Source organism: Actinia tenebrosa, unplaced genomic scaffold (genome assembly GCF_029948245.1).
Source record: "Actinia tenebrosa isolate PJP-AT-01 unplaced genomic scaffold, QUT_ActTen_1.0 PGA_scaffold7__59_contigs__length_16204524, whole genome shotgun sequence".
Lineage (NCBI taxonomy): Eukaryota > Metazoa > Cnidaria > Anthozoa > Actiniaria > Actiniidae > Actinia > Actinia tenebrosa.
Window position 1 is genome coordinate 4,099,111 of NW_028292584.1, and position 133,623 is coordinate 4,232,733.

The 133,623-nt window shown below is 37.3% G+C and overlaps 8 protein-coding genes and 1 long non-coding RNA gene across 14 annotated transcripts; 3 read left to right on the forward strand and 6 right to left on the reverse strand.

The window, feature by feature from the left end:
• Window positions 1-3,110: 3,110 nt before the first annotated feature.
• LOC116308621 (uncharacterized) lies at window positions 3,111-7,829 on the reverse strand. Of its 2 annotated transcripts, none has more exons than XM_089040503.1 (5): window positions 7,709-7,829; window positions 5,174-5,344; window positions 5,000-5,081; window positions 4,777-4,914; window positions 3,111-3,924 (listed from the first exon to the last, which is right to left on the reverse strand). In XM_089040503.1, the coding sequence occupies exons 2-5, from the start codon at window positions 5,333-5,335 to the stop codon at window positions 3,893-3,895; spliced, it is 414 nt and encodes a 137-aa protein (XP_088896629.1). In that variant the 5' UTR covers window positions 5,336-5,344; window positions 7,709-7,829; the 3' UTR covers window positions 3,111-3,892. The 2 variants fall into 2 exon arrangements, with proteins under 2 accessions (XP_088896629.1, XP_031574952.1); XM_031719092.2 differs by lacking the exon at window positions 7,709-7,829 and adding an exon at window positions 5,526-5,691.
• A 3,263-nt stretch (window positions 7,830-11,092) lies between these two features.
• On the reverse strand, window positions 11,093-29,310 carry LOC116308614 (uncharacterized). 2 transcript variants are annotated; one of them, XM_031719083.2, is made up of 7 exons: window positions 29,030-29,282; window positions 26,618-26,710; window positions 16,158-16,262; window positions 15,482-15,580; window positions 14,788-14,838; window positions 13,929-14,003; window positions 11,093-12,829 (listed from the first exon to the last, which is right to left on the reverse strand). In XM_031719083.2, exons 1-7 carry the CDS (start codon window positions 29,159-29,161, stop codon window positions 12,392-12,394), a joined length of 993 nt encoding a protein of 330 aa, XP_031574943.1. In that variant the 5' UTR covers window positions 29,162-29,282; the 3' UTR covers window positions 11,093-12,391. The 2 variants fall into 2 exon arrangements, with proteins under 2 accessions (XP_031574943.1, XP_031574944.1); XM_031719084.2 differs by lacking the exon at window positions 16,158-16,262 and having other exon boundaries at window positions 29,030-29,310.
• Window positions 29,311-37,060: 7,750 nt separating this feature from the next.
• Window positions 37,061-42,992, reverse strand: LOC116308618 (opsin-3). The gene is made up of 3 exons (XM_031719089.1): window positions 41,893-42,992; window positions 37,794-38,001; window positions 37,061-37,214 (listed from the first exon to the last, which is right to left on the reverse strand). Exons 1-3 carry the CDS (start codon window positions 42,679-42,681, stop codon window positions 37,132-37,134), a joined length of 1,080 nt encoding a protein of 359 aa, XP_031574949.1. The 5' UTR covers window positions 42,682-42,992; the 3' UTR covers window positions 37,061-37,131.
• Window positions 42,993-44,163: 1,171 nt separating this feature from the next.
• LOC116308619 (calcium uptake protein 1, mitochondrial) lies at window positions 44,164-70,299 on the forward strand. 2 transcript variants are annotated; one of them, XM_089040329.1, is made up of 10 exons: window positions 44,164-44,790; window positions 45,211-45,373; window positions 45,439-45,476; window positions 46,068-46,191; window positions 46,659-46,741; window positions 47,330-47,527; window positions 48,073-48,213; window positions 48,704-48,902; window positions 49,620-49,690; window positions 69,000-70,299. In XM_089040329.1, exons 1-10 carry the CDS (start codon window positions 44,347-44,349, stop codon window positions 69,150-69,152), a joined length of 1,614 nt encoding a protein of 537 aa, XP_088896455.1. In that variant the 5' UTR covers window positions 44,164-44,346; the 3' UTR covers window positions 69,153-70,299. The 2 variants fall into 2 exon arrangements, with proteins under 2 accessions (XP_088896455.1, XP_031574950.1); XM_031719090.2 differs by lacking the exon at window positions 69,000-70,299 and adding an exon at window positions 49,972-51,695.
• On the forward strand, window positions 59,903-62,814 carry LOC116288194 (adenosine receptor A3-like). Its single transcript, XM_031694951.2, has 2 exons — window positions 59,903-60,158; window positions 60,673-62,814. The coding sequence occupies exon 2, from the start codon at window positions 61,587-61,589 to the stop codon at window positions 62,622-62,624; it is 1,038 nt and encodes a 345-aa protein (XP_031550811.1). The 5' UTR covers window positions 59,903-60,158; window positions 60,673-61,586; the 3' UTR covers window positions 62,625-62,814.
• Window positions 70,300-76,681: 6,382 nt separating the features above from the next.
• LOC116288144 (allatostatin-A receptor) lies at window positions 76,682-99,586 on the reverse strand. 3 transcript variants are annotated; one of them, XM_031694890.2, is made up of 4 exons: window positions 99,475-99,586; window positions 94,578-94,652; window positions 83,525-83,655; window positions 76,682-80,125 (listed from the first exon to the last, which is right to left on the reverse strand). In XM_031694890.2, the coding sequence occupies exon 4, from the start codon at window positions 79,051-79,053 to the stop codon at window positions 78,079-78,081; it is 975 nt and encodes a 324-aa protein (XP_031550750.1). In that variant the 5' UTR covers window positions 79,054-80,125; window positions 83,525-83,655; window positions 94,578-94,652; window positions 99,475-99,586; the 3' UTR covers window positions 76,682-78,078. The 3 variants fall into 3 exon arrangements, with proteins under 3 accessions (XP_031550750.1, XP_031550758.1, XP_031550781.1); XM_031694898.2 differs by lacking the exon at window positions 83,525-83,655; XM_031694921.2 differs by lacking the exons at window positions 83,525-83,655; window positions 94,578-94,652; window positions 99,475-99,586 and adding an exon at window positions 88,002-88,120.
• On the forward strand, window positions 86,304-104,362 carry LOC116288189 (uncharacterized). Its single transcript, XR_004196155.2, has 4 exons — window positions 86,304-86,432; window positions 100,298-100,396; window positions 100,984-101,038; window positions 104,264-104,362. It is a non-coding gene; the product is annotated as an uncharacterized LOC116288189 (long non-coding RNA).
• Window positions 104,363-106,278: 1,916 nt separating this feature from the next.
• On the reverse strand, window positions 106,279-109,377 carry LOC116288125 (trace amine-associated receptor 1). Its single transcript, XM_031694870.2, has 2 exons — window positions 109,048-109,377; window positions 106,279-108,574 (listed from the first exon to the last, which is right to left on the reverse strand). The coding sequence occupies exon 2, from the start codon at window positions 108,571-108,573 to the stop codon at window positions 107,602-107,604; it is 972 nt and encodes a 323-aa protein (XP_031550730.1). The 5' UTR covers window position 108,574; window positions 109,048-109,377; the 3' UTR covers window positions 106,279-107,601.
• Window positions 109,378-116,625: 7,248 nt separating this feature from the next.
• Window positions 116,626-119,309, reverse strand: LOC116288136 (retinoschisin-like). Its single transcript, XM_089040285.1, has 6 exons — window positions 119,004-119,309; window positions 118,829-118,921; window positions 118,597-118,738; window positions 118,077-118,385; window positions 117,482-117,625; window positions 116,626-116,744 (listed from the first exon to the last, which is right to left on the reverse strand). The coding sequence occupies exons 1-4, from the start codon at window positions 119,307-119,309 to the stop codon at window positions 118,228-118,230; spliced, it is 699 nt and encodes a 232-aa protein (XP_088896411.1). The 3' UTR covers window positions 116,626-116,744; window positions 117,482-117,625; window positions 118,077-118,227.
• Between the last annotated feature and the right edge of the window lie 14,314 nt (window positions 119,310-133,623).

Below are 133,623 nucleotides of genomic sequence, written 5' to 3' on the forward strand. Positions count from 1 at the left end.
ATTTGTCACATTTATGGATGGTGTGATTGAAAAAGAAATCTTAAAAAGTGGTCTCCATGGTAACAAGGTTGAAAAGTACCGTTGCTAAGCAGCAGCAATGTCGCAGGGATTAATGTGTATTTCAAGGTTCCCAAGCAGCTGTAAGTGTATTTTTATGGGTTTAATTTTTTCGTTCACAAAATTAGTAAAATCAATTTGTCGTGTGAATTTTCTTCCTGCCATCGAAAATTACTAACTTTTTTTTTTGCGTTTAATTTCAAAGTAAAATATAATGGAAAGAATGGCTGGTCTTTCTCTGAGAATACTTAGAAAACGATTTGAGTCTAATATATATATATATATATATTTATATAAGATTAAAATGTGAAAAATCTCTATGCATAAGGTAGGATTCGAACCCACCAAAACAAAAAGAAAAAAAAAATAAAAAAGGAAAAAAAAATTGAAAAAAAAAAATTTGAAAAATTTCAAATGTTGACTCGATTCTAATGTGCCATACCCCCGAGACATCCGCAGAGCTGAGGCGTCGTATGGACTTCGGACCTGACGGCGATTAAATCCTTCTGCCCTTGGGTGCACGAATTACGCAAGAAAATGTTCTAGCCGAAGCATCAGGGGAGAGACCAGCCGGCCCCCAGACCATATCGGCTGATCCCTTGCATCTCTGCAACGCACGGAATTGGTTAAAAATATAATATTAAAAAGTCTAGTCCATCGGCCTGCATTGTCTTCAAGGCTATTGTTGTGATAATTTCATGAAACCGTGGTCTACTGGAAAAAACTAACTTGAGCTTCCAAAACACTAAGTCAAGTCCGGTTAAGGAGGGTTAGTACTTGGATGGGTGACCTAAACGTTATACCTGGCAAGCATTCGCGTCCCAATTTTTTTTTTTTTTTTTTTTTCAGTTTTAAAATATTAGAATATATGTCAAACTTTACTGGTTTTTTTTCTTTCTTGCACTTCCTAAAGGGCTAGGTGCCCTATCCCTAAGTATATATCCAAATGCTTTGCCACGTCTCCAAGCAACAAATAAGCATGTATGGTAGTCCTCCTTGTCTGTTGTGGCCCCAGTCGGACTCAAGAATGACACTTTCATAGTATTACAAAGTAGCTGCTCCTTGTAAAAAATCTTTTCAGTTTCACGACGTTTGCCTAAAGCTTTCGAGAGTTTCAGCCGTGACATGAACTTCATTTACAGGAATGCATTGTTTAGCTTAGATACAAAAACACCATATAAGGGCATTATGAACATGGATGTTTGTAACCCAAGCTAGACCACAATGCATCATGTTCACTATCTCAGAGATCTGGGCCTGGTTGTACGAAGGGTGAATAGCGCTATCGTATCCGATAGATAAATCCTTATCCAGTTGATAAGTCGATGCTGTTATTCAATAAATTTATCCACTGGATGAGATTTCCGTCGGATAGCGCTATCCACCCTTCGTATAACCGGGCCCTATGGCACAATTTGAGTGAAATCAGGCCTAAGAACTGTTTCCATCTCAAACCATATGTCAATCTCTTAAGTATTATTCCTTTGATTGAACAGTAACGCTCGCGAGAAGATGAAACGTGGTCTAGATGGAAGCGCAATGATTTGATCTACTAAAGGGATTTAGGACAGGTCATGTGACCAAGAACTAGACGCAACACTAAGTCAGACAGGATAGTTCACAAATATGTTTCATCTTAATAACAGTTTAGATTTCTTAATTTAAGGCGAGTCCTCTCAGTCCCAATCTGCGTCCACATATAATGCCAATCACTTCCTTCGTTAGATTAACTTCTGTCACTAGCGATGTAAACACTGTAACACTTTGCGCAGTGCTCTGCCGATCATTTATCTTTTTTTTACTTCACTAGATAGCGCCGACTAAACCAATCAAGAGTTGAAATCCGGAACTTCTGTTAAACGATTTTAATGGCCATGGAAATTGTCATAATTGTTTGTATTAGTAAACAAAAGTTTTGTTTCTTGAAATGGCTGTCAGAATAGATGTCTGGCGTCTGTGTTGTATTTGTATATTCTCATGCCGGCGCGCAATGCGGATAACGAAGCTATTTGGTTAAACTACGGTCCCCCAAAACTCACTCAACAAGACGTCTGGGGCATTACTATATCACCGTAAGCTTACTAAATCCATACCTAGGCGACGATTATAAAAATTTATCAACGGAAAAAGACGGGGGGAAATCGATGAAGGTAGTTACTAGGTAGATGGATTTTGTTCAGTACTTTTGTTAAAAGCCTTTTGAAAATGGTGAAATAAAATTAGGGCGTAAATCTGGAGCTAATGTGAAGTTCCTATAATAACACGCTATCGCCTGTAAGCCTCATCCACAGAAGTTAAATCTGTATTTAATTTCAATCAATTCTCAATAAATCAAAGTCTCAAATAACCGCCATCTTTACAGAAAGTTAAATGAGAATTTCACGGTTTTATCATTGAATTCTTGTCTTCGTCTTAATGATTGAGATGGAAAAAAGTCTGCGAATTAAGAACGAATAAAGACGGCAAAATGATCAATTATAAATCCAATAATAAGTATTTTCACCATTAGACTCGCTAATTACCAAAAGATTGTTTTTTGAGTTATTTGTTTTATTACTTTCCAGCTTCAAAATTGACCTTACATTTGGTGTTATAAATTCATCGAATTTTTTCCACTTTGGAACCAGATATCTTTAGAAAAAAATTGTCTTTGTTTTGCAACGCAACAGTACTGTCATCGACTCAAAGCCCAAGTTTTTACGAAAGGTGTACTTTCATTACTAAATATAAATATAAATTATTTTTCTACTCGGAGCAGAAATGAAATATTTTTTAAACTTGGCAAGATTACTTTAAAAAAAGCGGTTTTTCTGTAGTTCCTTTTTGTTTGTGTTGCTACTTTTTTTCAATCATAAAACTCGTAAATATTAACTTGAATGGTGAGAAAAACCTGTTACGTAAAGAATTTCCAATTTGCCGACAAAAAGTCATTCATTTCCCCCTCTAAATTACTATTTTTTCAATATATTTTAGCTTATATAAATCCCCTTTATTATAATATGTTTTATATTCATATCATTTAACGCAATAATTTCACGGTCAAAATACTCGCGTTCTTGTTACATGGTGAGTTTATTTTTAGCTTTTCATTGAAATCATGTTTTCGTATTCAATTTTTCTTTCCTGTGATAAACAATTTATAATTCTTTTTTGTATATAATGTGTTTTCAGATCACTTCTCTTACAAGAGTGCTTGAGAACGACACCCCTTTTAGAATTTTAGTGTTGTATGAGTCCCACAGCTATTTCAAAAAAAGTTTAGCCTACGAAAAATAAATGAACATTGCATATTGAACTGCACTTCGAGTTATCGCGTTTAAAAAAATTTTCTGCGCTTAAAATCGTGCATGGATTACATAGATATATCCAATATACAAAATACAGAATACTTTCCTTTACTTTTGTCTTAAATTTGAACAGAATACAACTCAATATGCAGCATTCAGTATAACAGACAACCCGGCTTTTTTAAAAATAGTTGCCGGCTACTAGAGCTCGAAAAGTGTCCCTAAGGGGCAGCAAAATGAGCAACTGAACTAATAAAGTTAACCGCGCTGTTGTTGTGATCTACGTTGGAACTTGCTGAAAATAGGTAGCAAAACATACTAGAAGGATACGAAGAACCTGCTAGGATAGGCATTTTATACCTTTAAACCCCTATAGTGCTAGACTTTTATCTTAAAAAGCTCCTCACAAGGTTAATCTTGAAGTTCTCGCTGTCATTAACAAAAGGTGCATAGAGTTTTCTTTCTATAAGCATATTTTTTTCAGGCTTTAATATACCGTTTATATATTTTGCAGAAACAACAAATTCGCAATTTGAATATTTTTTCCCTCAAGATATAAAGTCCTTTTTCGCGGATGAATCTGAAAAAGAAAGAGAAAAAAATAATGATTAAACTTAGCAAGTATTTATATTTGAGTCTCCAAATAATATATAATAGCGATTAGTGTATTTACTTTCAAGACATTACTAGCTGCCATAAATAAAAGAATTAAGATGGTGGACTCTCAACCTCTTTGCGAGTCATGTTTGCATGTCACTTGTGATTTCATTTTCTCATAATTTGGTTGGAATTAAACTCTACAAATCGCTACAAAAAAAAAACTTTCCACTTTAAACAGCCCACGAGGTGATTCCAGGATATAGATTTTAATGGACGAACTCTTCTAAACCCTCATTTTAGTCAGAAACGTTTGATCGATCCACGCTTAATAACTAAAAATATCGTATTCTGATGTGGAATATATTATTATGGGGTTATTTATCTGCCTGGCTGTCGAGGGCTCAAATAATGCGAAGTGAGCTACGGTCGCTTAGAGACGGCAATCTAAAACCAAGTAAAACTCTCCAAAAGTCAATTTAAAATACTGCGGAAAATTCAGTGTGTATTTCTTGGCTTTCGCCATTTTATTGGGCTTATTTTTGCGGGTTTTTCATGGCAAATTAATCAAGAGACGAGTGGAGTACCGTGTTGTTCGATCCAAGCCAGGTGGCGCGCACCTCTCCAAGCATATGTTGTTTTCAACATTGCAGCTGCAGTGAAAATTCGAGCTATACCGGATGAGAAGGACCAACCCAAGAAAATTTTCCCCAGCGAAAACCACCTATTTCTTCGCTACGATGAGCTCTGCCCGCTTCGTTATGGACCCTGCCTGTGCTCCGACACCCGAAATTTCAATACACTTTCAAAAAACATCGAATTTCAAGCAACTTACTTGAGAATTTTGGCCTCGTTCTTGGCATATGTCTTTGGGTTTTAATCATATATGAGGCGATTCGCTGTCGCTTCTGTCGAAGGCTTGTTCGTCGTTTTTCGGGCGATTCTGGCTCGGTGTTTCTTGTGTTAGCTTCACCTAAACGGCGCAGAGTAATTCAGTAACTATTCAGTCCCAAACTCCCGCCTTTTCGCTTCCGGGAGAGCGAAAATCTAAGGCCTACCTTGGTCAGCATTTTGGGGTTGCGTCCTCAATGCTTGCTGTAGATGTGCTATGTATTTTATTGCTTCTTCTATTACTTGAATCTAGAAAAAATATAAAAACCCAAGCGTCAATGTTACAGCCACAGCTAAGAGAGATATTTCCATTGCTTTACGAGAGAGCTAGTGAGACTTACCTTAGACACGCGCGATTTACAAGCGACTGAAGGTACCAGAGATCGTAGCCTGGCGTATTCCATCATTTTAATATTTCTATTGTAAGTCCGAACACAATCCTTAAGGATACGTGTTCTATGATCCTCCATATCATTGCTCTGTGGATTTTCTCTGCTAGGCATTGTAAGAACCTTCAAAATAATAGACAACAAAAATTCATTGTAGAAAAAATCCGGGGACTCGAACCGACTACTAGAGTCAGTGCCGGGGAGCGATGTGGTAGGCTAGAATTCAGACGATTTCACACGTATTTTTTCCGTTTCTTTACGAAAAACGTATTCCTAGAATAAAAAAAACTGAGGATCTACTTACAGGTTCTTGGCTATTGTTGTAGCGGGTTTGATGGAACGCTGTATTGCTTATTGTTTTGGTCTATCGTAGTTCTCAACCTCTTACTTTAGTGACAAACGTACGAGTGAAAAGTTTCTTTCTGGCGCTAACTATAAATTACCAATATTACAATTATTCTCTGCACCTGTAAACCGGCACCAAGACAATGTATTTATAAACACAGCTTGGCTAAGCCAATAGGAAGCGAGAATAGTGTAGTTAACAATTAAATGAACCCGCCTTCTGGCCAATCAGAGTGCAGTACATAAGACTAGCGAACCAGTAGCAAAAAAGTTAATGAAGTCCGTAGAAAACGTTCTCGGCGCACAGCCTGTTGACACACGCACCGCTGGCGCACAGTTTCAAACCATTATCTTTGTCTTTCGCAACTGAAAAAAAGTTTCTTAGTTTATTCAGCATTTTAAAAAGGTGTAACGCCGAGTGGAAACCATGTTAGCGGCCACAGTTGAAACGATAATGAATAATTGTGGTTTTGAAGGAAAGATAAGATCACATAGAACTCAGAACAAATGTGTTTGTCGATAGTGAAATTCCGTCTTAAAAAGTTCTGTTTCTAAGCACCCGGCGATCATAAAGGAAACTGTCTCTAAGAACAAAATATATTTTTTTGCCAAACTTTATGCTTTGACTGTAATTCTACATCAGCCTTTCCAGATCAAAATGTTCCAACCGAAAACAGATTTTTTCATAACGAAGACTAAAGTTTTATAAGAAGGGAAAAAGAAACTCGTACTATCGATTATTATTATATCATTGTGAAACTCTTTATGCGGTTCTTTAAAAATACGAAAATGAAAGCTAAAAAGCCTATAAAAAGACCACTCGGTTTGTCGACCGATTTTGAAGGGGAAAAAAACATTCAAACTTTTTTTTACTTTCAATTTACTTTTTCAACTTTCAGCTTATGAATCATTTTACAAAGCGGTGTTCATAATTTTTTCTCTCTTTCGGGTGGAAAGGAAAAGATCTGGCCACGTTGTTGCTCTAGCTTTTGATTATCATTTTGTCAAGCGCAGCTGGCGATTCTACTTTCATTCGTTGGTTTTTTCAATATTGTTTTTGAATGAGTTTCTCACATTTTTTCTGGTGGCATAATTTTCCTTAGAAACAGAAAAAAGACAAATTGGCTTTTTCTCTGTACAAGTAGAAAACGTTCAACTGGTATGAAACAACACCATCTGTTAGAAACTCCTTTTTCTTGAGTTGAAGTATTATTGAGTAAATTTTGTATATTGAATTTATTCCAAAGGTTATTTTCGTTTCTTTTTTCTGGTATTATTCGCGCGCGTTTCTCATCCGGTATCTCTAACTAGTTTCGTGTGACAATTCAGTTATCGTATAATTGTATGAATGTCGTATTTACAAGTTTTGAACAGCGATTTTACCAACTTTTAATACAGTTTTTATCGGGTTTTTGATCACATCAAAGTGTCATCCACTGTTTTCATTCTTTACGCTAAAGTACCTATTTTTAATAAGATTTCGCTTCCTCATAGAATATATATATATATATGTAACTCGTAAGATAATCTTAAAAAGACAAAGAAGTATGCTGTGAGCTTATTCCCGTTCTTTGCCTAGAATTGAAAGTCAAAACCTCTTGCCGGATATCATCAGACTTAATCTTGCTTTTGAATTGAATGGAAAGCTTGCTTGGCACGCTTCATCCTTGTGAAGAACTTCCTCAGATTACGATAGTAACGTCTCTTTCAGTCTCTTTCATTCATCACTTTACGTAATTTCCCACCCTTCCTCTACTTTCTCTCTTTCCTCTAACTTCCCCTTAATCCCTCTTCTCCTATCAGGCCCTATCACGCTCAATCTTTTTCCGTCCATTTACCTTGGCCAATTTTCACCCTTCTCGTACTTTCTCAGGCGTAATAATTACTTCCTACTTACTATTTCTACCATATTATCGCCTTGTTTGGTACGTGTTTCTATACACAATTATATTTGAGACACTATTTCCTTTAATTGGCGCTGATAACTATACAATTTCTTATTTTGATTCACGAACTTGTAAAAACGGGAATGAAGCATTTTTAGGAACTGTGTTCAAAATTAAATCTGTCAACGTTAGAGTAAGCACTAAAGGGTCGATGCTATGGTAGCAATTTGATAAATTAAACTGTTTAACAACCTACCTTAACTATACGATTCCTTATTTTGAATCAGAAACTTGTAAAAACTGGACTATAAATACTGAAGCATTTTTAGAAAATTTAAAATCAAATCTATCAACTTTAGACTAAGTAACAAAGGACCGAAGCCATGGTAGTTAGCAATTTGATAAAATTACATTGTTTAGCAACCTAACTTATAACAGTTGTAGTATTGTTCACACTCTTTTGTTTTCGACGCTTAAATATCAACACAACACGTTGAAATTGGCTCATGAAGCGATACAAATTAGACGCCCCAAGGACACTTTATTGTCTTTTCCTCTTTCAACAAACACAGTAGACCCTGTATAAATCACGACCGTTTGGTAGACGGCAAGTCATCATTATCATAATCAAAACAGGAGTGATGTTTTAATGTCCTAGAGATTGAAAAAGAGGGGGAATTTCTTGGAAAAAAAAAAAAGTGACTGCTAAACCGACTAAAATACTTTTAAATAGATAATATCACCCGTAAACGCGACTTTTAACTTTTAATTATCGTTAGAGGTCCTTCAAACCGCATTGTTTTCGAGATGAAAAGAGCAGTCGTATCTGACATGACAGCTGCACAGCGATAGCCCTGATAACAAGTTTCAACTTAACATGCGTTCTTTCTGGTTATAACCTGTATAAAGATTGTAAACAACACTCACACCGACTGATTGCATGCATGCCATTTGTCTTGTTCACAGTTCAGGCTGACTTTAGGACAGGCCGAACAGTTTAAGTCTATCAAAGTGAAAACAATTGTAGTGTCAAGTCTTGTGGTTCGAAACCTTTTCGATCTTTTGTCTCGGCATCATCGCGGCTCACCTTCGAGACGTTATCACCAAATAATTCTCTTTCAAATTACCGCTCTCTTTCACTTTTAAAAGACTTCATTTTCCTTTTCTAGCTAAAGAGTATTTTTAGTCTTTGTTTCAAAAAAACAAACCGCCATTGATACTCACAAAAGAAACACGTGGCGCTGAACCGGAAGTCAGTATCGAACCGGAAGTAATACTGCTCCAAACAGTTTACATATGATTCAAAGCGGCGTTGAGTCCAGCTTCACAGCAGTGTAAACGGTGCCCATTTAAATGTTGAAAAAAGAGTTTTGTTGAAATGCTTTGAAAGGTTTGTGGATTGGTTGTTGGGTAATGGCGGAACAGGTGAAAAGCTGTTGAAAAATAAAGCACTTTTCTGGCTTGCCCTCTGCACAAACACAGCTAGAATTGTCGCTAAAAACTTAGTAAGTCTGTGTGTTGTACATGGATTAAATCTTAAGGATGAAACTCAGTGAATACGGTTAAAATTATAAAATATATAGAGAGAATAAAATAGTTTTAAGCCACTATAAGATTGGATAGGAAAAAGCGTTTTAATTGGAGTTGGGTACGTACGACAAAATTTCGTACACAGACTAAAGTGAAAGGGTAAGCTGTAAAGACACAAAATTTATAGAAAAGAAAATTAAACAAAAAGAGAATGAAAATACCGAAACCACCTTGCAAGAGAAGTCTTTTGATCTCTGTATTAAAAACAACCGTGTTTTTCACTTTTAATCGCGGTAATGGAAAAATTTCTAATTGCTATCGACGAAATAAAAACATGTAAAAGTGCCTCTTAGAGCTTGTTATACTATCGGTTGTAATTCCTACGATTCCAATTGCTTCTGTTTTAGCTTTAGTCGAAAGCCCGGAAATTTTATAAGCTGTGTTCTAAAATCAAAATGAAATATAAATTTGTAGTTTTGTTATCACTTGAATTTAACTTTCGTTTATCGAACGTGTTATATTTGACTATGAAAGATCGACAAAAGATCAATGATCATTGCCTATTGATTGATTTTCGCTTAGCGCTCAATAATAATTAAATAATGAATATTGAACTACGTGGATAATTGTTATTTCAGTTTATTCTAAAAATGTTTTAAACTTAAGTTTAAAAGCTTAGATTTTTGGAATGTAAATAAATTGTACGCGTTGTATCGTGGTCTTTAGAGCATAGTTTATTGAGGGGAGGGGTGGGTAGTGAGCTAAATTTGTCATTTGGGGGAGGGGGGAGCCAAGAAAGTGGAGTATTTACACTAATACTCTCTCTGCAATGCCAGTGTTCTTTAAATAATAAGAATTGCCACGTCTCGAACTTTAATTACTGGTATCAAGTAAAGCTACTGAGTATTTTTTAATGAACAATATTAAAAATTGGAAACTTAAAGAAAAATATCAAGAAATAGAAGATACTATTGAGCGGGTTTTTATTTATTATTTTTAGCAGAATCGTGGAATCGCGGAAGTGCGTGGTCCGCTTAAGAGAGGTTTAAAAGTGCTTACTTAGACAGCACGTGTAATGAATTTAGATACTAAGGTAGTTAAGACAGGTTTAGGTTATGGAAATGTTTGCGCAAAAGCGATATAGTTCACTTCAAAGTGCCATAACCTTTTAAGTACCCGAGGATGTACTTCCAGTTTTTCTTAGGTTTGTGCTAGCCTCCTACGCAGGTAACTCTTACTCTCCGTTCTCAAGCCCGCATAACTCCCTAACGGGCTTCCTTTACCAACGAAATGCGAGAGTACTGGACACGAGCTAGATTTTGTTTCTTTGTTCCCAGGCTCCTGTAATTATAAAGAGAGAGGGAGAGAAACGCAGACTGAGATGCCTGTAGAGGAGGCTAGGTTTGTGAACACGTCAAAATCCGAGAACCGTTAATGCTCGCGCCACAAAGCCGATGATGATGAGGAAGTGCCTTGCCGGGATTAAATACCCGGCAGTTTTTTAATTTGAGGGCTTTCTCAACTAAAACGAATTCTAATCGAATCAAAGTATTGTATCTTTGTACTTCACAAGCAAATATTTTCAACTTTTAATAGATTTTAATTTGAAGTGTTTGTATTTCCTCGGTGCAGTAAGACAATCATAAAGAAAGAAATGGTTTGTATTCTTTAAGTAGATTTTTGACTCAAAATCCGTTGCAGAATTTTCTTCTTAGTTAATTCTGTGTTCCACGACTAGTGTGAACGTGTGCGCACGCGACCAGAATTTCCCCTCCCTTTTCTCTCCCCGCCTTCAAAGCCCCTCTACGCAGGCTAATTATTACACTCCTGTAAACGACCTTGTTTTCAGTATCAAGGAAGGAATGTTAATCTAGATATTCTAGCTTTCGACCCATAAGCTTACATTCTGCTGCAATTTGAAGCGGGTCGTCTACTGATCGAGAGCTTCTCATAAATCGTATTTAATAGGTAGGGCAAACTACTATCAATCATCCATTCCCTCTTTTGGCAAAACTTTGCTATGAAGAGTTTTTGGAAAATATGTTCGTGGAAAGCTTATTAGAAGCTCTTCTTATATTAAGGATATTTTAAAAGTACAATGAACACTGTATAAAGATGAGAATGGTATCTTAGCTGGGACATTGTGGTGCAAAACCTTTACAAAGTCGAGTTATGAAAAGAGTTTGATACTCAACGGAGCTACAAATACAACGGGAAATTTGCCTACATTTCATAGAGAGACTAAATGAGTTAAAGAGATTATTTACATGATTGATGTAATATTTTCAATTTTTCGTCAATGAAAGCTGTCTCGTCGTTTGAGATTGCGCCCAAGACGCGCGCAGTCCAGTGCACGCTATGTCCTTGAGTCGCTTATGGCAGCCTCAATACTAGTGGTCGACTCTGGCTTTACCTTATTCCTTAAATTTTAAGTCAGCGTGGGTTTCAAAAGAAAATATCAGCACCACACTTAGAATAAAAGAGCGCGCAAAGGCGCAATGCTTCTTCTCAATGCTTAAATATATTATCTGAATTTTTAAGCAATTGAGAAACATCCTTGAACGTAGTAAATGGTTGGACTTGACAGCCCATTTTGATTCGTGTATTACAGTAATAATAAAAACGCAAGCGCAGATTGTATTCACCTATGAATGCGTACATAATCTTCTGCGTGCTTTTGTAAAAAAAAGGTCAGCAATGAAACTACAGACTATTGCACATATATGCCCGATACAGGCTAATACAGTAACCAATAGCTGATGGCTTGCATTCTTCTTTCTTGCGCACTTGCTGCACTTCAGTTTCGCTTGAAGGGGGATGTGAAAAGCTGGCTTTATGCATACAAAAATTTTTAAAAAAGGTTGGTGAAGGTTTTGCTTGCATGTCGCATAGCAACCCTGAAATGTACTATAGGCGATGTGAATGCAATCAGCGAAAAGTCACAATTATTATAAGGAATTTTCCCAAACTCTATCTGCACATTTTCCCGGCATATTTTATTCTGTGCTGACATTATTTATTCATGACTATAATACATTTCAAGCTTAATAAAGCACTCAACTTTGTATGCATTGTCACAAATAAATTTCGAATTTGCATATCATTGATCGGGATTGCGCGCACTGTAATTGTTTTCCAAAAGTGCTGACGTATGTGATGTAGTATTGTAATATTACTGTTCAGATTTATATCTAGCATGCGCTGCTGGCGCCGACCGCAGATCGCCAACCAACGTAGACTAAGAATTCTGTTTTTTCACAAGCCTTTTCTTCGAAAATTACCGATCCGCCAACTTCATACTTTAACAAAAGTCTTTGCTCTTTCGAAATTATGTGATTCTTGAGTGTTATTGACTTTGGACGATCCGCATGTGCATTTTCCTCGTATGGTAAAAGGTAAGTTCTTGTGTCTAGTCTGATTTGGTAAGAGTACAGCATATGTATCGGTATCTCCTGCGTGAACCTTCTTTTTGAATTCGAAATCCTTGTAAAAATTCCTTATTGTCACAATAAACATCAGGTTGATTGTTTTCCCAGTCATTCGTTTCTATCCATGTCGTATATCTCGGACTACAAGAGAAGTTATTAAAATCCCCGGGAGGTCCTGGCCTGCCAATGCGTCCACGTTGTCCAATAGATCCCTTTTCTCCTTTTGAGCCTGTGTTTCCTTCCAATCCCGGAGGGCCCGTTAGCCCGGGTAGACCTTGGTTACCCTTAGGTCCTTCTTCTCCCTTGCGCCCGGGTAAACAATAAAACATCGGAGAGGCGACTTTTCCAACATTAGATTTTTTTATGCAGTTACCCGGAAGTCCTGTTGGTCCTGTTTCTCCTTTAGGCCCCGATATACCCTGGGAAAAAAATTAAATTACCACAAAATTGGTAGGAATTTTGCCTAACTTCTAGAAAAATAATGTTAAGTATCTGTGTAGAACACTTTAATCGTTTGGGCTCCCTGTTTTGCACGAAGAAGAAAAGTCCTAAAAAAGAGCTTAAATCATTTAGGTCCCGGATGTGTAGACGCGTCGTTTTCCCGCGCCATTTTTAAAATTAAAATTGTATCAAAACAAAAACTTCAAAAGATAAAAGGTAAGAAAATTCTTACTTCAAAATATGGCTCTAAATTCAATTATATTTCTTTTGTATGTAAGATATTTATCAGATAATTCATGGTGTTACTTAGGGAACATAAAAATAATTCTTTTGCATGTATCTAAAATGATTTTTTGCGTGCAGTCAGTTCAAATGTAAACAAAATTTAGTCCAGTTTAAAAGTACATTTTTAAAACTCAATATAACGAAAATCAAAAAATTGATGATCAAAAAATTGAAAAACTTTTTTAAAGAAGAAAACACAAATCTATAAAAGAATGAAGATTTCTGAATGTGAACTTATCCATATGCTAATTACAGTATTGATAATATAAGTAAGATACAAAGAAATTTATTTTAATAAATTAACACTACACTGTAAATCGTAACCTCAATATATTCTTGAGGTGCAACCACATGACTCAAAATCCTTGAGATAAAAATAACACTGAAATAACAATGAAACAGGCGCCATGTTGGTTGATCTTAAAAGAGAAGCTAATGGCGGCTTAACATCCAAGCAAAGAATTGCAGATCAATGTTGTTGGTGATGATGATAATGATAATCCAATTCTTGGGGTGCAACCACATGTAATATATACAGTATGAGTGGCTGTGTTGTATCAGATATACAAACTCAAGGCTTAAGATTGCTTGTCAAACGTCTAGGTTAATTCCTTCGTGTTTCAATAACATTTTCAAAATTAAAGTGAATCTGGCCAAGAAAATCCAACTTGAAGTTTATGCAAATGAACACAGTTTTGTATCAGATTTACAACACTCTTCACGGTCGTGATTTCTGTTGTGCTTTGCTCATCAATTATTAAGGAGTTTGACAAACTTATATACAGTATTTACCTTTACTCCTGGAAACCCTCTTTCACCTTTTATGCCAATTGGTCCAGGAGGTCCAACGATACCTTGTGGTCCTGGCTACAAAAAAGATCAGAAAGAAATGTTTAACCTTATTCAATATTTGAGGTTCATATCATGTGTAGTTCCAGAAATCATCCATGCATTCCCACCCCACAAAGGAATTTGGAATTCCAGAAGAGTAGGGGGGTCAGAAAAAAACAAAAAATTACAGAGTTTGTATGTAAGAAAATTTGAATTTCCAGGGAGTAGGGGGGGGGGGGGGGGGTCTTAAAAAAATTCCTCCTTGAGGGCAGTATGAATAATTTTTGGAACTACACAATAGTAAAAAAATAACTTTAATACTTATATTATGCCTGGGCTTTCAGAATGTTTTGGAGCTGGTCATAAGTCTGAAGTAGATGGCTGTGATGTGATACAAGCAGAAGGTATTTTATAGAAAAAGAGTATAGTAGAATGGAAGCAATTGACTGAGTTCAGCTGTCAGCTTATTCTGAAAGCCCTGTAACTCTGTTCCATTTGGATATATGCTCACATGCACAATATGATTTATGATGTCATAGCTGCCATGTTCCTCATCAACTTAAAAAAATTGGATTTGCTTTTTTTATATACATGAATATATGAGTTGCTGATATACAGATACAATTGTATATTGCTCATGCATAATATTAAATTTCTTGGAGTCGAGTATAATTTCATGTTATAATATAATGTAATGTAATGAAATGTAATGTAATATAATATAATTTAATCAATGATAATAATATATCAATGAGAACATGGTTATTACTCTTAGTGAGAAGTGAGTAAAATGTATAATAAATGCTAGTTATATACTTACAAGACCTTTGGTCCCTGGTATTCCAGGCCTTCCATCTCTTCCATCAGCACCCTGAGTAATGTTAAATTGAAATATTAGTTTATTTCATTTAGAATTCAAAATATAAATTTATTTTATTTTATTTTCAATAAACTTTAAACTTATAAACTCATATTATAAACTTATATTTTACAACCACCACTCCCCATGCGGGGCTCTTCCGTGAGGTTCCTCCACACGCACTACCACTACATTCTATATTTACAACATACAACACTCAACTCTGTTTTTTTTTTTCACTGTTGCTTTTTATGGAGGGAGGAAACCGGAGATCCTGGAGAAAACCGTTGTGGCAAGGGAGAGAACAACACAACAAACAAACTCAACTCACATATGATCCAGTCTGAGCCAGGGCTCGAACCCGGACCACAGTGGTGAGAGGCGAGCGGTAAACCACTACACCACCCATTCCACCCACACTTTACAGTCAAGTGAGCATAAAATTATGAATGATAGATTAACAAAACCTAGCATAAATGGATAAAAAGAAAAAGAAAATAAATACACTACACTTTGCAACACTGGTTGAAGACTGACCAGAAGACACTGGATCCCATACAAAGGTCAACCAAAAATTGTAATGTTAAACCATGGTTAAATCGAAAAAAATACCACAGTTATTGGCATATTAAGGTATATAAGTTTTTCAACTTACTGGAGGCCCTGTTGCACCTCTTTTGCCTGCTTTTCCTTTTTGTCCAGTTTTTCCTTTGTTTCCACGAGGGCCTCGCTTGCCACGCTCACAAGAGCATTTCTGAAAGTTAAGGGAAACAATAAACTAAATAAGTGCATGAACAATTATTTTCTCCTCATTCCCCTTAATTTTCAGGGCTTTAAGGGCTACGAATTCTTTTAATGCCATCCCATCCATCCCTCCCTCCATCCATCCCTCCATCCCTTTCTCCATCCCTCTTTCCATCCCTCCATCCCTCCATCTATCCATCTCTCCCACCCTCCCTCCCTCCCTCCCTCCATCCATCCATCCATCCCTTTCTCAAACCCTCTTTCCATCCCTCCATCCCTCCATCTATCCATCTCTCCCACCCTCCCCCTCCCTCTCACCCACCCTCCAGTTATCCATCCATCCATCCATCCATCCACCCACACTCAGTCCCTCATGCGTTCATGCGCCACTCATTAATCATTTGCATTTTGTCATATTATTTATTAATGCAAATATTACACTAATGAATATTGTAATAGAGATGGTCATAGTATGTATTTGGTATCTAGCATGAACTTAAAGTAGTTTATCTCTTTATTTCACCCGCATGTAAAACAAAAACATGCACACCATCCTGATGATGCTTGCTTCAACCTTACCATCTTACCTTTGTTACCTTTTCATCGTTCATATGATTGTTTACATCAAAACCTCTTATATCATCAACAGTGTCTGTTAGTTTCTCGTTACTCTGACTCTTACTTTTGATGTTCTGTGTAATAAACAGATCAAAGGTTTTTGCAGGCTACCTGCTCTCACCTGTGACTTTGTCTGGCACTCGAACTGTATAAACCGACCGACCGACCGACAAACAAATCGACCATTCGACCGCGCACATGTAACTTGCATAGCCTTGATCTATTTACTACAACATGTAATTACTAATACTAATGTAATTTGTAATTTTGCTATGACGTCACACGTTAAAACAATCTTTTGTTTTAACACTAAGAAGCATGGTAGTAGGAGGGGTCAAAACAGAAACAACACAAAGACTGAAAACTGAGAAAAATTGTATTTTTAGAACTTGGACAAGCGATAATATTAACCAAATGCCATATATATTGTAGGATAAAAAGTTTGAAAGCCAGACATATCATAGCTGTCAATTCAGCTTGAGAGTGAAGTTAGTCCAAATTCTTATTGTTCTTTACTATTTTGTCCCCCTTATAAACAAGCTGTGACGTCATAGTGAAATTATTTCTTAATATTAAGTCTTGTTTTGAACACTTTGACTTGCGTTTTGTGTGAACTATGCTTCATGCTTTTTCTTGTTTTCATCAGTAAAACTTAAATAATTTCGATAGGAAGGCGTAACTTTTGAATTACATCCTTGTATGCACTGTCAAAACTTAGCTTGGACGTTATAATATAATGCTTAATTATAGATACACCTCAAACAAAAATTTCTGAAGAAAATTGACACGTGGTCTGGAGCACAGGGAGCACAATTGGGATTCAGTAAACTAAGATCGACTTTGTGGAATTATACATAAATTCTACCGCGAAATCCAATGATTTAATTTGATATCATTAAGTTGGTGATGTTAGGTGATGTTTTGATCTCGCAAAGAAATCTAATTCTCACACTCTGTTTTTTCCACGCTTTCATTGTGCCATTACATTACCATACAAACAGGGTTAAAAGATTGGGTGTAGATTAAAAAGGTGCATAAATGTGCATACTACTGAAATAGCAGATATCTGAGTTACACGAGCTCTAACGCGACTACTTCAACAATACTGCGGCCATCTTGCCAAGGGGGGGAAACAAAACAAAGAGTGATAGTGTTTGCCTTTCTATTATGGGTAAAGGTGATCGACGTCCATCTTAATTCATCTTTTGTAGTATTCTCTACTTGTGCTTTGTTAATATCGATCGGATTCATTTTTGTAACAAAGGATCATTTGCCCCCTGGACTCCCCGTAATGCCTTGCGATCAAAGATGGCCGCCGTATCGTTGAAGTAGTCCATTGTCTTAAGGCGTGACATTTACGAGAGTTTCTACACATTTAATGTCTCGACTTACAGCAATGGTTTGAAGGCAATAGATTGTAACTCTGATATCTGCTATAGACCCCTTGCAGTACGTTGCAATGCAGCTCAATTTGGAGGACATAACAATAGGTTTCCAATTCTCATGAGATCGAAATCTCCGTTTGTGGTCAAACATTGGTCGCATTTTGATTTGTAAATAGCTACGAAGATTGGTTATTTCATATAAAGAGAAACAAGACGTTGGGTTGACAAGTTGACAAGTTGTATAGATGATCTTTATTAGACCGCGCTGGAAACGTTTTGTCTTCCAAATGGAGCTGCTTTGATGTCACATGCAAGGGGGTCTATTAATTAAGTGAGAGATGTGCGTTTGGGGATCACGAAAGTTATGGCCGCCATATTGAAATGGCAATAGTTATACAATGCTTTCAAAAAATGCTACAAAATGCGAGTGACGCATGTGATATTTCATATTATAACATAGCCACGACATAACGCGCGCTCTGATTGGTTAATTAGCGTGCGCAAGGCGTACATCCAGAAATGGATGGTACACGCTGACGTGATTGAGTACAGCGCGCTATGTCAGTAATAAAGATTTCATTACAAAAAAATTTGAATTTTTTCATCAACGATTTTTTTTTTTTACAGTTTTGCTATGTTATAATCCTTTAATATACCACTCGAAAGCATTGTATAACTTGTACGTAAACCATGATTTTATGATTAGTACTCCATTATGTTGTGCTCGTCACAGGTGCGGTGTGCTCTATATACAGTCATTATGGCTAGTGCAAGTTACAAGTGCATCAAGAATCAAGTGCAAGACTAACACAGGTGAAAATCAAGGTACAACAATAAAAGTGCAATTACATATTAAATGATTATACTACTAGAGTGCATACCATTATATTTCCGTGAAAAACACCGAAAGAAAATTCACAAATTTGCACAAATTAGTATGGGAAAAGTGTTGGCTGGTAAGCTTTTGCCATCCAGCGCATTTTCCCATACAAATCCTTATAAAACATTAAATTTTATATCTAATACCATTTCTCCTGTTTCGCTTATTATGAGCTGGCCGTCCGCCTCCCTACTAATGCCGAGATGTTCTGTTCATTTCTGGTTTTTTTTGACAAAACTGCTCGTTTTAAGGAAGTAGTTTCACGTGACCAGCTAGTGCAAGTCGTCTATTGTATCTAAGAGGAGCCATGTGTGCTTGCTGAACGATATAAATTCCTCCAAGACTGAGAAACCAAACAAATTATAAATGTCGCATGGCAACATTTTTCGTCATTACAGAGTTCTCCACATACTGGACAATTCTTTAAATAGGTTATTTTAGATAGCGTGCACGATGTACGCACCGTTGTGGCGTCGCAGATAACAATCCGTTCAAACAATTCCCCTCTATATCACATGCGCGTAATGGATTTGCTTCTCTTAGGAATCTTATGATTGAAAAGTAGTTTGAGCTACAGAATAATACAGTGCGTGAGAAAATCTACTAAAACATCAGAAACAATTATTCTAGCAATGAGTAACAACTTGTGCAGTGTCTTCTTATCCATCGAACTATTAATACACTACTTTTACTTATTATTGATGCGCTGACCCTTACAAAACCATGATTAATTATTCGGACAAATGCGCTAAAGTCCACTGGCTCCTCGCTGGGCATGATATTGATTACGTCCAAAAAAGCCAGTTTGCGTGAACTCTAACTGCGTGTTTGTTATAATAGTTCCACAGCACGCAAAGAATACCTTAGAATAGTCATGCTGGGTAAAAAGTACGTATTATCCCAGACATTTCCTTAAGAATACTATGAAATCCATTCCCTGTAGAGAATGAAACAGTGAAAGAATCTTATCAACGTATCCTAACAGTGCATTGAACCTCTCGTCTGGATTTTTAGTGATACTGTAAACAGAATACACCGCAGGCGAAATCTAAGTAACCGATTCTCCATCTGCTTTCTTACGTAAATTCGTTGAATATCAAGGACCTCTAGACGCTATCGTTTAGCCATCGATTCTCAACTCGCGCAGTGTTCATGAAGGAACCATTAATTACCCCAACCGTCAAGATAATCAAAAACAGATAGATTATTTTAATTGCACAAACACTTGTTAAATTCTTTTCAAGCAGCTTGGATTAGTTTCGCATTTATTGTTTTATCAACTGACATATAAATGTCGATAAAAGTGAGTCACGCGCGAGTCTGAAGTTTTTGTTCTGGCTCTGGTGACGAGTAATCAATTTTCCATGTTCGTTACTTTGCGTGATATATATAGGTGTAATTAGTTTTTCATTTGAGGTCTTGGATGCGGTCAGTATTGGTATCAATTTGTCGTTTATTCACGGACGTTCGGAAACCTACATTTTAATTGATGCTTTCTGTACGAACGCTTAGTGCGTTAATAACATCCAAAACACCGAGCGTCTCGGCCTCAAGGCATGCATGAACGAACGAGCAAGAAGTGTCGTATAGAAACGCTGCTTTTCGTTAGAAACACATTTCTTTCCGCGTTTGTCTTTGCGCAACGTGGAGTTCTTCCTGGAAATGTCCTTCTTTCTTTCACGAGCGTCGGTTTTCATACACTTTTTTTGAAGAAGAAATTAAACGTTGCGTGCGGGCTTCAATCCGAGAAGCAAACTTCAATGAAATGGATGTTCCTGCGGCCTTCTTTCTTCGTTAACGTATTGTTTAGTCCATGCATGTGTTTAGGCGGAGTTAGTACGGTATATTGGCAATTTAACGCACTTTCTTGGCACTGTTACACATGCCCCAGGCTCGATCCCCGCACATATGATCGCCAAGTCATACGTGAATTGCTTTTGGTCATATCTGTCAGGGCTTTGTTTTTTTATCCTTCCTTTTAAACAAACATCTCTAAATACTTCCTATTGAAGGTTTTCCGAGCGACATTCCACATTGAATTCATCTTACTACGGTCAGACTTTTGTCAGTAATTCATTCACGTCTTTTTACGGTACTGTCCCTGCATGTACTAAATTACTGGCCATTAAAAGTAGCGTTGCCCCAAGCAAAATTATCTCCTTTGTCTAAAAACTGTTTTTACGAAATGCGCAAGCATTAGTTCTTAAAAAAATGAAGCTCCAAATCTTTTTTTTTTTTAACTGAGGCTACTCTTTGCGCACCAGTTCTTAAGCTTAAACTGAGCTGCGCTAGACCGTTCTCTATACGGCAGCATACGTTCTTGCATTGCTAAATTTAAATTTTACCAATAAAATTTAAAATACTTATCATGACACAAAGTGGGCTTAAATTTCTATACTTATGAAAGTTGACACGAACGTAAACCCTTATCAATGGAGACTGAGACTAAGTGTTTGAATGAATGCCAAAAATAACTGCAAACAAATGCGGAAATGTGGCATAAGAAACCTTTGTCAAGTCTTTCATTATCAAATCCATTTACAAAACAATGAAGAAATTCCTGAGGCGCACTTTCAAAATCAAGAACATGTTATCAATTAGTATGACTGTTAACAGTTCTCTCACTCCTCTTTGATTGGTTCATAACTACCTCATAGTAGCATACCATGAATTATATTTCAAAGCTTATCTAATTTGACTGTTGAATCACGTTAAAAGATATCTTAATCCGTTTTTTTTTAAGTAGTAATACATGAATGATATATATACATGAAAAGAGTTTAATATATTGATGTGAAAAATCTTCAACCCTGCATGAATCTAACTGGCGCCGTAGAGAAAATATTACGAAAATTAAAACTACGAATGGACCTCACTTTTGGTTGCTGCTCACTCGTTTATAAGCAGGAAACTAGACGACCAACGATTCTAGAACAAACGTTTCGAAATAGAATTCATTCAATTCGCGGCTATAACAAATGTCAACAACCAAATTTTCTGAATACACTCAACTCTCGCCTTGCGAACCCCCTGATATTACGGACACCTCTCTATTACGGACAGGAGCAAAATCCCCGGCAAAAATAATGACAAAGAAATGACCGTAATTAATTCTCGTTATTGCGGATGCTCGCTATTACGGACATGAAGTGACGGTCCCGAGGGTGTCCGCTGTAAAGAGAGTTGACTAGTATTTTTGTCAAATATCGATGCCCACGTAGCCGTGAGAATGTTAATTTTTCAAGCTTGGACGTGCGCGCAACATCGTCCGTAAAGATGATTTTATGGATATCTTATTGAGTAAAATACAATCCAGATTAAAACTTCTACAAAGCATTGTATTTATATATATAGTGTCTTGGTACCATTTTTTCTCATTAGACATAAAACTAGTAGTTTTGCACGTGAAATAAAGATCATGAAAATTTAACTTCCATGCAGAGATATTTTGTAATGTCAAGTGATACTTTGGCTAAGTTTCCAAGTACCCTACTAATACGAATTTTCGATGATCTCTATTCTTACTTATCTTCTACGCACATCGACATTTATGATGGATGATGGCTCGCAAAAATAGCCAAAACATCCCTGCACGATCTTAATGTAAAAATCGACAAATTGATTTCATCGTTTGAGTTTGAATCATACTTCTACCTTTTCAACTTTTCAAAATCTTTGGGATGATATTTATATGAGATTTGAAATCCATTTATGTGATTTACACGCATATTTCCTCGATATCATACCAGATGTCCCGTTTGTCTACCGTTAGTCTGCCCGAGGGTCTTTGTCGTTTAGGCTTCAAAATGTTTGGTTCCCAAGTCAATGCTTTTGACTTTGCCTCCCTCCTTCCGATCCAATATTATTGCGATTGATGATGGATCTATGACTTACAGTAATTTTACTGAAGCCTGTTTTCCCGCATTCCTGTAATAGCGTATCTTATTGAACACCCTTAGAGGCTTTTTTATCTAGTCTTGTTCCTACTTAATAGACTGTTGTCTCATTCTATTTAAGCCAGCAATATTCGATGATGGATATTTCAATCTACGCACGTGTTTTTGATTTTAAGGTTTCTGTCTTATATTTTTCGATCAAAATGCATTGCGAACATTGGGAATAAAAGATCCCGCCTTAGTTTCTTGAGAGACGCATCGCAAGATTACTCAGGTAGAAAAAGAAATAATTTTCAAGAAAATGGACAAATGGCTTACTCCTGACATTTTACTAAAAATTTGCTCTAGATTTTGCCTTGCGTTTTACTTTTTAAACTCACCGGAAGGAATAACGTGGTGCCTAATAATCTGTCTTGCATAAACAAACAAACAAACAATAAAAATAAAAAAATAAAAAACAAAAACGAATAGACTTATCAAAAAGTATATGAAAAGTATATGCAGACTCGATTCAAAGACTTCGGCCATTTGAGTCTATCCTAAGATCTACCGCAAATCTATTGAATGTATTTAGAAATTTGTGATTTGATTAATGAACTTTCACCGCTGTTTAACATCGTATGAAATCACTACTTTGTTTTTGTGTTTCACTTTAACAGTGGTAGGTCTCCTCACTGACAGCAGTGATTTATTAGCGAGGGCTTGATTGTCGGTACCCTGCTTGCAGAGATATTTTACTGCTCGCTCCGACGCTTGATAGATAGTTGCAGTAATGAGCTAGCAAATTATGATCATAAGGGTCGTAGATATATCGGCGTTAAGACTAAATTGATGGTTTTCAACCATTCCCAAGAGAATTAAATAACAAAAGACATGGCGGCCATGTTGGAGGATATAACAAAAGAATTCATTGGCGATTCTTTTGTTAAGTTCCTCCGCCTGGCCGCCGTGAAAGCCATCAATTCAAATCTACTGAATACTTTTCTTTGTCCATTATATTTACATGTCAATGAAACACTGATATGGATATGATATGTAAATACTATAGACAAAGAAACGTATCCCAGCAGATTTGAATTGGGTAAAACATTGATTTAGCCGAATTGGTTCATAAGTGGCGGTCTAAACAAATGTAGGCCACGCCCAACTCACCACCCAACTCTATGCGATTTATACTAAATTGTTTACAACACTTGAGCCAGCCTGTAGCGCTCGGAACGAGTTACATGATTGGATTAAAAAACAATAGATTGGTCATCCAAACAATAGCACTAAACCTAACCTTACAAAAGTGGTACTGTACTTAGGGAGCAATGAAAATCCAGCTTTCGAGCGGTACTGGATTACTCATATATTACAAAGTGAGTTATATAAAAAAATAGAAATCGATGATAGGTGTAAATTATGATTGGATTAAAAACATTCTATAATGCAAACAATAGCACTAAACCTAACCTTACAAAAGCGGTACTATACTTAGGGAGCAATGAAAATCCAGCTTTAGAGCGGTACTGGATTACTCCAATACTTTGACGCTCCTAATATTATCTTATTTTATATCAGGCACTTCTCTTTTCTGTACGAGAGCATGATATCCGGGACTTTAGATTAGATGTTATCATATATATCATTCGACAAAACGGTGCTACGCCCAGAGAGCTCCTTCACCAATCACCGTCCGGTAAATTCTGGCAATTCTTTGATTCTTAATCATTTATTTTAGTTGGACGTCGAAGACTTTATTGGATATTATAAACGCGTGAACGAAACTGTGGTCTAAAGTATGTTATTTAGGCGGCACACCTCAGTGAATACCACATTTCCAGTCATAGCGAACTCCTTAATTACGAACATGGTTTGGACATCGTAATCTAATTTTTATACTGTACCAATCTACTGTCTATTCGATAAGACGATTAATCTTCGCGCGCGCCTGACCAACATATTTCCAGTCATTACCCTAGCGTGGAGATTACTATTACGTTGTTCTTTTGAGAAGTACTTTTATTTTTCAGTTCCTTTCAAAAACAAGGCACTGGTGGTCGTTCTGTAGATGGTCAATGGAAGAATAATATGCTGTTCGGTTTGACTAAGGTGTTCACTAAAATAGGGCACTAAAAATAAGCACTTTAGTCAACGTTTCCTTTATCGCCGTTGTCTTCATCTTGGCAGATGCAAGGGGAACAGCACTACCGTACGAGTTTTTTTTAAAGCGAAATGACGTCCAGTATGTTTTTTTCCCATTTAAACATATTTATTCTCATAGTATAGACCAAATGCAAAACTCGCACCGATGCGAGGCTTAAGTTGTAAACAAAGGGATCTGGCGTGATTCAAAGCAATCTGGCGCGATTCGAAAGTCACGAATCATGCCAGATCCCTTTGTCCACAACTTTACATCGATGCAAGTTTTGCGTTTGGCCTATTATCCCAAGAGCAGAAGCTAATAGATATGTGTACCCTCCTTTTAAAAATGGTTCCGCCCACGATAGCCAAATATAGTCTAACGATTGATCTATTCATTAATTGCCATGCATGTAGCGAGATTAGTTTGCAAGGCCATTAATTATTCGGGATAGCTGATCGCTTTGAGTTGGCTATGCTGCATCATATACTACCCATATTGCACGCAACCCTTGCCACACAACATGTGTATTTAGGTTCTATCGATCTATATTCTACTTACAGTCACAGTAACACGATTCAAGGTTCATTGCACTCAATATTAGTCCATCCACTTTACGAGTAACATATGATCATCTACGTTAATAGAGGAATGTTCGATGGACCCCTCTCAAAGTATCGTGGATGCGAGGATACCATGGAAATGCAAAAGAAATCACACTTTTTCTCAATGGAATCTGTGGCATTTCTTTTGTATTTCCATGTTATATTTAGCCACGCATTCAAGACAATTTTAGGGATGGTCCATTCTAAAGCGATAAGCAGAACATGGTCAAGGTTTTCCATATCAGATGGATGCAAGTAACGAGAAAAATATACCACCTGCTGACTCTTCATAGCTTGCTAATTATTTTTTTTGGATTTTTGAACCTCCACAAAACAGAAGTGCCATACTAAAACAAGAATTTTATTCGTTTTCTTGATTGATTTAGTTATGTCTTTGTTCATAACTGTAATGAGCTCGGACCACCAACACTGACATTCTTCACTTTATATCTTCGTTAAGATAAAAAGGCCACTTAAGACTTCTAGAGATGCAACTCGTGATTAAAAGTAATAAAATTGTTGATCGGCAGTTCTGATTGACCATTATTGCATTACATACAGAAACAAGAAGTTCGATCTGCTTAATACCAAGAAAAATGCTTAGTAGTTTAATCTACCTATTATAAAGACAAAAATCGGGATTATTTATTATTAAAAAAAAAAAATAGGAAAAATGACTCATATTTAACTTGCTTCAAAAAAAAAAACTAGCTTCAGCCCAAAGGAATTCGCAGTCAAAACTCTTTCAGGGGAGAAAATTTGGAGTATCTCATAAAAACCCAGCTAGTTCAGGTTTCTATTTCCTCGTAAGTAATACTTCCTTTGTCATTTCTCCGCCTACTTTATTGCAGTAACTAGAACATCTTTGAAAGCTGCGCGGTTTTGAAAACCAATCACTTGTACCGGTGTTGTACGTGTGTGATTTATTTTGATAGCCGAGGCAGAGATGGCACAGCGCTCTCAAGTAAGTGTGATTTGAGCTGTATATGAATGAAATAGTGGTGCCATCTTTACTAATTTTCTAGCATATGAAATTTAGCACATATTTTTCTTAACGGAAGTAGAAAAAAACCTGCGCAACAAATTAGTCATTTCAGTTCAATAAGAGGATTGTTATGATAGTATATAATAAGTGCGCCAAACACATTAAAGTAAGGGTACAATTAAAACCACTTATATATCTTAAGCTATCTGCTCATATTCCAACCTTATCGTAAACCTTACCTCAGAAGACTGACGGAACTGCGGCTTACAAACCGCACCATTCTGATCAAATGTAATTGTTTATGGTAATAAAACCAACGCGGTTATGACACTTTAATTTCTCGAAAAAGCTAGCGCGCGCTGTGTGTTCTATGCCACGGCCGTGAAAACACTGCTCCTCACTGAGTGAATGATGTTGTTATTAATGTCAACTCAAGGCCTCGATACAAATATTTACAAACATACACTCTGGAATTAGAATATTATCCCTCCCATACTTGACACCAGAAGTTAATTAAAGTACAATGTGGTTTATTATTCTGGTAACCTCTTACCTTCTTGCGATTCTGTTTTGATGTAGCTTTTCCGGTTCCTCCACATTCGACATAGTAATACCCATCGCTATCTTGCTTAATAGCACATTCACCCTATTTAAGAACGAAAGAAAACAAACAATTCATTTAATGACTTTGAATTGCTGCTCTGATTACCCTTAAACCATTTCTGGGCAGGCAGTATTTGCTGAGCGTTGATAAAGAGTATGCATAACGGAACGAAGAAGAAACGCGCGGCAAAGTCAAGGAAATATGGGCCTTAAACTTCAATCACTGAAAATCAGATAGATTTAAGGTTGTAATCGGCTTGAGTGCCGGATTCCTGTCATTCTATATAAAAGTCTTAGGCATTGTGTTTTGAAGCTATTTGATTAGAGACAACAGGTTTTTTGTACATTATGAGAGTCATATATGCTTACTAGTCACGTTAGGTCAACCTTAGCAGCAGACTGTTTCTACATTGCGTGTTGTAAAACTCTTCGACACGAAAGGCATGCATTGCAAATACTGATCGCGGTATCAGAAATACAAGAGCTTCGAACTAAGGCGACTTGCAAGGCCCTAAATATTTTGAAATAAACACAGTTTTCCTTTGAAGCTTTCCCTATTTTCCGTCGCGTGTCTTACGACATTGTAGCTCGCCGTGGCTTTTACCCTACTTTGACAACTCTTGGCTTCCCACAGCCAGCGTGCGCATGTGATATTTCAATCAAATTTCTCAAATATAAACTTGGTATCATCTTGGTATTCCAAGAGTTAGAATAACATCAGTCATAACAGCATGATTTATGCACGACTATTAACAGTAACTATAGACAATTACTACGTTTTGCAAACTCATTTCAGTCAGTCTTGGTTTGATTTTTTATTTGATATATCAGGGTTCAACTGTGTTTTTGATCCTTCAACCAAAGTTAATATGAACTGTATGCTTCAACGTAAGTAAATTAACAGCCACGATCTTTTTCAGACGTGCAATAAGAACTAGAGGAGTCGGGTCTATAAGTGAGAATGAAAGCCAAGCGTAACGTTGACATGCATGCTGGTTTGTATTTCTCGACAAGTATTATACCCAGGAACGATAACTCGTTATCTCCGTAACGTGAGGCTGTGTGTGAAAAGCTAATGTACATGTTATCTTTGCTAATTTCCTGGAGCTATTTACTTAGATCTTTCTTCAACAGCCGAATCCAATCAAAAGATGTCATGGATTTTATTTTAAGACCGGGTAGATTCTGGATATTAAAAGTCGAGTCCTCTGCCTTATGCTAGAGATTCGAACATCCTGTAGCGTCCTAGGGGAAGGATACAACAACAATGGAAGTTTCTTTTTTATTTTCTGTCTAAACCTCAACGGAATTGAGTTGGCGAACGATACACAAACATCTTTTACTAAGTCATTTCCCTTTCTTACCCCCTTTTTTAATGCTTTAAAGTTAACAGCACAAGGCCAAATTCTTATAAGTTGCGTGCTTTATTCATTTTTCTTTGTCGCCAGATGAAACGTTGTCGGGATGATTTACGGTCACCTCAAAAGTGGCATTTATAATGATGCAAGGACGAAACAGTCGGTCTTTTAATCACGCATTTCTTTGTTCCTTTATGTTACCTTGTCCGACCCAAATACATACCCACAAATAGGCCTGTTAATGATTATGAAAAAAAGGTCAAATCACGAGCTGTCTCGATACTCAAGCATCAATAACAGTTCCATTCACTACACTCCGCAATATGTCGTAGTTTTGAAGTTTAATACCTCTCGACGCAGGACGTGCGCAAATTCATTTTCCCTTTATACCACGGAAGAAAAGATATCTAGTTTTTTTATCGGGAATTTTATCTATGATATTCTTGAACTGTCTTTTTTCTTCTTCGCCGCCTTCCTACCACGTTTTCCCGTTCTTGTCCAATCACGGATCGAAAAGAAAATCGCCTACACGTACTTGAACAGAGTTTGATAAATATCTCCGATCTTAAAAAACTCTCTAAGAGTTCCAGAACAAATAATCGACATCTCTGTTGTCTATCGACCTTTTATTCATATGTTTCGTCCTTATCATGGACGTCAAGGAGAAAAACAAGGTATACCTTTCTATAAGTATTGACACAATGTCACTCTGAATAGATGGATTTTCCGACCTTATGTTGGCCACTGGTGTTGTGTTATTACACTAAAACAACAAATCCTAATGTACAATTCCTATCCAAATATCCTTGATGTAAAATACATTGGCTCAGTGTTTTGAGACTCTGTTGTAGGTTAAAAATGATTGGATTATGCTAGTTGTATTATCAGCGCTACTTGAAAATATTCCGCGCGAACTTAGACGACACACATAAACCAGCTCCAATCAACATTCAAGGGGATATTATTTATAACTACTAATGAATACGCCAAAAGGCCAAACTTACCTCGGATCTAGACTTACTTCTGTCTTTATCCCTTGATCCCTTACTCTTAGAGCTGCGGCTTTGAATGGGCCTAACCCATATCATAACTATCAACACCAGGATTGTGAATATATATAAGTAAGCTTGCTTCATGACGAAGACCGTGTTGTGAGTTCGGATCCTATGAGCTAAGGTTAGCGATATTTCAGGGCGTATTTCAGATCTCAGAGCATCCACTGACAGGATACGGCGGGGTCGTTCTATATATGCGCCCGATCGGTGCCAGCAGTAACCAATCAGATTACGACTATTCCCATTCAACACGGTGAATACTATTCATAAATTAATTCGATATCCGTCATCGGACCCGTCTTAGATTTTCTAATTGTGAGAGTGGATTTTTTATACCGGTGTTTTTTTGCGGTTAGTCTAAGCGCTTTATTGAAGTTAATACCTTATGTTATGCACTATGAAACAGTGTGACACATCATATACCAGTCTAAAAAAAAAAAAAAAAGAGAGAAGCATGCTGATATTTATATAGTGTTTGCTTGAGGCTCTTTTCATCTCGTGATCTTTTTACTCTCATTGTGAAGGGGTAGAGACCTAACAGCCCCTTCTGTAGCCAAGCGATATGCCTTATAGTAATACAACTAAACTGCAAATAAACTTGCTAAGTTTTTTTGTTTGTTTTTTTTTTTTTTTTGAGGAATTTTATGAGTAATTTCATAAGTTGATTCTATTTTACCCGAAGCTTTTTTTCTTAATTCACTGTAAAACGAAGAAAACTGCTAAACTAATTAGCGAAAAATGTTCTAAAAACTATTACCTTTGTCTGCGCAGCAATTTTAAATCGCTATATCCTAACTGTAAATAAATAAACAAAATTAGATAAATTTACCTTATGTTTTACGACCTTTTACGAAGTTTAGTAGCTCTTTAGACACGCAATCCTTCTTTCCTCGTTCATTTATTGACGATATGTTATATCTTTATTAATTGAATTCTAAATCAACAGTACTTGGTTCTGTTTTATAGTCTAAAAAGAGCATATTTGTTCTTGCTCTAGCATTGTTCCTTCGTGATTATGTATATTTGGGGTCGAGTGGAGAGCAAGCGATGTAATCGATAGCAATTAACAATCTTTGAGGTAGGTGTTGCTGGTTTAAGGCCTTCAGGTGTTGAGGACCTCAAACTGTGCACAACAGGAGAAAGAATGAAAACAATTGAGCATCAAGACAGCATCACTGCGACGTACATTTTGATACAGCCAAGAAAAATATGCTCCGAGTTGGTCTTAGCTCCTTCTTTTGCGTTCTTATTGAGATCTGGGATATTTTGCGGGATTACTAGGTGCTTCCGGTTCAAACTTGATGCATAATGAAAGAGCAGATGAAAGGACGGTTAGTCGCTTTTCAGAGGAGCAAAGTACTAATGTGAATTAAAAAACAAAATTGTTGTGCAATATGAAACTATAGACGCACGGCACGAGGAACACACACGGACTCTGGATTCTATGCTTTAATTGATTACAACCCTCGCGCTTTGTCTACTGCATGACTTAATTACGCTAGCTCTAGAAACACTTAACAAACTGCTTTGGTCTTCCGTTTTGTGAATAAGATTTTTTGAGAATATTGTGAAAGATTAAAAAATTCAGTCACAATTCATGTTATTTATTCACACTTTTTCTATGATGTTTTAGAAATTTTAGTTTTAGTTTTAAAAACGTGCCAGCTTCTCAAGGTTTTATAGTCGTTGCGTAAATAAAGGACACCATTTTTACCAGTTGGAATGATGTCAAACCAATCAACACCTTCATCTTCAGTCACCTCGTACAACATATAGGCTTTCTTCATTTACCTCGATTCTTATTCGCTCAATTATTTTTATTTCCTTCCCTTCTATAACTTCTTGAGTGCAAAGGATTTAATCAAGACATTATAAATGTCTAACATTAAACTATTAGTCAGATCACCACCCAGATATAAATCATTAGTGCGCATCTTGTCTTATTCAATAAATCTGTAAAAATATCAAAGACTAATAAAAATCATTGATACATAATAATAATAATAATAATAATAATTTTAGTAAAAATTCTCAAAAACATATTCACAATAATAGAAATCAGTTCAAAAATATCTATGTACATTAATAAATATCCCCTGTTGTAAGATTTGTGTAATAATGTAATAACTTGAATATTATAAATATTTAAATAATAATAATAATATTGATAATAATAATAATATTAATAATAATAATAATATTAATAATGATAATAATAATAATAATTTTAGAAAGATTCTCAAAAATATGTTCACAATAATAGAAATCAGTTCAAAAATATCTATGTACATTAATAAATATCACCTGTTGTAAGATTGTGTAATAACGTAATAACTTGAATGTTATAAATATTTTAAAAATAAGTAATTATAATAATAATGATAATAATAATAATAATAATAATAATTGCCCTTCCGCCACCTACAAGTGCTTTTAATTGGGTAACAAAACTTTCTTTGACAATTACAATCTCGCCATAAACACCGTGTCGTATTCCATAATTAAATACATCCCTCAGTAATTTAATTACTCTCGCCTTTGTAAAAAGGAAATCACAATATGGGGTCAACTAACGAGCTACAAAATCGCGGGAAGTACCCTTAATGCGTTTCATACTTTTCAGGCTTTGATGTCGAAAACGTAAGGGTTGCAACTTGATATTGTGGCTAAGTGGACAGAAGGCTTCAATATTAGATAACTAATAGCTTTAACCAGATTTCTTATTGTTTATGAACGGTGCGCAAATTCTAATCCAAAGCATTGGAGCATGCGTAGTTGTTCATTGTGCTATTAAGTCATAATCGGATCTGTATAGCCTACTTTAATGAGCTGCTCGAAATAGAGGAAACGTCGCCTGGACGGAAAATAAAAGTATCTGTTTTGACATTAACTGGTTTCCACCGGGACAATACAAGGGATGTGCAATAATACGCACGTTTCATCCGATCCTGAACACCCGCACGGAAGCCATTTGAAAGCTGCGATGTTAAAAACCCATTTAAGTGTGCACTCACTGTGGCAATGGTCACTCCTCATTCTGAAACTTACAAGGATATGTTAGAACCGTTTATTTTTCCCACTTGCGTTCTAGCGTTCCACTTGCTAGGAATTTATGTATATAATTCATCCTGAAACCTGTATGTACGATGCAGAAGCCTTTAGAAAGCTATGAATGTTGTGCCAGTTTCCTCACTTGTGCAAGCTACACTAACTGCAGTCCATCCAAGTGATGCACCCTTATACTTTTTTTCTTCTTTTGAACTAGAGCGTGAGGTCATAATCTGCTTTATGAAATTCAAATTCATACACCATTCTAATTTTTAGGGCCGAGACCCATTATATCAACCTTATCTAGGACTGACAAGCAATTGCGCATTAAATCAATCTGATCAAAGTCCGCATAAAACTTCTAAATCCAACAACCGCGTTTTCTTAATTTTGTTTACAAGGCTAACTCTAAACTGCTTAAACACATCAAACAGCAGCGCAGATATCAAACGATTTAAATCTCCTTTCGATGCGTTCCTTTCTTTGCGTGTTCCTCAGGGAGGATACGGTTAAGGTACTCGTGCTTGCATTAATGTCTTAGTACAAACTTAGCATTATAGGGCGTGGCAATGATAAAGATTATTTATCTATTGTTATTTGTTTTTGACATTTTGTTTCGCCATTAGGTTTACATGTTTCACAAATCAATTCGGTTAGATAAATAGATAAGTACGGTCCTCATCAATATACTGCGATCAAGTCACACCTGATCCGCCATACTGATACACAATCAACCAACAAGAGTGCATAACTTGATGATAAGTTAAATCCCTATTATTAATTACTTTAATGGATCCCTTATTGCTGCTGGCATTTGGTCCTGCATCGTACCGGCAAGCGGTTCTCGTAACAAGACAGATCAATCACTAATTATACCGACGCGTCAGTTCCAAATTTAAAGGTCATTTTGCTAAGAACACGTCTTGGATTAGCGTCTAGAATCGTTATCTTGTCCCGCCCCTGTTTCCTCCATCTGCAAACGGGAGCCAGACTTTCTTTGTCTTAACTTATATTGGTTTCAGTTCAAATCGATAACTGTAAAACGTTTAGAAGAATTAAGAACAAATCCAGAATCCACTAGTAAACTTTAAAAAGCCTACAAACTGCCGTGCAAAAACATCGCGCAAATATTATTGGTATGTCGATTTGAATGTGCGCCACCCACAAAAGATCTAGATTAATTTATCGCGCACACAATGCATTTCCCTTCTAGCAGAGTCTCCTTCGTTGGCGTTTCTTGGCAGAATCGCCAACAAGGTAGACTCCTCTAGCAGGGAAACAATGCACTAATTTTGACCCGTTCATTTACGATACATCATGTGTCCGCCATGAGACATAAACGCACGCAAAACGAGACTCGCTCTTAAGTTGTTTTCAAGTTTTACTCTGCGTGTAATCGAAGTTTAAATGCAACCGAAGCCGACGCTGAATATCCTCAGGTTATATCGCATATGTTATACTTTTATGTTATTAATTCGGTGCAGTTTTACACTCCTGTCTCGTCCATATGGTACGCGCATTTTATCTAAGTGTGTTCAGGATGGTTAGACAGGGCGCCTCTAATTGCGCATGGTATTTTGTTTGTTACAAACTTTTGCGCACGTAAGACGAAAAGCAATAACTAATTCATCTGTCATTTCTTGTTCCACAACTTAGGACAAAACGGTAGGCAGTACGTTTGTTCCTGCGGTCACATCTCGCGTGAAACAGCTGACTAATTACTAGGAAGCAAAGTGGGATGTACTGTGGTCACGGGTTTTATCACCAGACCTGTGCTTCAAGGTTTACTTCGTTTTAATCCGGTTTTCCTCTTTCTCCAGAAATCGACTTTTAAATTTGAATTTGATAATGGAATGAAGGCCATAGGTTTGTTAGCAACGGGCTATTAAGTGCATTCTAACCTCGTAAAACAAGAACAATTTCAAACCATATGGACGGGCTTGCTTTTTTTACAAATGACAGCAAAAAATTTATAGCTCGAAATCGTTTACGTTTTATCGCCATCTTTAGACATGTTAAAATGTGCAATAAAAGAAAATTATGCTATCATTAAACTTTCATTTCCTCAAGAATACCTGCAGTTTTGAAGCAGAAGAGATTTCTTGCGTCAGTCTTTACTATCAAAATATCGCCATTTTAGGAAAAATCATTGGCCACACACTGATAATGTCACCAAAGGCCAGCCAAGTCCAGACATTCAAAGAACAGAACTTATCTCAAAACCGTCGCGTCCATGCTCTTGGAATCTTAAGAAATCAAACCACGTTTTTCTTAATCAAAAACGTACAATATAGCTAATTTTTAACATGTTTTGCTAATGTTTTCCATTCAACAATAAGGAGCCACTTTAGGCGTAATCTTTTCTGTATCTAGCTCATGTTCAGTGTTTAGCAGTTTAAGGAGACCGTCATGAAGAGGCCTGTACTTTCTTTTACACAACAGTGCGTGATTTTCATATCTTGACCGATTGCGACTTTTTGCCTACCAAAGTTTTTGAATCAGAAGCAACGATACAGTGTGTGCAAACATGTGTCTCAAAATCTCTTGAAATATGAATAATAATAAAACAGCCACCATCTTGATCTAACAAAAGACTCTAATGAGGATTTCTTTGTTATCGTCAACCAGGATGGTCTATTACGTAACATGCATATCCTCTATAGACGATCTTTAATCAAATCTCATAAATTAGCAAGTGCAATTTCAGGAAAGTCGAATAGGCAGGCCATAGTTCCTTGGTATGTTGCTCTTCGCTACATGTAATCGAAATTTTGCAGAGAAGGTGAATACTTATCCCGCATTCTCTTTAGAAGCATGTGGCATAGATTCCGAAGATAGAACCACTGGTGATCACCAGTGAGAAGCTGCGCATTGGCAGCGCACGATTGCGTCCTATAAATTCCCCTAATACCCTCTGAAAACTAATCCAGACAATCACAGAGTTATCTAACAGTGTTTCACAGTTTGCTTAATGAAGAAAGAAAAAGTCTTAACTCCCATTATTTCGAAATAGGATATGTTAGCTAAAATGCGCACACATTTTCGCGCAGACAGATCTGTAATTCCTTTGCAATACGAATACTTTTCGATGTTTTCAAGCTTAGTCTAATGATCTTTAATTCCTTTAAATTAGATTACCTGCGTGACTCTTGGATGTTATACGTTATCACATAGAGATTAAGTCATCGGATTAGCTCTAACACCTTCGTACATTTTTAAATTCAAATAAACAAGAATATAATATATGCACATACAAGTTTTAAAAGTGTTAAAACACCTTCAATTAATTGTTACAAGGGACGTTTAAGACTTAACATGTTTAATGTCTCACTCCATACTCCTTGTTAATTCGTTTCTATCAAAGGTGCTCGTACGGACCACTCGTACTCGACTACACTACACAAGGTTGTGAAATATTGTGAAAGATATTGGGTCTGCAGTACGTTCTTCGGAATTCTTTTCTTTAACTCCTAATTGAATTTATAAACTATTGATATTTTTTAGAATTATTAGACGTTTGAATTAAAATTAAAATTTCATGTTTCGCAGGCCGCCGCATAGCCTGCGTTGCATCCGGAACTATTTTACGAAACAATTAACGGATTCAACGCACGCTAGCTATATAGCCGCCGCACAGAAAGAAAGATCAAAATACACACTCACTGCAGCCTTACGAGATAAGCATACACGGATTAATGGTAAAATAAATAAGCAAAGATACAAGATCCAAACATAACGCAATTAGCTTTTGTAACGATTGTTTTGCTTGCAATTAGTCGTACAGCCTCGTGCAATGTTTATCATCAGCAGTATACCAAGACTATATTTATATTAATAAACTTCTGCGCGATTACTGAACAACTATCCTAGATTTTATCGTTTTTGATTTCTGATATAAAGCCAGTTTTCATAATTAACTGTCAAAATACGTGACTGCTTTTCTATCCAAATCTTGCTACGTACTCCCTGCTCTTGCCCAAGGCTATTCCCCTAAGGCTATTTGCCTTCATGAACACCCTCCAGATAGACGGATTACAACCCTTTTACATCCGAAAAAACTCGACCTTTTTTTGATATTTGAACTCATATAAAAACGAGATTGGGTGATAAAATTAGGTACCCCTTAACTATGGTTACAATCAGCTCGTCTACGTCAACTGGACAGTGATACCTCAGGCGGTTCTTTATATAGACCCTTGCAGCACACCGGAATGCAGCTTAAATCGGAGGACATAACGATAGAAAATTCTTTTGGTCCTCCAAATTGACCAGCTTCGACGTCACATGCAAGGAGTCTATAGATCCATTGCAGCGATTTCCAGGACAGTTCATTTTGGAGGACGTACAGATCCATGAATTTTGTTTCCTATGAGATTACATTTATATTGTATCTTTTTCCATATTGAGCTGCATTGCTAAAGAGAGAACCTACGCAGCATGAAAATACAATGAATCACGTCTAATATAATAGAGAAAGACAATAGAATGCAATAGATTTTTTGAATACAATACATAGCTGAGTACTATGTAGGATCTCCCTATAGGAATACATATGTTGTGAGGGGCGTATACAGCTGTTTGAAAAAAAGTGGTGAAGGTTTTAATTGTTGCATGTTGCATAAGAAGCACGAAATGCACTATGGGTGACGTGAATACAATCAGCCAGAGGTCACAACGATATGGAATTTTTCCAGAGTTTGTCTGCATGCTTTTCCGGCAATTTTTTTATTATTTTTTGCTCAAATTACATATGATTAAATATAATGCCTCTTTCAACTTAGTATTCAGACAACTTGCAAGATGCAAGATGCAACATGTAACAAAATCTTCGACAACCTTTTTTGAAATAGTTGCAGCTTCTCGTACTTTCTTGAATGATTATTATTGATATAAATATAATTAATATTATTATTATGATAGTCTGATGAGAATGTCCTAGGGTCAAATACCGTGCAATATGTATGTATTCTGCATGTATTGTATATACAAAAATGATATTACACTTATTCGACAATTGTAGTCTCTGATCTTGCAGACAAGGAAGACATCTTGCGCAGTTCAATGCTTGATGATCCGCCGTAACTTTCTGTAGGACAAAAAATCAAACATATTAATCTATAGCCATTTTGAAATAACATGATACATGAATATGGATTTTCAAAAACAATTTCTTATTCTCAAGAAAATGAAACGTGGTCTGAAATGGTAAAACATTAGGCCCAAGATAATAGTATAAAGCGCTCTATGTACCAAATTCACTTGGGTATAATGTTTTCAGACCAGACCACTTGTCATTTTCTTGAAAATAAGATATATTTTGACTCGTATCCATGTTCACGTGTTTTCTCATGTGCAACCTTTAAACAAAGAAATAATACTCTAGGAAATGACACGTGGTCTGAAACGGGAAAACAGTGGATAACCTCTATAGACCTCCTCGGCTCTGACGTAATGTTGTCCCATTTCAGACCACATGTCATTCCCTAGAGTATCATTTCTTTGTTTAAGGTTTGCGCTCGGTACGTTGCACATGAGAAGACACATGAATATGGATACAACTCAAACAAAGAATATTATTCTCGAGGGAATGACACGTGGTCTGAAATGGGACAACATTACGCCGAGCCGAGGAGGTCTATTGCGCGATATTTCAAACTAGACTTACCAACAAGATATTTCTGCATCAACAGGCTCAAACGATACAGACAGCAGTTATCAAAGAGTCTTTTAATCGAACTGCGATACTGTCTGCTGCACGCCACGTAGACCACAGGGTTTAAGAGAGGGTTAAGATGTGCAATGAGCTCCGTAAAATAATATGTGTACTCGTTGATCAGTGATGGTCCACGGACTACCACTACTGTCCTGTAAATCTTTTTAAAAAAACACCAATATCAGCATAGAATAACTCTATACATTTTGCAAAGTCGGTCTCAATTCCGCTGCGGGAGCCGAGATGTGCCATACACTTTTTCTGAGATAACGAACAGAGTGCATTCTGGTCTAGCTTGGGTGCAACATGATATATCTTAGCAAGTAGATCACCCACCCTTCCTTATATAAATGGAAGTTATATACGGGGTTAATTTACTATTTAAAATAGATTAAACAGTTACTTTCTATGACTGGGCAACATGAATTTACATCACGTACGCGGTAATATATGACATGTTTCCGTAACATTGAAATGGTTTCTCATTGTTTTCTACTAATTCATTCAACCACAACGCGTGGTTACGGAAGGTAAGATATGGTACGGATACAGGACGGTTTAAGAATTTACCGTTTCGTTTTTCATTCGTACGAAAAAACCGCTCCAGCTTAGTCAAACCAGCGCGCACTTATCAAACAACTAGAGGGAAAACAAGGAATAGGAGATCGCCACTCCTATATACTTTCCTGCGTACCATTCATCCGCATATCCGCACTGAATACGTATCTATTTCACCCACGTCGACCATAAAGTCGCACAATAAGCAAAGGGCTGATTAAGAATAAATTGCTAATTGTCCAAGCCGACAATTTTTGTGTTTCCTTGACCTAAACTGAAACCAACAATATTAGAGAAGAGAAAACCAAAAAACACACAGAAGAATTCCAAAATTCCAGAAGAATTTGTTTTATTTCTCTTATTGTTCATTCCAATCATGCAAATGTTTGTCGAACCACGCTATAGAATATAACGTTGACCCTCATGGTTGTCCAAGCGCGTTATAGATTGTCAATGATTATGCTAATAGCACTAATGAATTTTCACTTTTGGGTAAATGATTGTCCATAAATGCAATTGTCTGTCATTTGGTGTTATTGAAGTTGAATTTCGCGCACAAGAAAATACATTCCGCGCATATGAATGTACAAACGCGCTATTGATTGTCCATTGATGCCTTTGAATGTACACGCATATTCAAATATCGTTATCGAAAGCTGATTCGCGCTAATGATGTTACTTGTGGTGTTGATGAAAGTACATTACACGTTATTGATACAACTATTGACACAAATGAATGTACATTTTCTGTTAATGAACGGCAAAAGGTGTATTTACGCAAATCGTCAGAATCTCTTTATCTCTCTCTCTCTCTCTCTCTCTCTCTCTCTCTCTCTTTCTCTTTTTATTTTATACTTTTTCAAACTCAGCTTCAATGCATAAAAAGCATTTTTTCTGTAATTTATGAAATACTGTTCATTCATTCATTGACTCTCTGACTCTCTGACTCTCTGACTCTCTGACTCTCTGACTCTCTGACTCTCTGACTCTCTGACTCTCTGACTCTCTGACTCTCTGACTCTCTGACTCTTTGACTCTCTGACTCTTTGACTCTCTGACTCTTTAACTCTCTGACTCTTTAACTCTCTGACTCTTTTACTTATTATTTCATAGAACAACTTTCCTCAGTCGATGTTTGTTTTTCTCTTGTGGCTGGTGTGGGCGTGCGAAGTGAACGCACCTGAGTAGAAAGGCATTCCCGGTCCTCGCACTTCTTGTCAACCCTTAATTTTACCGGAAGTCCTTGATATAAATAGACAGCATTAAATATGATCAATGATAACTGATAACAAGATCCTACACGGCTAACGTGTTTGTGGTCCCAATCTGATTGATACAAACAAACCAAAAAGAACCGCGCTTAACAAAATTAAATATTTTTTAAACCTTCTGATCCAAGATCCTGTTTCCTTGTTTAACCGCGGAATATAATATCAAAATAAATGAATAAAACAAATGACCTACCGCTTCCGTCCGCTTCAAGGAACCTTCCCCATATTTTGTTATTTTACGCCGCGGCATATATTTAATATTAAAGAAATTAAAATCGAAAATTGTTTTCTTTTTTCTCTAATTTGGTAATATGATACTAAAAATAGCATTTATTAGAAAATCATCCGAGAAAATGCTTTTGCCAACCTTACTTCGCGAAAAGAATATAACTTGAGTAATTTTAAAAATAAAACTAAAGTTACAATGTCGATACCGACAAATGCAAGGATGTAACTCATTACCCTGCAAGCAGAATTTGTTTTTTTTCCCCTCCGTAGGCGGGCCTGAGCAGCTTGCTGGCCTAAAGCCAGAAGAAGGGCAGAGAAAGACCTTTTAAAGCAAGGTAATTCTGGGAATTTTCGATTTTTTATCCCTGCGATGAAAGTGAGGAAAATTTTCTCTCTGAAGGATTATGACTTGATTAATTAAAAAAAACAACTAAATTAAAGCAAATATTATGTTGATATGATTGTATTTAATATTTTCCTGTTTGTTTCTCGGCTTTTTATATCAACCAACATGGCGGCTTCTTCTCCAAAATATAGAAATCAGGCTTTTACACCAAGTACACAAGCCTCACTTCATTACTATTTTCATTGTACTTTTTTTTCCATTTCTATCTCCAAATAACTCTAAAACTCAATACTCTACTTTTGAACTAAAGGAGGAGCCTGGCTAATTGTCGTGTTGGCTTCTAATGTAAATAACAGCCAGTCCTGTAGACATTAAGCCGGACACAAATTTTATCTACCAAAAGAAAAACCGTGTTGTCTTACTTCGATGAAAGTTTTTTGATCGTTAATGTTTGTGAATGAAACGCAAGGCAAAACAATCTATTTTTATATTATCATACTGGGTGCTGTTCATATCACATGACACCTTTCGTTCGGGTGTGTTCATCAAGTTTTTTAACTCGTAAATAGGACATGTGGGTTTAAGTTTATTGTGCACCTGCGTCTGTCATCCATACTAACCGCGGTTCGAAACTGTATATTCTTTTTCTTCCAAATACGCCTACACTTGTCAATCCAGTAAAATAGTGAATACCATTAGAATAGCTATCGCCTACACCACCGAGTACCAACTGATGTCTTTCGTATTCAAAGGAAATACGTTTTGAAATAATGGATGCCTGAACATGTACGATAACCAATTTCTTCAGTTTAAGGATATGAATTCTTTATTTAAATTTTTGACGCTTTTTTTTTGACTTTTTGCGTTGAAATTGAAGTCATGATGAACGCAAATTTAATGACCATATGAAGTATCGTTACAAAAATATCCAAATAAACCGGTGAAAGCTAAAGAAAACAATAATAAGTGTGCAAAGGCACTTGGGATACTAGTGGATCCTCCTCTGTGCCCTTACTGAAAAATGCGCAAGCAAAGGGATATAGCCTAAGCCATCCATGATAGAGTGCGCATTGCACCAGGCTTCAGTCTATACTGATTATGGGGAACTTTAGTACAAGTAATAAGAAACTAAAACCCCATTCACACCAAGGCTTAAACATGTCTTAAAGTGGTTTAACTAAACAGGTTTGAAAAACCATCTACGAACACTGCACAATCTTTGGTAAAATAATGTACTGTGAAAACTATCCTTTGTCTTGCTCTGATAATATTTTAGAAAGTTTTATTATATTGTAGGTTTCTAGTTTCTCAATGTTTTTCCTAATGAAAACACAGTTTAACTAAACACGTTTAGGTGTGAATGGGGTATAAGTAAATAAGTAGGATGTAAAGTAATACAAGTAAATTTGCAATATCACATGTAATACCACAGATAGATCGGTTTTCGTAAGAGTTGGAAACAGTACGGTACTGACTTACAGCACTTACACGGTAGACATAATTGGCGTCTCATTCTCTTAATCAGTAATTCATCTAAGCCAAAACGCGTAGTTACGGTTGCTGTAAGACATACGGTACGCCCCTGCATACGAATTTGGCCATATCTTTTCCAACTCGTGCGAAACCAGCTCTAATGTTATCGACTTACCAAGAAAGGGACATAGCAGATGCAATACACCAAGACAATAACAAAAGTCATGGTCGCAAAACCACCTTCTCTTTTGTTTATCGCTTCTACCCCTACGCCTCTCCGCTGCTGGACCGACAAACTAGTACTAACTCTTCTCTTCTTCTTCACCAGAACCATCACTACAATACTGAAATACACCAGCGCTGTCATCACCAGACATCCTTCTGTTACCGTGATATAAACCAAGGTTTTGTCTTTGGGACGGACTGGTGTGATATCCAACGCGCAAAAGTAACCGCGTTCGTAAAGACGAAATTTTCCAAGTCCTGCAAGAGGAAGAGCCAAGTGTAGAACTCCCCATATGAAAGCTACTGCAAGACCTTTCTTAATACGAAGGTAAGTGACGCTGTTGCGGTAAAGTAAAGGCTTCTTAACCGCTAAAAATCGCATCACACACATGACGATTACAATCATTGCAGACCAGCTTAGAAATGCTGTTGAAAAGAACGCAGACAGAATACAAGCAACAGCTCCTCCAACCCATCCACAGTTGATGAACGATATCATCGACATCGGAAGACTTGACAACGAAATCAGGCAATCACTCACGATCAACGTTCGTACGACGAGGTGATACTTATTCCCTTCAAGACCTGGTAACCGCCATATCGCTACTGCTGTTAGGAAGTTCACCACGAAGGTAAGAATGTGGATTACAGCCATCAATGAAAAGTAAACTGGGTTGGCATGACACTGTTTGGCAGATAACGATGTTGTTATATTTGTTGGTACACTGGTAAAGTTCATGTTGATAACCACAAGTTTAGTCGTCTCTATTTGATCTTCGTTTGTATCTGTAAACTTGCACAAAACGTACTCATAAATCAGCTCTATATGATGTTTTGCCCACTGCCTTGGCTAGCTTCTTCCCGATACTGCCCCAAACTACGTTTACTGCCTTAAACTACGTTTCTTATTTCCATTTCAATTAATGCGTTTTCAATCAATGTTAATTTGTCTATCTGTTGCTGTGTTTGCCAAACAAGGCTCCTAGCTTTCACGCCCTTGAGCTTTCAACTGTACAAAGATTGGTATAGAACACGAACCGTGTTTGCATACTAATAACACCAAGATGTTTTCCTTGCCCTAGATGTCATCTCAACTTCCTAGTAAATCCGGCCCAAGTCAAATAAAAATAAAGCGACTACCTAAGTTTTGAAGCTCGAAACATTACTGACAGAAATGAACTTTACTGATCATTATTATTCATCGCGATTTTTAACCAATTGAGTTGCTTCTCAAATCGCAAGGTGCTTAGTACTATTGAAAATGTCAAAAACTCTTTCAAACTTTCATTTTTAGCACGACAGCTAAGTAAATAATATTCGCGTTTAAAACGTATTACAGTTGCGATGACATAAATTTATACTGATAATCTTATTGGGAAATCTGATAGATACGTTTACAGATTACAATGTATATATGGTCTCAGCGCCTCATAGCCTATGGTTGCGCACTGACTCCCCACTTTTAACAGCTTCTTGATAGATATCAACTGTCCAAAAGCTTTTATTACAATTGCGATTCCAGAAATTAAAATCTTAGGCCAAGGTTGGCATGTGAGTCTAATGGACTACAATAAAGTATAGAATGTACCGAGTTTCAGTGAGCGCTGTCGGTCTAAGTCAGTCATAGTTTAGTATCTTAGTCCTAAGTACTCGACTTCTAAATAGCATGCAACAGCTTCATTTTCGCCTACGTTTCATTTGAATGCTTTTTGCCCAGTATTTTTTCCCGAATTCATTATATCAATGAGACGACAAGAATATAAAACGTCTACTTTTGGGTCGCATAAACCATACGTGATGTCTTAATGTTATCGTCTTGAAATTTAATAGTAATTCATGCTTTAGTTTTTTACTTTATGGTTGAGTCATCTTCATACGTTTTTTAACGACTAACCGCTGTTTTGAGTGTTTGATTTAGTAGAACATGATGCATCTCGATGTGTAATATATCATCTTCGAACTTTTGAAACCATGATGGGCATCTCTAACTTACAATTAAACCCGGAGCCCGAATGGTCTACGAGCCTGAGTCAATATTTTATAGGACGAAAAAAAATATTTGAAATTAGGTCGAAAACTAGCTGTCTACCGCCATTGTTTTGGTTTTCAAAACCACTTAAAACCAGCACTTTCTGCTACTAGTTGTCTATTACTCATAGACCAAAAATTTGAGTGTTGCATTTGGGTTTCCTGTGGATAAACCACAGGGACCCCATGAAAACACATCACAGACGCCATCTTGTCAAAGTAGGAGGAAGAAGAGAGCAGCTTAGTGCTTCTAAAAGTATGATTATACCAGCATAGACTTAACATTCTCAAACTAACTAACTCCTAATTCAAAGAGAATAGTACCTTCTTTCGAGTGACTGGATTTGACTGTTGTTTAGAGGCGTATCTTTCGACCATGTTTTCAAGGTGTTTACAGTGTCAAAGATCCTTCACAAATCGTCAAAACATTCCTCGTATCATCTACAATTCAGGTGTACTAAAGAAACTACCTCGGCATCTTGTTACTACGTTACCAGAAAACAGATTTTCGACGGTTGTCACAGAGGAAAATGCTGACAAAAAGACTAACAACACAGAATCTGAAGAGCCAGGAAAGGAGGAGGCTCAGAAACGAAGAGCTCGTCTTGTTTCCGTCATGATAGGATCAGCTGTGGGATTTTTTGGTAGCTCTTATGTGTTATACAACCAGCTAACTAAAAATAAAGCTAAAGCTGAAGGAGCTACGCACATAGAAAAAGAAAATATCGAAGAAACTAAAACCGAAGATGATGGGGAACACGGTGAAGATGTTCTAGATGAGAGAAAGAAGAAGAAGAAGAAAGGGTTTAGAGCTAGAAGAGTAAGTAAAATGAAAAATTATTAAGGATTTTATTTATTAGGACTTTTATTAGGACTTTGGAGAGGGGTCGGCAATAATAAATGTATTTTCTATAGGGTTTATATTGGGGTTTTGCTAAATCCGATGAGCAAGGTGCTTTGCATTCTGGTCTGGCTTGGGTACAACAATACTATAGAAGGTGTGATAAACAACAGATGTTTGTATCCAAGCTAGACCATGCCACAATGCACCATGTTTATCAGAAAAGGTCTATTCCAGCTAATTCACAACATGCATGACCAGTTTGTTTTGATTGGACTCTTGTTATCTTTGTCTAAAATTCCAAATCTAGGTGGCAACAATGCTCAAAGCTATTTTACAATCATTCATGATTCAAAACTGTATTCTCAGCAGATATTTATTTTTTACCATTCCCTTCAGGTAATTGAGTATGAGAATAGAATTCGTCAGTACAGCACACCAGATAAAGTCTTCAGGTATTTTGCCTCACTAAAGATTGTTCATCCAGGAGAAGAGAATGAGGTTTTTATGACTCCTGAAGACTTTGTGAGGTCACTCACACCTGGAAAAATTCAGCCAGAAGGTATGAACATGTGGACAATTATGTATTTTATTACAGGGTATTTTATATTGCTCTTTTATTCACAGGACATGGTCTAGATGAATTTGAAAAATTTGATCCTGAGGTAAGTACACTGATAAATACTGTATGTAATAATTAAAGTTATCATAGTAAATTTACCCTTGTAATAACGTCCAACAATTTACATGCAGAAATATTCTTTGGACATTGTTACTCAACTAGATTAGCTTTATAGTTATTTTGAGTAGCATTTACTTTTCTTTTGTATTAGTTTTCTATTGTGCAATGTAAATATTTATAGTATAAGTAATAAAAAAATGATTGTATGTATGTAACTATGTAATGTATGATTACTGGATGTCCTACACACCATGTTGCACAAATTTTAATTTAACGTGTACATTATCTATCTGACATATTAGAGACCCTTTAGATCCAACGACGAGTATGAGAACAAGTACAAGCACAAGTTTTTAACTTTTCAAGAGAGGCATTATCATTCTGTAGTCATGGTCGTGTACATAGACTAAAACTTTGGATTGTAAAAAATCTGAAATCCACTATGATTCAGCGTTAACCATGCACACAGGACCATTTTTAGATCTCATACTTGTTCTTGTAGTCTCGTCGTCGGATCTAAAGGTCGCTATTGAGACAGAGATTTCCTTTATAAATTGTTTATCTTGTCTTTTAGAAACACAAATACAAAGGCTATCAGTCAAACGAATTTGACAATGAGAACAGTGTGTTCATGAAGATGGGTGACTATGGACTTGTATCTTTCTCAGACTACATATTTTTGCTTACTGTTCTATCTTGTAAGTATAGTACAATAACATGTTACTTTATCTGATCACAAAACCAAATACACCTAACTCGTCTTAGTGCAATGTTTATCCATTTCAGACCATGTTACTACTGTCATTCTCTTGAGAATAAAGATTCTTTGTTTGAGTTGTCTCCATATTCATGTGTCTTCTCATGTGCAACCATTACATAAATAAAGTAATGAAACTCTTGGGAATGACAAATGGTATGATATGGGGGAAAATTAGGCCAGTTCTCTAAAACAAAACATTGTCAGTCTAAACTTACAGTACCTGTACATATAAAGTGCTATTAGATAAGTGGACCCATGATTTAACAATAGTTTTTATTTTTGTGTGGATGAACAAGGCTGCCTAGTAAAGACAAAGCTCTGCAGTCACATGTTGTTAAGTTCTTGTTAGGTGTGATCATTAAGGTCTTTAGTTTATTCTGAAATGTTAACATTTTTACATTTTAGTGCCTCCAAGAATGTATGAAGTTGCATTCCAAATGTTTGACTTAAATGGAGATGGTGAAGTGTCACCAGAGGAATTTGAAAAAGTATGTGTATTAATTGTAATAGACACTGCTACCATTGTATGCAACATAGGCAGATTCAGTAATCTGAGGAAGGCAAGGGAGTGCATAAAAAATCGGCATTAATTTATAATTGGTAATGTTTTTCTCTGATTTTCCAATCTGCAAAAATCAGCTACTATATTTCAATTGGATTAAGAGAAAAGAGCTAGCCACTCTGTAGAACTCTGCCCATACACATGGCCCATTTACGCTACTCTTAAAAACACCACACTATTCTAATTTCTGCCCTTGTTTTCTATTTCAAAAGCAAGGCTAAGCTTGCACTAAATCTAGAAAATATGGTACTTTTAAGAGTAGTAAATTGTATTGACAGATGGAGAACATGACAAAAATCAAAGGTTAAGGATTTTAGCCACTCACTGATTACTGTATTGATTGTTTTCATGGTGGCCATGTTGGAGGAACTTAACAAAAGAATTGTTAATGAATTATTTTTGTTATATCCTCCAGCATGGCCACCATGTCTTTTGTTATTTAATTCTCTTGGGAATGGTTGAAAACCATCAATATTTCTTTGCAAACGCCTTTTCTTTGTATTGTTTTCTGTAGGTACAAAATATTCTGTTTTCCACCACAGCGACTGGAAGCAGACACAGAGATCATTCAACTACTGGCAGTGTTTTGAATTATACCATCAATACTGGGCTTAAAGTTTATTTCTTTGGAGAAAACGGAGAAGAGAAGCTTACGGGACAGAAGTTTATAGAATTCCAAAAGAAGCTACAAAGTGAAGTAATGTATTTAGAGGTGAGTTACATGTAAGGTTGTATGACATTTTAACCTTCTAGTCCCCTTCACAGTTCCCTTCACCACCTTGAAAGGAAGCCATGCCTGTGTGTCGAAGCAAGATGATTACAACAGTGAGCTTACAATGATAGAGACATGTGAATAAATGTCCAAGGTGTTGAAAAAATGTCTCTATCATTGCAAGCCCACCGTTTGTTTCACTTCGATGCAAAGTCACAGCTACCTTTCAAGATGGCACAGGGAGCTGTGAAAGGGACTATTACTAGCACTAGAATTTTACCATACATCATTTCAACAAGGTAGTCCTTTCTTTAAGATGCCAACATGAATCATACTGGTTTAGTTTGGATAAAAAAATATTGTGTTCACGATTTCTTAAATGGTGTTCCCTGTACCCAATCTAGACCAGAATGCATTGTGGTTGCCAACTTTGGGTACACAGTATTGGAGGTTTTTTTTCAAATCTTAGTTTTAAATTCTCCTTTATGTTACATTGATAGTGAATGAATAAGATTAGCTACAGTCGCCTATATTGTCTGTTTCAGTTCTTGTCATACGACCCAGAAAATGGTAGGATAACAGAAAGGCAGTTTGCCGACATGCTGTTGACATATTCTAACTTCCATGAAAAAAAGAAACAGCAGATTCTCAAAAGAGTGAAGAAGGCTTTCAAAGATAACCCAGAGGTATGGGTAGATCAAGTTTTCTGACTACAGTGTACTTGTAAGGGAAGGAGTTGTGAAGTTGCAGGGGGTCTTGTATACCCTGGTTTTAAGAAACTCTCCATCTCTAGTGCTCTATACCAGCATATGTTTTGTAGTCATACAATACTTTTTCATATGGCTGAATACCTCCCAAAAGAATGAGGAAAGTCTAAGAACTGTTTATTGTAGATAAAGAGAATTTAACAAATGGAATTTCCAAGAAGTAGGGAGAGTCTGAGGAGAGTATACTATTGAAATTATTCATACTATACACTATACACTATACTCCAACGAAGGACTAGCGTCCGAAACGTCAGTAAGTTTTTTCATCTTTTCACGGTGTATTATTTACCTTTTCATCATTACTGTTTCATTAGAAACACAGACACAGCTCACACTAGTTTTTAGCTAGCTATATCTTCTCATACTATACACAGTAGATGACAATTGTTTTTGTTGCTGTTTTTTTCAGGGAGTTACTTTTCAGAACTATCTAAACTTTTTCCACTTCTTAAGAAACATCAGTGAAGCAGAAGTCGCCCTAAGCTTTCATAATGCAGCTAATAAAGCTATAGACCCAGAGACCTTCAAAAGAGTTGCAAGGACAATCGCTGGGGTTACATTAGATGATCATGTCATTGACATTGTTTACCACATGTTTGATGAAAATGGTAAGTTGAGAGTTTAATTTAAATATAATTTGGGCAATGAACTCTAAAACCCAGCCCTTTTGAAAATGCAAATTTTAAAATGTATAGAACTTTTAAGATAAAAAAATAATTAAAATAATTTCTTGGAGGCAAATTTTGATTAAGGTGCCTTCATTCCCTCCCCATTCATCTGATGTTTCTGACAAACTATGAAAATTTTAAATTTAGGTTCTGACAGTGTCAGTAGCAGTGATAGAACTCAGAGTAAAGGTATTATATTAGTTGGAGTAGTAGCTACGATAAAAGGAGTAGTATTAGCATTAGCAACAACATTAGCAACAGCAGCAGTAGTAGTAGTAGTAGCAGTAGGAACAGCAGAAGTAGCAACAGCAGTAGAAACAGCAGAAGTAGCAGTAGCAGTAGTAGCAGCAGCAGTAGTAGTAGCAGTAGCAACAGCAGTGGTAACAGTAGCAACAGCAGAAGTAGCAACAGCAGTAGTAGCAGTAGAAACAGCAGTAGTAGCAGTAGGAACAGCGAAAGTAGCAGTAGGAACAGTAGCAGTAGCAGTAGTAGCAGCAGCAGTAATAGTAACAGCAGTGGTACTGTAGCAGCGACAACAACAGCAGCAATATTAACATACAAAACGGTAACGACAGAAGCAACAGTAGCAAGCGCAACTGTTTAGCGGGAAATATTAGCAGCAGAGAACGTCACACAAGCAATTTTATGGTATTGTAGGTGATGGAGAATTAAGCAACAAGGAGTTCATCGCTGTAATGAAAAATCAACTGGTCAGGGGACTTGAGAATGTAAGTAGCATTCATATGTCACTGTGAAAAAGTCAGACAGAGTACGGACATGCCCTGCCGTTACCATGACAGTGACTGTCATGGTGACCATTACCACGTCATGTCTGATTGAACGTCCAGTTATATCAATGCTTTGTGATTGGTTAAAATTTTCGCCAATTTACTGAGGTCTTATAGTTTATCAATATTTTTCACACTTATTTCAAAATGTTAATATGTCTAGATTTATGTCATTTTGAAAGATTGAAGAACTCAACAAAAATTTTGTTTTTTCCACATAGCCCAAAGACACTGGCTTTACTAAGCTGATCTCAGCAATGTGGAAGTGTGCTAAACATGTAACATACAACATGTTGCATCCAAACCCGAAAGAGCCAAGCATGTGATGTATCACATGTTGCAATCAATCAAAAACGTAATGACTGGTAGTAGCTGAAGGGCTGTCTGTCTCTCTGTCATTCCCTTGCCTTCTATTCTTCATACTGAGGATCGTATATTTTGAAGGAATGTCTGTATATGTCTGCCTGTTGGCTTATATACGTGAGGTATAATTGAAATATTGTGAATGTGAGTGTTCGCTGCTAGCTGTTTGTCTGTCCTTCGATCTGTTGTTTGTATCTGTCCAATCTATCTGGCCTTTCTCTCTGTTTCTTGTCTTCCATTCTTTGTAGACACAGATCTCGACGGTATTGTTTTAGGTTTAACAAGCGCGCTATGTGAATAGTGATGTAAGTGGGCTTTGCGCTTTTTCTCTGTCCGTTGTATGCGTTTTAACTGCCTACCTGCCTGTTTGTCTGTCTGTCACTTATCCATAATCATACGAGGTTAGGCAGGTAATTTGTAAAGGTGTATGCGACACTAATGACAAACTGGTATATTTTTCATTTGTAATGTTTATTTCAATCACAAAGAGCACACACGCACTTAAATAATTCTTTATTGAAACCACTTGCACACAAGTCAATTTAGAAAATTTAGGCATTATGCTTGTAACAGGGCCTTAAATTATAATTTTATTAAATCCCTACCAGTGCCATTGAATCCCTACCAGTGTCATTGAATCCCTACCAGTGTCATTGAATCCCTACCAGTGTCATTGAATCCCTACCAGTGCCATTGAATCCCTACCAGTGTCATTGAATCCCTACCAGTACCATTGAATCCCTACCAGTGCCATTGAATCCCTACCAGTGTCATTGAATCCCTACCAGCGTCATTGAATCCCTACCAGTGCCATTGAATCCCTACCAGTGCCATTGAATCCCTACCAGTGTCATTGAATCCCTACCAGTGTCATTGAATCCCTACCAGTTCCATTGAATCCCTACCAGTGCCATTGAATCCCTACCAGTGCCATTGAATCCCTACCAGTGCCATTGAATCCCTACCAGTGTCATTGAATCCCTACCAGTGTCATTGAATCCCTACCAGTGCCATTGAATCCCTACCAGTGCCATTGGATCCCTACCAGTGCCATTGAATCCCTACCAGTGTCATTGAATCCCTACCAGTGCCATTGAATCCCTACCAGTGTCATTGAATCCCTACCAGTGCCATTGAATCCCTACCAGTGCCATTGAATCCCTACCAGTGTCATTGAATCCCTACCAGTACCATTGAATCCCTACCAGTGCCATTGAATCCCTACCAGTGTCATTGAATCCCTACCAGTGTCATTGAATCCCTACCAGTGCCATTGAATCCCTACCAGTGCCATTGAATCCCTACCAGTTCCATTGAATCCCTACCAGTGCCATTGAATCCCTACCAGTGCCATTGAATCCCTACCAGTGTCATTGAATCCCTACCAGTGCCATTAAATCCCTACCAGTGTCATTGAATCCCTAATGCCATTAACCCAGTAGTTTTGATATGCCATATGAGCAAATGGTCAAAATCTTTTCTTGCTAATGCTAAAGGGGTACAAGTACCCCATTTCCATTCGAGATGTCCTTTATTGGGATTAAGAAAGCTTTGTAAATAAAATTATTGTTAAATTCTTGAACTTAACCTTTTAAAGTAAACCTTATTGATATTCAAAAATTAGATAAACATTTTAACGTTTCTTGGAATTTGGGCGTTGTTAAGGGTAGTCTGATTAGAAAGGGTTGACAGCTAAAAATATATTTAGCTAAACAAAACGTAACTTTCCGATTGATGGGTTGCAAGCATTCCCAAGGGAGTCAAAAGACAAAAGCATGGCGGCCATTGTGGTGCCGTTAACAATGGATGCTAATAAGAAACTTTTGTTAAATGACACCAACGCTCCCTCGAGAGGCCGCAATGACGTAACGTGCAATCGAAGAATAAAAGATGTCATATCGCTGAAAACCCCGAAAAATAGAGTGCAAACAATATATATAACCGTGAAACTTTAGTAATACTAAATAGCACAATTTCATGCAAATTCCATTGTTTTCTATTGTTTAATTAGCACTATTTTGTACTATTTAGTAATTAGTGTTTCACGGATTAATTGTTTGCACTCTATTTACGATATAAATTTAGAATGAAGTTAGTATTTCGAACTCTACCACAGGTAGCCCAGTCACTTGCGGAATATATATGTTGAGCATTAACAGATTAAATATGATCACGATTGTTGACTGAATACTGTTAGAGGCTACAGTACTTGAGTATTGATGATCATAATCCTTTTCATATGAGTAGATTTCTAATCCTTTTCATATGAGTAGGACATCTCTAATGTGTAGAATAATCTGATCTAGGAATCCTGTTTTTTAGTTGAAAGGCTTCAGTTTTGTCTTCGCATTGGCGCAGTTTTGGCTTCTCTTCATTGATCACAGACAGATAGTTTGGCCCTTGGGAAGAGCATGACTTTAAGTGTCTTTAGACCAAAAATCCGTGTTTTAGATTCAGATAAAGATTAGATACAAGAATTTTTATTTAATTTTATTTTTTTAAACTTCGATAGGTGGTCTATAAGATGCGGAAAATATTTCATTAGGAAGTCCTTCGAATTTTGAAAATTGAAGGGTACGTTTAACGAAGATTAGATACATAAAATTTTTCTTTTTTTAACAAGAATGTTTTAAAACTTTGGATAACTACCGAAGTGGTCGCTTCGAGAGGTGGTCTATATGGGGGAAATATTTCATAGGGAAGTCCTTCGACTTTTGAAAATTAAATGGTCCGTTTGACAGGTGGTCGAAATACGGTAATGGTATTGCACAGGATAGGCCTTAAATTTTGGAAAAATAAGTGGTCGCTTCGATAGATGGTCGATAAGACGGGGATGGCATTTCGTAGTCAAGGCATTTGACTTTGAAAAACTGGAATGTTCGCTTTGAGATGGTAGTTGATAAAAAGGGCACCTGCCTTTTTCATTGGGAACTCCCTTCAATAGGATGGATTTCTCTGACAATAAGTCATTTACTAAGGTAATATGCATAAAGGGGCGTTTATTGGCATCCTAGTGAGACTACCGGCACAGTGTCCAACTAACATCACTGAATCCCCCGCTGATTTCCCTTGTATTTCCTTCCAAATGAACAACACGACTCCTATACGTATTTTTATTAAAAATAATCAATCCAAAAACTCTCAAGGCCTCTTTCTAACTCTTTTTCACTTTGACAATGATGTCGGAGACATCGAAACGTCAGTTATTTATATCGCTAGTTTTTATCATTAAACCTTTCCAAGGAAAACCATCTAAAAATCTATAAATAAAAATAAAGTTTATATTAAGTTATCTTGCGTCTTCTACGCATTGGATGACGCAGGTGGTGCTAATCAAGCATAGTCGGGATGCTTTACGACTCATTAAGGGAAATTTAAACCAGATATGAATAGTCTTCTAAATAACCTTACTTTCCTTGATGTTTATGTATTAAAACTAAAATATAAGCGTCAAAATAAAAAGTGATTTATTGCATGAAATTGAAAGAAAGAAAAACTTGACTTTTTTTCATTGAGAATAAGAATAATAAGAATTGCAGGGAGTCTTTGGTATCATTGTTCATAGGTTCAAATGCACTTCTAGTATTCCTTTTTACTGATCTCTTCGCACTTCGCACTTCAGCATCTATCTTTTCATAGTGAAAGGTATAGATCGTAAACACGATCATGTTTCTTCATTGTGGCTGCGTTTCAGTGGAATTAAATTCATAAAAAACTTTGCGTCTTACATCAAAATAACTTTCATAAGTTCAATTTGCGCCTACATCTGTGCTGCCAAACTCTACTTCCTAAAATTTGAACTTTCAACCTCCTCTCCTAAATAAAAAACGAAGAGAGTAAACTAAATTTAGAATAAAATCATAAGTCTATTCATGCAACATGTTTTATGTGTACAGATAAGCCTCATATTATAGATAAAACTCTGTTTTCACCTTGGCTGCGCCAATTATTAATGAATTTTGTCTTTGTTGAATTTGCCCGAGGCAGAGGTTATATGTAAACATATCATATTTTTTTGGTTTTTCAAAGAATTTTGAAGCTACAGTAATCTGTACTAAAAACAGCATTTAGAGAATAATCACCACCTACTTTGATTCAGTTCGACCATTTTCGTCTTTTCTATTCCGTAAGAGATATGACGGTCAGAGTCTAGAGGTTTAAATATAAAACTCATTGTCTATGTATTGTAGGGAATGGCGATTATAACTATATCTATGAACGAGCTTTTAAGCTATAAAACTATATCCATATACGAGCTTGAGTAAATTTGGACCTTTTAACACCGGTCTTAAAAGTGACCAATAATTTTGGTCGATATTGGAAGTTTCTGGTAGATTTGCTATTAATCCATTCCGATAAACATCTTGGCAAGGGGCATTACTAAGGATAAGAGTATTTGATAGTTGAAGCTCTCTTATAAATAATAATCGGCTTTTTTAATATTAATTGGTCTCGTTCTAGCGATTAAAGTATTTCAAATTTCAAACAGATGATTAGAAATCACTGTGAAAAGTTCGTTGGAATTAAGAAATAGTTTTCTCTCGCTGTCTCTCTCTCTTTTTTCTTTTTTTTTTCTTTCTTTTATTCCCATAGATGCTGCCCTCAATATTTATATCTCTATCTTGTACTCCTTACAATTCATGACTTCATAACTATACTCTGTCCAATCAGATCACTCTAACAAATCACGTGTACATAACCTAAAAATTTATACCCGTAATCTTCAAGTAACACTTGGATTGAGCAAACAGACGGTTATTGGAACTGGGAGTAACTTTATCGGTGGTCCATCAACACAGGTCGTATAATTGAAGCATTCCTTCAAAAGAAGAGACTTACTTTCATTCTATTTTTCTTTCTTCGACCACTGACCCGACAACCCATACTGGACTGCATATTCTTAAGTCTTTTCGTTAAAAATATAAATATATAGTTGGAGAAAAGAAATCTTTAGAATCAGCATCTTATGTTTGATGGTTTCGTATTCGACCATTGGACGGTTAAATTTCATTCACAAACATTTATTAATATTTTCGATCTTTGATTGTCAGTATCAGATTAAAACTGGAAAATTGATTTTCTCAGTGATATATAATGTTTTCCTCAAATATGAAAGCTTTCTTTATTTCTTAAAATGATAATAAAAACAATGATAATGATAATGAATTCGATAATTAAATGAAATAAAACAGATGAAAACGTGCGAAGAGTATAGTGCAAGACAAGTAACTCCTTTGGAAATAACAACTTGAAATCCAAATCATTAAATGTAAAAGAAGACAAGCGTCATAAAAAATATCCTGAAAAGCTACAATGTTATGATAATTCCCTATTATTGATTGACGTTATGCTCAATAGACATTTATAATTCATAATTTCAGGGGAAAACAGTTCGAGATAACTTTTTTTCTTCTTCTATCATTGATTGGCTTTATTCTCAAGTATAATTCATAATTTCAGTAAAGGAAAACGGTTGGAGATAACTCTTTTGAATTTGTTTCTATTATTGATTGGCTTTATTCTCATGCAAACATAATTCATAATTTCTTCAAGGAAATACAGTTCGAGATCTTGCATTTTTTTAATCATTTTTCCTGTTCTTTTAATTTCCTTTCCTTTTCTCCTTTTCTTTTCAGTCTTTTTCCCTCTTAAAGATTTCTTCCTCTTGCTCTATTCTTTGCCCTTCTTTCCTTTCTACTTTTAATTCAAATTTTTCTTGCTTTCTTTTTCTTCATTCCTTCCTTTTTCTACTCTCATTTATTCTTTTTCTCTTGCGTTTTTCCCTTTCTTTGTTTTCATTTTCCTTTTCCTTTCCCATTGTACTTTATTTCTCACTCGTTCGTTTCAATTCTTCCTTTTCCTAGCCTCCTTCGCAGGCGTCCAACACGAGGCTTTCCTTCCCCTATCATTTCTTCAGTTTGTCTTGCGTTTTTGACTTCCTTCCTTTCCTCTTATTTTTATATTTTCCATTAACCCCATACGTAAAGATAAATTACATGCATATAAATCACTTATTTAAAAGCTCAATATCCTCTCCTATTGTCGTAATACGCATGGCAGACCGTACTTCATATGGAAGACGTATTTCAAATAAAACATATTTATTTATTATCAAACCCACACGACTGCTGAGACCTCCATAGCGTATTTACTTATCTGTACATTTAATATCTTTCTCGGTCGTTTTTCTCTCATGGTAAAAGTTAATAAACGTGCCCACAATGAATGACAAGAAAACGAAATACTGATGAATCTTTTTTCCGCTCTTCATAATCATCATTACAACTTAGCGAATATTAAACTCATTCAGATGTCATATCAGAAACCAGACGGGAATTTCCGCGAATCATCGATCAGCAAGCCATTTTCAATATTATCTTTAGCTCTTTCAATAAGCTACTTAACGGTTCATAAAAAATGGCTTGAAATTCTTTCAATTTTTTCCGAGATTGACCCCTCTTAATAAAGGCTATCAAGTGTGATAAATCGTTAAATAAATACGATTCATGCGATAGATTATCATAAGTGACAAAGTTTAAGTGGCGCTTGCAATTGGAGGGAGTGCCTCGTCTGTCGGGTTGACTGAAGGAGTGCCTCGTCTGTCGGGTACAGGAAGCTTTATAGAGGGATTGATGTCACAACACATGGACTTTACCGTAAGAAATTTCTCCATAAGATACTCCATAAGATCTTATAAAGATTTTGGCTGATAGAGCTGAGCTGATAAAAACAAGGAGTGACCTTCCTTGTTAAATTTGATGTTATTCAGCGATTCGTTTGCTGTTTCGATTTCGTTTATGCAATTGGTATGGTACCACCTAGGGCTTTTAAAAACTTTAATAGATCATAGCGGCTCTGTAGGACAGACTTTATCGAGTGTGTATGACCCTTTTACTGAATGTAAAGTTGTTTTGCTTGACGTATGGAGAGACTGGTAGGGTCTTAAAACGGGTCTTTTTTTTTTTTTTTTTTCTCTCTATAAAATAGGCACGATATATCTTTGATAGATCGAGATAGCGGTTCTGTAGGAAAGACCTAATCGAGTGGGTGTGACCCTTGGTATTAAATAAACGTATGGATGTTGGCCAATACGTATGCTTTTTGACTATGAAGTCCGCGCGATCCTACTCAGATTTTTTAATATAATTCGTAGGTGTTGGTTAATATATATATGCTCCAGGCACACCCCTGCTATGCTAGAGAGTTAGTTTTTGATATCATGGATAACTCACTGATAGGGGTTCTTAGAGCTTAGATCATCGATATGCAGTATCTAGTGGATGTAAATCTTGGTTTTTAATGTATGGATGTTGGTTGATATATATAATCGAGGCACGGCCCTGCTATGCTAGGGTTAGCTTTTAATATCTTTGATAACTCACTGATAATGGTTTTGTATGACTTAGATCATCGATATACAGTATCTAGTGGATGTAAATCCCGATCTTGGTTTTTAATGCATGGATGCTTGTTGATATATATGATCCAGGCACACCCCTGCCATACTAGGGTTAGTTTTTAATATCTTTGATAACTCACTGATAATGGTTCTAGCTTTATGACTTAGATCATCGATATACAGTATCTAGTGGATGTAAATCTTGGTGCTTTATACACATCGATATACTGTATCTGGTGGATGTGAATCTTGGTGCTTTATACAGCGGGGTTTTTGTTTGATATGTATACTCGAGTCACTCCCCTGATTAGTTTTTTTGATATCTCACTGATAATGGTTCTTTAGGACTATGAATATATAATATAACTGCTGGGTATGACCTTCGGTATAGATAGATCATGATAGTGGTTGATTCAGTGTACGACTAAGTATATCGATATATTTGAATATCAAGATGTTGGCCGATATGTTTGAAAAAGAGACCCTTATAGACTTAAGTTGAAGAAAGAAATAGGTTGCAATGAAATGTGATATATATATAGGGCTGTTTTACCCATTTCAGCGGACCAAGTGTCATTCCCTAGAGTATGATTTCTTTATTTAACGGTTGTGCATGAGAAGACATGAATATCGACACTATTCAATCTTTAAAACGATATTGTGCGTGCCAACAAACATGAAATCGAACGTTAACAGCAGCTCTTACTCTCAGTCATAAGAGTTTCAAACCCACTGGCCATTTTGACAGTCCTGAAACCGGTTCAATTTAAGTGGTTCAAGTAAGGATGTGTTAATGTGAAAGCTTCACTTGTTAACCCGCTAAGCTAAAGAGGATTTATATTAATTCAAAAGACAAATGTGTGACAGTCAAGGCGACAGATTGAAGTGTTGCCAACCCAAGCATTACAAAATAACATTACTGCAAATTCAATTCAAAATCAGGGACTTCTGCTATTCGTTCTGTTGCAATAGAAAAACTTAAGTGTGAAAGCCACGCGGAATCCGATAACTTTTGGTTTTCTGCACAAATCAATGGTGTCGCCTAAATTTAGGACACAGATGCGAGTCTACCTTTTTCGTTTGGTTTAAATTAGGATTAAAAATATTGATTTACTTTTATCTATTCCGAAGTTGAGGAAAAAACTGGGTCGAGTTGGTATTACAGTGCATTGTGGGACTGTTTTAGGGGGACATATTTCCAAGATGGCGTCTATTTCGTCCCCTACGATGCACTGCAATGCCAAGTTTTTTCATCCTTGGGACGGCTAATACAGTATACTAATATAGTATGCAGATTACAAATTGTCCGGCTTTACGTTCCCGTTTTCCATTTCCCATTTTTTACCTTTCCTAATATATTATCAATTTCATATCCTACAAGTATTCCGTCCCAATAGCTATTCAAGCTTACCAGTACCAGTAGCATTCAGCTACACCATGTGGGATGTGTTAAGGTCTTGGGTCACAAGGTGGCTGTTATCTTCCCCCATACATTTGTTCTACCTCTACGACTGACAATAGAAAGGTTAAGATGCCACTACCGTTACGTTAAATGTTATGAAAAATGAGAACCACCATTTACTTATGACTGTCGGATGTCTGACAAGGCTCCGCAAAGCAATTATTTTTTCAACAATTTGTAATAAATAAAACGCTTATGGTTGATGTGGAGGCGTCATAGAAGTAGCCGCTCTAATATTAGAAAAGTTTCGGTTTTAATGAGCTTTCTTGCTTATTATCCTTTAGTTTAAAAAACATTTTTCAAATTTCTTGGTGTGTTTCGTCTTTTTTTATTTTGGAGCAACATTTTGCTGTCATGGATCGTGGAATTGATTTCTAATATTTTAGTTGTTACTCGTGTTGACTGGATTTTCCTCATTCGCTGATCTGAATCTCCAGTAATCTCGCCAATAAATACCTCAATTCTTGACTTTTGTTTTTTCTCATTCATGTTTTCATTATTACTGTGAGCTAGATTGTTTACATGGAATGACTTCATCTTCCATTTATCGTCAGTATTTGCTGTCTCTTATATCTATATTATTTGTCTTCCCAATCTTATAACGATTTGATTGCCTGATAGTACTTTTTTATCGTTGCAATTGTTTTTCCATTTTTCGTTGATCACAGGCATGTTAGCCTTATTTTAAGCACATTGTCAGGGCACGAAATTAACGCTCGCAACGCGAGAAATGCGAGTGAAATTTAGCGAGTAAACTAGCTAAAGTATGACCACAGTCCAGAAATTGAAGGCCAGGACTTTAAAGTGTAGAACCCGCATCGAGTAACGTTTGATGTTAGCCGCAATCGATCGCTAGTGACTGAAATATTTGCTAGTGAGAAAAAAAAACTAGCGAGGTTTTGCTGAAGAGTTTAAAAGGTGATTTCGTGCCCTGAGCGTTTTTTTTAAATTTTAAATCCCACGTTATTCTTTCTTTGTCAGTCCACGAGGTGTCATTAGTATTAGTGTCTAGAATTGTTCTATGAATTCCGCAAGATGTGACTGCTAGATCCTCGGGTAATGAAAATCTCATCAATACTCAGTTACGTCCTAACAATAATAGTAATCGCTAGATTCTGAATCAGTGATGTGACGGCTTGAACATCCGCAGAGTATTTTGCCCAAGGCTTACCAACCTACAAAAGGTAAAAATAAGAAATATATATGGAACACTGGCTTGCAAATTTATCTCAATTTTTGGAATTCCAGAAACGATTAGGTAATCCACTATTGCAATCTCGAAGAGATAACTAGCTAAAAACTAGTGTGAGCTGCGTCGGTGTTTCTAATGAAACAGACATCTTGGGCACTTCATTTTTAAAGATTATTCTTCCTTTTATTTTTATTATATATCTATTTGTTCGTCTTTCGCTGTTGCATGATTCGCCCATCCACGCATTTATTTTTGTTTGTCTTTTAATTTGTTTATTTCCGTCTTTTTAGCTTTTGTCTACTTTAAATTATCTATTGATTCGCCGCTTTCTTTTGCTGCGAGTCTCCAAACACAGAAATACCTTTTATTGTTTTAATCCATTTTCTTCGCAAATAGCAAACCTTTTGTATCTTCTCTCCTAATCTATCCAATCATTTCTAACTTTATTTGTCTGCTGCTATATCGTTTTCTTTCTTCTCTAGCTATTGATTTACTTCTTTTCCTAGAGACTTCAAATACACAAGATGCCATTCATCTTTTAATCCATCTTCTCCGAGCGTGACAATCCTTTTGTCTTCTGTCCTAATCAATCCAGCCCACTCTACCTGTTATTGCCAGCTTATTTTGAACAGAACTTATTTCCTGTGAACGGGAGGCAGCAAAGTTCACCTGTACTGCGTCTCGCATAGTAAGCAGTCTCCTACCACACTAGTCTAAGTTCTTTAAAAGCTGAAGTTAACCTTATAATAAGAGAGTACGAATTAACAAAGCTCTGTATATTTATGTAGTTCCAATGGATCGAGAAATTAATATCCAAAGAGGATTTGGAAGATAAGCTGTGGGTCTAAAGTAGAAACAAGAGCAAAAGCCTTTTCCCAGATGCGTTTCGAGGCTCGAGGCCTGTGATTGGGCAGTCAGCGCCGAAGCCCTCAGGGCCTTTCTGATATACGTCCTCAGTTCAGGGTCCCAATGTGATTAGTATTCACATAGATAATAGACTATTAAAAAGACCATAATAACTTTACACATTCTGTGTTCCTTTACATGCAAGACAGGACGTGTGGCACAGGCGTGATCTTCAACACAGTAAATCAGCTTAGCAAGTGATTGACACTTGGACCCCGCGTTATTCAACGCTCTAATCGAAATTCACTCGCCGAGCACACCTGGCAAACCGGTAGCCTCATCATCCACCGAGTGCTATGTAATTTTCCTTGATTTCTCTCATCAGCTCCAAGGGTCGGTGGATGTACTCTGATGTCATCTCTTGTCTGAAGAGTTCCTTATAGATATATATTTGTCTTATCAAACACGCAACATTTTTATTCTCATCCCACATTCGTACGCGAGAATTTTCTTAGGGCTAAGGCTAATCGACGGAAGCCGGATCTACGACAGCAATTTCTACGGACCTATCAAGATGGGTAATTTAAGCAGAAATTTTTATATAAAAAACAGTAATATATCAACGACGAACAGAGAAAATAATAATCCAAGCATGTTCTACGAAGGCTTGGGATGGTGTTGTGCGTTTGGGCTCGAGAGCATTGCTATCATCCTAGGAAACCTATTAACAATAGGTGCTTTCGCCAAGAAGAAATATCTCCGAAAACGAGGGACCTACTTATTAATCAACCTCGCTACAGCCGATGTCTTCATTGGAATCATACCAATACCTCTATATATCTACTTCATAGGAATCCAGTTTCAACTATGGCAAGCTTATTTTCTTAAAACCATAACATATGTGTTTTACGTGGCGGATATATTGCTTGGTGTTGCATCTCTGGGGAACTTGACTATTGTTGCTCTCGAAAGGCTGTACGCTGCTAAGAAACCGTTTCGCTATCGAACGCTTCATCCGCGGTACTACTACACCGCTATAGCTGTCACCTGGACCCTTGCTTGCGCGATTGCTATATTTTGCTTTTCAGCACTTTATTTAACTTCTAATTATATTATCTCGACATACACTTCAATGATTGTCGTTTTTATTGCGTTTATACTCATCACGACGTCGTATTCTATAGTTTGGTCCCGGCTTAAACTTCACAGTAGTAAAAACTACCGCAAGGCGTCGGAGAATGAGCGAAAACTCGGAGTCACCATGATAATACTGACAGTGCTTTCACTATCTGCATGGTTACCGTTCGTAATTATGAACCTAGTCGTGGTTTTTGCCAAGCTAACCGTTGACAACTATATCATTATCCACGCCACGAAACTCCTGCACTTTGGCAACAGCCTCACTAACTGCTTTGTTTACGCTTGGAGGATGCCTGATTTCCGAAGAGCTGTGCTCAAGCTGATAAAACTTGGCAAACACGACAACTCTGGACAAAACTCTCCGGTTGAGACCTCTGCGATTTCCCCTTTACATAACTCTAGACGACCCCAGTATTCCAGGGCTTTGTCAAACTACTCTCCTCAACATAGGCTAAGCATGAAAGCGCTGTGATAAATGATTGAATATTGGAATCATGTGAAGAATTACCAGATAGCGAAATGACCAAACATTATTCATATAGAGTTGTTCATACGTTAATTGCTGTTGCCAAATATTTTGGATTTCCCAAGTAAAAGACGCACTTATCTTTAAAAAATCATGTTTTAAAATAAATAAGTTATTAAAAAGCAATTTGTTCGTTCGTATATGTATTTCATAACAGCCCAGACAGCCAAGGAGTCAAAACACAGTGTATAATTACGAGAAAATGCTTTGAAATTTTCACAATTCAAAGGTCCTCCTTAAACGTTTCATTAAAATGACACCTGACCAGTGAAGTAGAGTTGCTACAGGCGAGCTGTGATCTTTTAGCCTAAAGCTTTTTATTCGTAGAAAATACAGGTCTAACGCTTAACGAAATTTCAATCTTAAAAAAATACAAAGATTTAATCGAATCGAAAAATGTTGTGTGTATCATCTTAAAGAGATCATTTTGGACTAAAGAATTATTCATGCATCCCATTTTATTCATCCAAACACAGAATAAATCATTTGCACTCCTTTGAAAAGAGTAGCATTTAAGTAGTATCTTTGGATATACTCTCATACTGTTAATTAAGATGCAGATTAGTAGGGAATATTGGTTGTCTATATTGTTTGAATCTGCAGCCTTTAATTCTGACCAGTTTTGGGCAAACAATTAAGTCAGTCTAGGACTCTTGATTTAGCTCCGAATCCCCTTAAATCCGTCTTAATTCAAAGAACCATTTGAATAGACAATATTGCATCTAAATAATAAATATTGTCAAAGACACCTACTCAACAATATTCTAAAAAATTCATCCTTCAATTCCTTGCCATAAAAAGTAAATCTATTGAAGAATTAATATTTATTGATATATATTTTTAGTGTGTATATATATATGTATATTTTTTATATATAGTATATTTTTAGTGTGTTTGCGTGTATGGATAAATTTGTTAATTATATATATTTTTTCACACTGTTCCATGAGGAAGAAAACGTTTCTGAAAGCTACTTTCTTCTGTACATCCTTATAGCAAAACGTTGATAAATAAATTATAAAGTAATATTTGTTTTCTTTCGGGTTCACTGATTATCAATATAAACTATCGATATCCTGGCCATCTATGTTGTAATGAATCTTTTGTCTTATCCAACAGATACCATATCACTGATTTTCATTATTCAAATCCATCCAAAAAGCGAAATGAGTTTTTCAAGAACACTGCTGATTATTTGAAATAATTTGAAAATCCTTCATACTTATTTGCATGTACTTCCTCTCACGTGAAGAATGAGTTTTTAGGATTTATTTTTATTATTTAATATCAAGGCCGTCAGCATGGTCTGAGTCGGTTTGATATCCAGCAAAATATTATGTATAATTTTTTTTTTGTTTTTGTTTTTTAACCTTAAACACTGTAGTGTCAAATAACCTGAAGTACTACTTTCCCTGGAGCCGACTTTCCACTGATAAATATTCTGTTTTTTAAATCCTCAACAAATATTCTCAGTTTCTTGCTCGAAAAAAACCCGATTTATTATTCCAATATTTCCATGGTTATTAGCTTATTAGTTTGAAAGAAAATTGATACTAGTATATCTAAAAAACTTGTTATATCAGGCACTGAATGAGCGGAGTTGAAATCAAACTTCAATATTTCAATTTGCGTCAGCAAGTTCAAGTGATTTTCAAAACCATTCTCCAAAAGACAATCAACGTGCGTCCGCTTACTTGAGTTCTAGCAATTCATCGTTCTTCCAGGGTAAAGGACCTCTCACTAATATTTATGGTTGTGCTTCGACAGTCGCATATAAAATGCATTCAATTAATCTTGAAGAAGATAGCGATCAATTCGTAATGGCTTTATGTCGTTTAACTTTTCATCTAAAAATATTTCAGTAATGTTTTTAAATGTGTTATAGATATTAGTTTCATCAATTTATGCTCAATAATGCTTGTTAGACAGCACTTGGTTTATTTATCTTGCTTGATTAAGAATGAACTAGTCCAAAAGTTAGGTTCTATAAGTTCATCTCTATAAGTTGGTTGTTATTGTTGCTGCTGCTACTGTTATTTTTAAACTAAATTTTTAAATTTTATCAATTCATGATTAATAATGTTTGTTAACCAATGGACTACGGTGCAAAAGTTAGAGTTCGTTGTTGTTGTTGCTGCTGCTGCTGCTGCTGCTCGACGACCCAGTGGTAAGATTCTGTCGCTCGTTTTTACAGAATTTTACCGAAGATGCTGCTTCTGTTATTTTAACATCCATTTCTTGAAAGTCCCTTTTCTCCTTAATAACTAAACCACCCACACTAACGAATGTTAAGAACATCTGTTTTTGTTTCTTTACTTTTTGGGTTTTAAAAAGAAAATAAAAGGCTAAAAAAGCTTAGGAAGATAGGGAAGGGAAGTGACTAATGCTCTGTAAAAGACTAAGGAAAAAAATAGAGATGTGAGAAAAATATGAAAAGAAACGGGGAATCAAATCTAAAAAAACGAGCAATTAAGGGGGGAAAATCCCATAGTTTTATCTATAACCTGAAACAACCTCTCGGCTAATCAAAGTCACAGCACGCCTAAATCACAGATCGTTAGAATTTACCTCTCCAATCTCAGCTTATCAATATTCTTTTACTTTTGGTCAATTAAAATCTTCGCTGTCTCCCATTCATATTTTCCTTTATCCAATATTAAGAGATTTTTTGATAATTCTTAATTAGTGAGCAACTGCACTGCTGTTAAAAATAAACCTTTCCTTCCTGATCTTTTGTAAGTAACATTTAGTAAATCTGTAAAACGGTATCATTTAGGACGACTGATGGTAGAGCGATTTCCTGAATGTCTGGCAAAACATTTTGCCCCATTATCCGAGTTACATTACTTGATCTAAATGCATGAAAAAAAAGTATTAAGGAAAGGTACGTTTTTACTGGGGAGAAGGGCTGGGACTTCAAAGGAGATGGTCACCAGTAAATAATTTTTTGACTGTTCCAAAATTTGTTTTTTTGATGAAAGTTTTTCCTTGTTGACTTAATAGGAAGGTCATGAATTTGTTACCAAATGAAAGGGGAATGTCCACAGTCATTCAAACAAAATAGTTTACTGCGAAACCCCCAGCCCCCAACCCCCCCCCCCCCCCCCCTCCCAATAAAAAAATGTCCTTCCCCAAAACAATGTACCTTCCTTAATGAGTAGAAAGACCGAGAACTAAGCGTCAGTCTGTTCTCCTAGGCTACGGAAAAAGCAAAGTTTTGATGGACTTGAAATTGCGATAAACGATCGATGAAAACCTTTAGCTTTATAATGCCTTGGTTTAGACCATAAAGCACCTTTTTATTCTTAAAGAGCATTCTTTGATATTGAATTTTGTTAGAAATAATCAGGAAATTGTGGAACGTTTTCAATCAAAGTTATTTTTAAATTTTTATGGCCTTGAATTAGGTGAATTATTTAAATCGCACTGTGTCAGTTGGTACCCTTATTACAAATACACCAACTTCAAAACAGGTTGTTGAGGCCAAAGGAGATAGACAAGAGGTCATTCCAAGACCGGAAAGTTTACATCTGAAAACCAAGCATTGCTACAAACAACACTGAATATGTCAACACCATGGGGATAAAACTGGGTCAAGTTAGCATTGCAGTGCATTATGTTCTGTTCAAGATGGCGTCTATTTCATTTCCTATAACAGTCCCACAATGCACTGCAATGTCAACTCGACCCAGTTTTTTCCCTCAACCTCGGAAAGGCTTATATATTGCACAGAAGGTACAAAAAGTTCCTTAGTTTTGCAAAAAAAAAAAGCAAAGAAAAGCCGGGGGTAAAAATCTTCGTGCCTAAAATTTGGCGCCAGTCATGCAACGTCATCAGAATTTCAATGAAAACTAGTGTTTCATTATAAATGTTTTGATGCGGCGAATTGTTGATCAAATTTATTTATTTAAATTTCTAAATGTCTTTCATTTTAGTTTAAATGATTGCAGTCGATCAATAGTTAATTGTCAAACGGTGTCTTTGCACAATTAGTTTGCTGAAAAATAAAAAGCCGGCGTTTTTGAAATCAAGTCATATTTTTTATTCCCTAGTCCACGTCATATACTCAGATCTGTGATTAATGTTTTTCGAAAAGACTGAAAGAGCTTACTCGGGTTTTCTTTAGATCCAAAACACAAACAAACGGGCACTTTATTTCCTCTGCATCGAAAATATCCATCCTTAAATAAAAGACAAATTATCTCCCGCCAAGTAAATAGAGTATTGTAAGTGCATATCAGCTATCGATGTTTCTGAGATACGTTTGTCTCTGGAAGTAAATAGCAACGGGACGTAGAAGCAACAAGAAACCAAATCTCACGCAAAGAGGAAGTTGAGAACAAAATGAAAATCTAATGGCTTAGGAAAGACACAATCTTTTATTTCTAGAAAACAAAACGAGCACGGAAGACTATTTTGCGCGCGACATCCGTCTGCTTAAGAGTATAGAGCTTAATTTACTCTCATCAATAAACCCAAAGCTGGCTTAAACGCTTTTTTCCCTCTATGGACGGAAATTAAATCGTTATTTGATACGGATAGCGCGTCGTATAATGGCAGATGGATTTGTATTCCTTAATACGACTTTTAGTTTCCTAGGATTTCACTTCATTTCATTTCATTTCTAGGATCCCAAAAGTTTATTAGTAGCACTATTGGCCTTGAATTATGACACGGAATGTGAACTCAATAAACATTGAAAATATTCGACACATTTGCTAACACATTAATCCTAGTTTGTAGATTATCAAAATATTACCAGCATGATCGTAATAAAACATCTAGGCACATAAGAATATTGAGTCTTAAATAAAACAGCTCAACTTGTTTGGTTCGTCTATGATCGTCGCACGGCGGTATAGCATTAATGAAAACGGCCTAGAGCGACAGAGTCTCCCATTTTCTCTGCCAAGAATCGCCAACTGGGGAGACTCTGCTAACAATGAACTCATAAAGACGCATTTATTTTTGTTTGGTTATCGAGTTGAATAATAGTTTTCCAAAAATAGAGATAAGGGATTTTTAGTATCCCCCTAATTATAACTTGTATTGAAAATAGTAGATTAATCAATACAATTCTTGAATTTGAAGAAATTGTTTGCTTACTTAGCAGAGCGGATAGGATAGAATCAATATGCTTTCCGGTTGAAGCTAAGAAACTTGGCAGTGAAATTCCTCCCACCGTTTTAAACGTTTCATTTTTAATGCTTTTTCTTAGGAAAAAATGAGATTGGAATTTCTTTCTTTCGTAAAAACGTCAGAGCCAGATAAGCCTGGAATTAGAGACGTAATATTTAGTTAGGTTATAGAAAAGGCGGTAGGAACTGTAGCTTGGAGAAGTAGCCATTGGAAAGTTCGGGCAAAGGAGAGAAGAAGAAAAACTATGCTTCTTTTTTCCTTTTTTAAATTATTATTTTATTGTGAAATACTGAATTTTGAAAATGATTATATCTTTTTTATTCTTTCGGAGGGGGGGGGTAAGGAAGGAGGGGGGAGGGGGGGAGGCAGGGACGGAGGGAGGCAGGAAGAACGGAACGCCAAGACGCAACCCACGCACCATCACTACGCACTACTCCCACACTCTCACTCCTCACTCCCTCCCTCCTCCCTCCTTCCTCCTTCCTTCTTTCTTTTCTTTTCTTATTTCTTCTTCTTTCTTTCTTTCTTTTCTTCTCTTTTCTCTCTTTCTTTACTTTTTTCGAATGTCTTGCACTCAAAGTTTTAAGAGCAAAGCTTTGAGTATACAAACACAAAATATAATTTTGCGGAAGCTGAGAAAGTGTTTAAAATTATCGAAAACCAACACACTGAGTACTCAAACGTGGCTGTTCTCCTATGAAGTGCAAAAGCGATGGACTCCCTTTGCCTTCAAGATATAAGTCATGCTAGGAAGTATAAAGGATTTAAAAGAAAGCTTTCTTCTGTTGGACTCTCATAAACTTTTTTAGCTGTCTAAATTGTATTCTTATTTAACTCGACATTCTTGTAAAGCAATTTTTATATTGATAGAATTTTTTTTCGAGTATAAATAAAGTATCACTCACTCACTCACTCACTCTTTCTTTCTTTCTTTCTTTCTTTCTTTCTTTCTTTCTTTCTTCCTTCCTTTCTTTCTTCCTTTCTTTCTTTCTTTCTTTCTTTTTTTTCTTTCTTCCTTTCTTTCTTGTTTGCCCTTTCTCACACTCTCTTCTTGTTATTTCTGTCAAAATCGTTTACCTATTTTTGATAAACTAAATGATAAACTAAATCCCAAATTCAAAGACACACTAACCCCATGAAACAATACTTTATTTTCTATTTATTTTTGATTAATTTTCACAGGCTTCATGGCACCTCGGTTTGCAGTGTCGTCATATTTGCGTCACTATTTCAGATCAGCTTTATGTTGCTGGTATCGACAAAAAAAACGCTGATAGCTGCGATAACTTAACCGTAACCTGCAAACAAACAATAAGAAAACTGGTACGGCTCTGATAAGCAATTTATATCTGAAAACCATAACCAGATCATAACTGTATGTGATCCTGACATTGTAGGTTATCACTAATAGAGCGCAGCATCTGCCCTGGGTCTCATCGTTGCATTGATCTTGCTCTTTTGAGGAAAGACAAGCTATGGTAATATCAGAGATGTGTGCACAGGACTCACGCTAGCGTTTGTGTGCATGCAATCATTTAAACTCAAAACAGAAAAATGTAAAGTATGTGTCATGCACGCATTAAAAATCGGGGGGAAAAAAGAAAAGTGTGGAGTAGTTATAGTTGAAGGTTTTTTATCTTGCTCTTTTGAGGAAAGACAAGCTATGGCAATATCAGAAATGTGCGCACAGGACGCGCGCTAGCTTTTGTGTCATGTATGTACGCATCAAAACTCAAAAAAACAAATTGTAGAGTGGTTATAGGTGAAGGTTTTTTATCTTAATCTTTTGAGGAAAGACAAGCTATGGCAATATCAGAAATGTGCGCACAGGACGCGCGCTAGCTTTTGTGTCATGCACGCATCAAAACTCAAAAAAGCAAATTGCAGAGTGGTTATAGTTGAAGGTTTTTTAGGTTGCTCTTTTGAGGAAAGACAAGCTATGGTAATATCAGAGATGTGCGCACATGACTTGCGCTAGCTTTTGTGTGCATGCAATCATTTAAAATCAAAACAGAAAAATATAAGTAGTTGCAGTTGAAAGTTTTTAAGTTATCCAACTCTTTTGAGGAAAGACAAGCTATGGTAATATCAGAGATGTGCGCACACGACTTGCGCTAGCTTTTGTGTGCATGCAATCTTTTAAAATCAAAACAGAAAAATGTAAAGTAGTTGTAGTTGAAAGTTTTTAAGTTATCCAGCTCTTGTTATGAAAGACAAGCTATGGTAATATCAGAGATGTGCGCACATGACTTGCCCTAGCTTTTGTGTGCATGCAATCATTAAAACTCGAAACAAAGAAAAAGGGTAGTCGTGAAAAGATATGCAGGCATCTGCTTTGGATCTCATCTTTGCATTGATATTAACTTACTCTTGTGAGGAATGAAAGACAAGCTATGGTAATATCAGAGATGTGCGCACATGATTCGCGCGAAGGTTATGTGTCATGCACTCATTAAAACTCGAAAAAGAGAAAAATGTAAAATTGTTGTACAGTGACTGTAGTTGAAAGTTTTTCTTTTTTAAATCTTAATCTTGTGATGACGGATAAGCTATGTTTTTAACGTTTCATTTTTTAAATGCTTTTTAAAGGAAAAAATGAAATTGGAATTTCTTTCTTTCGTAAAAACGTCAGAGCCAGATAAGCCTGGATTTAGAGACGTAATATTTAGTTAGGTTAAGTAAAGGCGGTAGGAACTTAACTATACTTACTAATAATCTTTTCCTCATCAAAAAATACTTGAGGAAAATGAGTACGTGCAATTAGGCATTATCTTGATTGGGCCGAGCGAATATGATACGAACTCCAACTGATTTAATCTAATAGATACCAAATCAAGTCTCGAACCCAAAGCCTGCGTTTATTCTGGTCTGCGACGAAGAACGAGGGCTCTGGCATATTCCATTTTTTGAGACCGGAACTTCTTGTACTTCCGTTATATGAGGGCAAGCGTTCAAAGACTTGCCAATAATTTTAAAAAATATGTTCCCGATTTCTAATCTTTATTTTGATCGGAAGTAAACGCAAAACTCGGTCTGAAAGCATGATTTTCATTGATTATATCATTGTTATCTATATGATTATATACCGGAAAATTGCGCATGCGCCAACAAAATGGATTATGCCACAGCCCTCGTTCTTCGCCGCAGGCCAGACGAAACGCAGGCTTTGGATACGAGATTGATACCAAATCTTACTTCCGTGACCAATTGTTGTGCGTATGAAATCTCACCGTGTGACTTCTTGTGTAACTTTGCACCGACATTGAACATGACGGAATAATTCCTTTCTAATCTTAATACTGTAACGCAAAGTCATCTTTCTTTTCCTCTCTCCTTAGAGTGCTCACACTAAATCCGTGAAACAAATACTAATTTTTAGCACTAAATAGTGATAATTAAACAATAGAAAACAAAGGATTCTGTATGAAATAGTACTAATTAGTACTATTTAATGTTCACGGTTTTAGTGCGTGCACTCTAATAATATTGATGATGATGTTGTCGATGATGATGGGGTTGATGATGATAATATTAATATTGGAAACTTTATTTTTGCTATTTATATTATCGGCTACATATACGGTTGTAAATCTCTCTTGAAAACTCGTAATTTACAACTATTTATTATTTATTGATGATAATGAATAATAATGGAAACTTTATTAAAGCATTTTTCTTAATTTACAATCATAAACCTCACTGATATCAGTTAAATTACAATCGTCTACTTAATAATTATAATAATAATAATAAAATTGATAATAACGTTAATAAAGAGATTATGAATATAAAATAACACTAATAATATTAATATAAAGTTCCGCTTTATTCTTGTAAAGTATTACGCATACTGAAAGTTTGAATAAACGAAGATGATAATAATAATAATAGTAAAAATAATAATAACAACGGTGGATTATAACAATAATAATTATACAGTTTCTCATTAATCCATATAGGTAACTGTTAATTATTTTCTTAATTGGACAGGTCTCGTTGATATGGGATTAATTAGGCAGCTATATAATTAATAGGTGATGGGATTCCATGCTCCCCAATCAAGAAATAATTAGACTCGAAAAATTCCTCTGACTGCCAAATTGGACTCGGCCTACGGCCTCCAATTTTGGAAGTCCTCGGAATTTTCCTCGTCCAATTATTTCTTAATTGGACAGCATGGAGTCCTATTACATATACTAATAGTAATAATAATAATAATAAACATAAACTTCAATTTTATTAGCCGTATACATGATAAACTCATGACCCTCCTTCAATCTCTCACCCTGCCTCCTCTCGTTCTCAATCTTTCCCTCAGAATCACCCACACCCACACACGGCTCAAAAATGACACAGAAACATGTTCTCACTTGTTTTTCAATAGGATTTTGAAATCGTGCCTTTGTCGTATCATTCACGATCATGTCAGGGAGCGCCAGATAACCCCACTGTTTACTGGATGGGTATTTAGTGATAACTTCCAACAGTTTTGAATGAGTTTATAGGCGATAAAATCGAATGTTGAGTGCCACCAATTTACGCCTACTACATATAATCAGTCAGATTTTTCTCACTATACCACTTCAATGAAAGGAAAGCTGATAGAGACACCATTATCACCCACCTACCTAGCAACCGTAACTATGGGGCCAGAGATCTGAAATCTGAGACCATAGTTAATAGAGGGGAATGGTTAGGAAACCTATTGTTATAGGTCTTTGTTCACTTGTGAGGTTGAATCGGTCTTGACCGTGCAATATGTTTGATTTATGCTCATCCGAAATTGCAAAATAAGCAAACATAAACTTTGTCTATGGGATTGTTGTAAGGAATATTCAAATATCTCTTATAAATCTTTAACTATTTTGAACTAGCAGCCAAAAGAAAGTTTTTTGTCTGTTCACTCAGCCATTGCCAACAATGGTAAAACAATGGTAATACAAAGGGTTGTGCACGGTCACGCTTGAAAAAAGTGAACAAAGACCTATAACAAAAGAGAGATGTTCTCCGATGAATGCGCGCTTATTCAGCGAAATCCTCTTATAAGGGAATGAATGAACACAACAGGGAGTTTGACAATTTTTTTGCCGACTTGATTTGAACTGCAAAACCGAATTTTCTTTACCGTATCCTATAAGGGAATAATGTTCAACAAGAATTTTCCAGCTGCAATACTGCTATCTAGTATTTTTCACATACCCCTTGGAGGTGGGCCTGTGTTCAACAACATGGCTGTGGAAGGTCTACACTCCACTACCAAATCTGCCGTCATCCTCTTCTATGCTGCACGATATGAGAAAACTAAATACATGCGCAGGTAGCCAGAGCTTTAAAGTTAAGAGAGACCGAGTAGTAACAACGACCTTCGAGTTAGAAATGTTTTTTTTTGCATTTTAGCCGGAAAACATCGCCCTGATTTCAGGTCTTAGACCGACAACCTTTATTTTTTTGAAACAGGTGTACATAACGATAGGTGTATATAGTGATAGCCAATGATTAGAAACCAGTTGAAATGTGAGTTGCGAGCTGTTACACATAGAATATTGAGCGAGTGTTAGTGTGTGTGATTAAAAGTGGACCAAATTGGAATCCATTAGTCATACGCACTTGTCCACCCACTTTTTAAAAATTTATTTGTCGTATATCCCATTCAGTCGCTTCTGGACCTTCCTCTGTTTTAATGAAATACGTCAAGCCTTTGATGTCTATTTCGAATCATATAATTATATAAAACTATTTTTAAAACTAAAAAAGCTGAAAAATCCATAAGACTTTGAAGTGGCTTCCTTATTCATTCATATCGCAAATTAAAAACTTCAAAAACTTGAAATCCCATTTATCAATAGTTTAGCAACTATATATCTGAATCTAAACAGCCTTGTTTAAGTAGATGACAGATTGGAGAATCAGTTGAATGAGACTTGTAGTTCCGCACCCCCGTACTTTATTTATTCCTTTAGCATTAGCTGCGAGAAACACGAGACAAGTAGATATATATCCGTAGGACACTGGAGCGGAATTAACACGTAAATAAGAGATATTTTTGACTTATTTGTTTGTTATTACTATTCCGCTTTACCTCTTGAGTTCGAGGAGGCGCTTTCTAGAAAAAAGCGAAAAACAAACATTGACCCGGGTTCGAATTAATGTACAGTACTCGGTATCTTACGGGAGTAGACTTTTCTAGATCTGAGTGTTCGGTTTACTTTCCCTCCCTACGGAGAACCTGCTAAACTACAAATCGATCTTAGGATTAGCCATACCCGGTTTTTTTATGAGTCTGGAGGTTGTTTTCAGGGTTTGATCTAAGAGTTAGCCATGCCCTGACTTAGATCAGCCCAGAGGTTGGTTCAGGGTTCGTTCTGTGAGTTAGCCATGCCCTGACTTAGATCAGCCCAGAGGTTGTTTCAGGGTTCTATCTGTGAGTTAGTCGTGCCCTGACTTAGATTAGCCCAGAGGTTATTTCAGGGTTCTATCTGTGAGTTAGCCATGCCCTGACTTAGATCAGCCCAGAGGTTGTTTCAGGGTTCAATCTGTAAGTTAGCTGTGCCCTGACTTAGACCAGCCCAGAGGTTGTTTCAGGGTTCTATCTGTGAGTTACCCATACCCTGACTTAGATCAGCCCAGAGGTTGTTTCAGGGTTCTATTTGTGATTTAGCCGTGCCCTGACTTAGATCAGCCCAGAGGTTGTTTCAGGGTTCTATCTGTGAGTTACCCATACCCTGACTTAGATCATCCCAGAGGTTGTTTCAGGGTTTGATCTGTGAGTTAGCCATGCCCTGACTTAGATCAGCCCAGAGGTTGTTTCAGGGTTCAATCTGTGAGTTAGCCGTACCCTGACTTAGATCAGCCCAGAGGTTGTTTCAGGGTTTGATCTGTGAGTTAGACGTGCCCTGACTTAGATTAGCCCAGAGGTTGTTTCAGGGTTTGATCTGTGAGTTAGCCGTGCCCTGACTTAGATCATCCCAGAGGTTGTTTCAGGGTTCGATCTGTGAGTTAGCCATGCCCTGACTCAGATCAGCCCAGAGGTTGTTTCAGGGTTTGATCTGTGAGTGAGTTAGCCATGCCTTGACTTTTATAACTCATAGAAATTAATTAATTTAGAAACAAATATTTATATATAAATATATCAGAAAATATCAGAAAATATTTTTCACCAACGATAAATTTGCTATGCATTTCTCGTACTAGATATTTGGCAGCATTTCTTTTTTTTTTTTTTTTTTAATGGGTTTTATTCATTTACTCATTCGTTTAATTTTTCATTCATTTTAGATTTTTGTTAATTGTATTCCGTAATAAAAGATTTTTCCTTTCGTTGGTTAAGAGAACACCAAAACTCTGTGAATGCTGAATCTAATATGCTTGCATTCTACACCCATATAAAATAGTCTAGTCAATATGACTAAAAATATTAAGAAGCCGCGACTCATATACTTTAGTGCAATTAGCATTTCTATCAATTAGGATCTTATAAAAAAAATTTTCACTGAAAACCTAAGGCGCAAACTTCTACAAATCCCTCTAAAGTTATAAAGCCATTAAACTTAATACCTTTGACTTCAAGAACCCCGATCAATGTGATATCGGCCGCCCAAGCTTCAGAAGCGAACAAACGAGCTCTGATTGGTTGAAATGTGTTGATGACGACATGACAATATTAGTTAAGCAGGATCAATGCTTGGAGTACAGGAGTGTCATTAAATTTATGACATGGTCCTTTAAAAGTTTTAGGAAGATTAAAACGATTTGCGTTAGGTAATCAATTAACTGTAACGTATCAATATACGTATGATATCGCTAAGTAAAGCGCAAAGAAGGAAAGAAAGAAAGATGACATGGGAATCGAAAGAAAGAAAAACTGACAAGGAAAGAGGGAATGAAAAAGAATGACAGTGACAGAGAAAGGAAGAAGAGGGAAAAAACACGAAAAAAGACAATGATTGAAGAAAACAAGTTAAGATTGCGTTATAAAGCCCCGTTTACACTGGCGATTTTTGCTGCGATTTTTGAGGCGACTCTCGGAAATACAAAATCCTTTGTCTCATCCTTCAAAAGAGACATTCGTCTAGGAAAATCTTGGTATCCTGAATAAAACTTTACAAGTAAATTCTTTACCATTATTTATTATGGACAGAATAGCCGAAAAAATCGCAGCAAAAATCGCCGCAAATCTCGCTAGTGTAAACGGGGCTTAACATCGTAATAGCCACAAGGGTTGATGCTGGAGAGGTAGTTAGATTGATTGACCATCTAGCCACTTGCCTTTAGAGTTAATAAAAAAAGAATAAGAATATTTAAAAGCATAATAAAACATAAAAAGGACGATATTTGCTGCATTTCTAGGTAACACCCACTCCCTTGAAATGAATAAACCACGCAATGAAATAAATAAGTAGCTCTCGTGGTTTTACGAAGGTAGCACTTAAATAGTCAGTGGGTAACAAAGCTATGGACTTTGTTAAAACCGTTGTGGCTCCGCCGCTAAATCAATACTCAGCTGCAAAAATTACGATTTCAAAAAGATTAGTGGCGTTTTTTCTTAATGATGCTTTTCTAGGATCAAGTCAACTACCTGCCTGAGCCAAATAGACCCGGTAATCGCGGATAAAAGCCGTTTGATAGACTAACTTAATGCATGTCAAAATCTAAAGACTGAAAACGATCTTCTAAAATTCCCTGAGAAAAACGCGGAATTCTTAAGTTTAATCGCTTGTTTTGGTTCGCGCTAGATAAGCCTTGAAACTATTTGTTTTCTTTGTGGTAGATTTGGTGGCTCATTTTTTCATAAATTTGTTCTGTAAGTTTAAGAAATGAAATTAGCTGTCATGTCTTTATTTTTCGACGTACATGCATTATACACATTTTACAACAGTAAACTTTATTTTATTCCTTTTTAATAATTTAATTATAAGTTAGCAATATAAATATTGATGTGGGGGTCACCAATAGTTATTACAGTCCCCTTGCACTGAGTCCCAAGAGAAATTATTCTGGAAGACAAAACAATGGATTTTTGTTTTTCTTTTTTTTTTCTTTTTTTTTTTTTTTTTGCATAAGAAAAGATAGCCTAATGTTTTGTCCCCCAGAACGATTCCTCTAGAATATCAATGCAAGGATCTTTTAAGCCCCGTTTACACTAGCGATTTTTGCTGCAATTTTTTTTTTGCAATATTGTCCATAATAAATAATGGTAAAGAATTTACTTGTAGTTACTTACTGAAGTTTTTTTCAGGATACCAAGATTTTCCTAGACGAATGTCTCTTTTGAAGGATGAGACAAAAGATTTCATATTTCCGAAAATTCCGAAAATCGCCGCAAAAATCGCCAGTGTAAACGGGGCTTTAAAGGAGCTACAAGATTTTTTATATAAAGAAACTCTATCAGAAAAGCATTAAAAAAATTATATAACATTCGTTTTAAATCATACTTATTCATTTGTCTCACGATTGAGGGTTATTTGTAGAGGTCCGCGACGTTTCGACTGCAAACTACTAGTCTTCATCAGACGATGGTGTAGACTGGATGGTGTGTCTCTAAGAAATAATGTTGCCCCTTATAAGGAACCTATATCCTCATAAGGAACGAATAATTTGCTTATAAGGAATAGATCTCACCCTTTAGAAGAAAGTGGTAGAATATTTACATCTATTTACATCTGTTATCACTTCTTTATTTCTATTTTTTTCTTTATAATAATACGCCTGGCTTACGAAACTTAATTAATGATATAATATTGCAAGCTAATATTTCACCCATAAAATATATCTAAGTGTTGTCCAATTGCACTATGACGTCACATGAAAACGATCTTCTGTTTTTTACGCCAAGAAACAGTATCGGATGAGTCCTGGAGACTAACAGCAACAACACAAGAAAAATGACAAGAAAAAGTATGTTTTTGAACTTAGAAAACCAATAACAGCTACTCAATACCGTATATATAATGACGTCTGAAAACAGATATATCAGAGCTATCAACTGAGCTGCAGAGTAAAATTAGCTAAAATTGGAATTGTTCTTTACCATTCTGTACTTTAGGGCGTTATATCTCCGAGAATATTTAGTCAATCGAAAAAAAAATTTTTTTTTTTGTTTATTCATCTCCAACACACAGAAAATCAAAATTGTTCATAATCCTATAAAGGTTATAGGCACTTTAAACAAGCCGTGACGTCATAGCGAAATAGGGCAACCGAATAAGACAAAATAGAACAAATACATGAAATACCAAGTCGTGACAGTAGAGGTATGGTAATCTCAGAGTTTAGTATCTGAAGAACCCAGTCTGCGCAGACACTTCTCTCTCAGTTGACGTTGGGTTTCCAAGGGGATGTGCAAAGTAGACGAACTCATAGTTATTAGCCTTGTCTTCAGTAAGCCAAACAACGCCCGTCTAAAATTCCTCATTCTAAATGTATATATGATAGGATTGATAAGAGAATTGGTATAATGAAGCATTTTGACTGCAAGCACAGTCGAGAAATCCACGTTAACATCGTGCAAGCTGACAGCAGTACTAACGATGACAAACGGGAGCCAAGCAGTCAACGATGCTGCTGTCACAATGAATAAAGTCTTGACAAGTTTGCGTTCAAAGAGCATGGCACGACCATTGTAAAATCCTGTATCAAATCGCTGCCATCTAAAAGATACCCAGATCGATGAGTACGCGATGCATAGAAGAATGACTGAAATACACAGCGCAGTCATTGGGATATATGTCGACAGTGTTCTGCTGTTGAATAGAGAGAGCGACATGTACGACGAGAGTGAAATCGTACAAGAAAATAGCCAGACGAATGAGATGGCAAACGCATAGCACCCCCCGGACATCCTGCGATGCTGAAGAGGAGCTATAGTAGCATAGATTCGTTCCAGGGAGAGTAGCACCAAGCAAAATATGGACGCAAACGCGCAAATTTGATCGATAGGGAAATACACTTTGTTCCATGATTGAATATCCCAGGAAAATTCCCACAACTGATACTGCGCGCCAACAAGATACACCCACATCGGCATAGGCACGGCTCCTACAAGTAGATCAGCCATCGATAGATTGATCAGGCAGTAAGTGCTTCGTTTGCGCATTTGACGACCAGTCGCGAACACCGCAACGGTAAGACTATTCGCCACCACGATTACAAATGCTTCAAAACCGAAAGCCACAGTCCACATTGTGCCTTGACTTCTGGGTGGTGTATCCATCGTGTCCGACGTGTTGTTTATAGTCATCCCCAAATCCCTTGCGGTAGCGTGGTGAGTGCAAAACCCCCTATCTGATGAATCAGGCGATTACACGTGCGTTTTATCAGATTAGACGTTCAACCAGCCAGCCCGCTATTTGTCAAAGTGTTCGTGGATTTCCTTTCGTTATGTTCTTATTCCAATTAGGCTCAGACACAAAAATAATCTCACTTGAATCCGAACTTGGCTTTCCTCTTACAGTCGAAGCAGATGCTTGCAATTAATACCTTTGAATTTTGTTCTTTATCTCCAATATCTGATCCACCTTTACCAATATGTGTTCTAGCTTCCTCAAGATAAAAGGAGCAGTCTCATCGACTATGAGAAGAGAATGTTCTCCCTGTTCCAGATCCTTCGAAGATTTTTTCTCGAGTTTAACTTGTTATCTTGATCGTTAATTACTGTCTTTTCCACCATCAAAATCCTTAATTTTCAGCTCAGTAAATTTACGCCTTCAAAGTATAATCCAAACAGCAAACGAAATATCTTAGATTGATCAGTTATTCTCTCGTTTTTATCGCTTTGCATCAAGATTGTCACTTTTAGTACTCTAATGAAGCATCAACCAAGACGTCGATTATATTATCCGCAATATTTTTCCTTTAAGGTATATTCTTGTAAATAAGCTTTAGCTCCAAAGTGAAAATTGCTTATGTGCAAAAAAAAAAAGATTTCTCAGTTTTTACCGAACGCAGCGAGTCAATTGATAAACTTTGCATGTATTTTTTTTCTTCAAAACTCTAGATCCATCCTTTCCGTGTAGCGTGAGCGTCAGTAAGCAGGTGGAAGTCTTCAACTAGCGAATCAAATAGGTTTACATGTATCAGGGCAGACTTGAGAAAAATGTCTTTCCAATGTTCGATGACAAGGTCGAATTTCACAGTAATTTTTTTGACTTCTGTGATTTCACGCGAAGTAATTGTTTGTTCTCATTCATTTACAGCAATATTTTATCCTGTATCGTTCATGGTTTCTTAATCATAGTGCGGCCCGACCTTCCTTTTAAACATGAAGAGACCTTGATTGAAGCATTCCAGTATTGACCAATCAGGGAGTAGATCTGATGAGAAAGAGACAAAGAAACTTGATAGTTTTGTCGTTGCAAAACAAAATCCCATTCGTTACAATTAGAGTTCGATAACGAACTGAAGAGAATGTAAACCGACAGATATCGGTCCTTTGGTTCAAGAATCATTGTCAAATAAATGTTGGGCTGTCTAAGTGCGATGCTGAATTCGCGCACAAAACTTCACATAAACAAAAACATTATCATCTACACGTAAAATTATAGTTTTATTACGAACAAGGATAGAATGAGCGCCATTATCAAGGTCCTCAAATGGCAAGTTAAATAAATGTGGCGCTAAACTTACGCGCACAAAAACAAAAAATATAATCAGTGCATAATTATGGGTTGATTGCGAACTAGGGATAGACTTTACGACAATGACTCTGTTGTCCAGAATTATTATGTAAGATAAATGCAAGGTTCTCAAATGACAAGTAAAATGCGACGCTGAATTTGCGCGCAAAACTTCCCAAAAACATTATGTGCATGTATAATTATATTTTGATTACGAACTTGGTCTCGACTGACAAAAAACAAAACTTGTACTTTGATTATTCACTGGGGAGATTGTAAATTGACGGACAATGATTCTTTGGTCGAGTATAAAACGAAAGGCCTGATAAATGCAACGTGCGTAAAGTCTTACAAAGAGAAAACCATCGTACTAAAAAAGGAGTTATTCTCATACATTATTGACAGTCACTTGTGCCAGATTTAGGGCCCTTAATTAGTGCACAAAGATTTAAAAAGACACTAAACCACCTTGGTCAAAAAAGTTAAGTTTTTGACAATGGACTTGCATTGAAGACTTCATCCATTAGCTAACCTTGCTGACACATCTTGTAGTGGTGTCTGCTATCACCGGTAAATAAATATAGCACACATCTCTTTGTTTGGCCACTTCTTAATGGTTATTGATAATACATCTTTAAAAGACTGTGCGCAAATCAGAAAACAAATATGCGGGTTTTTCATTCGTGTTACTGAATTATCTAAATTTGAATGCTAGGTTTATTCTAATAGTCAAGTCACTTTAGGGATATTTTCGAAACTAATTATAATGCGAGTCTTTTAAGCAAATGAAAAAAGCAAAAACCAAAACTGACCATCTTTTTTACCAAAATATTTTTGGTTAAAGGTTCGACACGGTAATACGCTATTCGCTATGCAGTACTCAAAGCTCACAAGCCAGTATTTTATATAAGTTGAAAAATCTTGCTATTTCTTGATATACATACAAATATACTAAGAGTATGTTTGTCGATACAAGATTCCTATCGAATACTAATGTTGAAACCTTTCAGCAGAAGGAAATGCAAACATAAAAGCAATTAATAGTGATTGGTTTTCCCTTTGTCATAATAATCTATATCGTATTCCCTCTAATATATCTACTATCGACAGCGCCGGGATAATCCAAAGCACATTGGAGTAACGGCGTATCTATAGACATGACGGCGAGTCTCGTCTTAATAAAACTAAAATCTCTCTTAAGATATCTTTAAGGCAAAACGTTCAGAAACTCTCAAAGATCGAGCTCCAGCAGCGATAATGAAATCTAGACACGTACGTATATTGTGTCCCTGATTCTAGATTTCTCGAAATTGCGCGGGAACTGTTCTGGCCGCGATTTAGTTATGCGCAAACGAAAAGTCCTGTGTTGAATTTATCCAAATTGACTGTCCACATATGAGTATTAAATGTAATCTCTAGAATATCCTGTCATCTTGTGGCGTGCTTGTCAGTTTATAGAATTTACAGTGCGCATTCAATATTTGCAAAAGAAAAGATAAGACGCAGATTCAGACATTCCACATCCTTTGAATTATAATATCTATACTGAAATCAAGGTATATCTTTTTTCGCTATTATATACAAGGGCACTATAGAAGAAGAAGGGTTGATATACTCCTGAAAAGACTGATAATATAATATAAGACAAAATGCACAAAAGTGACGTGATATACTCATCACTCGAGTTGGGTCTTATGAGAGATGGATATTACAAAGTCAAAATATATAGAAAATCATTGCGCAAACAATCCTTTAAAAAATGGAAAAAAAACTCCATATAAGCTGCAAAAACCATTTCTCCGACTAAAGAAATCTAGAATAACAATACAATAATGCGTAGTTCATCTAGCTATGACAGTACCGCTCAGAAAACCGAATGAAATATTCGATGCGTTAAAAACTGACATTTAAATAATGGCTTCCAAGTTCAAGTATTTTGATTGGATAGTTGTCGCATTCTTGATTTGTGATTTTTGTACCCGCTGACCTAATCTTCTAGCCGATGTCTCATTCATATTACCGAGTCCAAAAATGTATTCAAAACGGATGTTATGGAAAATAAGGAAACTGTATAGGTTTGTTTTGCAAGTACTAGTCCTTTAAACTACCTGGAAATGTTCGGATGAGCTAGTTCTAATCCCATCTATTTGCTGTGTAATCACACTAACGTACATAAACTAAATGCTCTTTGAAAATGCTTTTAAGAGCTTCCTAAAACCGTATAACGATCAAAGTGTGAAAATATATTATATATTGATATAGAAACATTGATCGAGTGGATAGTAATAGGTCTATTTGCAAAAGCTCAGAGCGAAGCTGGAAGCATTCCGCCCTTCTGTACACGAAATTCACTATACGTTTTGCTGTTCTAATCAAATACTGAATTAATAAACAGGACTTCTAAATAATAGCTGAGAACCAAAGTTATAAAAACGTGATAAATATTAACAACAGGCGTAACTCCTGAAGTCCTGATGGGTTTTGAACACAAGAAAAATAATAATAAAGAGAAATATGAACAATATTTCCACTTCTCTTGGGCGGGTGGAAGGTGGAAAGGCAAAACATTTATGCCAAGAGAAAAAAAATATTCTTATTTCAAAAGCATCAGAAAGCACAGATCATTGTAAATATAACCTTGTTTGAAACAATATCGACAAGAAATAGTATATTTTTTCGCATAAAAAGACCTTTTTTCGATAAAGAAAAGGCAACAAATCAGTGTAATTTTTTTGCCAAACTTGCAGAGCGAAAAAGTTAAAAATTAGAAAGATGAAAATATTTTCGACAATGTTCCCTGCTATAATCATTCTATATTCTGTTTTTCGAAGTTTTAATCTTATTTTTTGTTTTAGTTTCGGCAATTATAATTATATTTTTCCCAAAAAAGGCAACTTTTCCATCAAGTTATTTTGCTGATTGAATCTTGTTTCTCTCACTGAAATCAGTCAGATATAAATAAAAACATCTTTCCTGTAATGTTTGTATCCAAAGTATGATATTGAATATTAATAAATTTTCCAAAATCCAGAACAAATGAAAAGCTAGATTTTTAAGTATTAACGGACGAAAATAGTTATATCGAGCGCTACTTACTTAAAACATACTCTGACGTTTCTCCTTCAGTGTGTCTTTGCCCAAAAAGCCTAAGCACGCGAGCTCTGGGCTTCAGAAATGAGTCGCTCTGATATCGATGCTGCGTAAGGAGGAATGACGGCGCCTGCAGTCTGTCAGCCAGTTATAAGAAAAAAACAAAATGAGAAATCAGATCAACTCTTGCGACACTATCAAACTGCTTCACTTAAGATTAAGATTATGCAAGTTCTCTAGAACATCCACTTTAATTCTGTTTTTTTACTGGAGAATTCTGGACTGGATTTTCAGTTAAGCTAGGATTATTTAGTTGTGCACTTTGTATCACGAGTTACATCATCAATGGTGCTCTTCAAAGATGTTATTTTACTGAAAACGTTTGAGGATGAGGTATTGGGGTGATGGGGATTATTATATTTGATTTGTGAGATAAGATTGTGTAATCAAAAACGACTAGCTTATTCATTATTTTTTTCATTCGGTTTTTTTTTTTTTATTTTTATTTTCATTCATTCATCCATTAATTAATTCATCCATTCTTTCATTCATTCATCCATCCATCCATCCATCCATCCATCCATCCATCCATCCATCCATCCATCCATCCATCCATCCATTGAATCATTTATTCATCCATCAAATCATTTATTCCTTCATTCATCACTCATTCACTCATTCCTTCATCCTGTCATTCATCCATTCACTCAATCATTCATTGTTTGAGTTGTATCCATAATCACGTGTCTTCAGCACAAGGATGATACTCTATGGAATGACATGTGGTCTGAAATGGGAAAACATTACGCCCAAGGTAAAAGAGCCCATAAAAGAAATAATACTCAAGGGAATGACATGTGGTCTGAAATGGGAAAACATTACGCCCAAAGTAAAAGAGTCCATAAAAGAAATAATACTCAAGGGAATGACATGTGGTCTGAAAGGGGAAAACATTACGCCCAAAGTAAAAGAGCCCATAAAAGAAATAATACTCAATGAAATGACATGTGGTCTGAAATGGAGAAAACATTACGCCCAAAGTAAAAGAGCCCATAAAAGAAATAATACTCAAGGGAATGACATGTGGTCTGAAAGGGGAAAACATTACGCCCAAGGTAAAAGGGTCTTTAAAAGAAATAGTACTCAAGGGAATGAAACGTGGTCTGAAACATTACGGTAAAGAGGTATATTCTTAAAGATGTGAATAATGTTTCAGATCAAGCATAGTTAATGGAGCGGAATGGTTTTGAAACCTATTGTTCTATGTTTTTGTTCGTCTTTATTTATTGTTATATGACGTTGACCGTGTACAGTGAAGGAAAAGCTGCTCCATTTGTTCACAGTAGTCTGTTAGGGAATATACAAGTTTTTTCTCCTAAAAAATCGTTCTAAAATATGTGTTATTTGTTAATTAATCCTATATGATTAATATTAATTGTTTATTGAAAGGAAAATTGGCCTTTTTAATATTTTCTTATTTATCATCTAGTAACTTAACTTTATCTGCGCGGAAATATCTATTCGCATGGTGTTTGGTCACTGAATGAAATTTTTCACTTTCAAAGTGTTCATACATGAAAATAATAGGGAGATGAGTATTTCAGCCATACTTGCTTTGGTTCATTGTGCACAGTCAGTGTCACAACATCAAAAGCAAAACAATAGCTTTGTTCTATGGAGTTTCCAAACCATTCCACTCCATTACCGTCGTTTGCATTACTACGCGGCCACCCCAGACACATATCGAGTCGTGTAGTTTGCAACAGACTACGGTCAATCATTCATGTTGACGCCATTACACGTTTGGATCAGTGAGTTGGCTTTTCTATCAAACTTTCTCAGTCAGATATCACGAAGGAAAGTTCCGAAAGCGATTGCAAAGAGTTTGAGTACATCCAAGTAGAATGAGGTGTTTGATGGACGGGAGTCTATTGCAAATAAAACTGCACGACGCAATTTGTGTCTGGGGTGGCCTCGTAGTAATGGCGGTAACTATGGTTCAAGCTATTTTTTCAAGGAAAAAAATATCATTAATAATTCTTTAATAATTATCCAAGCACAAAAACACTCTATTCTTTTTTTCTTATCTTTGTCTTTCTTTTTTTTCTAAATTCGTCGCACTCCATCTGCGCACCATGCCATTTTGCTGTTATCGTATTCTATGCTCCATGAATTTTACTGTGTTCATATTACGACATACCCCGTGAGTCGACGTACTTAATCCTTTGTGAATTATAGTTGTTAGTGTTTCGGATTAAGGGCAATATCCACTTAGAACTAAAGAATCCAATCACTTCAAAAATTGAGAGACACTATTTATAAACACTTCATTTATAGGAATAAAATTTGGCTTTGCCTTTAAATCTTTTTTTTTCTCCTAAGCATAAAATGGCGAATTTACGTACGCATAAATAATGCGTTACTTGAATGTAAAAAAAGGCTAATTTTGAGCGTATTTTGTTCCCATTTCTGACCACAAGTCCGCATTCCCTTGATTATTATTTCTTTTATTTACTCGTTTACTTTGGGCGTAATGCTTTCCCATTTCAGACCACGTGTCATTCCCTTGAGTATTATTACTTTTATGAACCCTTTTACTTTGGGCGTAATGTTTTCCCATTTCAGACCACATGTCATTCCCTTGAGTATTATTTCTTTTATATATCCTTTTACTTTGGGCGTAATGTTTTCCCATTTCAGAACACGTATCATTCCCTTGAGTATTATTCTTTTTTGTACTGTGCATTAATTTTTTGCATAATCTCTTTCCATTTTAGACCACTCTTGTGCAATACTCAAGGGAATAACAAAACGTCGGACATTAATTAGAAAACACAGACCAATTTCAAAATTCTCTTGAAAGCAAGTGCGACCACAAAAAGAGTTTCTGGATCAGTGTTTTGACTTCCACAAGGTTAGTTTCTTGTCTTTATTCTAAAATGTCTCAACATATTTATCTATACACTTTATAGCGGGTGCGGTCAAAAGTGCATTTCCACTTTCGGTTCGACCCTGTTCAGCTGCGCCACTGTCGTACTTGCAAAAGGTAAATAGCGATTACAAGTTTTCTTTTTACATATCCAGACGAAAAGATTCCTATCTAGTTCAGTCCTAAAAGGTCTTTAAGGTGTTGATACACGACGGAAATAGAATAAGATGTCTACAACATTTCTAATAATTATTCTGCAAAAAGGCTTTATTTTTATTTCATTCGTAGTTACTCTGACTAATAACAACGTCTACTTTTCAAATTCATTGCGGAGATAGATCTCTGTCGGATAACAATTTGACGGAAAGCAGGCTCGTTAAATAAACTCTGGCCACTGAACAGGGCTATACTAGCAGGTGTTTGATTAAGGTTAAGATGAAAAATAAATGCGAACAAAAATGAAAAAATATATATATAAAAGTGCGATACCTTGCCCGTGCTTATTCTCTTCTTACTATTACTTATTTGATTTTTTTCTCAGTACATATGGGGTACAGTAAAAACCCGCGTATAAGAACCTAAAATTTAAGAACCTGTTAGGCTAAAATTTCATTTTTAAGCACCCTTCACATAAGAACCATTTTAGGCTAAAATCCTAAAACAGGTTCTTATTTTTTTTTAAATAGAATCAATCTTTTCAAAAATATATTTATAACACAGTCTGTCTGTACACGATAATGCTATAAACAATATAACTGTACATGGTTACTGTAAAGAACATGTCCTCATTGAATAAAAAAATCCAACTTGAAATGAAACTTTATTTTATTTCTTGAACAAAAGTTAAGAACCTAATTAAGAACCGAGTTAGCCTAATTTAACACTAAATGCCATTTATATTAGAACCTGTTTAGGCTAACTTGAAAAAGCCTTGGTTCTCATACGCGGGTTTTTGCTGTACTCCACTCATAAAGATAGTGAAATACAGCATTTTTAGCCAAAATTAGCATTCATTTCTAGCCTGAAGTTATTCCATTTGTGAGATTAAACCGATTGGTAGCAAGAGGTGTCGATCGAGTCAGCGAATCTTTCCCAGCTGTCACTGCAAAATTCCCAACTATCAATACTACCTATCTATATTTATATTAATAAGAAACGACAGCGAAACGTTGTCTTTTACAACTAGTTTTCTTATTAAATTGTATTCCTAAAAGTGCCTTTATCAAATCTTTATTTATCTTACGAAATAAGAATCTGTATTCTTATTCATTAGCTCTCTTGAAACAATTAACTAGCAATTAACTAGCTTTAAAATCAGAAAAGCTGTTGACAGACTCTCGATTTCATAGACATATTTCTATCGTCTGTTTCATCGAACCTAGAATAATTTCTAGGCTGAACTAACGAACAATTCAAAACATAGGGCGTCCAGTGATAGTTAGCCACAGCACAATAATAATAGCAGAGAGAAGCTCGCAATCAAGATCATCAATTCATTGTGCAAACGAAAGATTCTCAGAAAGATTTAAACATATTTCAGTATCTTTTAAGTACCTTTGGATCTCCGTTATAAGAGACGGCCTACCAACCAACTTGTGCCTTTGCTCTCTAGGTGAAATTTGATCTTATACACCCAAATTGAAGAAACGTCGTTTTTTACTAAATAGTCATATGACGTATGACATCCTTCTAGGGAATATCACGTGGGCATTGCGTCATTTTAAAACGTCACGCAAAAACCTTACAACTGTGTTTTCAACCTTTTTGCAAATGAATGATCAGAGCAGTCTATACAGTGATTTATAAGGTATTTTAAGTTCCAAACTAATTAAGAACATTCTTAAATTGAAAATCCCGTCTGAAACTTTGTTTTTGCAGGAGTTGTTCATTTCGTTCACTCATTTTTTTGGGAATATACTCTGCAAATGTTCCTTTTTTGATCTACGTTTTGACCATACTTCGTTGGCCTTCTTCAGCCGAGATCTGGCGCTTTTGGATATTTTTTCCGATGATTTCTTTCAAAATATTTACTCCTGATTTTTGCTGTTCAGTCTTGTTTTGTTTTAGTGCGACGACAAATCGAAAATGATTTTTTTAAAAAAAAAAAAACAAGTGAAAGTGATTTTGCCGTTTGGACGTTTGGAAATGAATATAAGATAACGTGTATGTATATTACACGTAAGGAATATGTAAAGTCTTGTGACTTAAGCAAGACTCAAATGATTAATGGTGTAAACATTGAAATATTGGCCTTCACAATACTCCAGGACTGAGAGTGTATTATTGCTGTTAAGCATATTAAGAGCTAGCCCCAAGCTATATACATTAAATTAGCGTAGCCTTGGCTTTTAGACTGTTTGAATTAGTCAGCATTGACCCCGCCTTTGTTCTCGATTCATCGATCTAGAGGATGATTAATCTTAGGACCCCTCGCATTTTTGATAAAATGAAAAATAAAGCAAGTGGTTCAAGTATGGCAACTGAGGCACACCTTACTTGACTAACGAGAGGTCTCGTATATTTGAATCCTGACTTGAGAAGAAGAGTTAGAAAGTACTACATCGTTATAAGTACAATAAAAACTCGAAACAAGCAAGAGGGCCAAATACCGCACCTGAGGCACGCCTTAGTGGATCGTCCTTTCTTTTTAGCTTTTTTAGCTTTAGTAGATGCGGAAATAATTAAGCAAGAGAGCCAAGCATAATACCTTGAGACAAACCATAATTAACTAGCAAAAGATCTCGTATATTTATAACCTGACTTGCCAAAAAACCTTAGTAAGTACTTCATTTTAAGTAGTACAATGAAAACATGAATCCAGCAAAAGGGGCAAGTTTCGCACCTTGAGGCAAGCCATATGGACGCGATAGATCACGTATATTTGGACTCTCACTTCACAACAAAGGCTTAGGATGGTCATATACTTTAATTGCTAGGGCAATATAAACCCAAAAGGGTCACGTTTAGAACCTTGAGGTACGCCTTAATGTATTAGTAAGAGGTCTCCCTAAGCTTTAGGAAGGTACTTTTTAAATCCATGAAAATATGATATCAAAATGCATTGAAGTTAGGACACAGAACTAAGTACATACAACGGACCTACCGTTAACTGTATCTAAAAAGATAAATCCAGCAAGACTTTACAAACAATGATCAGTGATGAGGATGGCTGGAAAAAATCTATTGGTTCAGTCTCGAGATTTCGTTTAATTAACAATTGATCGAGCGTGAGCTATCGTATACTTCAGTTCTGATCGCAGACAGAAAATACGAATTTCCTTATTAAATTCAAAACAAAGCCTCACGTATTTGTCAGTTTTCGCAGTAGGCTATTCCCAAATGAACCTGACTATAACGTCAGTCACTTCCCAGGATACCGAGCTCTAAAAAGCCTTCAGAGAATCCCCAATTGGCTTTTAAAGACCCACCAATTAATCTAATACAATTACGATTTGAGAAACAGGAAAAAATAAAATTTATCTAGAAAATTAAAACAGAAGTGAATGGCCCCTCTCTGAGTAGAATGCTCAAAGAGCATACTGTTCTTTTAGAAAATAACATTTAAAAAGCACTTATCGCAATGTTGTAGAAAATCTTTTCAAACGCAGGTACTCATTCTATAAGTGAGACGGTGACACTGCTTGCCTGCGATTTTATTATTAAAGTAGACTGAATAAAAATTCCGCGAAAGGAAAAGAGAAGACAAAAAATGATTCATGTCAAAAACGAACTTTTATAATTTACCACTGAAGTCTGGCTTCAAAAGAAACGATGCAAATAGAAATATGTTTTGGGAGGTTGTCTAACAAAGATTGTTAGCTTCTTGATTAAATTGTTATGTGTGATGTTTCTTTCCTTAGGCTCATTTGAGCGTCAGCTATAAATTATGGCCGCTACATTTATAAACTGACATTTAAGTTGTCATCAAGGAACGAATAAAATTGTTTTAATTGCTTCGAAACTTCTGTCTGTGCAAGGGAAGGTCAAGGGAAAGCGAAATGAAAAGAGAGAATGAATAAAAAATTGGATGGATGGATGGATGGATGGATGGATGGATGGATGGATGGATGGATGGATGGATGGATGGATGGATGGGTGGATGGATGGATGGATGGATGGATGCATGCATGGATGCATGGATGCGATGCATGGATGCATGGATGCATGGATGCATGGATGCATGGATGCATGGATGCATGGATGCATGGATGCATGGATGCATGGATGCATGGATGCATGGATGCATGGATGCATGGATGCATGGATGCATGGATGCATGGATGCATGGATGCATGGATGCATGGATGCATGGATGGATGGATGGATAGTATGGATAGGATGGATGGATGGATGGATGGATGGAATGGATGGATGGGTGGATGGATGGGATGGATGGATGGATGGGTGCGTGGATGGATGGATGGATGGATGGATGGGTGGATGGATGGATGGATGGATGGATGGATGGATGGATGGATAAACACACGGATATAGATACAACTCAAACAAAGAATATTCTTATTTTGAATAGAATGACTTGTTTTCTCTAATGAATAAACGTTACCTCCAGCGAGAGGTATATTCCGTTCGCTCTCCCGCAAGGGAAATAAAGAGCACTTCTTTTCTCCATATAAATAATTGCTCTCTTTATTGTCCAGTATTGGTTCTCCAGTAAGATGTGGTGTCTGTTTTTGTTCCCACAAAACCGCGCAGCGGTATCCTGGTGGGCGCACAGAAAACAACAATAGGGGTGTTCGTAAACATTTCCTGTTATGCGAGTATGTTACGTGTGGTCGGTAGACAAACGGTACTCTCCTTATTTCCCTGTGTCTTCGTAAGGTAAACAACCACCATATCAGAAAAAAAAACAATTCGATAGCTTGACGAGTCATCATAAATTAGCAGTATTGTCGACAAAGACGCATTTCCCGATCAAATATCAAAGGTACGCTTTGAAGAAAACCTGGTCTGGCCACCTCAATTAAAAAGTCTTTGTTTGTATTATGGTGTAATTCATTAATCTTGACTACTTTATAACCATGTCAATTCAATTTGTTTTATTTAAACTTTAATGTAAAAAGCCTCCCTTATAATTTTTAAACGAAACCAGGTGGAAAAACGTCAGACTTATCAAAGGGAGTAGAAATAGCAAAAAGTTAGTTTATTAATATTAGACGGAAAATCGTAAATGCTCGAAAGGGCAAGTCTGAAATTCATATCACGGATACACAACTATTTCAAAAAGGGTTGAATACTGAATACTGGATAGTGCATTCCAAGACCAAAGGGCATTGTGGGTCTCGTTAATTTGAAATAAAAAGTAACTATACAGCAATTATTTCCCGACTCTGAACAAAAGCACTGAAGGGTGTTTTGGATAAACAGTTATATATCAATGGAGCTAATATAATGCATATTGCAGTCTTGCAGCTCTCGAACATCGACTCAAGTTACTCTTCATGCATGTGTCTGTACGTGCAAACACTCTCTAATGGACTACTTCGACGATACGGCGGCCATCTTGAATCGCAAGGCATTATGGGTCAAACAAAATAAAGATGCTGAAATGACGACCACACGATATTTGAAACATTTCCTCAATTGTGAAACTGTTCTCTTATTTTAATTCATCTCCTGTCAGATTGTCTTGTTGTGAACCGTAAATGTCAACTCTACGCTATTATATAGTAACAAAACTTTGATAATTTCTCCCCTGGATGACTCATGATACCTTTGTGATTCAAGATGGCCACTGCATCGTTCAAAGAGTCCAACCTCGGACTTATATTATTAATTAATCTTAACTAGGTTGTCGCTGTTTTATTTTAGAATCTTACAGCCCACGGTGTAAGCTTTTAAATTTGTTTCATTAAGCTTTCTCCTTCGAAGTGTTTTTTGATTGGTACACTTAGCTTTTCAGCATGTTTTTTCCCTCTAACTTAACGGGTTTATGATCAAAACAAAATCATTGAAACACCAACTCCCCGCATTAATCTCTATAAGTTTGCGATCTTAATTACAATCTTGTTTATCATTCTTCTTTCCTATGATGAATTAAAACTGCAGCTATTTACCTCAAAACAGCAGCCGTGGGCCATGAGTGGAATACCATTTCGGCTTCTTTTAAGTCCTTATAAACTTTTATCTTGAGAACTTGATTAATGAAACTTATTTCTTATTTTTATTGTTTACTTAAAGACACTCAGTTTTTCCGCATCTAACTCCGGTATCATTAGTTGACTTTGCAAAGAACCAATGTCACTATAGCCAAATATATTACAGTAATATTCTTCCCGAAACACTCTGATCAATAAGGGTGCTGCAAAATCGTACAACGATTGTCATTTTCAACAGAAAATTATTTAAAAATTGTATCTTGTTTTTCAACGTCTACTACTGCCTATGAAAGTAATATTGTACTTGTGTGATATAAGTGCGTGTTGACAGAGCTACATGTTGTTTTATATCATAGCGCCGCCCCCATGAGTATCCGGATATTTCTGAAAACTGTATTTTTTCGTTGCGGTTTGAGCTTGAAAACGGAACTTTTTCGAAAACGGGTACGTGTCTACGTGTGGATGGGCGAAAACGATTCGGAAAAGCTACGTGTAGACGAGAATCTTCTTGATAACGGGTTAAAAATATCCGTTTTTAAAGATATTCGGATAAATGTCGACGTGGCTTTAATTGTCAATCTATCTGACTAAAGAATCATCAATGGGTTTTTTGGCAGGTTTCGCTTAAAACAAATGTAGTTAAGAAGAGCCTCTATCAGGCGGTCCTTGTTTTAAGGAGTTCAATATGAATGCACTCAATACGTTATCAAGTAAATATCCGTTAACCCTATCAGGAGATGTCAGTGGAGTCGAGAGCAAAGAAATGAATGTAAACATGTGTATTTTGGCAATTCTTTTCTTTTCTTTTCTTTTCTTTTCTTTTCTTTCTCCCTTTCTCTCTTATACGGCTTTCATGTAAAGAGGTTTTTTAACTTATGAAACTACCGTGTTTAAATAAAAGCGATTCATTCATCCATTCATTCTTTACGTGGATCTTTCTCTTTCCCTCTTTCTTCTTCATTCATGCTTTTCATTCATTCTTCATTTTTATTCATACTTTTTTCCATTCCTTTTTATTCGAGCTAATCCTCTCTTATCTCTTTCTTTCTTTTCTCTTTCTGTCTTCTCTCGTTCTTTTCCTGTCTTTCGCGTTTCCCTTCTTTCTCTCCCACCTTCTTCTCTCATCTTTCTCCCTTTCTTTCTTTACGTGGATCTTCCCTTTTCATTTTTCTCTACTTGTCTTTTCTTTTTTTCTTTTTCTTTTTTTATCTTCAAGAAGCGTCAAACTCGCAAGCCCATATTGAATGGAATTATTTTAATGATTTTTTCGCTGCATTATGGATTTGGAAACCGTTTGATGAGACGCAAAGCAGAAACAATAGCATACAACCTCTGGCTAATAAGACTGAGCAATCATTCTTTGCGTTGATCGAAGAAAATCCACATATAAATCGACCAATTCTGATGTAATTCAGCAGGGATTTTTGAGGACGTGTACATAACCTACATAACTCGATCGACCACATATCCATAAGTCCTGTATGTTTTTACATTTTCACATATAATATGGTCTTGATGTTAGAGTATTGTATACGGGAAAAACCTTTTTTGGACGACCGTGAAAAAAAATTAAAAACCTCCAAGAAGCGACCATCATTCTAAACCGGGCACAAAGTGCACATATCGTTAAGTAAATCTTAAGGCGTGGATCCTGGTCGGATAAGCAGGGTGTAGAATAACAAAACGTACCAGAAAAGGATTGATAACGAGAAAGTACTATATCCTCAGCGCTTCCTGCCGGCTTCTTTAGCACTAACTTATAGTTATTTTTTACCTTATATTTCATCTATTGATTGTAGTAAACTTTTTAGGTTGTTAAATAATCATTAAAGTAAAGTAAGAGTAAAGATTTTTTCCCTCGAGTTTCGAGTTCATTTTCCAGTTGCTAATCACGAATGAAAATAATCCCAAAAATGTTTTGTAAATCTAAGAGTTTTTCAAATGAAGTTGCATGGCTTAGATTTCATTTCTCATCACTTTTTCTACTTAATTGAAAGCTTTTGTTTGTTCTTACCTTTCTCAATTGTAATTAAGATCATTCATCAAAGCCGGTCTTTTCTTTGCGTCGATCTCTTCTTGTCCAAAGTCCCTAAAAGATCAAATCATGAGTGGTACCAAGTGTGTTTTATAATATCGCTCCGCGCATGCGCATTGAGAAAACTTTTTTCTAATTGTTATTCAATTACAATTCGAAGTAAAAAAACACTTGATTTCGAGCCAAAACGTAGTCGTTAGCAAATAAGTTCGATTAAAAAAACCCTAAATTGCAACCTTTTCAAACTGATGTTTTATGATTCAATTTCAATATGAAAGCCCTTCGCTCTGTGGTTAAAATTGAAGTCAATTTCGGAGCGTCTCGATGACTTTTATCTTAAATTGCTATCAGTAAACAGTAATATTTTTTCCTAATTTGGTACTTAAATCAAATCAGTTTTAAAATATAACCAGTGACTTATAGCTAATCGAAATAACTATGGGTTTAAATTACTGTTTGTCGGACGATACACCTATTTCAAAAACCTTTGACAGTCGGAGATCTGAAATGGGCTGTCTGATGGACGATGTGAAGACCACAATGACATGGAATTTTCCCAAACTTTAATTTGTCTGCACGTTTTTCCGGCATATTTTTGTCTTCTGTTCTCACATTATTTACCGTAAATCCTCTATTTAGCCCCCCGGGGGCTTATTTATTTCAGGCACGTCTGAGGGAGGGCTTATTGGAGAGAGGGGGCTTAATTGAGAGGGGGGGGGCTTATTGATTTAGTCGAAACGCAGAAAGTTGTACGCTGTCAGGATGTAATATGACTGTAACTCAGAATTAAACAGAAGCATTACTATTGACGGTCTCGCATTATCTGTAGTGATGTGCATGGCATTTTTATTATTTGATTCACCTGTGTTAGTCTCTAAAGTATAATTTACGATTATGTTAGTGAACTACCGTATCAAGACTTTAATTTTAGTTGTGAAGGGGGAGGGGAGGGGGGGGGCTAAAAAGAGAGGGGGGCTTAACAAATTTCTTCCTTTAAATAGGGGGGGGGGCTTATTAGAGAGGGGGGGGCTTATTTGAGAGGGGGGGGGGGGGCTAAAAAGAGGATTTACGGTACATATGAATATAATATATTTCAAGCTTGGTAAGCATTAAAAAAAAATCCTTCACCAACCGTTTTTGAAATCGATGGGTTGCAAGCATTCACAAGGGAGTCAAAAGACAAAAGCATGGCGGTCATTCTAGTGCCGTTAACAATGGATGCTAATAAGAAATCTTTTGTTAAATGGCACCAACGCTTCCCCGAGAGGCCGCGATGACTTAACAGATGTATAAATTTTTCAATTCGTTTCTCTCAACATGGAACTCGAGCATTCCCACTTTGGCATTAGATATATAGATATGTTCTTACAGTAACTCAGTGAGATCAAGCGATCTTGCGCCTGAGAGTTCTTGTTCAATTTATATTTCATATTATCTTTATGTACCAATTATAAAACCTACGAAGTATAGAAACTCGAAAACTAAGGCCGAAAATAAGCTATTTTGGGGGGAATATATCATAGGATTAATTTAATCAGAAACAATAAGCCTCATGATTCAAGATTCTTGAACTGAACCTTTTAAATGTGGTGTTAACAAAAGTGATCAAGCTTGTTCGGATTAGCCACGATACTCATGTATAGATATTTATCAAATGTATATTACAAACTAAGTACGACAAGAAAAAGATAAATTTCTGCTAACAAAAATACTATTTATATATACACCTACTTGCAAGAACGTTGTCATACGAAAATAGAACATTAGTGATTTAGTGGGATAGGAATTATATTAAAAAACAAAAGAAGATCACTGAAGCTGAACTTTTTCTTTTGTCTTTCAATGTATTCCTTTCTCACTAATATACTAATGTTCTATTCTTGTATGTCAACGTTCTTGCAAGTAGGTGTGTATAATATATATATATTTAGAGAAGTACTATTTATATATACGATCAATTTCGTAAATTAAAGAGTGTTTCCTTTATCTATATGTATACATGAATATCTATTTCTCGTAAATATTTAAACCTTATATATATATGGAGATAAATCGAGAGTCCAAAGATTAGTGAACGAAAACAAACCTAAGTAATTAATCGTGTGACGTTCAGTTTAACGTCTTTTGTTATCTCGTCGTTTCAATCTTTTAATTGCATTTTGTAGTTAAAAATACACACAGAATAGTGAAAAACATCCCAAATAGGTCTTTTCGGCTTGGATGAAACGTTTTCCCATTGCACTGAGAACCGCCACGTGTCATTCTCTTGAGAAAAATAATCTTTATTTGAGTTGTATCCATATTAATTTGCTTCTCATGCGCAACCGTCAAACAAAGAAATGATACTCTGGGGAGGAACCCCTTTTTGAGTTTCTGGTAAATCAAAGCATACGAAAGAAAAACCCTGACCAGAAGTAATGAGAAGCTAAATAATTCATATATCTGTAGGGTTACGTTGTTGCTGTTGTTTTTTCCTGTTCGCCATTTTGGCTTTGTGAGTTCGAATTTGCTTACCAAAGGGCGTACAAGTCTAACTTAAAAATTCAAATCTCTATCACAAGTCAATGTTGTCCTTTTTTCTTTGCCTTGTTAGTGTGCATGTGGCACTGATAACAATCAATGGATGACTCGCCCCACTGCGTTGTAGTAGTTATTTAGGTGGGATGGATGGACGGACGGACGGACGGACGGACGGACGGATGGATGGATGTACGGACGGATGGATGGACGGACGGACGGACGGACGGACGGACGGACGGATGGATGGATGGATGGATGGATGGATGGATGGATGGATGGATGGATGGATGGAAGGGTTTAGTTTAGAAAAGAAACACGTACGTCTCCTCTTGTTTGTTCAGTTTTTGCTAAACATCACTAAGACTTTTCCATTTATCCCCCAGCTCATTGAAGATCGGAAAGTATTTTTTGTCAATATTTACAGCTCTCCTCAAATAAATAGTTCCGGTTTACAATATTTTCGTGTAAAATTTCTTGCCTCGATAGATAGATGAATTAATGTTCCTCGCATTCAAAATTATATAGCCACTATTTGAAGGTTGAGGAAAAAACTGGGTCGAGTTGACACTGCAGTGCATTGTGGGATTGTTTTAGGGAACAAAATAGACGCCATCTTGGAAATATGTCCCTAAAGAACTGTAATGCCAAATCGACCCTTTTTTCTCCCTCAACCTCGGAATGGCTAATAGAGACAGTTTTTATTTCATCTTGAGTGTTTTGGAGGAAAGGAAAACACTAGTCTACATTACAACCGAAGGTGGGCGATATCTTGACCTGAGACTTTTTGTTTTGGAGAAAGATGATAACCCACCTCGAGCAATTGATGAGGCCGGTTAAGTTTACTTTTAAAATATTTGTCTTTAAAGATTCTCAACTAATGAAAGGAAAACCAAACGAATATAGGAATAAACAGTAGGAATAGTACAAGGTAATGACAGCTGAAAATACTTAAAAAACATTAGTTTTTTTTAATAAATACCACACTCATCAATTCAAGTACATGAGACGAGACACCATAATTAATCTGGACACTTTTAAAAGCCTTAAAGCACATTAAGCAGACTTTTTTTTTTTTTTTTTTTTTTCTTTTTCCATTTTATCGATCGTAAGAATTTCTTTCAAACATTTAACAAGTATATACATAAAATCTATTTCTATACAGCCAAGAAGTCCCAAAGTATCTTAAGATATATATATTAGTTAGCAGCTGCATAAGTTGCTTGATATGTGCGCAGATCAGCTCAATTAGATACATTATTACCGCAGCACAAATATATTCTATATATATGCTCATACACATACACCTACTTGCAAAAACGTTGTCATACGATATTAGAACATTAGCAATTTAACGAGAAAGGAATAAATTAAAAGACAAAAGAAAAAGTTCAGCTTCAGTGATCTTCTTTTGTTTTTTAATATAATTCCTATCCCACTAAATGTTCTAATGTTCTAATTTCGTATGTCAACGTTCTTGCAAGTAGGTGTATATCTATATAATAAATTGATTTTCATTCTTAAAATGATTTTCCAAACTAAAAGGACGAAAAGGCGTACTTCCTAGATGTACTACCATGCTTAATAGATTTTCCCCTAATATACTCACTAGCTTGCTTTGTCAGGCAGGTAAAATAACTAAATGCACTTGGGTAATTTATGTTTCAGATGTTTTAATGTCCTTTTAGACTGATGTTATGATCAACAAGAAAAAACAAAAAAATCTTCTAGTGTTCAAGAAAGCGAGGGAAAATTATAACATGATTATGAGTGGGCAGGGCACGGTGCACAGAACGATAAATAGAATATGTGATGACGGTTGATGATATTAGAGAGTTTTAGATTGACTTTTTTTCCTCCCTGCAAACGGCAAACGTGACCACGTTTTCATAGTTTTCCTTTATTTTACTTTACCTTTTACAAACCTTCTCACCAAGCGCAAATACTCTTTTGTTTTTCTACAACTTGGACTTTTTTGCGATTCTTTTTCAGTAATTTGAAAAAATGGTTTACTGGTCAACTGACGTTTCACGTTTGCCGTGAAAGTAAATCTAAAACTCTCTAATATATCAGTAGCCCCCTTGCACTGAGTCCCGAGATGAACTGTTATTGGGGACAAAACAAGGGATTTTTGCTTTGCAACAGAGAAGAAGGCTTATCCTTTTGTCCCCCAAAACAACTCCTCTCGTCGGAAGTCGATGGAAGGGGTTTTCAAAAAAAAATTTTTTTGAGCTAAAATTATTTAATACCTAGGATATGTTTTTCTTGGTTTTGAAAAGAAAAAAAATTAATCGCATGACTCGAAATGAAACTAAGCCATTTATAGAAGAGTCTAACAGTTTAAAGTAAGTTTACCTACCTCGGTGTGAATATTCTTGAAGAAGTTTAGGTTTGGCTTTTGTTCGGAACTCAACGTACCTTACAGACCTCCAACCAACAAGACGAAGCCCCGAAAAGACGCATTAATGAAAAAGTAATGATATACTGAATGATAAAGCTGATAAATTGATGTGATTGGCTATGACAATCACGTGATGAGAGATGCTATTCTAAATAGGTCAATACCATCACGTAACATCTATAAATAAGCTTGTTAAGATGATGGATAAGCAAGATGATGCATGAAGTAATAATCTAATAATTATTAGAAAAACGCAATAAAAATCATTTTCTCCTTATTTGGAATTAATTTAGAAATGCCTGGTTAAATATAGAATTGGATCCACGGAGATAGAAGGATTTTGACAATGCTTTTTTTAGATTTCCTCTTAGAGAAAACAATTTGAAGGACTTGACAATTGCACTGAATGACTGGGATCATTAGCTTATGTACGAACGATAGGAACAGATGCCTGAATGGACTTGATTTCCTCATCGGCAGACAGACCTTGCCAGATGAAAATGTCATGTAGAAGGATTACATTGGGATTACAACTTTTTTTCTGTTAAAATAGAATATGCAAGGAAAATTTTACGCAAAATACTTTCAAGTTCTTTTTTACTCAAAGTTAATCTTGTTTTGTGCAGAATATTCACGTTTTCCAGTGAAGGTCCGTGCAATCAAATTGACATTGTGCATTTTTTATTTTACCGTTGGTATTTATGAGTACTCTTTGTTCCCTATTTCAAGCGCGCTATAGCCTTTGTTAGATCTTTACATTCATTTGCATTTTTCGCTATAGTTAGTGTTGTCCCTCGGGGATTCGTCGTTACAGCTTATCAAGACTTTGTGTTAATTTCGAGTCAGTTGGCACTCGTCCTTCGTTCGGTCCTACACAAATGTAAGTTCTTGCTTTCTACCTTTATTGATCGTATTTGCAGTTATTTCTTGTTAAAATAGTGACAATAAGAATGAAAGGTTTAAAACTTGCTCTCAAGAAAATATCAAATGCCTCCTCCGCGCGCAGGCGAATTATTAGGAACCTTAAGCTGCAGGACGGCAACGACGACGTCGGCAAACATACAATAGCACTAATTGCGCTATTCAATAGATACTCGTTGGAATGTACGAAATACTATGCATCATTACCGTTTTATGCTGAATTGTAAGACGTGAAATGTCCTGTTTTTACGTACTAAAGAGAACGGCTACGCCAAAAGCTTATCTTTGCCGATTTTCGTTATAAGTAAAGCGCTCCCAAAAGACGACATCTCACTCTAAAACGGGGATGCTTATTGAGTAAAATACTAGGTAAACACGAAATAATAATACAATAGAAGGCTTGAAGCGCCTCAATTTCACCGACGTTGTCGCCCACGTTGCCGTCCGGCAGCTTAAGGTCCCTAATACTTATTTTCCAAAACGTAATTCCTGTGTTGAATAATATGGCAGAGAAGAACGTACCGACTTTTGTTCTCTTCTCCACAGGGAGCCCGAGGAGCCCAAACGAGATGCATGCGAGAAGGCTCCAGTGACAGATGAGGTTGGATATTTAGTAATTATGAGCTGGTGATTGCATTTATCATTTCATAATCATATAAACAAAATTAAATTCCCAAACGATCGATTTTCCAGATATTTTAAATGATGATTATTTGCGGTTTGTTTGGGGTCATCAGCGGGGTACAGTACTTGGCTCGTTCTATAATCACGTATATCGAAAATGACCGAACCTGCCAACACGAACGATCGTATTCGATAGGGTTCCTCCTTTATGTGTATAGAATAGTGAACTACAAACGGTTGAACCTCTCAATTAATGCTGCATAGAAAGTTGATCACAGTATATTTCTCCATTAACATATCAAACTTTCCACATAGAAAAGTTGTCGTTCCGCTCGAGCTGTTTCCTTTACCATATATGGAATGTACTTACCATATTAGGAAATTGGAATATAATTTTCTTCACTAAATAGGCGAATTTCTTGCTCAAAACTGCTCAAATTTACAGTAAATCGAGTGAAATCATCACTAACTAGTCAGCCATCTTGGTTTTGGCCGAAAAAAGACTGGAAATTGTGTAGGGGATGGGAGCGCGGTTTGTCACCACAGGAAGCCCGCGAATGACAACAATTGTTTGATATGACCTCTCAAAACGTTAAACTCATTCAGTAAATCTGTCAGGCCCTCAGTCGGTTGACCTCGTAGGTCCAGGATAATATAATAGTGTAGTTTTAAATAAGCCTAGTTACACCTGTAAAAGCCATTATTTATCTGTCGGTCGAACTAATCAGACCGGGATAATCTCATTTATTTAATTTATATGAGCTGAGTTAAACCTGTGAAAGCGACCATCCATTTGTCAGTCGACCAACCTGCTAAGACCAGTATAATCTCATTTATTTGTTTTATATGAGCCTTTTAAAAAAGTTAAAGCTATCAAAGCGATCATCTCACGACCAATCTCCCGCATCAAATTTAAAGGACATGTACCTATTTCATGCAGAAATCGTTTTTCGCACCAAAAGCCTCAAGCAACAAGCCAAGACCGCAGAGAACGCCGGTACTTTTAGCTGTAATTAGTTTATTCATGGTACATTTTCATTTATTGACTTCACAATTTGCTCCAAGCAAGGCTGCTTGAGATGATAATTAGTGTAGAGCTATAGCCACTTGCATAAACCATGAATAAATCAATTATAATTAAAAAAACCGACGTTCTCTGGAGCCTTGGCTTGTTACTTGAAGCTCTTGGTGCGACAACGATTTTCAAAATAGGTGTATAAGCAACGCTTTGCTTGAGACAAGATATCACACTCATGACTCCATCAAGCGATTAAATATCTCTAGTTAGAACCACAAATTAACGACCTTGTCTGACCCTGAGCTTGCAAAATAGATTTTCACACACTAATGGCACACGGAGTAGTGAGCGAGCAAATCATAAAATCTCTTAAAATTTCCAAACGATGCGATGATATACTGAAATGTGATGAGGCACTCGATGTAACACTGGATGAGAGAGACTTGCGTGATAGATTTAAATTGAACCCAGTTTTAAATTGTAAAGATTACTCTTTGCAGTCAAATGAGTGCGTAACGATTCTATCACTTTTTTCTATGAAAAACGATCGGCAGACCGAACTAGCTAAGGATAGATTTGCGCCATGTTAAATTTCGCTTATACTCACCCAGCAGAACTTAACGTTCTAGGGACGAGACAAAAAAACACTAAGGGAGACTTGGAGAAAATCTAAGCTTATTTATGGAATAATGGAGAAACCTGGAGTGAAAATTTCAAAGCTCGAAAATAAAGCTCAGAGATTCTCATCCTTAATGAGTTTATGTCAATGTTTATCGTCTGACCACCAAGTCAGCTGTTTCTCGTTATTGAGTCAACAATTAATATTCCAAGTAGTTAGCACTGCGTCACCTCGAAAGTCTGACTGAGCCTTAACACTTGATTTATAAGTCAATTCGACACGTTTGCTTCAAATTGCGAAATAAATAGCTGTGCGGAATTTTTTGATTGATCTTCGCTTCTTATAAGCGGTTGTGTTTATTAAGCTTTTCGTTTGGTGAATTTGCATGAGCTGAACTGACAAATGCGCAATACCCTAGCGCTAATGACAAGATGATACACACTTAGTATAACAATACTTGCGCATTTTCATTACACCATCCTATATTTAGGGACGCACCATTAGATAATTGAGAAAGGGGTTGCGTAAATATCCAAAAGAACTTATCGAGCAAGCGCTTCACCTACGAAAATAATATCACGCAGCCTTTCCTCTCAGTTAAGAAATATCGAGCAAACACACAAAAAATTACGTGCGACATTAATTCCTGAAACCTCCCGCGCCTAAATTTAATCCCACATGCAAACATAAGCGTGTTATTTCAAGATGTCCTAACCAGACATGAGTGCAATACAAAAACCACTAATCCCACGGATAATTACAATGACAGCCTTCAGCTCTTCCAATGGAGTCGTAGTATTCGTAGTACGCATCCGCATTGATTTTAAACTGAAAATTGAGAGCTTCTCTAAGATCTAAGGCTGCGTTCATAATGTATGGCAGAGAGGAAGGGCAGGTGAAAATTTGAGATGTCCAGAGAAATTCTTAACAACCCCCCCCCCCCTTAAAGTCATGCAAAACAATACGATCCCCCCGAAGCAAGGCTTGTAGCTTCTTCCAAAAATTGTGCATCCCCCCTCTGATCGAAATTTTCCCGATCCCCCCTCAATTTCACCTGCCCCCCCCCCCCCCCCCCCCCGGCCATACATTATGAACGCAGCCTAAACTCGCCTTATCTCGCTGTGACTAGCCTTAATAGACTTAATATGCACGGAAAAAGTTAGAAAAGTTACTCGCTTTAACTCGCGCGAAGGTGTCTATTATGAAGATAGCGTATTATCATCTTTGAAATTAACCAGTGAAAATATTATAAACCTGTATGTTTCTGTGATATGAGTATATCCCGAATATTACCTCAACAACTAATAATAATCTTTTAAATAAGGTTAGGAAATATGTTGAATTTAAGAAGTAAAATTCTATATGAAATTACAAGGAATAACGTACTACTAAGAACACAGGTCGTGTCTATATATAAGACCGTATGATATTGGTTTTTGCAAGATCCTTACCTCAGATCGTAGTAACCCTTGCTCTTTATATAAGTTAAAAATATTTCATCCAGACAAAGTTTAGGTTTTTTTACAGAGATTATAGCTGAATTTTCCCTTGATACGTGATTTTAGGATTGAGAATTACAACTGCTCCCTGGAGCGACGCTGTTGGTGCTTAAAGAAATCTTCACATGGGATCTCGTGAGGGAAAGGTCGACCTTCAAGGTCAGACTTAGGATACTTTTTTATAATAATAATAATAATAATAATAATAATAATAATAATAATAATAATAATAATAATAATAATTTAAAATTTCTATAGCGTTAGTATACACTAGTTCAATAACGCTTTACAGTTTTTTTAAATAAGAACATTTAACTTTGTTGTTAATTTTTTTTTTAAATTGTTATAATATTATAAACAATGACAAAGATTCAATTAAATACATAGAAAAACACTTTGCAATATAACAAAAATTAGCACTTTTATATCATTAAAAACATTTACATTGTATCAAATTCAATAAAAATCATTTATTAAAACTCAAGTAAAATTTTAATATAAAATAATAAAAGTCAATTAGATTAATCATATGCTTTCTTGAAAAGCCAGGTCTTCAAATCTTTTTGTAGAGATAGATGTACTGGACCTGATTTTAACTGGCAAGGAATTTTATCTGCCTCATAAGAGGATAGTTTCTGATACAGCACTTCTCGCTAATGTGCTGCAATTAACGTCAAGTACTTATAACTTAGTGCAGGAAGCTGTTTGATTTTGCCGATGAATACGAAAATCCTTGAAATTATGCTGTATACCTTGATATGTAGGTTATCATATCTGACTTTTACAGTACAAAACTCACTCCCCGTTGAATTGACCAATTACAGCGCACGAATTATCAGTTCATGCAATCAGAATCTAGAACACGACACGTACCGTCACGCGTGTGCAGCATGCCACCATTGTAACTGTATCCAGTACATAAAATCACATCATATCATGTTAACCTTTATTATCTGTGTGAATGAAAGTGTCTATCCCTGGTATGTGAATATCCCTCATTTTAATAGATATGTCGAGTGTCATTGATCAGACTCTTAATTAAACCCTATAGTTTTCTTGTCGTTGCGTCCAGTTTGCAATAGGCCATTTCACGGATCCCGTTACTGAACCTCAGCCTTGTCAGCGTGTAATTATTCTTTAGAATTTGACTACAGTCCGCAGTAATGAAAGGAATTTGCACATCAACGAACAATTGAAACACTTAAGAATTTCACAGGTTGTAGGCAATTTCTAAAGAATATATTACACGCTGACGAGGCTGAGGTTGAGCCGCGGGATCTGTGAAATGGTCTATAGGCACAGCTTCTATCAATTGCAAAATCGTTGTCAAGTTCAAAACACAGAACATATAAGCTGAGACCCAAAGAAAATGACATAATTATCCTCGGATGTATGCATTCTAGATACACAGTCGTCGATACAAACGTGTTAGAAGTCTCCGCGCTTTCTGTCAGAGCAACAATTTATGAACATCCAGCTGTCGTATCACTCACTAGATACATCTAATTAACGTTCTTCCCATGTATCTATGTCTTTGAATCCGACAATGATTTTGCAATAGACCTTATTAGCTTGGGTGTAATGTTTTCCATTTCAAACCATTTGACAATCTGTCTGTCTGTATGTATGTATATCTATGTCTGTCCATTGATGCCTAGAATCGCTTTTAACTGACAGACATTTTAAAACCATGGCGTTAGGACGCGAAGTATTCCCCTTTCGGCTTTCGAGTATCTGGAAGCATCTTTTAGTTGCCTCAAGCAAAAACATGTGTGTTTTACGTGAAAGCATTATCATTAAGTGCGCAAAGCAATTTAGACTGATTCACATGTGCTGTTCATTAATTTCCTGATCTTGGCTTGAGCCTTTTTAATGTATTGCATCGGCTTATCTGTAAAATTCCTTGTTAAACAGTTGTACTTAAGGCAATTGAAATTTATTGGCCCCTCGTATAGACCGCTGTCACATTGAGCCAAATTGAAGGAGTTTATTGCTTATGCTCAAGGGAATGGTTATGTGGTTTGAAATGTGACGACAATGGCATGAGTCATGCTGAATTTAATTTGTCTTTTTTCCTTCACAATACTCAAGGGAATAGTCAAGTGGTCATTGATTCTGGTAAATTGAAATATCATAATATACATAAATAGCTTTGATAAGTTTGATCGCTTAGTTTTGTTAATATTGTAACGTATTTTTAGTTCCTCTGACGATGACCGTGTCGGTCGAAAGCTAAGGGAAATATTGAATTATATAAAGGTTGATGAGTCAACTTTATTTTCATAATAAATGACTTAGTTCCAATTTTATATTTCCATCATCCTTTAAAAATTACTGAAATTAATTGAACTTAGGAACTTGGTCGCATAATCAGACAGGATCCGTTTAAAAACCGTCGTACAAAATTAACTTTCAACTCTTGAAAAAATGATAACGATTAAAATATATTTAACTGAGACGAAGTACCTACACCTTCATACACGCGCACCTATCTACCTCGTGCCTCTTGACTTCATACACGCGCACCTATCTACCTCGTGCCTCGTGACTTCATACACGCGCACCTATCTACCTCGTGCCTCTTGACTTCACACACGCGCACCTATCTACCTCGTGCCTCTTGACTTCACACACGCGCACCTATCTACCTCGTGCCTCTTGACTTCACACACGCGCACCTATCTACCTCGTGCCTCTTGACTTCACACACGCGCACCTATCTACCTCGTGCCTCGTGACTTCATACACGACGCGCACCTATCTACCTCTTGCCTCATGACATGGCATAAGCAGCGAAATTGGCCCCTTTGCAGCACGTCCGTCGGATTGCAGCTCAATTTGGAGGACATAACAAGAGCTTCCAATTCTCGATAGATTAGAATTATTTTTAAAATTTGTCCTCCAAATTGAGCTGCTTTGACGTCACATGCAGGGGGTCTATTGAGTAATCTTTCCATTACTGTTTCCATATTTTTGCTAGGTGCAATTGGGTTCAATCCCCTAGGCAGAATGTGCTAGAGGTTTGGGGTTGCCATATAGGTTACACGTACGATATAGTTCTGGAAGCTTGCTATTCTTCCTTTTAATCTTCTTCTTCATCTTCATCTGTTTTTTGTTTTTTTTTTCTTCTTCTTCTTCTTTTTTTTTAATTTTTCTTCCTTTTTCTTTCACAACTAACTATTTACTTTCTTTTACCTTATCTTTCTTCCTCGTGTTCTCTCATACTAGCCCTGTAACACCTCCTCTTTTATACGATCTCTTTTTTTCCCCTTTTTCATCTCTCTTCGTTTTCTTTGTTTGTTTGTTGTTGTTGTATTTTTTAACGTATAATTCCTTTTAAATTTTAAACAACTGTTAGGTGTTGTAACACGAGATGCTGTCAAGACCCGTAACATATAGTTATTTTACTCCTTCCGCGCAGGACACAAAAAGGCCCCAGACATTGAACTAAACCTACGTTTTTTCTTACAGCAAGACTGTGTCTTGGAAGTACAACTGTCTTTGTACACAATCTGGGTAAGTTTCTTCCTAAATTCTGTTATACGCAATGTATACACAATAGGATTGATCAGCGAGTTTCCATAATGAAGTAGTTTAGTCGCATAAGTAAAGGTGATAAAACCCGAAAAAGAAGCGAGTTTTTTGGAAAAAGTATTGAAAATATTTGCGACAGGAAAAGGCGTCCAACTTATGATAAATATGGAAGTGATAATAAAAAGAGTTTTGGATAGTTTCCTCTCCTTATCAGGAATCCTCCCGTATCTTGGTTTAACATTTGTTGACAGCCATACAGCAAAGTACATCACACATGTTATTAATAGTGGAGTCGCAATAGAGGTTACCATAATGTATGTAAAAGTCTTCAGGTGAATGAGACCAAGGCTTGTCAAGACTCGTAGAATAGCTATGACAACTCCAAATAACCAGGCCGAAGCGATCATGACAAAATGCGCTCTTGGGAGAGTCCCTCGGTACAACAATGGGTAACAAACAGCATAGAATCTCTCAAAGGCGACAAAGGCTAGAGTAGACACCGAAGTGATTCCTAAAACAATATCTTGGAAAGTGTAGACATTGTAAAGTACCTTGCTGTATTGTCCCTCGAACATCAACATGTATATAAACAAAGGAATCGAGAGAAACCCGACCAGGCCATCTGCTATAGTCAGATTAATGAGCAAAAAAGTGCTCTGGCGCTGTCTTAGTTTTGTCTTTAGAAACACAGTCAATGTCAAAGAGTTACTCAGAATAACAGTAGCGGCAACGAGTCCAAACGCCACTGCCCAGCTGATCTTCTCGCTGTCAGATAACAATGAAATCCCTGCACTCGACGACGCACTAGTGGAGTTTTCCATCTCACGTTCGGTGGAGCTCATTCTGCAAAGAAATTCAGATCATAAATCAATGCTAAAGATAAGGTTTCTGAATTTGCTGTTGTGAGACTCCTTAAGTACAATATAGGATTCCGCCTTCATTTATCATATCAGTATTTCGTTAAAGTGTCTCGCGAGATTGATTGCAATCGGATGTTTTTTAACTGACTCGATCCGTCGTCTAAACCCAACACTGTCTTGTCATTTGTTGCACCTCACTTAGGTGAAAAGAATGCCTTCTTAAAAGCTAAAGAGGATTGGGAGTAAAATTAAGAGGTCATATTATCGCTAAAAGCGATTCCGGTGTCTTTGAATGCTGCAGACTTCCTTACGGTGTCCTTTATGAAAGCATTCCATCTTCCCTTTTACCGTCTAAACTCTCAAGTGGCTTTCAATATAAGGAAACCCATATATATATATATATATATATATATATATATATATATATACATTAGTGTCTTACTAGATAACCATTACCTTTTACTTTCGCAATTTCGATCGTATCCTTGTGTACACGAACCTGGTGAAGGCAAAGACCAGCACTCCCTAGAATAACTACATTTTCTAGTAGAAAGCTTAGCTTAAAATTGCTTTTTAATTACATCAAAGTCGTTGAGTTTCCTCCACTTGACATGTAGTCGATCCAAATGGTTGTGGTTCACGGGCAATAATAAATATACTAACCTAGAGGTCTTTATATTGGTCTAGCACGTGACTGTGTTTATTGCATATATCAAAGGTACTGTCAACACTTCCCATTCAAACTAGCCAGCGGCAAGAATACTTTCTACGTGAACGCCCTTCCTAGTTATGTATTAAGTAGGCACCTATTAATATAGACGGTACTATACGTATACTTTATATACGAGTTGTGACAATGCTTCGTGGATGGCCGCTTATTTGAAAGAGGTTCTACCGAAGTCTAAACGACAGGGGGCATGTCATAGGATGTCAGAAATTACTTTTTTTGCAGAGAAATCATTGGCCGTTTCTGAACCTTAGTTAGCGTTAAACAATTCGACGTAATCAATGACGTCACCTAGCTATTAGCTCAATACGAATCCTAAAAGATTGCCTAGCATGTTCTTGCACTGTAATGACAAGCCGGTCACTTGTCACGTGATCGAACTTGACACCAATATTTTTGCTATAGTAATCCAATGCCAGAATTCTTGAGTTTGATTGGTTAACTTTAGCGTTCGACGCAGGTCAATCATCCAATCGTCGCCATCAATTTAATAACCTTTATTGATTAACACGGTTCAACTATATAACATCAATGTATGTTATAACTTCTCGATTGAGTGGTATATTAATTCCACTGTGGTAATGAAGTCGATAACCATAATGAAGGCGCCAACAACTACAATTTAAGATTCATAGATAGCACACATCTATAATTTGGTGTGATCATTAAATTGGCAATTCCTACAGTGACGTCATAAACGCCGCCATTTTTGGGGATAATTGTTCTGGCTTTGTCAGCTGTAAATGCAATCAAAAATTGACCTTATAGTTTTGGGAATTGACTTTTTAGCATATAAAGTATCATATCCTTGTTTCCCGATGGTTGCGCATGAGAAGACACACAAATATGGATACAACTCAAACAAGAATCTTATTCTCAAGAGATTACCACGTGGTCCTAATGCCATCGAAAATGATAGCTTTAGGTCTAGTGAGTGACAAAACAGTTGACTTGTTTAACGAGAAATGCAAGTACAGCTTTTTTTTTTAAAAAAAAGGTTGGTGAATGTGTTTTTCTATGTTACATACCAGTCACAAATTGCACTATGGACGATGTGAATGCAATCAGCGAAAGGTCACAACGATATGGAATCGTACTAAACTTTGAATCGTCTGCATATTTTCCGGCATATTTTTTTCTGTGCTGACATCATTAACATAGAATATAATAAATTTAAGTATAGTAAGCAGCATGCAACAAAGTCTTTACCAACTTCTTTTTTTTGTTTTGAAAAAGCTGTATATATAAAACAATAAATTCTGAGCCGATAAAAAAGAGAACAAAATCATGCAGTGAACACAATTCAATGGAAAATGAATATACAGAATGAGCAGCTTAGAGAGAAGCAAGTATTAAGTATTCTTTAGGGCTTATATTTTTTCTAATAGTTATTGCAAGCTTTTATCCGATCAGGATCCTTTCAAAATAGCTTACCTTTTCAACAGTCCGCCATTTCCTGGATTCAAATGGCTTTACCGATTGAGTCTTAGCTAGCGGAATTGTCCTTCTATATATTTCAAAAATAGAAGAGATAAAGGTTCTCGTAGGTTCTTTTCGTGGTTTGAGGTTTGTATCCGAGTTTCATTTCCCCGCGGTTTTCCTCCCTCTGCAAATATCAACTTGAATCTAGATTCCATTTCAAATACGAACTACAATCTGGCGTCAAAAGTTTGATAAACACAACACAATAAAACAGGTTTAGTGGAGTCTACTAAAACATTAATCGCACATTCTCGGCCTAAGAAAAAATTTCACTCACAAAAGCTCTGAGTTGATTCAGAAACAAATTTCTTTGACTTTGGTCAACTTACCTTTTATGTATGAAGCTGATAAATTTAACTTACTATAAAGTTGTTTCAAAATTGGTTTCTTCGTTGTAAAGATAAAAAGACAACTGAACCAAAGTGTATTCTCATCTTGAGTTATGAAATTGGCCAGCATTTTATCCTTATCAGGGTCAGAAGTGATTGTCTCACAGGATTGATAATCAGGACAAAAACATCCATGCAATCTATAGATGATCGATTACTTTTTTCTCATTTAGTTTCAGTGCCCTCGTCTGAACTCCTATCAAATTTAAAGTTAGTTTCTCCTTTTCAAATCAATATTACTAGTACCAATACTTTATATTACAAGTGTAAATATTGACGGGACTTTGTAGGTACGAAATATGAAGCTCCTTTGAAGGAAAACAAACTGAACTACGATTTTCTGTTTCACACTGACCTAGGAAACAAATGAACAGTCGTTTTTCAACGACTCTTTTGCTTTGTTTTGTTCTCTTTTCTTTATAATTTGCTTCCTTTACTTTTTACTTTTGTTTTCTTATTTCTTTTCTACTTCTTAGCTTTTTCTTTCCTTTACTTTTCCTTTCCTTTCCTTTTCTTTTCTTTCCTTTTCCTTCCTTTCCTTTCCTTTCCTTTCCTTTCCTTTCCTTTCCTTTCCTTTCCTTTCCTTTCCTTTCCTTTCCTTTTCCTTCCTTTCCTTTTCCTTCCTTTCCTTTTCCTTCCTTTCCTTTTCCTTCCTTTCCTTTTCCTTCCTTTCCTTTCCTTTCCTTTATTGTTTCTTTTTCTTTTAAGAAATCATGCAAGCACTCCAAGATAAATGAATGGCCACAAGCCACACATACCACAAGTGTACGTGCAGATTCATTAAGCCATTCCATATTGCACACTCAGTTATAGTCACGTTCAACGTTTCCAGATCTACCAGAAATACCTTGCCAACTATAAATAAGTATTCGCGTTCATTTATCGTAAATTGTCACGTTGTCAGTAGAAAAAATCTTTAAGTGTCTAGTCTTCAGTACTAGCGCTTTTGCACTAATTAGGTACGTTTTTCGCTCACACACATTACCACTTCTACATGCAATGTTCTATGTACACAACGCTCAACTCAACATGCGAACAATATATGACCAAATCTGGTCTATAATTTCATGCTAAGAGCCCGCAAAAGTGGCAGTCTGTTGGAAATGGAACGACACCACGCGGAGACGACAACACATGGAAGTTTAATCAAACTGTCGGAATAGAGTATTAGAATATTAGGCGAAGAATGCAAACTAACCGATACTGATATGAGAAATTGGTTAAATCAGTGATAAAACTGGAATCAAAATATATTAAACTGGAAGCAACGAAAAAGTTGATAGCTTTCCATACCTTTATACATGGCATGACGTCATAGTTGATTTACATGTACGCGCTCTCTGTACTACTATTTAACTTGTTGTCTTGGTTATGGGAGCTTGAGCTCTGAGAAACTTGTTTTATAATGAATACTTTGTTGGTAATAGGAATCTGACAAATGGCTTTAAGATGTGGAATGAATAAAATTCCTTACAACTAAAATCTTATGAACCAAATAATTTGACTTACTCCAAAATGGATTCGTTGGGAATTAATTTCTAGCGAACAATATGTTTTTGAATTATTCGAAATATATCATTTTCTACTTGCATGCAAAGCTTGGATTAGAAATATCTTGGCTCATTCAATCAGATATATTTTAGCTGTTTAAAAAATATTTATTGATAGATAAAATATCGTTAACGTTGGAAGAGAAAGAAGGGAGAAGAAAGGAAGGGAGAAGAAAGGAAGGAAGAAAGGAAGGAAGGAAGAAAGGAAGGAAGGAAGGAAGGAAGGAAGGAAGGAAGGAAGGAAGGAAGGAAGAAAGAAAGAAGGAAGGAAGGAAGAGAGGAAGAAAGAAAGAAAGAAAGCAACAAAGGAAGAAAGGAAAGAAGGAAGGAAGAAAGAAAAAAAAGAAAGAAAGAAAGAAAGAAAGAACCCACTCCCCCCTTCCTAACCTTCCTTCCCTATCCCACACGCATCCTTAAAAATCACCGAAAAAAGAAATACTAAAGCTCAAGAATACAAAGGAACAAAGGCGAGAAGGAAGAGGACAAAAGGAAGGAACAAAGGAAGCGAAGAAGGAAAGAAAGAAAGAAAGAAAGACGAGAGTACTCAACATACCACCTTTAGAAATAATGCAGTTAAGGAAGAAAAGGATATTAACCTTTAGACGGCCAATACCTACCCCTCAATAGTTGAAAACATCTACTTGCTTCAGTTATTGAAGATAAGACAGCGATCTCCAATATATATTTCTCTTTATATACAGAAAAATCTATAAGTTGCAAAGCTTGATCTCATTAGAATTAACAATACAAGCTCTTTGACATTATAAGAACTTAAGTAAAATTCATTGCTTGAAGCGTTAGTGATCTATGTTTCTTCCTAATGCTACTAAGTTTATTAAGTTAAGATAATTGCCCAAAGTTTTTTTTAATATGAAAATTGTTTTCAATAGATAAATCAAACCTTAAGACCAATCATGGGATTTTCGTTGGCGTTATTGCTTACACTTGCTTGCTCCTTATTGGTTGAAGTTTCAAGATACGAACAATCCGCCATCATCCGCTGAAAGATACTTTACTAAAGATTTTTTAAAAATGGTTTTTAAACTTGAAAAAATAAACTAACTAGAGATGTTTTTGATAAGAGATCAAACATTAGCAAAAGAAAAAGAAAAGAAAAGCATAGCAAAAAAAGGAGAGGAAGTAGAGAAGAATGTGTAGAGCAACAACGTGAATTAAATAATGAAGATAAATGCACAAATGTTGTAATATCCTACGAGAGCTGTTGATGTTGACTTGTTTTCAACAATAATCTTTTTTTTTTTTCACTCAGTGTCTAATCTGCGCTTCGATCCCAAGACGAGTTCAGACCATTCTAGAAGGATTTCACTGCAAGACTTCCACTGTAGATCATTCGTAGCATCATTTATTCACATAATTTTAGCTTCCTTATTCAAAAACATTTAAAAAAATACTAAGCTACACAAATGATTATTGCTTGCCTTTACTACGCATGCTCGATATTTTTATTGATCAGGTCACGCAATACCCAAGTCACGCGAAATCATTTGTTACGACCTTTTATGTTTACATTTACTGCGCATGCTCCTCATATTTATCAGTTGGCTTCTTTGTCACGCAATACCCAAATCACGCCTACAACGCGTCTTCTATTTGATTTCTTCTTATTGGTCGATTCCGTCGGGAATGATTCCTGTCTCTTGGACAACATTTTCTGCGAAGCATTCTCTCGAGTTCATTTTTAAATAGTGGCATTCGTATCAAATACTACCACAAAATTGATAATCGAATTCAGGAAAAGAATTGCAAAAGATCCTGTGTTCGATATGTTTTCTTTGTCACAAGCAAGGCCGTTGTCAAGACTGATTGAAGTTAGTTTCGGCAACCAAGTTAGAAGCGATATGACTGTTATTATAAATAGCGTCTTGGCGAGTTTATTATTTTCTTTTATCGTTCTCAAATTTTGAAAATTCAGATTCTTAAAAAATCGTATTTTGATCCAAAGTGAGAGGTAACTGATAGAGATGATTGCGAGGGATATCACACTAGAGATAACTGAGACTGCTTTTACGATTACACTTTCTTCGTTTGAGGCTGATTTTTTCCAAACACTCATGCCAAAAGTGACAAAAATAGAAGCAGAAATAATCCCAACTAAAAACCAAATAAATGTTATAACTGTAAAGTAATTATTTTTAGACAGAAACCTGTGTTTGAGTGGTTTAAAAGTTGCGTAAACTCGTTCCAATGAAATGGCTGCCATGAAAAAAAGACTTCCAAGAAGAGGAATAGGAATAGCGAGGATGTGGAAGCTTTTCAGGTATTTAGAGTCCACGATATTGACTGGTATGAAGAGAACAGCAGTTATTCCTACTAGGAAGTCAGCGATTGTCAAGTTAATGAGAAGATAAGTTGATCTTTTGATGAGGAAGGTACGTTTGTGGAAAACTAAAAGTGCAAACGCGTTGACTACAAAGATTACGATTGATTCGATTCCAAAGACCATCAAAAGCAATACTGCCTTCCAATCTCCATGAATATTCAGTTTGTTATTGCATGGTGCGTGTTGACCTGTGCCGGTACTATTCATTGTGAAACGTTATTAGTGGCAAAACGACTTAATCTGGCCCTGAATTGCAGTGTTGGAAAAGTGTTGTTGCACTGACGTTGTTGTTACTCTAGATCCTATTCTAGATCCCTCTATGTTCTTCTTTTTTTACTTCTTCTTCTTCTTCTTCTCCTGCTTCTTCTCCTGCTTCTGCCTCTGCCTCTGCCTCTGCTTCTGCTTCTGCTTTTGCTTCTGCTTCTGCTTCTGCTTCTGCTTCTGCTTCTGCTTCTGCTTCTGCTTCTGCTTCTGCTTCTGCTTCTGCTTCTGCTTCTGCTTCTGCTTCTGCTTCGTCTTGATAGTCTGTAAAGAACTAGCTGCTGTTTCTCATTTCACACTGTTCCAGAGATACCTGCTCCTTTAGACACTAGCTTGTCATCTCAGTAAATCAGATAAATATAGTTTCATTATATGGTATTTTAAGAAAAATTGAGTATTTACACTAAAACAACTTCATCATTAAACTTGTCAACCTAAAACCATCAACGATAGTTGTTAATATAACATTATTGTCAGTATACAAAAACGAAACACCTGCTTTACTGGGGTAAACTTTGTAATACAGATCTATGAGCAAAGGTTTTGGAGAGTTTTTGAATTAATTTAATTTAACTTAATCCGAGCTCATGTCATATTTGAACTTGACATATCTTACAAACGATAGCAGTCATTTAGATTTTTATCAATTTTAGGCAATTTCGTGTTAAAATATTAATAAACTTGCCTTTAAGTAAATTTTTATTTGACTAGACCCCAAAGTCAACAGCCGTGTGAAAATGTTAAGATTGTAACTCAAATATATTCTGCAGTTTAAACCTTCGTGAACAAATGAAAAAAGTTAAAAAATCAAAAAGAATAGGAGAGAATCAAAACATTTCAACGAAACAAATGAAAAACACACGCCAAGAACGGTAAATAAACCTGAAAAGCAATAATCCAAAGCAAAGACAAGAGCTCAAAATTCAATTACAAAAACAAACTTATACAAATTTTATGGAAAACAAATGACGAAAAGTTTCAAAAATGAAATTACTATCATAAACAATGAAATCCACTCTTGCCCATTTCAAACCACGTGTCATTTCCTAGAGTATTATTTCTTTGTTTAACGTTTGCACATGAGAAGACACATGAATATGGATACAACTCAAACAAATAATATTATTCTCAAGGGAATGACACGTGGCCTGAAATGGGAAAACATTAGGCCCAAGTGGATTTGTTCCATTTTATAGAAGTTTCGCAATTTTTCCATGTTGACACTGAACGGCTAGATTATTGAAGTGTTAAAATCAGAAAACAACTAAAGCTTCATGTTTATTTCTCCTTAAAAAATGAACTTATCTGGTTTTAACATGGTTATATAAGTAATCTATATCAGGATATTGTCTATCGCCCATGTCAAAAAAAAAAACCACCTTCAGACATCATTCGCCTATTTCCTGTGAATAGAAAAAGAGTCATGAGTTAGTAAAACAATCAACACTCCGTTCGCAATTTACTTTGCATAGGAAGGAGAGCATTTGGACCACATCCAGCTGATTTGAAATAGTAACGTGAAAGTGACGTCACTGCAAAACTGAGGTGTCATGAAGCCTGTGAAAATTGACCAGCAAAGTATAAAAACATGCATGTCCGCAATTGTAATAAAAATAGAAAACTCATGTACTATTGCGTCACTGTTATCAAGCGCTTATTAGCAACGGTTTTTTTATTATTATTTCGTGGAATGGCAATACATATTTTCAGGAGGAAAAGTGACACCTCAGTTTTGCAAATTTTCTCGATTCTGATTGGCTAACTTTTTTTTCAGATCAACTAGATGCGTTAGGCGGTCTCAAAACCACGTGACCATGTAGTCTTTGAAATTTCATTCCTAATGAGTGTCATATGACTTGATAATTCTGGAAAACTTGAATTCAATTACAAGAGATCTTTCTTCAATTGCAAGGTTTCATAGATATAACTTCATTGTTTTTTCACACCTCATGAGAAATCAATATTATAAGCTACGGACGCACAGTGATATGACAACAATATGTAAAACCAGAAAATTGGGGGGGGGGGGGGGGGGGATATTTTTGAAAGAAGAAATTAAACAAGGTTAAGAAAGATATTCCGTACTGAGCTAGGCGTTACTTACAATACCGTCTTATTTTATAATTGAATTTTTACTCACCTCAACAAGACACCCATAAAGCTCAGTCCTCAAACAAATACGGCCGCGCCACGAGCAGGGCTGGATACGAACGAAGCGAGCGTGAATGGCGGGGTTGATCTCTTGATAAACCACTGAATTTGCATCATAGTTACCAAGGAATGTCTGTGCAGTATAATACAGAAGAATGACAATATTTTTTCCATAACAACTATAATAATAACTTTATTGAAAGTTTCTATGGATTTAGCTTTAGCTAATTGAGGATACTAACTAAACTAATGAAATGAAACGGAAATATATTAATTATAGATAAAATTATAAAATCATATATAATATGTACACTAAAAAAAATAGAAAATATGTGTAGGGATTGGCGTTTTTTTTTAGCAAGTATAGTACCATAAATAACTAAAATAGGATATGGTAAATATGATATAATATAATATAAAAGGTCACTCATTTTACACCTTTCCTTTCTTCCTCCGAAAATCTTTCCTTTCTCTTCTCTTCTCTTCTCTTCTCGTTTTCTATCGGCCAAATGCTCTAAAAGTGGCCCCAAATCCCTTGCAGCTTTGCAGAAAATAGAATTTTGAATAATATTTTCGAAGTTTACCTTCACTCGACCATCTCTTTGGTACTTCACCCAGTGAGACTCGGATACACTGTACGACAAGGCATAGCTCTTTACCCATCCTGACCCACTCCCCCGTAGGGCAATCTTTGTCACTGTCTTAGTAATACGTAGATCAATCTGTAGCCATTGTTCAGTATTGTTTGCAGCGGTACACCAGGTGTAGTTGTTTTTTTGAGAACAGACGACTGAATGTTGGCCCATGTTTAACATCAAGATGTGTCGATGAGTCTAGTACGCCATCACGTATTCGTCCATCCTCTAAACCAAGGGGATTCCTGCAGAAATAGGCTATCACAGGCAGAAAAAAAGTTATTACGAACACATTTATTTTACTTTCACAGATAAATTATTATTGTCATTGACACTTTCATCTTCTATCGGAGCTCCTCGTACTCAGGCTAAGGGAAGAGCCTGGGTAAGAACGATGCTGGCGCACGAATGAGCCCACGGACCATTTTTAGAGACAAAATAGAAACATTTTTTTCGATATATCTCTTACTATCGTGGCATCCATACACCTCGACTCTCATGGCCGCAGAACCGTGCCAGGTTTTGGGCAGAAACCTCACGTAACGAGCTTGGAAAGGATTGAACAACTTGTGAATGACGATGGAGTTGCGGTCAGCGTTCCCTGAGAATACCTAAAGAAAAGACGTTGGAAATTTACAAACTTACTTCCTCAAGTAATTCTTTTTAGCATGTAACACTAAGTCGTATTATCGAACAATTACCCGTATTTTTCCTTCTTGGTGTCTATGTAAATTCCAGTGCTTCCCGTCCAAGCCGTACGATAAACGGTAACTCGTTATCCACTGGTCAGCATCCTTTTTAAAAGAGGAATGATAAATCGCCAATCAGGACATGAATATATAAATTCTATATCCATCATACATAATAAATATATACCTGATTTCCCTGTGTAGCGATCTTCATGATCATCGTCTTACGTGGGAGATGAATCTGTAGCCATTGATTGGCTTTCTTATTTGGACACCAGGCTCCCTCAGAATTTAATCTGGCGTGGTTTGTCGTGCATTTGGTGTTTTTAACTGACGATGCAGTGATAGCATCTCGATTGACTCGACCATCTTCTAGTCCTACTGGAAAGCTGCAAGTTCGTTCTATCGGAATATTGAATGGACATGAAGATCGTGAACAGATAAAGCTAAGAGTATAGTAATTAACATAAAAACCCACCTTCACGACATCCATAGAGTTCTACTCTTATTCCTATTTTACTGTTCCAAGTAACTGGGAGAAAACGAACGTATCGTGCGTAGATAGCAGGAGAAATATGATGTCTTACTAGGGACTTATAGCCATGGTTACCCAGATAAATCTGTTAATACGAACAAAGATACTTACAGATACTTGACTAGAATATTATAAAGAGTTAGGGGAAAAAGTCGGGACAGTTTTTAAGAGGAAATGTTTTTCAATAATGAGCAATAATTGCAAAAAGCGCCAAAAACTAGACCTTTGTATGAGTTTTAATCCCAATTTTCGTTTTGGGTTAACACTCAAAACCTTTTTTAAACAGTTAGAAACTGATGTACTATGATAAAATGCCTATTTGAAGCGGTATTTTCAATTGTACAAAGATGTTTTTTTTGCATTTGTGTTAGAATGTTGCTTTGTCAGGCTTTTTTATAGAAAATATATGGGAAATAAGCAAATGAAGGCCTAAACCTCATTTTCGAATAAAATTTTTGCTTTGGGTTAACACTCTGATTCCACTTTCATCGGTCATCTCCACTTCCAAACAAGTTAAACTTTCTGAATAACAAGATTTTAGCCTTGTACATATTTTAGCCTTGGCCCTCACTGCTTGAATACGAAAAGAATACTCTCTTAATGTTTAACGGTGTGGCGGTATAGTTCTCGTTCTTTTCGTGGTGCTGAACATACATAAAGTTATGAAATATCAACCTACTTTAGTAGTATAGGGAATGGGGGTTCCAGCGCAATCTCAACACGGGGTAAGACCCGCGTCAAAAATCCACCTACGGACGACCCCCACTCCAAGTGTGGTTGAGGGCAACAGCGCACTTAAATATGTTAGTCTATATATGGAGTGCGAAGAATGTAAGAAGTTCGTTAACGACTTTTGCATAATTTGTCTAAGACCTAAAGTTGTCGTACCTAAGCCCAAGGGTTTCTGGTGTTGTGGTAAGAAAATGCAAATAGAAGACGACACGTCAGCACAGTGTTACGAATGTGGTAAGAATATTCGTAATGCCGTACCAAATGCTACCAGAGAGCAGTATTACGCCAATGGAGGTCGTAAGAAAACGCCATATAAGAGAATAAAATACTTCAGGGACTGGATGAGTCATATCCAAGGTTTACATCCGGTATATTTAAGCGACGAAGTAAAGAAGAAAATCATAGACCATTTAGAAGAGCCAACCCCGCAAAGTCTACGGAAAACGCTGAAAAAATTAAAACTAGGGAAATATTACAAAGCTATTCCCTATCTTTTGTCTGAAATTACCGGTAACTCTATTCCCGAAGTTTCTGATATGAGCAGAGCCGAGTGGATGTTTTGTCGGCTGGATAAGGATATTCCTTATTATCCTGACGTAATTTACGAAATATTTTACAAAATAGACCCCAACCACCCCCTCTTGAGATGGATTCCAAGAAGATAGTGGAATTAGCATAAATCTTATGGCATAAGATTACGCATAATTTCTAGACTGACGTTCGATATGTAAATAGAATCCCGTCACGCTCTTTTCGAAGCAGATGTTTACTGAGCAAGCTTTCTTTGAAGCTCTTCTTTCGCTTCTTGATAGATCTTTTTGCGAGATTCCTCGGAAAGATCTTTTACGACTGTTTTTTTATTCCTTATGTCCGTCTTTAGTTTCTCGTATTTGTCTTCTTCGGCTAAGATAAGCGAGAATTCTACGTCGTCTATCTTTCTGTCACGCAAAGCCTTTGAGACAAGGTCGGTAATAGTATTTACTTTAGCCCTAGACAGAGCTATTGTCGTGTCATGCTTGGATATTTTCGTGGATAGCTTTTTCATAATACCCGTAGCAACAGCAGAAATAATACCACAGGTTGCCCCAACGCCGGCCAAAGGAACTCCAACGATTATTCCCGGCCCAGTAAGCGAAGTAGCAACGCCGGAGCCCGTTAACACGACAGATATGGATCCTGAAGTTATCGCAATCTTATGTAGCGTACTCCGGGCTCTGACGTACTTTTTTCGGACTTTTTCGTAGTGTTTTGTCTGCCCTTCCAAGTAAGCCAGGATTAAGTTTGCTTTATTCAGACGAAAGTTTTCGCCGTTTAGTTCGTTAGGTGTAGTATAGGAAACATCTGGGTACAACTTAGGTGCTGATGGTATAACATCCATTATATATACTAATGTACGACGCTTTTGGGAATGATATTGAGGAGCAGCCACATCACGACAACCGGGATTACTGGAACTGGAGGGCCTTCAGGAAGATGTTTCCGCATGCAGACCCTAGTAAGTTCGAAAGGAGGCCTGATGGGATTTACTATAACGGCTCTAGGATGTACAGCAATGAGGATTTGAAACCTACGCTGGTCAATCAGATAGACTCTCAGCTGAAGCATCCTAAGCCTAAACCCGTGCAAGGTTGGTCAAAGGAATTATTGCTGGGTACCAGTACTTATCCGATACCCGCGGTGTCATTCGATAAACACCCAAGCCTGGACTTAACGTTGAACATGCGGATCTCTAACAATCATTCCTTTCCGTTAAAGGTGCGAGATATCTTCAAAGACGTACCCATTAATCATACCACGGCGAAAGAAGCCCACGAATGGTTAAGTGGTCCTAACATGCGTTATTGGCCGCAGCAACTAAACTTTGCGGTTTGGTGTGCCACCAGCGGCTGCGGTGTAAGTGCGAAGTTGATGAAGAATTCGATATTTATGTTTCACTTCCACTTTACCGTCCGAAGAATACTGCATGAGATGGGTGTTATTGCGCTGCCGGGATATGCTGCGTTTTATCCTAGAGATAACAAATACAGCGTGCCGGCTTATGATAGACTTTGTAAGGAGTTTGGTGTTGTAGGGAAGGATTTCCGATGCACTACGGGCGCTAACGATGGTTTGGGACATATTTGGGCTTATTGGGGGATTGGTGGGCACGAGCTAAGTGATAAGGAAGTCCACGCGTTGAATTTACAATGGACCATGGCTTCCCACCCAGAAACCCACTATCGTTTGAAGAATGAGTGGTGGTGGTTGGAGGGTCCAGTTAAAGATACCAAGCAAGTTCGCGATGGACCTTTGTTCAAAGACGAGGGTGGTAAGTATGCCGGGGCTAATCCACTGATTATCAAGATTACCAACGACGAGCAAACGAAGCAATACTTTAATTTCATACCCCCAGAAGGTAAAGGACTAACCAACGCCGGCCTTGCCCGTTTGAACCGCAGCATAGAAGCTTACGTGTATTCTATCCTTGGAGCCCAAGTAAACACCCGATCGAGTATAGTGGGGAATACCGGCGCCGCAGAAGAGACGCGAGCCGAAGCCTTGATCTTATTCGAAAGTTCAATCTTGGAGGGCGACATTAGCAAGGGCGTACAGCGTTACCAACTAGCTATACAAAATTCTAAGGCCCGACTGGACTATGCAGTAGCCCCGGGTTGTTGGTTAATGCCTAGTAATTTATCTATAAATACTGGCTCTGTAGTAGGATACAACAACAAGCTGCAGCGAGCTACTAAGGATATGAAGTTTGGGGTGAATGACGTGAACTCTGACACTCTTAGAAGGCACTTTGTTGAACAGCCTAAAAAAATGCACCATACGCAACCACCTAAGAAAGTGCACCATACGCAAGCGCCTAAGAAAGAACCACACCGAGCGCCTAAAAAGGAGGAGGAATATGACCATAACTTATTAAAAGCCGGCTTAACAGTCGCGGGTGTTGGTCTGAGCTATTATATATGGCGATGAACAACCCCTACGTAGCTGGAGTAGATTGTGTCTATACGACTTACACAGGTGAGAAAAAATACAACCAAGCAGCTTGGGTTGATGTCACGGGCATGTCCGTGAATTTGAACTACTCGGGAAAGAAGTTAATCCTTTGTAGTATTTGCATTGGCACGAGTAGTCACGCCAACGTGGGCTTTCGCTTCCTGGATGAGAATGGCATACTGCAGCCTATGCGCGCGAAGACGAACAACAGGGAGCCTGCGCATTTCTCCGTAGAGCCCAACCCCGGCAGCGCCGAAAATCTATCGGTTTGGACTTTCCACATGGTCGCCGATTGCCATGGGAAGGTAAAGCTGCAAATGCGTGTAGATGACACCGGGAGCGTTTGCATAAATAGCATAGAAAATCAGAGAGATACAGCCTATAATCACAAGACCATTAGCACTCTTACGGTGATTAGTCTTTAAATATATGAACCCACACGCGAAGGAAGATTGGTTTCTCCATTACCTGGAGGAGAAGGACTACTTAGAACAGCAATGGTATGACACCGGGCTGTGGGTGAAGGTTGGGGGCCTGGGATTGATCATGTGTACCATTAGCATTTCGACGGGGTATTCGTGTAATGTCGGGTTTAGGATCGTTGATGAGAATGACCGCCCATTACTACCTTACAGAAAAAAAGATAATAATAGGAACCCAGTTCATTTCTCGTCGGAACCTCCACCGCCGACTGTAGAAGACTTAACGCCGGTAACTTTTCATATGATAGCCAATTGTCAATATGCGAAGTTACAAGTTCTCCCCAACGACGTTGCCTACCTTCGGATAAATGCCGCCCCGGCAAAAAATCCTCCAACGGATGCTACTTGGAATCACAAGCCCATTAGCACCATGAGTGTGCTGCCGCTAGTTCCGCATTATCAAGGCGGCGCGAATACCATCTTTACTTATCCCCAGTCGAGGATGCCTCGGGCGCCCGACGACGATAAACCACCAGTAATACACGAGGATAAGGCTAACCCCGCATCTTCTTCAGGAATACCACGCCGATAGCTACTACTAACAACCAAATGTTATTCCCCACGAACTTCAACAGTTCGCCGCCGGTCTTTAGTACCAAACCTAAGGTGCTGCCAAGCAAGCCCGGAATGCTTGCTGCCATTTTTTTACCCAGCGCCGTTAACCCTGCCGCAAGTCCCGTAGTTACCTTAGCCAGCCCTGCACCCATTTCCTTACCCACCTTGGCTAGGTCGCCGCCTATTTTTTTACCCAGCGCCTTTGCCTTCGCACCTACGGCGCTAATTGCATCCATAATAGCAACCACCGCACCAGCAATACCGCCCGCAAATGCCAACGGCACGCCAATTTTTAAGAGGTACTTCATTACCGTCTTTACTTTTTGTTTAGTAGTGGTGGCCCCCCTCTGCCGCTCTGCGGTAGCAAGCCTCGTCCTTGCCTCCTCAAGCCTTTCCAGGGTTTCCTCCAATTCCCTTTGCGCAGCTACCCGCTCTTCTTCGGGGCGCGCTTGCTCAGCTATTATTTCCCGTTGTGTGTTGGCGTGGTGCTCTAAGTCTTCGACGGCGCCACTTAATTGTCGGATTTGCTCATCTTTATGGGCGACTTCATCCAACAACTGCATTCTGTGTTGCTCGACTCTAAGCAGGGTGTTGGAGGACTCCATGAGTTCTTCGTCCCTTTCGTCCAAGCCTCTTATGGCGTCCTGAAGGGCCTGAAATGTTCCCCTTCGGTCTGCCTTAGCTTCGTCGAGCCTTTCCATGAGGGCTGCATATCTTCCATTCATTACGTCTCTTTCCTCTTTTACGGCTTGTAATTCCCTAGTTAATTCTCGCGCGTCTCCCACGCGTTCATACGTTAAGTCCTTGATCCTATCTACGAGGCGGGCTATTTCGGCGTTCTTTTCCCTTCTAAGGGAGGCTACTTCTGCTATTTTTCCCTGCTCCAGGTCGGATATTTCCTCATTTTGCCTTTCTATTTCCGCAGTTAGGTTTCTGATATCTTCCCTTGCGTCTTGAAGTTGCATGACTTTTTGGTCTTCGCTCTTTCCACCTGCTTCGGGCGGCAGTCGCGCAAGGGCGCCAAAGAACCTTTGCCTGCCGACGTTTATCTGCTCCTCAGACATTTGCTCCTGTATTGCTAAGTTAGGACTTCCAATGGCCTTTTTCAACGTTTTGGGAATCTTGGGGTCGGGAAAGAATCTTCCCCTTTCATCTCTAATCAAGTAAATCTTAGAGCCGCTTTTCGGAAGCCTACCAAGGATGATTTCTTTACCATATTCCTCATCTTCATCAAACACCATTATTGCTTTCTTAGGATCCCAATCGGGCAATAACTCCCTTAGCCTATCGAAGTCGTCCGGCTGGTCTTTGCCTATGGATTCGTCCATTTGTTCTTGGACTCTTTGAAGCCATTGGGCGTCGGGGGCTTCAGGGACCAAGTCGTCCATTTGTAGATATTCCGGAATAGGCTTGTATGGATTCTTGGACTTATACTTTTCCCTTAAGGAGCGCATAGCATCGCGGAATCTACTGCCATACCTGTCGAGTAACTTACTAAAGAGGCCTCGTTTATCCACGTTGTCATCAGGAAGCAAAGACTCATACTCATCGTCGTTAATGTCAACTTGACCTTCTTCGGTAAGGGGGTCAAAATCCGTTCCTTCTACTTCCATTATATATGATAAGCTCAAAGTTAAATCCCAACGTATTACCTAAGCAGGTTGGCGGACTGAAAGCAGAACGCACCTTTCACCGGGCCACATTCACACCTTCTAGCGCTAAGCCAGGGGAAACCCTGTACGTAGGCGTGCCCCGCCTAACGGATAACCTAGTCTTAGTTCCTGGCACCTTGGCTTTGAGGTTTGACCTAGCGGTGCAGTCAAGCCCCACAGACGAAAGGATTATCGTTAACAACGTGGGTCGCAACATTGTTTCTAAGATGAGAATCAAGTTTGCTGGGGAATCCTTGCTGGACTTAAATAGGTACGATCTGTATACCACGTACAAAGACTTATGGTTAACAGCATTTGACCGCGCGCAAAGGATAGAACAAGGAATTGGTAGTGTCATTCTACGTAAGGTCCGCACACCTACGAAAACGCAACCTACTGACGGCAGCGGAGAAACCGCAGTGGCAGACGCAAAGCGAATAAAGACCGCCTATGGTAGTAAGTATGTCATACCACTGGACTTTGAAGTGATTACGAATCACGGTGTGTATTACCCAAGACAGTTATCCGAGCTACAGTTTGAAGTAACTTTAGCAGATGCTAATAACATCATTGGTGGGCTAAGCACTGCACTTACCACAACAACCCCATACTCTATTACCAACTTAGAATTACAGTACGAAACGGTGTACAGCGAAGAGCTGGCCCGTAGCGCCGGCATGGAATACAGTGCCGGAAAGGCATTCTTATACGACCACGTAGTGATGTATAAGACGTTTAGCTTCTTGGATAAGACGGATGAGGTTATTAACCAAAGTATTAACCTCCCCCGAAGAAGTCTTACGGGGTTGATGTTGGTGTTTGCCAAACCCTACGAGGCCGGTAAGCGCGACTCCGAAGCGTTCCACAACCCCAACATTACTAACGTAGGGGTCAACATAAACGGCGTTCCAAACAAGGTCTACTCCCAGGGGATAAAGCCCGCAGACGTGTACAGAGAGGCCATGCGCAAGTTTGGCGACCAAATTAGCCCCGAGGAATTCTTTAAGGATAAGTATGCGCTGTGGATTGACATGCGCACCATTAACGACGAAGACCTACATGGCCAGGGTTTACGTCTAGTAAATACGCAGGATGGTATAACATTGGAGATCAAACGCACCAAGAATGCCTCCGCGGGCGACGGTGATAAAATAAACTGCTACGTATTCGTGGTGTCTGACGCGCAACTGAGCGTAGAAATGAATCAGCTAAAGAGCGTTGCATATTAATGTTAAAATATTTCTTAAATATACGATGCTTCGCGTATTTGAAAACAACGACACCAAACTGCAATGCATAGTGCAAGGCGAAACTTTGTACTTCAAAGCAAAGGAGGTGGCTTTGGCGTTGGGCTATGAGCGCCCTAGAGATGCAATTAGAGCACACGTATCTGAGAAATACCAGAAAAAATGGGTTGATCTACAAGGGGCTGCGAATCACCGCTCCTTTACTACGCAACCAAATGCCGTGTTTATATCCGAACCTGGTTTGTACGAACTGATATTTAGCTCCAAACTACCCAAAGCTGTGGAGTTTCGTGATTGGGTCTTCGAAGAAGTCCTACCCGCGCTAAGGAAAACGGGTAAATATGCGATAGAAAGGCGGTTTGACGGTCCAAACAAGTTAGTATTTAAGATCGAAAACGAAGCCGACCTACACGCGAAGGTCGTCGACTACATACGTAGGTTTTACCCCGATTTCATCATAGCGCTGGGTCTTGGCGAGCTTCAAGATTCAGACAGCAAACGAATAACCTGCTGGCGAAAAGGCTACCAAGCCGGTCAACCCGACCTCTTAATCCTAAATGCGCATAAGAAATACCGCGGGTTGTGTATCGAGTTGAAAACCCCAAAAGGAAACGGCGTCTTATCCGCGAAGCAATCTAAGAAAATCTCGCAGCTTGACGTAAATGGTTACCTAACGATGGTTAGCAACGATTACGACATTATCTGCCGTGCCTTGATGGATTACGCGGATGGCATTCGTATTCCCTGTAGGGGCTGTGTGAAGCGGTTTAAGTCCTACGCCACTTTGAAAACACACCTAAAGATATTCCATAGGTATAATGAAGCTCAACTTGGCTCACTGGCGTGATCTTGCCCACGGTAAAGCATACGAAATAAAAAATTACGTCGTCTTCGAAGACATCGACCGTTTACGGTTAGTCCTCAAAGACTTAGAAGGCAAGGAATATTCCCTTTGGGCGCCGGATTGCGTGCGGTACGTAATTCAGGGCGAGGAATTCACCCACTTACGCAGCTATGGTAAGGTAAATGGCCGATGGAAGTTTGACATTGAAAGAAGAGTCACTCCATCTCCTCTTTGTAGTTAAGTGCGTCTGCTAAAGTCCGCTGCGCTTTAGGATCCGCGGAGCACCAATGCCCCACAAAGGATCCTTCGGAGAATACCCTGTCGCAATGAAGGCAGGTGTATTTTTTACGCGGTGCAGGAGTGGGCGTAATGCAGTCGGCAGGTAGTTCGCAAGTAATACAGTCCATATATTGAAAGGGCGATCAGGAATCCTCCTAAGAAGGCGGCTGCGTAGGCTAGCATATACCTTTAAAAGGGGTCCTTATATTTATTAATGTTTCTTCTTTTCTTATTGAGTTCTGCATACCTTCTACAAAAGGGGGTCCTTATATTTATTAATGTTTCTTCTTTTATTCTTAATAAACAATCAAAGAATATTAATAAATATAAGAGTGCATTTTGAGACTCTTTGCGCAAACCTACTTTACTTACGGGCTTTCCTTACCTCCATGTTTTGGGCATGCCAATCATCAAAACGATCCAAGTACTCCTTAAAACCGCGGGGACGATGTTGCGGGCACAAACACTGCCAGATATGATCATCTCCTTTCCTTAAGCCGCCACACGCGTCACAGGGCGCACTCCAATACTCTGCGTTCTCCCAGCGCGTACCTTCGGCGCGGTCAAACTCCGTAAAGCGTTGGTCTATTTCTTTCTTACGAAGAGTTAACTTCCTTATGGTTTCCGCTGGGCAACATCTCGCAGCGATATCACCATGCTCCTCGCATACGACATCCAAATCATAATTACCACGACATCTATGTTGATGCCACGCGTCGGTTAAGAGCTCCCCGCAGCGCGCACACACATCCTTTAAACACACCCTATTTTCTTGGTGGTATTGCAACATTTGGGGCGTGCTAAAGAGCCGATTGCAATCAGCACAGCGTCTTTCCTTAGACTTCAAACACACCCTTCCTTCCACGTGATATCGCAGCGCCTGTTTGCTGCTAAACTGCCGGCTGCAAGTGCCACAGGTGGTGACGTTATCCACCTCTTTAAAACATACCTTCTTTTTTTGGTGATATTGCAAAGCCTGTTTGCTACTGAACTCCCTGTCGCAATCCTTACACTTCATTATATAATAATTATAAGGGATACTTAATAAAGTCCTGCACGCTTTCTTTTGCCCAACCGGCCATCGTCAAAAGCGCACCAAACCTCTCCGCGCGCTTCAGACCGCACATTTCATCATACAATTCCTGCACGCGCTCTTTCAGCCGGTCTATCTCCTCCCTTTGCATTTCTATGGTGTCTCTTTTATCTTTTGCGTCGCCGGCAATCCTTCTTACTGCGTCCACTGGGTCCATCGTATATATAATGGATCCGAACCATATTCCCTGCAATGCTCTGATAGTAGGACCCACCGGCTGCGGAAAGACCCAGTTCGTGGTGGAGCAGCTATTAGGACCCTTTAGATACCGCTTTGACTATATTGTGCTATTATGCCCCACCTACGTGAATAACCGCACCTGGACGGGCATAGGAGTGAAAGATGACGACTTCTTCGTAGATATCTTAGACCCTAACGAGTTATCCAGGCATTTGAAGTTTTGGCACAAGCAATTCCCCAAGGACACGCAGACTTTACTCATATTGGATGACATTGCCTGTGGGGACGACGTAAAAAGACGCACCTCCGAATTAGTGAAGCTCGCCTTCAGCGGTAGGCATGACAATATCAGCGTTTGGTTGCTTTCCCAGCAGCTTACCAGTGTCTCTAAGCCCTTCAGGGAAAACATAGGCTCCCTAGTTGTCTTCTACACTCCGAGCAAGTCTGACCTGGAAACCATCTTAAGCGACTACGGCGGTGAGATATCCAAGGAACAGTTACACGAATACATGCGGCACCTAAAAACGCACCAACATTCCAAAATGATCTTCTCTTTGAGGTTTCCGTATTCCATTAACATATATGGACATTGAGCAGCTCTTAGATGAAGTCCCCGCGCAGTTAGACGAAAGTAACCTTAAGGAACAACTCAACATCCTTGTGTCATCTGGGAAGTGCAAAGAAATGATAGGCAAGGAACTTACCCATGAGCAGGTTAATAAGCTGTCGGAAGAGGAAGTCAAGAAGTTCCATAAAAGGTACGAGGCCGCCCTTGCAAGTAAGACCACGGACGCCGTAGCAGACTCAGCCATTAAGCTGGCCACCAAGCTTCTCGGACTTGCGCTGCCTATAGACGACGTGGAGCAACTGCGGAAGGACATAAGCGAGGACTATGTCATCGCCCAAGAACTTAAGATAACCTGCGGGTGGTTGTCTTTGAAGTGCGGTAAGTTAATGGCAGTCGCCTCTGCGGCACTTCACGTAGCTCAGCACGTTGACTTGAAGGAACTTACGATGTCTTGGAAGGACTTCAAGAAGGACAGAGAAGTCGAAAAGGTCTTCCAGGCAGCACTTGCTGAGGTACCTGATCACTTAGTCAAGTCGTCCTCAGGAATTACCCAGGTCGCCTCAAGTACTTAGTCAAGTCGTCCTTAAGTACTTAGTCAAGTCGTCCTCAAGTACTTAGTCAAGTCGTCCTTAAGTACTTGCTCAGGTCCTATTAAGTTACTTATCAAGTCCTTCAAGTCCTTAGATATAAATGGAACCAGAGTCGAAGGTAGAGCAGCCCCAAGAGGAGCAAAAGATTACCAAGGCTAAATCTCCAGGCAGAGTTGCCGCGGGGAAGAAGCTCGCGGAGATGAATAGGAAGAACAAAGCCAAAAAAGAAGAAAAGGTGGAGGAAAGAGAAGAGGAATCCTTTATTAATCCTGGGTACGTCATCGGCGCGTTAGGAGTTGCTATAGCAGCAGGCAGCCTTTACTTACAATGGCGGGCTACGAAGCCAAAAGTAGAACCACCAACATATCACGCGCCCGTGCACGCACCTGTGGAGCCGGCTGTTAGAAAAAGTAAGATCCCTGAAATGGAGTAATAACCTTCTCGCTCTGTAATATAATGTCAACCGCGTTATTGAAAACTGTTGAAGAAGCAGCTATCATTACTTCCATCGTTGCGGGTATTGGTTGGGTAGGTAAGAAAGTGCTCAAAGAAGACTTTACTGAAGACCCAAGCAAGAGCTTCGCTAATTTGCTAAAATGACCGCTGCCGTAGGCGGAGCTATCATGGTAAAGGATTACCTACGGAAGGAAAAGTACCTGCCAACGACGTAACTCGTGAAAATCCCTGTGATTTTCTAATATATAATGGCTAGCGTGGTCGCAGGTGGAGTTATTGCAGCTTTAGCATTCACTGGAGCTAATTATGGTGGTCAGTATTTGGATAGATTAGTCAGAGGCGACAAAAGCGGAGATTTGGCCGCCGAAAGGAAGAGACACGACTTAGCGCTGGAGAAATATCAGCGAGACGTGGCGGCTTGGAATGAAAAAAGACAAGCTTACAGGGATTGGTTGGATAAGAATTACCAAGACAAAATGCAGGCGGATAAGAACTTCGAAAATACAGACTACGCCTTTAAGCTCTATGCGCAAGCACACCCCGCGGCATTAACGGGGTTAAGAAGGCCTCAGTTTAAGAATTACTATCAGCCTTCTAAGAAACAAAAAGATAGTGAGCTGGTCTTTGTAGGAGTCGCCAGGGCTGGCAGGAGGCGTAGCTTTGGCGTATCTGCTCTAACGAAGGAAACTGTGTTTCCTGAAATATATGATCGTCTTTTTGGAAAGCGACAAGAATACCTTACCACTTATTTGAATCCCCCCATTAAAGCCCATAAGGTTCGGCTGGTTAGTTGCTCTTTGTACAATTCTTGGTATAATTTAGTCAATGCCTTGATCACTGAGCATAAAGGCGGCGGCAATTATCAAGGCGTATTGCTGCCCGATGGACATTACACACCAATCACCCTTGCTAAGGAATTAGCAAAACACGGTTATACTCTCACCACAGGATTGCCGCACGAAATGACCCTCAAACATAATATGTCAAATTATTCAATGACTTTTGGAAAGTCTGACCCATTGGGATCTTTATTATGTGCCTCGGGCAAGACAATTACCGACACAGCCATACCTGTGAAATGGAAAGTCGCATCCTCTTACGAAGTCTATTGCGACTTGGTCCATAGTTACAACAATGGAGAAAAGTCTTCTCTTATGTCCAAGTTTCTGCCCAAAGGTAATCCATTTGACCTGGTAGAATACACTCCCATTTCTTTGAGCTATGACTTGTCTAATTTGGTAGAAAGCATAAACATCACCATTAAAGTGGACGGAAAGACGGTGGATTTAACGGACGTAAGATCAATCTCGTCCTGGAATTCATATAATGGGCCGCGTAGAGGACAAACTTAAGAGGATTTACTATGGGCCTGAAGGCTATTGGAAAGGAGCGTCGGCCATCAAGAAACTCGCGACCCGCGGCCAGGGTATCAGATGAAACGGCTAAGAACTGGCTAAGAAAACAAACCCTCTGGCAGGTTTATCTTCCCGTGCCCAAGTACATTCCCAGGCCCAGCTTTACCGTAAATACCCCCAATGAAGTTCATCAGGCGGATTTGCTTTTCTTGCCGCACGACAAGGTGAGAAGAAAGACCTATAGGTACGCTTTGACCGTAGTTGATATCGCAAGCAGATATAAGGACGCCGAACCCATAACCAGCAAGGATTCTGGGGAAGTCGCAGAAGCCCTAGGTAGGATTTATAAGCGCTCTTGAAATGGCCTAAGCTGCTGCAAGTGGATGCGGGGACGGAGTTCATGGGCGTGGTTACTAAGACCCTGAAAGACCACAGCAGTAAGATTAGGAGAGCCGAAGCAGAGTACCACAGGGGTCAGAGCATCGTCGAAAGATTCAACAAGACCTTGGCCGAGCGCCTCTTTGGGTACCAGTATTGGAAAGAGCTGGAAGATCCCTCCAAACGCAACAGGGAATGGACTCAGAGGCCTCCCCAGGTCGTCGCGGCTTTGAACAACGAGGCGGCCAGGGCTACGGGAATAAAACCCAAGGATGCCATAAAAAAGAAACACGTGGAACACAAGTCCTTCGTCAGAAGTTCCGAGGGCGGTCTTCCCCCATGAAAAAAATTAGGGTAATGTCACGGTTCGATATCTCTATGAGCGGGTGAATTAGAAGGAGGATCCAAAAGAGCTACGGATCCTAATTGGTCCTTTGGAAACTTACCAGATCCGAGCGTAATAGCTAAGAAGGGTCAGCCCATCTTGTATTATCTTCACGATGGCCCCCACACGTGGGTTCGTCATGGAAGAACTGCTTATCGTGTGATGTCCGAATGCTATCGTATGCACTCCGTCATCACACATCCATCGCTTACCGTCAAATGCAGACAGCGACACCTTCTCCTGCGTGACGTTATGTATCTGATGACCATAGCTGCGCAGGCTGTTCATCTTATGCCGCTGTTCCTTGCGTGTTCGTAATACGTTGAGGTAGGACTCGTGCGTAATGTCCTTCTTAACCACGTACTTTTTACGCCTTTAGCTTTCTTTTCTACGCCGTCTAACTTTAGCACGCTGTACATCTTTGGTTTCAGACCCAGTCATACCTAAATGGGGTTCCAACTTCGTCTTTCATGTCCCACTTACCTTAT

Bases quoted from the DNA above. Each gene is read 5' to 3' on its own strand.
- LOC116308621 (XM_089040503.1), bottom strand. From the start codon at position 5,335: ATGCCTAGCAGAGAAAATCCACAGAGCAATGATATGGAGGATCATAGA. The intron at 4,915-4,999 runs GTAGGCCTTAGA...TGCGCCGTTTAG, and splicing joins ACCCCAAAATGCTGACCAAG to GTGAAGCTAACACAAGAAAC. The intron at 3,925-4,776 runs GTAAGTTGCTTG...TTTCTTTTTCAG, and splicing joins AACGAGGCCAAAATTCTCAA to ATTCATCCGCGAAAAAGGAC.
- LOC116308614 (XM_031719083.2), bottom strand. From the start codon at position 29,161: ATGAAGCAAGCTTACTTATATATATTCACAATCCTGGTGTTGATAGTT. The intron at 16,263-26,617 runs GTAAGAGGTTAC...TTTATTACACAG, and splicing joins CAAAACAGAATCGCAAGAAG to AACATCAAAAGTAAGAGTCA. The intron at 15,581-16,157 runs GTAAGATGGTAA...CTTAACTTTCAG, and splicing joins ACGATGAAAAGGTAACAAAG to AAATGCTCTTGTGAGCGTGG.
- LOC116308618 (XM_031719089.1), bottom strand. From the start codon at position 42,681: ATGAACTTTACCAGTGTACCAACAAATATAACAACATCGTTATCTGCC. The intron at 38,002-41,892 runs GTAAGTCGATAA...TTTTTTAAAAAG, and splicing joins TCTGCTATGTCCCTTTCTTG to ATTTACAGGACAGTAGTGGT. The intron at 37,215-37,793 runs GTAAGTCTAGTT...TTTGTCCTACAG, and splicing joins GATGCAGAAATATCTTGTTG to AAAGTTACGGCGGATCATCA.
- LOC116308619 (XM_089040329.1), top strand. From the start codon at position 44,347: ATGTTTTCAAGGTGTTTACAGTGTCAAAGATCCTTCACAAATCGTCAA. The intron at 48,214-48,703 runs GTATGGGTAGAT...TGTTTTTTTCAG, and splicing joins CTTTCAAAGATAACCCAGAG to GGAGTTACTTTTCAGAACTA. The intron at 49,691-68,999 runs GTAAGTAGCATT...TAATTTTCACAG, and splicing joins TGGTCAGGGGACTTGAGAAT to GCTTCATGGCACCTCGGTTT.
- LOC116288194 (XM_031694951.2), top strand. From the start codon at position 61,587: ATGGGTAATTTAAGCAGAAATTTTTATATAAAAAACAGTAATATATCA.
- LOC116288144 (XM_031694898.2), bottom strand. From the start codon at position 79,053: ATGACTATAAACAACACGTCGGACACGATGGATACACCACCCAGAAGT.
- LOC116288125 (XM_031694870.2), bottom strand. From the start codon at position 108,573: ATGAGCTCCACCGAACGTGAGATGGAAAACTCCACTAGTGCGTCGTCG.
- LOC116288136 (XM_089040285.1), bottom strand. From the start codon at position 119,309: ATGGATGTCGTGAAGGTGGGTTTTTATGTTAATTACTATACTCTTAGC. The intron at 118,739-118,828 runs GTAATTGTTCGA...TCTTTTCTTTAG, and splicing joins ACCAAGAAGGAAAAATACGG to GTATTCTCAGGGAACGCTGA. The intron at 118,386-118,596 runs GTAAGAGATATA...TGCCTGTGATAG, and splicing joins GGTGTATGGATGCCACGATA to CCTATTTCTGCAGGAATCCC.